Genomic DNA, 144,179 nt, shown 5'->3' with positions numbered 1-144,179 from the left:
ATTTGTAGCTCCTGACTCTACTAGTTTTTCCAATAACCTCCACTGTGAATGCTTGAATGAACTGGTCATTATGGATGAGAGCAATTATTTATGCGATATTAGTTTACAAAAAAAAAGCTTGGACCCTTTATTTAGACCAATTTATACAAACCTGATCTCACTACCAAAGGTTCATATATGAATGTTTGCTCGGGACCTTTCAGGAAACTCTCTAGGTGCTCTTTAAAGTTATTTGTGAACAGTGACAGTGAGTGGAAACCAGTAAGTGCAAAAATGAATCTTGAAAAGGGCACACAAACCATGGTCTCCTGTTAATTATCTTGTAATTACAGCACTTTATCTTATATATGTACAGCACCAGCAACCCATCCTGTATCTGTTATTTGTCCAGAGGATCTGTAATTTAAGTGCTTCAATTTAAGTGAATATTGTAAGCATTCAAGTTGGCCTCTCCTCTTTTGCATTAAGTTTTTTTTTTTTTAATGCAAATCAGAGGCGTCCAACATGACTCACCTCATCTAAAAGCACCCAAAAACCTTTTAAGCTGACGTTGAGAATCTAAAATAAGAACTAATTCAGCAACTGCAAGATTTCTCTCATCTCTCAGGATTGATTCTTTTTCAAAAACACATTTCACTGAACTGCAGAAGAAGAAGGGCACCAATCAGTCATCTATTGTTATAGTCCAAAAACATCCGTGAGGATAACGCTAAAGTTTAGTGTTATTTCAAAAATTCTGTTTACTCTCATGATCCAGTATTCCCACAACCATCCAGGGATTAACGTCATAGGACACCTGTGTGTATCTTTGACAAAAAGGCAGTATTTACTGTACGCACTGAAAAAGAGAATGGCTTTGGTTACATATGAATATATGTATATTTTGAGAGTTCACCTTTTCTCTTGCTTTTGTAGATGCCTGTTGGCTCAGCTGAACACTGGTATATATGAGAACAAAATCTGTCAAACAGCACCTCTAAAGCTCAATACATTTTACATTATACATTATACTTTGTGTTAACTAGTGTAATAATCTAGGGATGTTGTATCTAATAATAAACATTACAGGTGTTGGTACGTGTTTTACTTCATAGGAAAAGGTGAGGGACCACAAGCCAGATGTTACCAGTGCAGCAATGATGACAACACTGTGTGGTGTATTTTAAATCATAATCTTCACTGCAGAAGAATTCAGTAACATATGTGTGGTCAGAGAATCAACAAATTGTATCAGCTATTGCAAAAGTCATGGTTAAATGTCGCAATCATCACTTCTGGTAAATACACATCTTGCTTTCTTTGATTTGACACTAACCTGTTAAACCTCACAGACTTCACAAGAAAGTATGTAGTCTATATAGTGACTTACATGGAAGTTTAACAATCTAAGTATCCAAACTGAGACACGTGATCTGTCTTTATGCTGAACTCAGCTAATCTCGCTTTGCTAAAGCTTCAAATTTACAGGAGGTATCAGTATTCATATTCCCTCCATATATGGGTTCATGTAGATTGCTGTTTGAATCATTTTAAAAATATATTTCTGGTCATACTATTTTTGTTTGACCCTAATAGGGGATTCCCCTGTGTGTTTTTGTTTCCTAATCCGGCCTATGTGAGTGTGCGTGTGTTAGGTGCTAAAACGTGAAGAGGAGTTCCACGTCAGAAAAAAAAAAAAAAAAAAAAAAAAAAGCTAAACCCAAACTGCAGGCTCCCTAATGCAGCTGTGTGGGGAGAGGATCTCACAGTCATCCAACACCAGCCCCAAATAAGATTACAGTGCAGAAAATACTGAGGTTATCAAATTCTCTGCTGTGTTTCCCACAGCTCTTCACCCCACATGAAAACGCAAGGAGCAGAGAGTGCCCCCTCTCTGCTTCTCTCAAAATATAAAGGCTAGAAATGTAATTCAAGTGGCATGTTGACATTTTTAATATTCACTCAACATCCCCGCCCAGCTCGATGATCAGTGCTTGACTTGGATGAAAGCTTTTCAGCTCCTCCCACAGATGGTTTTGCAGTACATTTTTCCAACAGCCCACGCAACATCACAGAATTATAAGCAGATCTATTTGTAGACAAATGTGTAAAAAGTGAAGAACCCACATCCTGTTGTCTTAAGTGCTAAATTGGTGTTGGTAGCAAATGCTATCCTTGAAAAAACATTCCTGATGAGTCTCAATTTATACTTGTGGCTGTGCGGTTACTGCAGATCTAGAAATGTATCAGTTCTAGATCATGAGGAAAAATACTCAGTTCCCTTTTCAGCTTGATGGCAATAATGAAGAAGATGTTTGACAGCAGCTCGTACAGTAACATCACTGCTTGATCACAGCTTCCACATTAAATATTGATGCTTTTTTGTTCTATTAGGTATTCAATACAAATTTCTAATTAGTCTACAAGGGTGATGATTAGTAGAATACAATGTGGAATGACGGAGTATGCTTATTACTGCAAAAACAAGCCTCCCACTATACAATTAACTCACCTCATATTCAGAGGAACTGAGAAGAATACAGTGGGATCTGAATAATTACAGCTTTCAAAGCCCAAGTCAGAAGGTACCTTTGAAATCAGACTCTTGTTCTTGTTCACCTCAGCAGCACTGAATACTTCCTCAGTTCAGAATACAAAGGCAACACAGAGGAAACCGGTGAAGAATCTGTGAAAGTAAAAGAATATAATTAGATGGAAAAATAGGAGAGCGGCATCAGTTAGGGAGCGTCTGCATAGATGAGAGAAGAAATAAAAGGAAATGGAAGGAGAGGCGCGGTAAAAAAGATGTGGGTTAATGACAAAACTCTCAATCTAATCTGCTTAAGAGGAGTGGTCAAACCAGAATCAAAGGACTTGATGTGGCCTCTTGTGCATTTATTGCTTCAGGATGGGTCTTTTAAGTCGCAGCCCATTTTTCTGCGATATTCCTTTGAAGAGACAATTTGGAAAAGCAGGTCCTGATGAGTAAAAGAAAACTGGGTCAAACATGTAGTTTCAGCTCTCTGTGGGAGAAGATGTTGTGGCTTCTTTGATGTCGGCTCAGTGATTTTGGAGGGTGTCAGGAGCCAGTGTTGTAATAGAAAGAATTAATAATCAGGTCTAATTCTATAGCTGGGTACATTATAATTCACTATGCACAGCTTGCATACTAAACGCTGTGCTTTTGAATTCTGACTGTGCATCACTCATCACCGCTCCACACAAAGAAACTGGGTTGGGACCGATTGGTCCTCACACAACAGTTTGGATGCCACTAATCAGACTCTGACATACTTTGGGGAATAATATGCAAAAATATTCTAGATGCCGGTGATTAGACAGCAGAGGCATTTCATCTCATTTCATCAACTTATTCTTATTCATGCTTCAGTGTTTGTCTTATTGTCCATAGCTTGTGTCATGCATAATTTATTGCTAGCTCTGTTTTAGCCAAAAAAGTATGTATTTACATTTCACTGCTGTGTACTGGCTTGCAAGGTCAGGCAGAACTGCTTGTTAAATTGGCGTTATAAGGGTTATAAGGAAATTTTTTTTAAAAACACACACACGTACACTCACACACACACACACACACCTACTCTGACAATCTGTCGTCATTTGTTTAATGGCTTAATTATTCCAAACTATCATTGAATTGTTCTTAATTCCTACATTTAGATACGTAACGTTTGTGACATTCAGCAGAAAAATCTGGAGAAACCCAATGATTTGGTTACCCTCATAGTCTCCATGTAAATAAATTAGGTTTCTGCTGTTCTGGTAGCAATCAGCTGCTGACAGCAGGGATTATTCTGCAATGGCTTCAGTGTATTTTTATCTCCTAAAAATGACTGACTTTTTCACAACAACAACAGAGTGAACATCTCACGGAAGGTGGCAAGACAGAGGGCATATTTTGCATTTTCATTCGGAATGCCTTATTAGTCAGTTCATTAGATGTAACAGATGTAAGAGAGCGCATCTTGAACCTCCCCAGACAGCAGTATTAACTTTATGAAGGTAATATTTCCATTTAGTTTTAGAGAGATGTTAATTCAATTTATGTGGTCACTCTGGAAGCTGCAGCTTGTGTTTTAATATACTGAGATGTGTTCATAATGTTTGTGTACTCCTATTGATGTGAATAAAGATCCACTATAAATCTACATTATTTTTTGTGTGCTCTGTAATAGCTCCTTACCGTATCTGTCACACAGCTGTGCATGAAGAAAATGTGTTTCTCAGTCTCCATAAAACAAACCCCACCACCCACAGCCCATGGGGATTTGCTGATATAAAGGCCCAACCTTAAGGCTGACATCTGCTCCTCCCACAGGAAAAATAAATAAATTAAAAAAAGAGCAGGCAGGTTACTTCTGCTTCAGTGGACTGTGTTGTATTTACACTGCATGCATACCTGCATGTCTTGCTGCAGAACTCTTCCCGTTCACCAACTCTCAATAATATGAAATCTTTGACTGAAATGTAGAGAGGGAGATATGTAATAGGGAGTCATGAAGGTCCTCTGAAGCTTTTGAAATATCCAACACATGGTGTAAACACTGTGAGAAAGATATCATTTTCTTAACTGCCTCAAGCTATGAAAAATTTCTTTGAATAACAATCGTTCCTCAGCTTGGCAGGATTGTAGGCACTTCAAAAACCAATATTCTCTTTTGGCCTCTTAATTAGAATGTGACAACCCTGGGAACAAAAATAACACTATCTGTAATATTTGAGTCACAAAGAAGGATGGGTTGCAAATTGTTTTACCCAAAGACACCCTGCTTCCCTGTCACTGCTTTATAGCACAGCAACCCCATTTGTTGTCCCTAAAAAGAAACTGAAAATTAATTTCAAAGGGTGCTCTGCTTTTTGCCACCCCACGTTCCTTTTAAGCCATTCAAGGTCTGAGAGGAAGCGTGATACTTTATTAATAAGATAAATCCCTGCACTCCATGGCCACTTGCTTTTTCAAGAGCTCTATTGCACGTGAAACAAGCTGTTGGCAGATTCAGTGTTGTGTATGCGTGCGTGCGTGTACATTTGTTTGTTTGGTTACACAAATGGAGGGCTATTGCTACCACAGGAAATAATTACAGCAATATGAAATGCATCATTCTTGATTGTGTGCTAGAAACCACCAGGCAATAAAAAGATTTCCACACTGAGGAGAGGATGAGACCCCAATGAAATATGAGGATACATTATTAACTATAATTAGGGACAATTTTAATCGGTTATTTGAATCATTATGATTAAATTATCAAGGCATTCATCGGTGCACTCTCGCCTACATGTTACTATAAATTGATAATTTCAAGTTTTATTAAGTTGCTGTATTTCCAGATCTCAGAATTTGGCGTAACTGAATCATCACGTTGCGTCCTTTATTATTTTGATTTACATTTCCCTGATGCTGCAGTCAGTGTCATGGCTGACATTGTATTTATCCATCAATTTAATAATCCATCTTCTATCTATGCTTTCATCCATCACAGATCCAAACATCCAGCCATCCTTCAAATCATCTGTCATCCTAACAGCGATCTTTTTTTGACCTTCTGTCCTTCTGTTCTGCATTCGTAAACCAACCTTCATCCATCCGTTTGTTTTAAGATACAGACAGATAAACATACATAGATATTTCTAGTTTCATGATTCTTATTGATGTTTAGCTGACTTGCACATAAACTGCTACATTCTTTTTGGCACTAATGTGACATATTGCATTGATTGTGTTTTTCATCACACATAATTCCTATGATCAGCACTCAAATAACCCAAGATGTGCCGTCCGTTTGGTAATATCTCCACGTCCAGACTGTTTCAGGGTTTTACGTGTTCACGTGAAATTCAGCCAGATTACTTCTTGATCCTCACAGTGCACGTGACAGCCTTGATTAAGTGCTTCATATAGAGCAAAATGCATTTCTTATTCAATGTTATATGCACCCTCCATCATTTAGCACCTGCTGTGTTGGTTCCTATGGTAACAAATTTCAATACAGGAACTAATGCATTTTAAAATTTGTCACTGAAGGGAACATTTGTTTAGTGATAAAGTCACTCATATGAAGCGCTTATTTATCGCAGCGAGTTCAAGCATGAAGTTTTAGCTGTCAGTGAAATGGGGGAATTGGAGGTAAACAGATGAGACCGCTTTTGAAAAATCACCCAGTGAGTATTTTCCGCTCATTTTCCCTAAATCCTTTTAACCCAAGGTTTTGAAAAGTAAACAACTTAAAAGTTTTACGCATGGGTCAATCTACGTGTCGCTGGAGACACTAATGCTTGTGACAATAAAGTGAGGGCCCTCAGGGAGCGAGACCTCCTTTTTGCAGGTGCATGTTGGACTGGGGTGACCAAAAAGCTGAGTGGTTAGAGTGTAGACCCGATGCAAGCATTCCCTAACAGGGAGACCCTAGTTTAGCTTGCTCTGCTGCTTCTCAGACTGCTTCCTGTCTCTCTCTGTACTACTATTGTGAAATAAAGGCTTACAAAAACAAAACAGCTGTACCATGGGTGAATGGAAAAGATACTACCAGGACAGTAGGGTCACATAAGGACTGCTGGCTTAGGGATTTTTAAAAAGTGCAGAATGAAGCAATGTGAAAAACATTTTTTTTTAGCATCTCAGGATTTAGCCTGACGTGACTACCCTTAAGAAGAATTACCCTGGAAGTTTCTTAACTTGACAGATGCCTTTTCTGGTGGTTATTGCATCTCCCGTGTTTCATTACACAGAAATGGTGTGAGAGAACGTTTAAGAGTCACAACAAAGATCTGCCGAAATGCATTAAGGACACTCGTGGCCTCAGACGAAATACTGTCAATGTTGGCAGTGCACAAACTGCTGACATACTCAGTGCTGGTAAAGCTGAGGTGTTACAAGACTGTGAAACAGCCAGTGGCACCTTCTCTACTATTAGCATATTCATGTGCAAGAACGGATTCTGAATGACACAACCAAACACACACACGCTGCAGCTGCAACCTGGGGCTTGGTGCTAACTTTAATGATATATGAAATCATTAAAAATTGAGAAATGCTATATCAGCTGGCCACAGTGCTGAAAGCCACCTTTAAAAAAATGTCTGTTTGTTAAATAAAATGCTGAAATCACAACCGTGAAAATCAATGCTCCTTTGCAGCCAATTTAAGATATCATCTGTATATTTGATTGCATGTGTAATACCACTTTGAGCAAGTGCAGCTTCATCAAACTAAAGACTAGTTTAAAATGCAGTCCTCAGTCACTGACTACTTAGGTTGCTACACATTAGTTACAGCTGATGTCAGAGTTATGGATTGCCTTGGAAAAAAGTGCTCTTTCAATTCAGGTCAAACACAAAATTAATAATAAATACACAAAAGCATAAATGCAATCATTTTCTAATAAATGTTAAGCCTCAAACTCTAAATCTAAATCCATATCAGCTTTATTCTAAAAAAGACCAGTCAGAATAAATCTCGTTAAGTAATTTGAGATCATATGTAATCTAGTCATGGATGGATGGATGGATGGATGGATGGACATAATCTAGTTATCATATTAGTTATGTAGATTTTCCTGTGCCACATTGTCATTGTTATAATCTTGAAGTTACTACTGTAAATAACTCCATGTACTGTAAAATTTTACACAGAAATAGAAATATAAAAAGGAGTCAAGAAGTCAAAAGCGTGAATAGTTTCCATGTATTTACATTTCACTGCTGTGTATCTGAGATTTATAATGAGAAAGTCCATTTGGCCACAGCAGCATACAGAAAACCAGTTGCAGATGATCTAATGTCACAGCAGCTCCAAAGTCCCTAAATCCAAGTCTAGGATTTGAACTAATTTGCTAAAGTTACATTTTCACACTGTACTGTGTCATCTTCACATTCTGCTTCTCAGAACAGCATGTGAGAAATGTACAGTACAAGTGTACAAATGTTCATTTCATTAAAGAAAAAAAAAAAAAAGAAGCATTCACATATGGTTTCCATTGGTTCAGAAAGGCAAATTGGATTGGGTGACATTTACATGGTCAAAAGCCCTCCGTGCCCTGCCTTCCTTATAGCTGTAAACTGGTTAAGGATCCATTTAGGTGACATTAAACAGACGGTAACAAAAGGCTGGCATTCACCAGGACCATTATGATGTCTCACCAGAGAATAAACAAAAGAGATTAACAGATGAAAGAACAATCACTGGCCTGGCTCTGGCAAACCTCCTTATAGCAGGTGAGTTGTTTCCACCTTAAAACTCCCTTTTTACCACATATTTTTAACTAATTTCTAACTAATAATACCTACTTCATCCAGTTACTTCATCAGCCAGAGGAAGAAGTAGTAATATCAAGATAGTACCACTTGGCTATATATTATATCTCCTGCAGACTGGGCTTTCAAATCCCATTCAGGACAAGCCCACCCTGGTTAATGCAACACATAGGTAGACTTGAATAAATTCACCTGGTCAGCCCCTGACTCACCACTGTTACCAGCTGTTTCCACACTTAGTTCATCCACCTGCTGCAGAGTTTTACTGCCAAGCTACAGTCCAACAGTCATTCATTCCCTCACTATATCATATGTTTTGTCACTGTTGTGCCATCCGTTGCTGCTACTAGTTAATAAATGTTTTATATATAAAGGCACTAAGCTTGTTTACTCGACTTTGCTCTCGTTCATTGAACTTATCTGGCATCTGGCATCATTCTCCACCTGAGTTCAAGTTAATTGCCTCCGGTGTTAAAGTGTGAATAGAGGAAATATATCTGATGACCATGAGAAATGGTTTTGTTGTTCAAACATATTTTACAGTGGTTGCAATGGTTTCTACTGTTCAGCTCATTCTGTGTTGCTAAATGACACTTTCATTTGCTGGATTTTGTCAGGTGTCTGTGTGCATGTGCGTGTGAGTGTGCGTGTGTGTGTTGATTGTACTTAATGATCCACCTCAGTTCATTAAACATGTACAAAACATTTGTACTGTAGGGTCTAATCAATATTACGGCCTTTTGAAAGTCCCTGTAGGGATCTATGTTTCTGGCCATGTTCACATAATGTAGTTTGCTCATTTCTGCTTTGAGATCACCCCTTATTTCTTTTTGTATTCTGGAGTTATATTTCTGCCAAACTGGAATCACAAAGATGATCTCTGCTTTACAAAAGTCCATCCATCTCATGGGAGGCATATGTACCAGTACACACTGTGATATACTCTACATTGCCATCATATATTTTGTTATTCATAAAATTCTCTGTGGCATGGCATACTGAGCAGGGTCCTGTAAGGAGGAATGAGATTTTCTCAGCTGGATTTGTGTTGTATGGTTTACTGACAAATGAGGGCACAGATTAAAAAACACACTCACAGCACACATACACAGATGCCATGATGCTGGAATCCAGATAATCCCTTTGTTGCTAAGGTATCCACTGAGATTCTTTGATCTGTTCAAGTCTACACAAGCTGTCTCAATGTTAACATCATTCACCGATACCCAGTTTTTAAAAAATGAGTAATGTGTTTTCCAACCTTGTCTGCTATATTCAGATGTGTTTTTAAAGTTGGGATGGCAGGGAGTTTTCAAAATGTCCTTTAATATCTCATACTAAATGCACATGAATAATACATGCCAAGGTCAAGGTCTTTCATCAATTTAAAGGATCTACAGAGGTGTTTGTGTCCTTACTCAAGAGCAGGACATCAGGATGCTTTCTGTGCATGCTGATAACCTTTCACAAAATGAGATAATGAACACGTTTAACCCCATTTGGCAAGTCATATCAGACTGGTTGCTACTTACACATCTATGCTAAATGACCGCCAATATGGTTATTTTGTTTTAGGGTACAAAAATGTTATATTTTTGTGTGTCTTGCTGTATGTAGATAGTTGGCCAAATACTGGGGATTTCTAACTCTGGGAGGGTGACAATGTAAGAAACATATTTTATTATGTTGTTTAACCATATTGCCTATAATACATGCATCTTCCCTCTTTACCCTGGTTTATGCTAAATTGGATCAACCAGATGGAGACAGTAGGAGTGACGCTCTGTTGATATTGGTGCTCAGGGTTAGGGTATGGAGTACTCCATATTTATGGTAGGTTGGAGCAGAAAGCATAACTGATCCAGTTAAAGTGCCAACCACCAGGGCTGAAAAATGAAGCCAACACGGAAAAACAGTTCCCTGCAGTTCTTTCCCCATAGAGGAGCATGTTAAAGTGACAAATTTTGCAGCATGTTTACAGCATGGCGCAAATAACAGTTTGGGTGTCTGCAGCCAATTTTCTCCTTTGTGGAATTATTACAGGAGTTGAATTTTTAGAATTCACCTTTTTAAATGATAATGCTTAAAGTTATGCCTTATTAGAGGAATGGACACTTTGAGTGGCAGGTGGGTATTGTCTCATCTCGTTCAGCATTCAGATACAGAAAATACTTGATATCTGTTCTTCTATCAGATCCAAAACAACAAGATAAACCTCAGTTTAAGGCTTCACAATATGACTTAGGTGTCAGCCACACAGGCCTAGAGACCCATTGGCGATCCCCTGGCGACCTCTGGTCACCAGGGAAAAATGCTGGTGAGTGGTTGCTGGCTGTCTCAGAGGAAATCGGTTGCAAAATTTTATGCTGCATGGAACCCACCTTATGATTTATTTGGTTGCTAGCACATTGCCACAGTCGTCAACAGTTTGCATGAAAGACGCTGACTTTTCTTTTTTTGGCATTTTATTCTCAGAAATGAAATTTGAAAAAGTGTGACCCAAACCAGAAATTGAGAAAATTCACCTTCGCACTTTTCACATTTTCACTACTGCTTGGCAAGTAGTCAGCATCTTTCATTCAAATTACTGGTGACTGCAGCAACCTCCAGCAACCACTCACCAACTAACCACTCGCCAACTTGTTGTGGAATACACAGATTTAATTACCTAGGAGCAGTTGTAAGGGATCACTAACTGGCATGAGTGAATGGGGCTTTAGCAGTTGATTTCACAATGACTGCCAGCAACCATTTGCCAACTGGTCAGTAAATACACATTTTTCCATAGCACCAGTGAATGCCAAATGGTCATTGACTGGTCTATAGGCCTGTGTGACTGCTGCCTAACTATGGCTATGTCCACATACATCATTTTTTCCCTTTTTGATAAGCTGTGACTTCACAACAGCATTATTTGTCAGTTTCAAAGATGGCTCCATAGCTGCATATAATGTTGTAGGAGCAACACCATCATGGTGGTTTTAGATAAAGTGATTAAAAATACTCTAAGACTCTACCATTCAGTTTTTCCTTTTTAAGTATTTGTAAAAGAAAGCTTTTTTAAATTCATTTGTACTTTGTATGAAAAATAGGAGCGAACATGGCAGAGCAGAACATGATTCAGTCATTCAGCTCAAATCAACTCATTCTGTATAAACAGGCTTGTTAACGCTTTCATACCAAAGCTGAGAGCATTTAATCTCTAGTTAAAAGAGACCATTAACATAATGGGAAATGTAGATTTGCTTTAATAAAGAACAAGTTAAAGATTTATCTCACTCAATCAAAAATATACTGTACATCATGTATTCCTCAGCACAATCATGGATCATTTTTGGTCAGTTGTGTATTTAATTTCTGTTTGAAAGCTATTCAAAAATAATCTTAACAGATTAATCAAATCCTCCTCAGTCCAACACCTGACTGCAAAACCCAAAAGTCAAATTGATGTAATTAGACACACCACCACAGAGCAGTAGGGCGAATAATTGATCCAAAATCAAAGTAAAGAGCACTCAGCAGGTCTAGTCCTGGTTGTACCACAGACAACAAGACTGGAGGGAACGCAAATCTTTTAAAGTAGCTTAACCAACTCCACAGTCCAAAACTGTTAAATTATAGATACCTGGACAACTAAAAGTGTCAGTTCTTGTAATGGAAAACTTTTTAAAGCAACAGGGGAGAAGCACAAAGAGAACGCTCTTTTTGAAAACGAAGCACTGTAACACGGGGGGAAGGGGTGGGGGGGTTGTATTAATATTTTATTTTTCTTACCCTCTATTTCTACTCACTACCTTTCTCTATCTCTCCCTGTTTCTGAAGAGACCAGTTCTGCTTGAGTGTCCGTCTTTGCTGAAGTGTTTCATGGCCTTGGCCACCACCTCAGTCTTCCATCAAGACCAATCACAGGTCATGTCTGCCTTCAAGTCATGACAGTCTTACGCTGACAAACACCTATATGTATGCTGTCCAACATATCTTGTGAATAAAAGACCTAGCAAGGTGTAGACTTCTCTTGCCATTAAGTCAAACACTGCCTTTTTAATCACATTATCAAATTCCCTTATCCTAATGTTTTTCCTGCTGCTTTTACATACATTGTATACTTTCTTTCCCTCATATCAAATTTTTTTCAAGCATCTCTACTTAAGATGTCCACCTCACCGGCCACTGCACTTCTCCATCATTTCTGCACTAATACAACATACAGCACCCTTCCTCCTACTCCCACCACCCACAGACACATGTTCGTGCACTACAGCAACCCCATGGCTCACATTACACCAGCTGCTGCAGTATGAGCATTAAACTCATACTGACATGAGGGCACTGTCAATTAGGAGAAAGCTGTAATGTAAAACTCTGGGGTGCACTCAACGTGAGGCTAAGCACCATTTTAATCAGAAAACAATCAAAGATGACATTAAATTCGACTAGGAATCTGGCAGCTAATCCCCTGCATGTCATCACAGAAATGCCAATTTAATGGTGATGGGGGAATATGCTCCCCACATCTTTGGAAGTTTTCCATTTCAATTGGGGGATTATTTTGAATGCTATAATACTGTGCGTGCATGCGTGCGTGCGTGTGTGTATGTGTGTCTTTTTACTCCTTCCCTTTCAACAATTGCCTATCAGGTGAAGTCACTTGTTAGCAGCTATTAAGCGGCAGACACTAACATTTTCACCCCTGACATGGTGGCAGGTTTAACAAGCAGTACAACAGTTCTCAGGAAGTATTTCATGTCTCGCTTTCAGCACTAATATCTCGAGAAAGTCCCTGACTTCCTCAAGATAACCACTTGTTTCACGAACCTGGAGGAACCTTGTGTTACTAAGCAAGTCTCTCTCCCAAGAGAGCAAGAAATCTCAGGGCTGGTTGCATGTCATCACCTAAGTTTGATGCTCTTCTAACCTAGGATGAAGTGCAGAGATGGCCTGAAAAGATTATGTGAATACTATTAAAAAAAATTGGCAAGATAAAGATGAAGTAGTTTAAGTTAAATTTTTTTTTTCTTTTTTGCAAGTATAATAATTGTTACAATCTCCAACACATGCTGCTACAAATATTAATGATGATAAATGATAAACATTTAGTTCCATAATTTGTCAGACAAAGGCACAATTTTTGTAGTTTTGCCTCTGTGTACCACCACAGTGAATTTTAAATTAAATCAATATGGGATAACGGTGCCAACTTTCAGTTTTAATTCAAGGAGTTTTACAGAAAAAAAATTCATTAAATATTTAGGAATTGCCATCAGCTAATTTTATACACAGTCCCCTGTAATGGAAAGTTTGTGTTCACCTTAGTTAACCCCTATGTACTACCCCTATGTACTAACCTTCTTATAAAAACAGTATGTGTGAAGATGAAAATCAAATAACTAAGTTGTTTTGAGGTCAGTAGGGTCCTACATGACTGTAAGAAAACTCCCTACAGCATACTGCAAAAGCAACAAAGGGTTTCTCAGTGCAAAGAAACTTTTTGCCGAGCCTATCACAAAGAGCAAACAGCACATGCTTTTCAGTTACAGAAGACAAAACTGAATGCTGAAAGCAGCAGCTGAATGTGGCAGCAGCAAAGCATCGAAACAGCATTTGGTGATGTCTGTGGGTTCACTGACTTCAAGAGACACTCACTCAAACAATACTAACATAAAAAAAAAAAAAAAAAAATTTGGTGCCGGTTTAGCTCACTGGGTGAGCAGGCGCTCATATGCCATATGGCTGAAAGGCAGTGGCCAGGTTGGTTTGAGTCCAATGCATGGCCCTTTGCTGCGTGTCTCCCCCTGCTCTCTCTCCCCACCTTCCTGTCTAATCTTCAGTCCAATTAAATTTTATTTACATAGCACCAAATCACAATAATCACCCAAAAGAGCTTAATATTGTAAGACTCTACAATAATACAGATATAATAATACAAACCCAAACTGTCAGATGACCCCCTATAAGTGAGCACTTGGTGACAGTAGGAACCAGCCTCAGGGAGGGGCAGCCTTTTAATGATTAAATACAGAGTGGTGTATAAACACAGAGAGTGAAAAGAGGTGAATGAGGAAGAAACAGTGCATCATGGGATGCCCCCAGCAGCCTAGGCCTACTGCAGCATAACTGAGAATTCAGGGTCACCTGATCCAGCTCTAACTATAAGCTTTATCAAAAAGGAAAGTTTTAAGCCTAACTGTAAAAGTAGAGGCGGTGTCTGTCTCCCAAATCCAAACCCACAGAAGAGGGGCCTGAAAGCTGAAGGCTCTGCCTCCCATTCAACTTTTAATTACCCTAAGAACCACAAGTAAGCCAGCAGTCTGAGAGCAAAGTGCTGTATTGGGATGATATAGTACAATGAGGTCTTTAAGATAAGATGGGGCCTGATTATTCAATACCTTGTATGTGAGAAGGATTTCAAATTCAATTCCTGATTTAACAGGAAGCCAGTGAATAGAAGCCAACATGGAAGAAGAGGCTCTCTTTCTAGTCCCTGTTAGTACTCTTGTTACGTGGAAGAGGGGGCGGTTCATTTAAATCAGGCAGAGAGCAGCTAAAAAAAAACAAAAAACAAAAATGGGAGGCAACCAATGAGTAAGTAAAAAGCATGCTATTTATTAAAACAAAATAAAATTAACGAAAGGCGAGCTTGAAGTCCAGCAAAGCATCATGTACACATTTCAGTTTTCACTATGGCCATCGCAACACACAGTTCTCTTTAGCTTTCACCATATTATGAAGTCCCTTGTTTTCTTCCATGGCCATCGGTGTATCAGCTCTGCCGGTTCTCCTCTTTCTCTTGGGTCAGCTTCAGTTCCTCAGTCCATTCTTTTCTGGTTTTTGCTCCATTTCTCTGTCCTCACTTCTTCCACATCACACTCTCGCCGCTGCATTTTGGATCAACTGAAGGGTTTTCAGGACAACCTGATAGAAACTTTAATAATCTCGTTGGGAAGGTTCCATCGGGGAAATTAAAGATAGCGCTGAATTACAGTATTCCAACCTAGAAGCTGTCATTATCCTGGGGTTGACCCAGCGTTATGTGCTTTTGGACTTTCAAATTTTGGTAATTTCTTCAGCTTGTTTGTTAGGTTGTTTTATGTTTAGATTCTTTCCAATTGTATTCCTTTATTTAGTTATTCTCAGTCTAGGAACTTTGTGTTTGTTATGCTGTCCTTAGTTGAATAATTCTTTATTATGATTTTCTATGTTCTGGTGTTCAGGTTTCCCTGCCCTTTTCTGTTTAGTTATTGTCTGTCTCTGTATCCTGGGTCACTAGGTGTTTGTATCCCTCTGTGTTTATGCTAGAATTTTTGTAACGTGTATCCTGAGTTTACCAGCAAATAAAGCTGTGTCGCTGCCAAGCTACATCCTGCTTCTCAAGTTCTGCACTGGGGTCCTAACCCGGTCACCCATAGCACACTCTGCGACAGCAGTAATAAATGCACAAACTAGCTTTTCAGCATCACTCTGAGACAGGGTATTTTTAATTTTAGATATTGCTCAAATGCAAGAAAGCAGTCCTACATATTTTTTTAATACAGTATATGCACTAAATGACTTATCCTGGTCAAAAATGACTACAAGGTTCCTCACATGTTAATGAAGGCCAAGGTAAAGCCACCCAGAGAAACTATCTGGTTAGACACCATGTTTCCAAGTTTGTAGGGCCAAGTGCAATAACTTCAGTTTTATTTGAACTGAGAAGCAGGAAATTAGAAGTCATCCAGGTCTTTACGTCTTTAAGACATTCCTGCAGATTAACTCATTGGTGTATGTCATCTGGCTTCATGGATAGTGTCTAATGTATTATTTAATTGTTTATTATTTGGTTGATCCACTGTTTATTAATTAATTTACTGGAGTTTACCTTTAAACATTTGTCCTTTATTCGTTGAGTAAAAAATAATCCCTAACAATAGATAAAGTTGGGTATCATCTGCATAGCAATGAAAATGTATGTTATGCCTTCTAATAATTCTGCCTAAGGGAAGCATGTACTGTATAGTGTAAATAGAACTGGTCTTATCACGGAACCCTGTTTAACTCCATAATTAACCTTAGTGTATGAAGAAGAAACTTACAGGAACAACCTGGAGTCAAACTGGAGTCAGTGATTCAAACCACTGCAGTACAATACCTTTAATACCTTAGGCATACTCTGTAATAAAATATTATGGTCAGCAGTACTGAATACTGCACTGAGGTCTAGCAGGACAAGCACAGAGATGAGTCCACGGTCAGATGCCATAAGAAGATAATTTGTAATCCTCACTAATGCTGTTTCTGTACTGTGATAAAATCTGATTCCTAACTATAACTCTTCAACTTAACCTCGGGAGATGATCAGTTAGCTGTTTTACAATTACTCTTTCAAGATTTTTTTTAAGTAAAAGGAATGTTGGTGATTGGTCTGGCTAATTGGCTAAGACAGCTAGGTCAAGTGATGGCCTTTTAAGTAACAGTTTAATTACTGCCACCTTAAAGCCCTGTGGTACAAAATGGTATTTGTGAAGAAATTCATGAAGTCATTACTAGTTAAAGTTGCAAAAATAGGCAGCTCAACAGAACTCTGACTGTTTGTCAGCCTGCCTAATGGGCTGAAAAGAAACCTGTGGTTGTTCTTATTTTTTCAATCAGTGATAAATAGTAAGATGTCCTAGTTTTACTGAGAGATTTTTTTCTTGAGCAACAAACTCTTTATCCAGGGTGAATAAAGGCCTTCTAAATTAGTGAGACACCATTTCCTCTCCAGTTTACAGGTTATTTGCTTTAAACAGTGCTCATTTGGGAATTCTAAGCGCTGAGGCTTTTTTTTTCAGAGAAGCCACAATATCCAGGGTTGTATGTAGTGAGGATGTAAAACTATTAACAAGACCTCTGTGGGAGTAGAGTTTAGGCAGATGCTCCGCATTGTGCTTGCACATGGTATTGAAAATAAATGGGTTTTTTGTTTTTTTTATATTCTTAAACTTAGATGTAGCACCTTCAGAAAGACAGCTACTGTAATGAAAATTTATTCCCCACAGCTGTGTAATCCATTGTTGTATATTTAAATTGAATATTTAAATGTTATTAAGAAATGATCAGACAAAAGAGGGTTTTCAGGGAATGCTGTTAAACGTTCAGTTTCTGTGTCAAATGTCCAAACAATGGGATGGGGTTGAGGGGGCTTTAACAGGAGGAGAGAAGCTGCAGAAAGGCGTGTAAGGCTGAAACTCTGGTTCCTAGTCTCAGCCCTGGATTGTCACATTTTGGGGGTTTAATAAATTCGCCCAGATTTCTAAAAGTGAGCGCTGCTCCGTCCAAAGTGGGATGGATGCCATCTCTCCCAACCAGTCTAGGTTTTCCACAGAAGGTTTCCCATATGATTTTTTGGACGCCATCAAGACAGTCAGCAATTTAAGGAGAGCACATTGCTAAACATGCCACTTCTTATCTGATTAGGGAGAGGACTGTGGTTGGACTTTATTGGACTGCTCCACTATTGAATAAAGGCAAAAATGTTATATTATATTATTTTGTCCAGTTCATTCTTTAGCCCCTGAAAATGGAGGAATATGTATAAAAATGTCTGTAATTCCTAAACAGTTTATGCAAAATTTTTGGTAAATCCCTTCAATTAAAGCTGAAAGTCTGCATTTCAATCACATACTGATTGTTTTGATTTAAAATCCACTCTGTTGGTATACACATACAAAAACTGTGTCTTTGCCAAATAAATTATGGTCCTAACTGTATACACAAAAAGCATGCATTAAAAGAATGCACATGATCTCATAAATAATGAAAGCCCACTCATGCTGGTCTCAAAATAGTCAACATGGCAGCCTGGTATGACAGTAGGCGGATATCGAATATTGGATTGCATCTCTCATTCTTGCAATCAATAGTTGGCAGGTCAGCCTCTCTTCAGTCTGAGAATCTGACACATCAAAAACAAAGGATATTCAAGGTTGCAGGGACTGGAGTGTACCTTCCAACTCTGCGTGAATATATCAATAGGTAAAATTACATTCAAATGAAAAACTTACTGATGAAAGACGAGAAATTGGTAGTGAAATAAATAGGAATGAAAAGGTAATCACTTCTTTTTTTTTTAGCTCTGACTCACAATGAAAAAAATGCAGCCTATAAGGAAAACATTCAAGCGAAGGCAGATGAAATATGATTACAGTCCTCCCTTATGAGCTTTCTTTTTTGTGGCATTAATTGCACAAGCACTCTATAATGAGTCAAATGGTGTGAGGGCAGATATGGGAGTTGAGGAGATTTGTATTGTATCGTCTTGGAGCTGCTCGCCGCTCCCTCTTTCCTAGTGCTATTCTGTTAGCCATTAGAGATATAATGAGGAACAGTTTGTCTGAAACAGGTTCAGAGGGTGGAGATGTGAGGGATTTATACTCTAGATCCACACACTTAACAAAAGGTTATCAGGTCATATCTGAAAATGTTTCCTTCTATCTGAATAATCTCATCCTGAAAAGCTTATTACTCATGTTTTCACACAGCTGTCAACCTGTCCCCATGATAAGCGCCTCAGAGAAATTTCTAACAATCCACCAACATTTACTGACACAGAGATAAGGTTACCAGCTTTTTAAAAGTGCTGAGTTACACAGTTTTCAAGCTGTAATATTTTTTCTGGGTTTTCCTTCTCTGTTTAGTTGACTTATCTTTCCCAGCAGATGAACAAGCACATCTCTCAGTGCACTAAAAGTTACTGCTGATTTGTAAAGAATATCACTGGCATGAGTTGTCTCGGTGGTGTAATTCATCCAGGTAAACAAGAGATAATAATAAAGACTTCAAGCAACAGGATAATTAAAGTTAACAGCAAGGCAAGAGTATCATTCAGGTAATTTAATTTTGATGGGGAAGAAAAACTCTGCTGCTGCCTTTAAAACTGTTTTCAGAATTACGCTTGTATTGATTTTAAATGATGGACTGAGTTTAAATTTAGGAGTTTTGGTTCATCTAAAATCAATCTAATGGGCAGGAGAAGTGTATTAAAGTAAGAGGCAAATAATCTCCACACTCCAACTTCTTGATCCTGAGCTGTTATCAGGTCCCTGCACAGATTTTGCCATTTACTGTCTGAGCTCTGGACATCAGGTCCCCACAGCCTAGGTCTGAGAAGATACTAAAAATATCTAGAGCCAGTGTTTGAATCCCATTTTAAATTAATTCACTCCAACAGAGTTCTTAGGCGTGCAGCACTCTGCCAAACTCACTCTGCCAACTGGGCTTCATAAAATGGTAATGAGAACGCTGCTATCTGCTGACAATGAAATAGACACAGCGACACAGATGCACTGGCAGCAGCTCCAGATTGGCTGTTTATTCCACAGCTTTGAAAATATATTTATGATAGCTGCACTTTGTCTTACTGCATCAATGTCTACAATAGAAAAAACGTTCACTCCGAAATGAGCAGTTTCTTAGACTGACACCACACACAATGGTCCAGCAAATAATAGAGCTGTATGTCCCACTTCTCCTGTCATTACTCCTGAAAATGGTTCATATTTGACAGCAGTGAAATCACAGCAGCAAATCAATTTGTCATAACTTCTGTGTTGGGGGAATGGTGCTTTAAAAACTCAAGAGCAAATGCTCTGTTAACTTGGAGCTCAGAGTGCACTGGCTGCTATTTCTGCAATCTAGCTGCTCTTTGCTGAAGTCCCAAGTGAACAGCAAACATCTTTTGTTAATATTTTGAGCCCTTTCCAAGACCTAAACTTGATGGCAACCTCTGAAGGTATTAATATATCACCCTCTGTATGTAAGATAAAACTCAAGGGACCATAAAACTGACACAGTTTGTTTATCTAAAAAGTCAGCTGACAGAACAAATGGAGAGAAATAGATGCAGAGTCAAACCTTTTCAAACTCTGTGTGGAAATTTGACTTTGTTTTGTTGCAAGATGCAACTAATTAGATACTCCCACAGCCAGGATGCTAGTGCTTGAGCTGAGTTTTATTTAGGCCATGAGCAGTATTTCATAACAACCACATCCGACCACAGATGAGTTGGAAAAAAAGAGAGAACAGCTTTATTTGTCGCGTACAAATAAAGTGAAATTCAGTCTCTCTGCATTTAACTCATCACAACATGTGTTGTGATGGGGCAGCTAGAAAGCATCCAGGGAGCAACCGGGGGGTGGGGTGTTAAGGGCCTTCCTCAAGGTCCCACAATGATGCCAGTTCAAGGATTCAACCCAGCATCCACTCAGTGATAAACTTTCTGCCTCTCCCCTAGGCCACCACTCTGTACACTCAGCTGCTTGTGATGACTGAATTCAGAACTTGTAGTAATAATCAAAGCTGTGACTTCTTGTACATAAATTGGTCATTTGTAATGAAAAACCCACAAAGAATTTTTATTCCCCTATGAAGGTTTTTTTTAGGTCTACAAGAATGCAACAACTTTGCTATTCACTCTTATTGTTTGCACATATCTCTTTTCCACCTTTTGGTGCCTGCAGAGACTCCAACATTTTTTATAAACCTTTTTGTAGCATTCTGTATCAAGAGTTTTGTGGGAATCTGGGATTTAATCTTCAAATCATGTGTGGTAGCCTCTCTGGTAGCCATTGATGTCCAGCGTCCGGCTTTGGTCTCAGCAGTTTTGTGCTGCCCTATCAATTCCAGCTTTTTGGCACCACTGCCAGCATTTTTTTTCCTTTTTTCTTTTTGCAGTGGAATACATCAAAGGTGATCTAAATTAGTAACTTGCACTATTACTGAGTAGGTGAAAAAGAGATTTTCGCCACAGCAGGCAACTATTCCCAACAAAGCACCTCTTAGAAGAAGCCCCTCAGAGATGTTGGATTTGAGACCACAGTAAACGCGTCATTTCAGCTACAAAGGTGATCAAATATATGTATGTGATGTGTTGATGAAAAGGACATTTAAAATTCATGAATTAATTAACTTGTCAGTTTAGTTAATCTTTATAATAGGTTGTCTTTTTGCCATTTGTATTGGTGAGTTATTATGATTTTATAACTCTATGGTCCTCATCCATTTTTGCAGTTCCTCCTTCTTTTCTACTTTGTCAGTAGTCTGCTTATGTGAGAAGATGTTATATCTATGTTTGTTTCATCTACATAATCATGCTGTTTTCACAGTTCCTATCTTTTATGTAATTCTAGATTGACTATGTTGGTAACCCTTGCATATTCTGCCTTTTGTCAGTTCTAAACTCTGACATAGTCTTGCAAAACACTGGCTTTTTATTTTAATGATTAAATGCTCTGAAGATACAATGTGAGTGTGTTTGATTTCAGCTTCTTATTTAACCCATCCACTCCGCTGTCATGCTGTCAAACCACTCACTGCTGCAATGTCTCGGTGGATTTTTTTTTTTTTTTAACATTACTTCAGCCTTTGAAGTCTGTTAAACCAGACAAATTTTGAAGACAATGAAGACAAATGAAGACTTGCTGTTAAGCCTCATTATTGTAAATCACTCTGCTGCAGAGATTTGCAGCCCTGGGCATTCAGACTTCAGAGGAAATGTCTGCTGTTGTCTTATTGATATTGGGTACAGATATTTATTTCATGTTTGAGTCATATTGGTAGTTTTAGTTCATCTGAATGGCAGACTGTCTCACCCGCTCATTTGATTCAGTCTACTGCAATCCAATGCAACAGACCTGTAATATTTTTTACGGCTCATAATCAAGTTGTGCTGCCTGAAAGTAGTAAATGCAGCTCTGCAGTTGTTTGGCTCTGTGGTGTTGTGCTGAACTGCATTACATTTAAAGCCATTTTTATTGCTTCATCCAGCCCTGTTTATATATGGATGGATGAGGAGGACAGAACAGTAGACGGGCGTTGCAGACCAGCAAAGGATTAAATGCTGTGGTATGTGGCATTGGTCAGTGCCAGTAAATGTTTATTAAAATTGGAAACACCTTTCAATGCAGTGTGGTCCAGCAAAACAGCACCAATAAGAAGAGCTTTAAAATACCCATAGAGTTGAATCATCACATCTCTGCAGAGTCAAGGAAGACTGAACACAAAATTTCCACTCCATACAGTGGGTTTTATACCAGTATACAAAATAAATTGATCTGATTTTCTCTTCATCTGATTTTTTGGTTCAGGTTAACAGGATAGATGATTAAGTGGGTATATGGGAATATACAGTCTAATCTAATTTATTTGCTCTGCCCTGACCCTGCCTGGGTCACACCAAGACTTCCCTGTATGACCTTTGAAACTGTTGTATCAGCTTGCTTAGTGCTCTACAGTCATAGCACTTAGAGTGATTCACCTTAGTTTGCAGTGACTGTAAATGATGCTGAGTAGGCCATCCATAAGCATATATTGGCATCTGGCTGGTGCATGGGCAGAGAGGGAAAGAGAAGATGAAAGAGCATTTTTCATTTGCTCACTTCTCTTTGGTGGAAGCACTCCAGGATGTTTGCCTGGGCTTTTTTTTTTTTTAATGTGTTCACATGTGGCTCTTTTGTAAAGTGTACACACTTCATGTTAAATTCCATAATAAAACATGATTCCCAAAGCAGTTTCATGTTCTCAGACCCCTTCACTTTTTGTGCACTTTATAATATTGTACATTTATTTATTTTTATCCTGACAATCCTTATGACAAAGTGAAAAACATACAAGTAGAAATGCTAGAAAATTAAAAATAAAATACAATGTCTTTAATTTAGAAAAGTATTCTGACCCTTAAAACACTTCAGAGAAGTCCATTTAGCAGCGATTACAGTGTCAAAGCTTTTTTGTAAGACTTGCATGGCTGGATTGCCAAATTGTTATTAACTCATAAGAGCCCACACCCATTTCTGGGTCAATCAAGAACTTGTCCTGTAGTCTGTCTTGCTTTGGACGTATGTCCGGTTAACTGTTGTGCCAGCTGTGCGCAGGTTTTCTTGAAGACATTTCTGCATTTGTTTGCATTTATCTATCCCTCAGTTTTTACTTGTTTTTCTGTCTCTGCCAATGAAAGAACTTTGATAACATGATGCTGTCACCACCATGCTTCACTGTAGGGATGGTATTATTCAGATGATGAGGGTCGCCTGTTTTTTTGCCAAACATAGTACCTGGAGCTTTGCCCAAAATGGCTTCATGTTGCTGCTCTGTCATAAAGGACTGATCCTTCTGGCAGGGTCCCCTCATATCTCAGGGACTCTTCTGGACTTGGTCACCTCCCAGAGACACAGTTGTTTGGCTTTTCAGTTTGGCTGCATGGTTAACCTCAGAAAGAACTGCACAGATTCACAACTAAAACTGTTCATCTGCATGAAGGTACATGTGAGTTTTTTCATTGAATTTATAAAACTGTGCACAATCAAATAATCAAATAGACTGATTAATTTGATCCACAAGCAAGATTTGACTATAATCCCATGGCTTGCACAACAAAACAAAACAAAGGTTTGTGTTGAGTGTTTCTCCACACACTTTGTGTCGACCTGTTTCTGTGTATTTGAAACAACACTATCATGATGAAATTGAAATATACTGTGCTATGTGGTGGGATGTCAGAACATCAAGTTATTTGCCATTTAAAAAAATTGAAAGAAAATTGAAGCTCGAAAACAGAAACAAAAGGTTGCAGTTGAAAACACAACAAAGGCATCCACAGGGGAAAAAAGAGCAGGAGCAGAAATATCCTGGGACAAAGGAACAGGGATATATGCCATAAAAGTTTCTTTTATGTCAGCTCAACTGGCGCCGTACAAGTAATTCCAACCATTTCCTATTGCAGTTTGTAAATCCACAATTTTATAAATGTCAACAAGAGCATAGCAGAAGTGGGTTAACCAGAAAGCCAGCTAAGGAAAACTAAAGCAATCATCCTGTCATTTTGTTTTTCTGAAAAAGTCTGCCGTCGTTTTAGTTTGTCCTCATTCATCGAAAAAACATCCATTTATCTGCTAAGCCAAAATAAACTGCAGCATTAACGTGGTGACAACTGATAAAACATTTATAGCTTGAATTTTCAATTTAATTTAGATTTTCAAATCTAACGCTCCACTGAGACACAGCACACGAAACTCTATGCAATCCATAACTGCCTTGCTTGCTTGCTCTCATTCTCTGTCTTTCAGTGCAAACTCCCTCAGCTGTCTAATCCGCAGCGGGACAAAAGACTTAAACTGCTATCAAAATAAGTGGTTCTGATCTCATATTTGAAATTCACTGACTCTGCATTTAAGTGATTGCAGGCCTTGCAGACAAAGGTCATGCTCATCACTTTTGTGGCAGGCTCTGAATCTCCAGAGCCTGATAGGCCTTGTGAAAAATGTAACATCACATGAATTTACTGATGATTGTTTCAATAAAATGCTCTTTTATTGATTATATAAGCAATGAAAATGATCATGTACTTGCTTTTATTCAGAAAATTGATATTGCAGACTATATTGCAGTGTATTGATTGTCTTGCAGTCCCATGAGCGTACCGCTGCTATTTAATTTACTGCAAATCAATCTGTAGTTGCAAGTGCATGAGAGGATCTACTAGTATCTACTTTATCAATTAGTGGATATAATGTGACAGGTAATGAGGAGTAGTCACTCACAGCCTTATGGACTGACACACTGGCTCTGGGATTTTTACCAACCTGGTGTTTTTCCTCTCTCAGTAAACTGTATACTAAGTTCCTGTCACAGGGATACTCACATCAACTCAACACACTTGACTGAGCTTCAGGCCCATTGCAATTTTGAGTGTAGGGGTGTGTAGGGGTGTGTGGGGGGGGTGTGCTTGTGTGCTTGTATGCTTGTGTGCTTGTGTGCATGTGTGCGCGCGCTCTGGTGTCTCATTACCAGCGGGGTAAAGTATCATTCTGACGTTTGCATGCTTTACCAGCCTGACTGTAATAGGTATAAACAAGGTTAACCCCATTTTTCTGCAGCTGCTCAGTGCCAATTCCACTGAAGCTTCTCTAAGCAACTAACCAACAAAACACGCCACCTCCACAGGCACAAACAGAACAATCACAACAATCACAACAGAGGACTTCTGTCTATTCCCACTGGACAGAATTACTGCAAACATGTGAAGGAAAAGTGCCCTGGGTACGTCTTTTTGCAGGCTCAGAGTTGGAAAATAATGAAGCAATGTTTCTGCAGTAAATGCAGCTCTTTGCTATACTGTTCCATACATGCATTATACACATGGGAAGCACTTTGCTAAATCATAAGAAAACGCACCATTTGTCTTGCACATTGATTCACTAAAATATATGGCAGCCCCGTAATTACAGTTTCTTCGGGGCCTTTTTGATCAATTATTTATCAAGTATTTCATTTGGTACAAGGCACCACTGGCACAAAGAAGCTCTTCTTTAGAGCTCAGATATCTGTGAACAGTAAAAGCAAAGTTACAGTCACATCCATTAAACTGAAAACATTCATAATGACGGTCTCAGAACTCACCTTTCACTGAACCTGCAGACAACTTGAAAAACAGTTTTTCGTGTTTAGGCTTGTTTTTTCCCTTTTGAGGCTTTTACTGCAAGTTTTCTTTATAACCATCATTTGATGCAAAGCAATTTCAGTAAAATACCTATAATATTATTTTGCTAATGTAGAAAGAAAAGAATCCCCCCCCCCCAAAGAAAAAAAATTTCTGTTTCTTTTTTATATCCGCATGACAATTTACCCTAAATAGCAACATCTCCATGAAAAGCATAATAGCAGAGAGTCAACAGCACTGACATGAAAGCAATTGAAAATCTGTCATCTCAGCAGCAAACCAGTCATGCAGAATATGTTACATGCAATGTATATAAATCTGATTTCTGAGTGATCGCTTCTCTCGTCTGCTGTGGAAGGAAAATTATGCCTGTTGTTGACAGTATATTTTTGAGGAGCTGTCAGCTAGCTGTCAGTGCTAGTCTTCCTGTGGGGACAACAAGAGGAGCTCTCTATCAAACAAACCCGTCTGCTTCAGTAAAAACTGCACCAAATCTTTTGGTTCTCTTTTTTACATGAAATATTTTCCTTATTACTCATTGCGTTAACAGTTGATGTGCTGATACTCTTTTAGTGCTGATACTAAAGAGAAATAGCCTATTACACGCAACATTACACAAACTCAGTACAGCACAAGAAAGGAACTGCAGAGTCAGTGTAGTAAACAACGTTTGAGTCATCGTTAAACACCCCCATCTTCAACCACTCTCAAGTATTTAGTCTGATGCATGTGGGAGCTGTGCACAATAAAATCTATTTAAAAGCGCATTGGAGTTACAGCATGTTTCTTGTGCAGTTTTCAAACAACTCATATTCTTATTCTTTCTTTAAGACTGGTATCGTTTTGTTCCCTTTCATGAAAAAATTTTTGTTTTGATTAAAGACTCTATTGTCCATGGCCCAGCTTCTGCTGATAGAGGATTAATGAGGGCTTTCAGCGCTACAGCTTGCATCTTGCCTATTTTAATCCTCGGTGCTGAAGATTTTTCCGACCCCTGCATCAGATGAAGAGAAATTTCAAAACACTTGGAGCTCTCAAATTGGAGTCATTTTTCTTTCAGTATGCAGCGTTGCAATGGCAGTCAGCTACAAATCATGGCTGTGCATTATGCAGCCTTAAAACTGCACCCTTAGCTCCTCCGTGGTAGATTTCTACCACCGTGACTGCATGCTGCACCACTCAGCTCACACATGAAAGTCCAATAAACTGAAATTGTGAAATCACATGAGGGCAGTAAAAAAAGCATTTTGGTCTGTTTTGGCTGTAAGCCTGACCATGAAAAACAGTTTCTCCACCTCTGACACAAGGTGTTACAGCAGAGTGAATGAGAGGGCGGTGCGCAACACCAGCGGTAATGAGGGCTAGACAGCAATCATGCTACTGCGCTGTGGTATCATATGACTGTTATTATGTCAAACAGTGAGAGCACAAAAGGTCTGACCCTTGAAACCCCACTGAGGACGATAGAATGAAAGAGGTTGAAACAGAGAAAATGAAACAAAGTCTGCAGAGAGCAGGGTAGGCAAGAAAGTGAGAGATAAATGCAGAAAGACAGATGGAATAAGTGAGAGAGCCTGCCAAAATGAGTATATGTGTCCTCACCAGCTTCTTCTAGCCTGCAGCTTGTTCATTGCCCCTAAGGGACATTTTCAGCTCATCACACATGTCTGTAAATATCTCTGCAGGAAAGAGAACTGTGTGTGTGTGTGTGTGTGTGTGTGTGTGTGTGTGTGTGTGTGTGTGTGTGTGTGTGTGTGTGTGTGTGTGTGTGTGTGTGTGGCACCGCTGCATCATCCCTGAGGGGATACAAGCATAAGCCGCCATCGCCTTTGAGTCTGACTGTACAAATTTGTTGACTCAGATGAATGGAGGCAATAAAAATAGATCACACTGGTCTTAATTCAAGTGGGGTGGTTTAACCTTGAGAAATTACAGAATTAAGAGAAAGAGTCTTAAGGGAAAATTCTGGCATCACCAAATCTCATTTAATCTCATTTAATGCCACCACCAAAAACATCCCATCACTTTACATCTTCCACCTGTGTTTAGTTAAACTAAAAATTTGCTCAATAGCATTTGATAAAGAATCCAGGCACATTTGCACACTGAGATCAGTACAAGTGATCTGGCGGATTTAAAGCATTCCTTTTAAAATCAGCAGTGGCAGATCGCAGACTGTGCAGCCATCTGCCTTTGAAGCATCACTGCTACTGTTTGACAGCACTTTTGTTTTTTTCTTGCAGAACAACATGACAGAAAAGGCAGCCCCTGCTTCTGACCTCAGCAACCTTTGGCTTGATACATGTAAACAGGTGCTGATTGTAATCTCGTCCCTACACTGATATACTTATTATAGCAGAGAATCAGAAGAAGATGTAGTGGTCTTGTGCATGCACGGTTCAAGCATTATTTAAGATTTGTAAATATATGACAGTGTAGCTGACTGAGAAAAGATATACCCAATAATAATGGAAGTGGGTTACTATTTATTCATGCATAGTTCCATGGATATACTTGGAATATCCACGAGGAATATTTGACCTATGATCAATATTTTCTGCTTTAACACTAAAGCTGGAGGTGTGAAAGTGAAGCAATATTACTCCAAAAATAAACACAAGTATTGTGCATCAGGGGCAAATTTTTAATTAGTTACAATGTCCCAGCTGTCGAACTTATCACAACGCATAAGATGTGAAGTGAATAGTAACAGGGGATCCACTGAATCCTTGCAGAGTTGTTGCATGTACGCTGCTGTATGAGCTGAGGGGGAGATATAATTAACTGTAAAGCAGCATGTGATTAATGCGCTCCTGTAGGGGAAGAGGACTCATGCGGTGTGATAAGAGAGGAATGCGCTACAATCCCAGGTATTATCCTGAAAAGTGAGGAGCGTGCAAAGGAAAGGGTGGAGAGGTGCGGGGAGTGGGGCACTACAGTGGATTCCTATCATCACCATAGCAATGACCCCATTTAGTAGTACCCCCTTCTCAATATATATGTATGACAAATAATGCAGATGATATTTAGGAGTGTTGCATATAGAATATTAGACACATAGGTAAGTGTCAAAGGTTTTAGAAGGGAAACACTATTGTAAGGACTGCAATAAATTTTCCTTTTTTTCTGGAACATGCTAGAATATTTTTTTTAAAACCTTGTATATATATATTTATGAAATATATTTTTGTTTTTTATTCTTTAATTACACTTCTCTATCAATTTATAATCTCATAAAATAAAGGAAACCAACAAATAAATGTCCTGCAAATTTGTCACAAGTGGCTGTTTGTGCTCTACTGGTGCCATCTTGTGGAAGGTTGAAGACAGTTCATTCATTTAATGTATTTCTGGCAACCTCTATTAAATATATTTTTTATGGAGTTACAGTTTGAAATGTATATTGTGCCACTGTGCATTCATGAGTTCACCATTTGGCTTCTTCTACAGTTGCTGATTATATGCTTAGAATCCATCAAAAGGTGGATGGCTGATAACTTTGTCCAACTTGATGAAAAAAACTGAAGTCCTCGTTTGTGCCTCTGATAGATTTGTACCCAGGATAATGGAAGCTCTTGGTCCCCTTGGTAAATTTGCTAAATCTTCCATCAGGAACCTTGGGGTAACCTTTGATTCTGCATTCTCTTTGGATACCCATGTCAAATCTCTGGCTCACTCCTGTTTCTATCATTTAAGGAACCTTGCTAAGTTAAGTCCCATTGTGTCACGTTCTGAACTTGAGATTGTTATCCATGCATTAATTTCCTCACGTCTGGATTATTTTAACGCTTTATTCACTTGTCTTGGCAAAAACTCCCTGGAGCATCTCAAGGTTGTTCAGAATGCTGCTGCGAGGCTTCTAACAAAGTCTTCCAAGTTTTCTCACACCACACCGTTACTGATCCAGCTGCACTGGCTCCCCATTAATTTCAGAGACCAGTTTAAGATCCTGGTCCTGACTTATAGAACTCTTCATGGTCAAGCACCAACCTATATCGGTGAACTCTTGCATCCGTACATTCCCACCAGGTCTCTGAGGTCATGTGATCATGGCCTACTGGCCTTACATCATACAAGGCTTAAAACTAGAGACAGAGCTTTTGCTACACTAGCTCTCCAACTCTGGAACTCTGAAACTTGTTCCTATATTTAAAAACAACTATTGAAATTATTTCTAAATTTATTTCTAGGTTTCTGCTTTCTCACATTTGTGAATTGTGTCTTCACCCTCCCACACCTTGTGTTTTGTCCTGTCTCACCATGTTCTCCTTTTATTTGCTCTTCTGTTTCCTCTCAACCCGCAACAAGTCACACAGATGGCTGGCCCTCCCTGAGCTTGGTGCTGATGATGGAGGTGTCTTCCTGCTAAAAGGGAGTTCTTCCTTCCCACTGTCACCAAGTGCTGCTTATAGGGGATCATTTGAAGTTTTACTGAAGTTTGCTGAAGTTTTCTCTCAGACTTTGTATTGTGTTTAGTCTTTACCTTACAGTGTAAAGCGCCTTGAGATTTGGCGCTATAGAAGTAAAACTGTACAAAATGTTTAAGTTTACTATTGTGTCCATTTTTCTGTCTTGTGTCTTCATTAGCAGTTTGTTTTTGATTGGTGAGTTAAAATACAATTATGCAATGTATTAAATAATATGGAATTAATTTTCATGCTTATGTTATTTATGATTGTGTGTTATAATTTACATTTCTACTTTCTAACTTTTAAGGTAACTAACCATAATTAAGTATAGCATATTTTTATTATGTTTTAGTCATTTCAGTTTTTTATCCTGAAGCCAACTGAACCTTTATATATATATAGCTAACGGTGATTGCTGGGATCCAACAGGGTGCAGTATTGTGCAAAAAAAGAGCAGCATAGCCGCCACAACACAAAACCAAAGAAGAAGAGGGAGAAAGGGGGTGTTGAGCGTTAAATTGAAAACAGAAATGGCGGTTCATGGAAGCTTCTGTTAGCAACGTAACTGTGAAAATGTAACGACCGCCCAGCTTTTGAAGATGCCGAAGTTTTGACCGAAGCTTTTCTAAAAGCAAAAATCAGAGCTTCATCAAGAAAAAAAAAAAAAAAAAGTATGTATGTAACTTAGTATGTAACCATTAATAACGAGTGTTAAATTTGTATTTAACGATTTTGCTGGCCAGACACAAGTGGAGTGTTTTTAATGCCATCGCTGGATTCCTGCTCAGATTTTTTATATGCGCCGTTTTCACTGTGACAGCCTTAACTGTGCATCAGATTTCCAGCTGTTACTTCAGTCGAGTGCGGAGCCCCTAAACAGCTGGCCAAAGCCAAGACAGCTGTCGACTGACCATACCTGGATGACCTCAGGCGGTGCCATTAACAATGCCAGCAAACGGGAAAGTCATTCCCCACACCCCGCTAGCCGTGGACTTTTGGCATGTACGGAAGTGTCCAGCTACCCGGCTGTTTTTTCTGTCCCACATGCACAGCGACCACACGACAGGGTTGACCTCCACATGGAGCAACCGGCCTATTTACTGCTCACCTATCACCGCCACTTTGCTGAAAGTCAGGCTGCAGGTAAGGGAGGTGGTAGTCACTGGAAACAAATGCATGTTTTTGAGTGTAGACACTGGTGCAGTGGCTCTAAATTTGCAGTGGTGAAAAGATCATATTTTGAAAGGGAATTGTCAGCCACGCCCAGGATGGTAACTCGAGGGGAGTTTATGTTGATGTGTAGGCTCATTAGAGCTATTAGCTACACCTGGGCCCTATCAGACAGACACTGGGACACAGTAGAGTAGTTGGAGAACAGGTGGAATTAATTATTGTCCATCTTCATGAATCAATTTTGTAGTCGTTGATCATTAAATACATGGAACATAAAGAAAGGCAACAAAAAAGGTTCCCAAAAACACTGTGTTAGGCTCAGCAGTAGCCCAACACAAGAACAGGAGCAGCTGGTAAAGAAGGTAAATGCTCTGCACCAAGAAACTTTGGCACATGAAGGTTAAAATCCTTGACCCTGCAGTGGACAACCTGCTCTAACGTCTTAACTTAAGTTTGCACTTGGGTTAAGAGTTAAAGACCATATTGCACACTAAGATAAAATATTCAGGGAGCGGCGGGTCTTGGGGCAAAAATGCCTTGTTTGATGTCAGAGGAGAATGCTCAGACTGTTGCAAGCTCATAGGAAAGCAATAGTAACTCACATAACCACTTGTTACTACCAGTGTATGTAGAAGAACATCTGAGCATGCAACACATCAAATCTTAAAGTAGGCAAGCTACAGCAGCAGAAGACCACACCAGGTACTACTCCTATCAGCTTTTTGGTCAGAATTTAAACCACATAAAAGCATGGATCTGTCCTGCCTTGTATCAATAGTTCAGGCTGCTCGTAGTCGTGTAATGGTGAGGCATATTTTCTTCTTATACTTTTGGCCCCTCAGTACCAACTGAGCATCATTTAAATGCTACAGTCTACCTGAGTATTGCTGCTGACCATGTCCATCCTTTATGGCCACAGTATACCCATCTAATGGTGGCTGCTTGCAACAGGATAATGCACCATGTCACAAGGCCCAAAACATGACAATGAGTTCACTATACCCAAGTGGCCTCCACAATCACCAGATCTCAATCCAATAAAGCACCTTTGAGATGTGGTGGAACCTGAAATTTGCATCATGAATGCGTAACTGAAAAATCTTCACCAATTACATGATGCTAAACATGCCACCAAACATCCTGTTGAATGAGTAACTAATAAAGTGGCTGGTGAGTGTATTTTGAAAATAAGTGAATTGGAGTCTGTTGCAATTGCAAGCACAGTTTACATGGAATATGTTAATTTGGGACTGGAAGTTAAAGCAGATAATTTTGTATAATATAAAACACTTTGAAAGGGCCAAATGTGAAACGAATCTACAGAGAATTATAGCCAGAATCTGCTGCTCCTCTTGCCTTTTTGGAGCTTTGTGAGTTTCATCTCATTTTCAGCAGTCAAGGCCGTTAACATTTTTGGTTCACTGTCACTGCACTCATTGCTTTTTCTCTCACAGCAGGCAGCTGTTTTCAGCAGAGCTCTAAATTATAGAGCTCCATTATAACCCAGAAGCATAGCCAGATATCACATTAAGATTAAAATTAAAATCTCTGAGGGATGTTTCCAGTACCTTGTTAAATCTAAGCCATTAAAGATTAAAGCAGTTCAATTTAATTCAGTTTTATTTATACAGCACCAAATCACAAGTCACCTCAAGGTGGTTTATAAGGTAAAGACCCTTCAATAATACAGAGAAAAGGGCAAAAGGGGGTCCAACCCAGGACTAACAAAGTGGCAAGTGAGCTTATAGTTTTCATACTCCTCAAACATTCATTGGTTTTACTTGTATGCAAGTGTCTGCATTTGTTGCACTCATGTATTAACAGTCTGAATTTGTCTTCAGTAAACAGTATAAATGAACCTCTGTATAATTACACATTTCTGTTTTATCAACCTTAAATGTGTTTCAGAGCAAATTTATCATCACTGCAGTGAGCTGGAGTAGTACATCTACTGCTGCACTAAAATCATTCTATAATGTTTTTTTGGTTTTCCTCTGACTCGTTCTCTTTCTGCTCAGGTGAAAGAACAGTGGATCCATCCTCTAGAGGTGGGTGAGCCACACCTGCTCCCACTGGATGATATCGGCAAGGAGAGGCTCACGGTCACACTGATAGATGCTAACCACTGTCCAGGGGCCGTCATGTTTCTGTTTGAAGCCTACTTTGGCTCCGTTCTGTACACTGGTTTGTTTCCCTGCAGCTTCTCAGACATAGAAAAATAACATTTCTTAAGCTGTGTCCTCTTTGATTTCATTGTACAAGTTTTCAGTATCACAAAAATTAATATTCAGCACTGATTAATTTCAGGGGACTTTAGATACACTCCTTCAATGCTGCGTGAGCCATGCTTAAGGACTAACACCACTATAGATGTGCTGTACCTGGACAATACCAACTGTGACCCCAACCGCACCCTACCGTCAAGACAGCGAGCCACTCAGCAGATCAAGGAGATCATTCGCAGCCACCCCAACCACAATGTTGTCATCGGTGAGTTTATTTAGATATTTTGAAACACATATTTTATGGGTAAACAGATAGTTGTGACTGTCAGTTATGGTGAGTCTACATGTGATTGTTATTTTGTTTTATATTGACTGTATGTGCTAATAAAGATTAATAGGAACTATAACCTCACCACCGCCTTCAGGGGACATCAGCTGATGTTAGATGCACAGGAATTGCACTTCACCCTTTGGACTCACTCCGATAGCTGCTCACGATGAACCAGAGGGGGCGTTTGACAAAAGCACATTTGAAATCAACAAAAACAGCAACAGGGATTGAGTAGAAGGATTTTTTTTTTTTTTTTCTGTGACATTTTGAGCACAGAGCTCTTCTTAAGAGTTCTGACAAACACAACGACTCAGTTTCAAAGCTATTAATTTACACCCTCAGCTTAGAAGGTGATGATTTGTCAGTCCTGTGTTCACAGCTTGTACCTGCTGATTCTCAGTAGCTAAAAAAAGTCAGATATTGCAGTTCTAATGTATTCTTTGTGTGCTCACACCAGATGCACAGACCTTTATTCTGTGTTGCAGGTCTTTATGCACTGGGTAAAGAGTCCCTGCTGTTGGAGCTGGCAATGGAGTTTAAAACCTGGATTGAGGTGAGCATTCACAGAATGGAGACCCTTAAAGCTCTGGAGCTGCCTGATGTCTTCACCACTGAACCGGGGGCTGGTCGTATCCGAGTCGTGGACCAGTCAGAGATTTGTGCCTCTGCTTTGCACCTGTGGAACAAAGAACAACCAACATTGGCCATCTTGCCCACCAGCAGGCCCCTGATCTCTTTCCACCCTAACGTCCATGTAGTACCCTATTCAGATCACTCCTCCTACCAAGAGCTGGAGGATTTTGTCTCTGCGCTTAAACCTACCTGCCTTATACCCATTGTAGGAAACTGTGTACCTGGAAGTCTCTCTGCCTTACTGCCTCGGAAGAAGCGCCATGAAATCCTGGTACCAGAGTCGGTCCAGCACTACATGTTGAGAGAGCCCAAGAGGCAGCTCAGCTCAACAGCATACACCAGCCTTCACCGCAGGCACTTCCAGCCTCTTGTTCCCAAAGGAGTTGTATTTGAGTCTCCTGTAATGGGATCCAGGAAGTCATGTGAAGAAGCCTGGGAGGCAGAGTGCCTGGAGCAGGATGGATCTGAGGAAGAGATGGACACAGAAAGTAGTGAAAAGGACTCTGACTGTATCCTCATGGACCTGAGCAAAGAACTCACCACCAACAAAAATAGAAGAGGGGCTGGAGATATGTGGAATCTCAATATAATCCAGACAGTGTCTGAAGAAATGGCGATGGCAGAGTCGATGCCACAGAGTGAACGCATCCAGGGCAACTTTGCTCCAGAGGACATACTGACAAACACCAAGTCCTGCTTGGAGCCCATTGTGACTGCGCCAACATCTTTAGAAACCATTGCCAAAATAATCAGTAACCAGCACAGTGAGTGTGTGAATATTCAGAACAACTGCACATTGCCAGATGAGGATACCATGAGTCAGAATGATAGCATGACATTATTTCAGAACAGCTCTTATAATAGTTCCCGTGCTTCATCCAGCTCATTGACTGAGCTGTCACATGAGTATATAGAGAAGCTCGAAAACAGCCTTTTAAAGAATCTCCCCTTCTCAGAGGAGGACTTTAAGACCTGTGGCCTCCTGCAGAAAAGCTTTGTGCAGCAGTTTACTCTTTCTCCTCGACAGTCCTCAAAAGACAACGACCTCTCAGACTGATTTGTTTTGGGGGGTTTTTTACAGTGAAGTTTTAGCCTTCTTTTACAGGCCTTTTTGTAATTCTGTGTCAACATAAGCACTTTAAAGCAGTGCTATGTTCTACTTGTACCTACTTCCTTGCATTATTAATTTTTTTTTTTTTTTGGTTGGTGGCCTGGACCTTACCCAAAAGGCCATAGGACAGGAACAGTTAAGGGGTTAATCTGTGTAAGCTTGACAGAAAATAATTATTTTTCATTTAGAAACTGTTTTATCCGTTGTTGGTGGGGAAACCTAATCAGTGACTTTTTGTATGGACAAGGCTAAGGCACATCTTTTAGTGTTCAGTATTATATATTTAATTTTCACACTAGTCTGAGTGTGCTCTCTTCAGCTGCACCATTTTACACTTTTTGAAACAGAGAACACTGATAATTCAGAGTTTCTCTGTGAACATTGGTGTTTAGAGTTTAGCTTCACTCCCATGTCCTTGTTTGTACATTCAGATATCAGCCTCATGTTATTGTTTACTGAGCATTTTTAGGTGTCTGTTTAGTTCAGTTATTCATGGATGTTGGTGATGCAGCTTGGAGCAACTTAACATCCGAGTGAATAAACTCGAGACACTACAGTGTAGTCACACATGACTGTTTTTTGGTTGCTGCTATCTTAATCAGTGACTCAATCATTGAAAGTGAATCATCTTTCAACCTTGATTAAAAGTCAGAGTGTGGATTTTGCAGCAAAATTAGTTCATAGCCTAAAGACTCAAATTGCATGTGACAAGAACGTAATGCCAGATAAGTCTTTTTATTTTCTCCATTTAAATAATGGCCTTTCTGGATAGATTTTTAATTTTTAATCACTTGCGTATAGGAAATGCATTTAATTTGCATTTTTTAATAGAATAATGAAAAATGCAAACTCATGTATCCTGTGGTTGTTCTTGTAACTTGTAATGGCTGAGTGTTGTTCAAAATAAAGATTTTTTTTTTTCTTTTTTCCCCCCTCTTACCACTATGGCACCTTTTTCTGGTTTTGTGGCACTACTGTAGATAAAGTGTGAAACACTGCTCATAAGTACATTTTCACCCAGGTATTTTAGAAAGGAATCATTTTATTTAACAAAGCAACTTAACAGCACTATTGCATTTGAAGTGTTTTACAGGATAGGGTATATAAACCAGCTTTTTATGTTTAATAAGGCAGCTGTGGCACATTTTAATAACACACTCTGCCAGTCAAGCAATCTTGAGGAGAGTTGACAGGAAACAATTTAAAAATCCTCTGATCCTATATAATTACCATAATATATGATGATGATGATGATACTTTATTGATCCCACAATGGGGAAGTTACTGTTTTAAATAAATTTTAGCAGTACAAATTTTTAAAAGATGTGAAAAATCAACAGAAGGTTCAAGAAAAATCAAAAACTGCTGTATGGGAAAAACCATTTCTCACTACAAACTTTTTGTCATTTCCTGTTTATAAGTATTACAGTATCAGCTCTGTTGGACTCTGTTTTCTGCTTAAAAACTATTGAAAGGGGCATTGTGCCCCTTACATAATCTGTTCACTATGATCTTCTGATTACCAGCAAAATAATTACATGCTCAGTGTTTGGTTCAATCCTTTCTACAGAAACGAAAAACTAATTCTTATAGACCTGTACATTGTGAAGCTTCTTTTTCCTTCATTTGAGATAAAAATAATTTGGCTGTATTTTAATAGAATAAATACAAAGTAATTCATCACAAGCATAGTACGTGTTTCTTTTCCTATGCTTGTGATGAATTAATGTGTTACTGCATGTTTGGTAAAGGAAAGCATTCATCTTTACAGAGATTATTTTCTTTTGAAATAAAGTCAAAGGAAAACCTGTTATAGATGTAACTATGATATGAAAGTTGAATGGAGCCTCCTTGTGTATTAGTTGTCTCCTTAATTTACCCTTTTTTTTTCAGCTGACATACTCCACAAACTAGCACAAAGGTTTTCAGTATCCACTGTACATGTATGCTAAAGAGTCACAGCTTTTTCTTGCTGCAGTGCTCCTATTCTCCCCTAAGATGGCAGTAGTTTGTTTAAAAAAAAATCATCTGATTTTACTTTGTCTTGCCTTCCATTTGAAAGTGTTTTGATGTTGTTGCTGCTATTATTGCTGTAAAGAGAACAAAATAAAAATTAATGTCTTTGAACAAAATCAAATTTTTCCCTCCACAGTTTTATATTATAACAATGATCATTAAATGTAATATAGTCATAAAGAAAATTACTTGACAGCAGTTAGTACATACACACCATTTTTTCTAAAAAAAAAAAAAAAAAAAACAGATTTCTGCAGTGCTCTTATTGTGAAAGTCTTGACCAGTTTCAGTCCTTTTCAATGTTCACACACAGATCAGCTTATTGTAGGAGGACAATACTGAAGCATGTATACTGCGCTAGCTGACTGCAGAGAAGAACCAGCTGTCTTTCCTTTTAGTACCAAACACAAAGGTGTCTTGGACGTCTGCATGCATTTTTTTTTCTCCAACAAAGGGAGAGCATCCATTAAAGAAACTTCAGTTAAACCAAAATCCACTCTCCAACAGGGTGGTTTGTGTTAAACTGAAACAATAGTAATATTTACATGGTCACATGTAAGGCTGCCAAAGAACACAGCAAAGGAACCAAAGCTCAAAAAAAAATGTTGAACACAGTGTTCTTAAAACTGTTCAGCACAGCACAATGAGCAGTGTAATAGCTCTAAAAAAGCAGTGCACCAATCCCAGGTGTATTAACTTTTTTTCTTCTTGTTGGCCATGATACTAACACATCCCATTAGACTGTGCTTTGGAAAAAGTGCCTTATGAAAAGTCGTCTGTGTGTAGTTCAGAAAAATCAGAGACCTCATGCTGTGACATTGTAAAGTCACCAGCAGTGGGTTGACAGACTGACATGAGCTGCCAACAGGAGTCTCCTCATGTGCTCATAAAGGATGAGTGACCAGCTTCTGCATGGTGTTTGGCAGCATGTGGGAGGAGGGAGAGCCACTTGGGCCTTACATGCAACTGTGTGCAGACAAATGTTTATGATAACCACTGATGTAGTGTGCACATCCTTTATTGAAGTAAATGTATTAATACCACACTGTAAAAATTATCTCCACTTATCATCACATGGAAAGGTCCTACACCCTGTGATTTTAAAAGGACAGTTGACCTCAAAAAACAAAATTTACATGTCTTTCCCTCAAACATTGGCATTATTTTGGTGTAAGCTTCCCAGTTTTGGTGATATCAGCACTTACTGAACCCAGATAAATGGTGAAGCCTGTTTTAGGACGGGCATCTGGAATAAAAATTAAATCAAATTAGAAACAGGTGATCCACTGCGGTGATCAATGAGCAGCCAAAAGAAGAATATCTGCTTTCTTTTGAATATATATAAATGAAACTGCCCACAACCATGTTTGTGGATCCTTTTTTTTTTTTTTTTTCCTCAATAATCAGATTCGTTTTTGGAAACTCACATCAAAATAATCTAAATGGAAAAAAAACAGCACTGCAGGGTAGAAGATAAGATATAAATTTGATTTGGGGGTGAGCTGCCAATTTAATGCTATTTTGTTTGATAAATATTATCTCTCCAGTTACTACTGCACGCCTAAACTTTGAGTATGCTGTGTTAGAAGGCACTATGTGTGAAAAATCTCCTGCACAGTTCTCTCTATACTGATGCAAAATCTACTCATATGAAACCTGATATTTGGTCATTTAATGCAGTATCCTTTGTTTCATTTTCAAATTGAATGTACTGAAGTACTCGGAAAGAAGAGCAAAGACTGCAGTTGTTCTAATGCTAACATCCTGGGCTGTACTACATCATTAGTTTAACATAATTGTTGTCAACAGCTGGTGCTAATTTGGACTTTTCTTTCTCTTAAAACCCTGCATCAAATGGGATAATCTCCTGATTTTTTGCTAAATAAGTTTATTGGCCAGTTCCAAAAATTCAGAAATGTCGTATATCAAAATCTGAATATATTACAGTATATTATATTATTAGAATGGCTGCCCTATCTAATCAATTAATCTCTGCTTTTTTTTTATACCATCTTCATGTTGAAGCAGTCACATCAGTGTCATGTAGTAAAAGGTCTCATAATTCTATCTACTCTGTGGAGTAGAGGTATAAAATTGCTTTATAAGACAATGATCAACCTTAAAATCATAGTTAAGTACAGTACTTGAGTAAATGTCCACAGAAGTTACATCCCACCATTAACACTGAGTTCACCACTGACAAAGGAACACCACAGGACCAGTGAATGAGTGGCTCAATTTTTTTGTGCATAACCAGCATGTAACCTGCCCTGTGGGGACTCCCAGAAATTCCAAGAGAAACGGATTGTTTTGTTGAGCTTTTATAATGCCTCAGCTTGTAACCATTTGCAGTCTTTCTTGGCAGTAAAGGGGGGGGGGGGGGGGGGGCAGCGTTATGTCCTCCTGAGATTGGTTGAAATGCAATCAGGACAAGCCAAAACAAGATGTAGAATTTGCATTAAGATTCCTGCATATTTAACATGAACCCTCCCTCTCCCCCACAGCACCAAATGCTATTTTAAGATGGTGCACTGATATTGCAAAAACAGAAAACATGTTTGTGACTAAAATCCTAATAATAATTTGGGGCAAGGAGAAGGAGTAAGCAGAGGTTTTATTTTATTTTATTTTTTTACACTGAGAGTCTGAACCCCTGGCAGAGAGGCCAGGAAATGAAAGGAAATGGAGTGTCACATACCCCCACAAACATCGCAGCAGGGCATTAAGGCTAAAGTAATGGATTCCTCACACACACCATTACTTCAAAGTGGAAAGCATGAAGACACTGCCACCTGCAAGGCCAAGCTCTCTTACCAGAAATAAAACTGCCTATAGAATGACATGGCTTCTGCAATTCACTCAACTCCACCTTCAAATCAGTGATTCTATTAAAGGCCATGATCTGATTAGCACAGACTGGTTACTTTATCATGCGTATAGTCTCTTTAACAAACAGAAATAATTGCTGATCCAGGTGATTCACCCAGAATCACAATGTGGCTTTGAGTATTTAACATTTCTTCATGTGCTGAAAAGAAGAAAGGTCCCGCTGTGTAATTTATAGCTCTGCTCATCCAAGACTTCTTTGTGCATTCTTCAACTCTTACTAGGCACTAAAACCCAGTTCCCCCCAGGACCCACAAATAAAAAAAAGTTAATGTACATGGCAGGCTAGTTTTAAGTATCAAAGCATTAAATCACAGGGAGTCCCAGATTGTTGCCTGCAGACTCTCTCCTGCTGTTGTACAGGAAAATCTTTGAACAGGACAGCAAAGTAATCTGTTCAACTTTTCTTATTCTGGATTTTTCAATGCTGGCATTGTTTTGTTTTATTGTAATGGTTTTTTTTTTCCCCTTTTCCCCATCGCATGGTCATGCTGCTATTGTAAGTCTCTCCTCACACACAATGGGTTTCCAGGTTCAACAACCTGGAAAAAAATTTCTGACCTTTTTCTGGGAGCTTTGCCCAACAGGTAATGTAATTGGTTTTTAATGCTTTTGAACTCATGCAGGAAAGCTCCAGTTTTTACTGCCAGTCTTAGTGTACAGGCTTGCCTGATACTTTCTTAAAGACCTCTCAGACGACCTGTAGGACCTCTTCTTCCACCTGTCATACTAAAAATGTGGTGAATTTGATTTCATTCTGGGTGTAATTTATTGCTTATTATTAAAAATGGGTGGATTATGTGAAATTTTCCATTTAGTTTAACTGGCTGGCTGCACTGCATATTCAATCATTTCTATATTTTAGGCAACTTATTCATTACTTTCATTTTTTTTTCTGCCTGCTCACTAAATAGTAGTCACACACTGTGAGTATATTTTTGGCATCTGCAAAAATAATCCTGAGTTGCTGCCACCACTGGTTGCAAATCACAGTCTTAGACAGCCTCATTATGTATGTGGCTGCTTTTCAGCACCACGGACAGCACCCGGTGGACTCCAGCCCCCCTGAATCTTCCCTGAATAGAAAATCAACCTTAAATTTTAATAATCGGGGCAGTTTTTGCTTCCTTACATTGTTTTTATGGAAGTAGAAAATATTGCTAACATGAAAATGAATGCATTTTCCACAACGCTGAGTTTTGGTGGGTTTAGAGAGGCATTCATCCATGATGCAGAGGGAGCTCGCTTCCCCACTCAAGCATCACAACTTGACTGCTCATGTCTAAAGCAGAGGAGAGAAGAGTAAAACAAAACCTATCAACTTGACAGACCGCTTGACTTGACACAGGACTCTCCTGCAGGCAAAACCAGTGAGCAACAGGACGGCCTTTTAACTGACTCCTCAGAGAAAATTTTAGTCCTTATTTCATTTCCACTTTAATGTCTCAAATGCTGAATCTGTCACTTTTTCTGGGCTCTTCAAGGACTCAGAGCTCAGCATAGGTGACATCAGAAGAGTACCACAAGCCTTTTCAGCAGAGTGAGACAGTAAATAAGAAAGCCACTGGTTTCTGTACTTTGTAGTGATTTCTCTTAGTCCCCTTTTCCCTGACTGTCGCAGAGAGTTGGAATGATGAAGCAGAGCTGTGTCACACCCACACAGCAGCAGAGGCTGTTATCTTTTCGCTCACAGTCTACTGCTATTTCTGTTGCCTCTGCCAGTGTTTTTGCATGTGGTGGTATGGCATTGCATGTGTTTGAGTGTCTTCGGAGGGGGTGAACACACAAGGATGAGAAGGAGTAAGAGGGATGAGACTGTGCACTGTGGTTGCAAAATGTCTCTGTTGACTGGAGAAAATGGCAGAAAAGAAGGATTATGGGAGGACAGGTAAAAGCTTCAAAACTCAAACTGGGAAAATTATTTTAAGAACTGTAGCTATAGTTTTATGACTCTCAGAGATTATTTTTTTCCCATCAAATCTAAATTAAAATTATGAGTTTTTCCACATTTTAAAAAGATGTGTCAGTTGTGCTAAGAAATATTAAATATTGTTCAGGATTATCTGGTTGCAACCTTCTGAACGTCATCAAAAACTGCTGCACTGCAGTGCACGGACTGATTCACTCATTGCAATATTTCACTTTTGAGGAGCCTCAATGAGACAGCCTTGACTTTACTAAGAGAGACTTTATTCTCTTTATTTTTTTTCCTTCCAGGGAAAAGTCAGTGATCAATCTCTCTTTGTTAAAATCCCCCTAGACCGTAGTAGGGAGTCTCAAGCTTGCACAGGCTCTGATCCAGCTATTTGTGAATGACTCATAGGATAGTGCTTCCCTATGGCGGGTTCTGTCTTCCCCTCCTCACTCCTACTGTACTCCCATGCTCTCTCCTGCTGTTCTTTTCTCCCTCCCCTGTGCTCTCTCTAATCTCCTTTGCTCAATATTGCAGCCCCCCCACCGTCCCTCTGTCCTTTCTTCACCTGACAGCTTTTCTATCCTTCCAATGTGCCTCTTTAAACTCACTGCTCACCTTCCTTCCCTTGATCATCTCCTCCTGCTTCATATTTTCTCTCTTTTCCAAGCCCTCCAGTTGCAGAGATTAGACTGGCCCCAGATCACTGTAGAGGTAATCTGAGGTGTATAGTAATTACATTTAGAATGCACTGCAGAGAAAGCAGCAGACAAAGCATCTGTCAGTGTGGGAATGATTATCCAAGCACTACGTGAAAACTACCACCTACTTTGGTTTATTTGAAATCGCCAAAGCCTTTTACTGCATGACAGGCCGGTCAAGTTGACGACTGTGTGCACGTTTCAGTTTGATGTTAAATGGCACATGCCAACCAGGCACTGATTCTCACTACTGAAATGGTTTATGGCTGCTGACAGTGCTCAGAAAAGCAACAGCCTTTTAATTTGGATTAGAGTGTCTTTAAATCAGCCTTCCCTTGTGAGATTTATTGTATACATCAAGAGATCAGGATAGTTGCACCAAACTGAGTGTCACATGTGCCATGATATGGCTTAGAGTGAGAGTTATAAATCTGAGCAGTTTTAGAGATGCATTTTTTATCCACGGGCAATTTGCCCACAGGTTGTAAATGTAATGTTGTTTATCCATGTCCTTGAGAACAACATATAAAACTGTGGCTTGAAATTCATTTGTCTGTGCCTTGTAGAACTGTTGCCATGCTTGAAAAATGAATTTGATTCATTTATATATTATTCATAAGACTGTTAGGCTTTATTGTTATTATTGCACTACAGGTTCTGTTATTAATGGATCATCAAAATTGCTGCTGATTTATGTTGTGTCAATTAATGAGCTAGTTTAGATTTTAATTATGGTGTAAAAAAAAAAAATGTTGTGCAAAAGTCTCGAGCCACCCCTCATTTCTTAATATTTTGCTAGGAAAGTGGGAAAGAGGTACAGTGATTTATTGAAACATGTACATGTATGTATGGAAATATAGCTTATAAGGCAAAAGCAGAGTTTGTACAGTTTAACTCGCTTGAACTTGTTTAGGCAAGATTTCTTGTAATTTCTTTCCGTAGTCCTCAGGAATAGTTCTCCAGGCTTCTTGAAGGACATTCAAAGCTCTTCTTTGGATGTTCGCTGCATTTGTTCCTTTCTCTTAATTAATGTCAAGGCCTGGGCTCTGGAGAGGCAGATCCATGACTGATAGTCCTCCATTGTGTGTTTTTCTATCCAGGTATGCTTTCACTGCATTGGCAATGTGTTTGGGATCATTGTCATGCTGAAAAAGCCATTGACAATCAGAAGGTTTCCAGATGGTGTTGCATGGTGGATGACAATCTGACTCTTCTGTGTTCAAAACGCCATAAATTTTGACAAGCTCCCCAACACCAGTGGCTGACATGCAGCCCAAAACCATGACAGAGCCTCCACTGTGTTTTAAAGATGGCTGTAGACACTCACTGTTGTACCTCTCTCCTGACCGCCTCCATACATGTTAAGACCTGTTTCCACTGACTTTCAGTCCAGTTCTTGTGTACTTGTGTACTCCCTCTTTCCCTTCCTTAAGAATGGCTTCTTAACAGTCACCCTTCCACTGAGGCCATTTCTGATGAGGCTTCAGTGAACAGTAGATGGATGAAGCTGAAGGTCCAGATGCATCTCTCAAGTCCTTTGTTAGGTCTTTGCTGGATTGTTTTACTATTTCTTGAAGACGTGACTTTCAGATGCTGTTCATCTGCTGCAGATATTTTTTTTAAATGCCTGCAGTTCTTCTTTAAGGTAAGGGTTCTAAATGATGTTCTTAGAGCTAACGACTCTGGGAACTATGTCGTCCTTGTGCTTTTAGACTTATCTGCCGCTTTTGACACAATAGACCACAGTATCTTATTGTCCCGTTTAAATACCCATGTTGGCTTTCATGGTACTGTTTTAAAATGGTTTGGTTCCTATTTGTCTGGCAGGTCTATATCTGTTAAACTAGCTGACGCAGAGTCCTTACCTGCCCCATTATCTTGTGGGGTTCCTCAGGGCTCAATTCTTGGCCCACTGCTTTTTTCTCTCTACTTGCTGCCTTTAGGCTCAATTCTGCAGAAGCATGGAATTTCCTTCCATTGCTATGCAGACGACATTCAAATGTATATGTCCTTAAAGAGAGGTGCCTCCTCGATTAAATCATTATTGCTATGTTTGGAGGACATTAAAGCGTGGATGGCCCTTAATTTTTTAAGCTTTAATGGAAATAAAACACAAGTGATAGTGTTCTGTCTAAGTAGCCTGCAGGATTCATCTCAAATTGACCTGGGACCCTTAGCCCCTTACTTAAAGCAGACTGTGTCTAACCTGGGCTTCAAACTTGAAATTTGATCGCCAGGTTGGGGCAGTAGTCCGCTCTTGCTTTCATCATTTAAGACAATTAACTAAGGTTAAGCCCCTCCTTTCTAAGCAGCACTTGGAGTTGGTGATCCATGCTATGATCACTACTAGGCTAGACTACTGTAATGCCCTTTATTTTAGTATCAGTCAGTCCTCCCTCAGACGACTTCAGCTGATTCAAAATGCTGCTGCTCGGCTCCTGTCTGGTGTGGGAAGGAGGGAGCGTATTTCTCCTGTTTTGGCTTCTCTACACTGGCTACCAGTTCACTACAGAGTCTGTTTTAAAATTCTTTTATTTGTGTTCAAATGTCTCCATGGTCTAGGTCCATCATACCTGTCTGAGTTAATAACTCCTTATCTCCCATCTCGCTGCCTCAGATCAGCTGATCAGCTGCTACTTGAGGTCCCAAGATCTAAGTTAAAGCTCAGAGGCGATAGAGCTTTAAGCACTGCTGCCCCTATTTTATGGAACAATCTCCCTTTACATGTCAGGAGTGCCCCGTCATTGTCAACTTTTAAAACTTCTTTAAAGACACATTTTTATTCACTGGCTTTTAGTATACATTGAGATCTTATTAATTTTGTATTTGCTGTTTTATTATTGTTGTTCTTGTTGTTCTGCCCTTTTTTATTGTACAGCACTTTGTTGCAGTTACTGTTTTTAAAGTGCTTTAAAAATGAATAAAGTAAAGTAAAGTTCTTTTGTCCTCCATGCAGCTGGAAGGTTGCAGGTTCGAGCCCCTGTCCCTGCGCTGCGTTGTGTCCTTGGGCAAGACACTTAAACCACATTGCCTAACGGTAGTGCCGGTCTCTGGCTGCATCACCGCAGATGCTTGTCTCTGGATGAGTGATCTGGAACGATCATTTCGTTGTGTGCCTTGTGCGCACAATGACAATGAGTTGAATCTAACATCTAACATTTGTCCAGTTTTCCTTAAGGACACACTCCACACCATGCTGAGATAGGCCAAGTTTCCATGTAATAGCTCTTTGTGAATCACCTTGTTGGTTATGTTATTATTATTATTATTATTATTAGTAGTAGTAGTAGTAGTAGTAGTAGTAGTAGTAGTAGTAGTAGTAGTAGTAGTATTAGTATTAGTATTATTATTATATACATATTTTTTTGGTTGATTCAGTTAAAAAAATGGGAACAAATCATGTGTTTATGTGACAGGCTGCTAGTAACAAAGTGCCTTAAAGTACAATTTAAAATTGGTTCTTTGCTAAGTTGTCTGTTGCTTTAGTGTACAGGCAGTTAAAACTGCACAGGCGCCTGGTTTATTAGTTGTTGACTGGGTTATTTATCTTCTCAGTCTTCCCATTTTGTGCTGCCATATAGAATCAAATAAAATCAGCAAAATACCCCTGACAGTTTCAATTTCTGGTTGTTTTTGTCTGTAATGGAAATGCATTTTTATGAGGAACAGGCTGTTCCAGCATGAAGCAAACAGTAAATAAGGCTCCCTCTGCAAGGATATAATGATATTCAGTACATTGGACTCCCCCCTGAGAAGTCAGTACTATCATAGTGTGGGCACTCTGCTTTTCTCCATTTTGTATTTGTTGATGCTATTAATATGCATGGTGATTTTTCACCTTTTTTCCCCTTCAGGGATAAAAATAAATGCCTTAAGGTTAAGGTAAGGCAAATATGGAATTATTGTGTTTCTTTTCAGTGAATTTGACATAATAATTAAGACAATCCATCACATTTATTTTCTGAGTGGACAGCTATCCCAGCTGACAAGTCTCCAACACATTATCTCATATAGGTGGTAATGGGAAACCACCCACTGCTCCACTCTCGCTCCATTATAGTGCACTGAAAATGCACTTTCTCTTATAATATCATTCCTTATCGGAAGCCTAATGATGATTTATAGCCAATACAAGGATGTCTAGAGAATTGTGGCGGTGAGTGGGTTTGTGCTGCTGAGCGAGACCTGTGTTGTCACCCTGAGGTGAGAGGAGTTCATTTTGAACAGCAGAGCAGAAAGCTTACAGAGAGGTATACTGCGCAGTCAGTGGGAGAAATGGTTCCAAGTCCAAATCTAAAAAGAAATGTGTTTTTAGCTGACCTGAGCTCTAGAAATTGATGGATGTTGTTCCACCCACCACTGCCAGACATGAGGCAGTTCCCCTTGCTTCCAGAGAAAGGCTGTTTTAATTGGGAAAAACTGGCAGTTCTGTGATGACATAGCATGAAGAGATCTGGTTCTGGTTGGTTTCCAGGTCAGTGCTGAAGCTTCAGTCCACCCTGACCTCTTATTAGAGTGTGAAAAGCATCTGCACACCTCTCTCCTCACCCCGATGGACAGATTAAAAACAGTTCTGAGCAGTATTAACTCTTGACCACGCTGAGCTCTGACCTCATTATTCACCCAGAGTTAATTTGTTTATGTTAGAAATGAACTGCTGTCATTTCTCAAATTAAAAGTTAAAAGCTTTACTATTTATCTTTGGTACAGTTTTCTATTTTCAACAGTAAAAATTGCTTTTTTTTTTGATAATTTACTACAGATCTGTGTCTAAGACTGACAATGTCACATTAACAAACTGAAGAGCCAACAAACTGAGTAGATGTCACCAATTTGAAATTTGCCACGTTTATGGAATAGTTCCACTCTCCTGTCTGTCCAATGACGTATCTGTTTAAAGACACATTAGTTCTCATTCCCAGGATATCAAATACTGCTAGCAATAATAGAATGAAGGGTCTCTCATTCCCAGCTCATAATATATGGATGCCTGTCAAAAAATGTTGACCTAGGCGATTGGTTGGGGTATATAGGTCTTGCTGGCTGGGCTATGCGGCTCCTCCTCTTTCCCTCCCCTGCTCCACAATCTCTCCATTTATATGCTCCCCTCCCCCCTCACCACGTGTGCCTGTGTGGTGCAGGCTTGTCGTCTGCCCTGCGGGCCTGATGCCCTGCCCTTGTGCCTGGCTCTCTGGGGCAGGATGGGCGCCTTTTGCTCTGTCGGGGGGTGGCAGGAGCGGTGGGTGTGGGGGGCTTGGGGGGAATCCTGTGGGCCGGGTTGTCCTGTGCTGCTGGGGCTGAGTCTGGGCGTCCAGGTTGTCCTGGCTGCTGTGCCTCCTGGGTTCTTGGTTCTGTTCCCTGTGCCTTGGCTCGTGTGGTGCTTTGGGCTCCTTTTCTGGGTGCCTGTGCCGCCTGGGTGGGACCGGGTTGTGCTCTGGGCCTCTGTTGGCTTTGTAGAGACCCTTAGACACTGATGAAGACATTCCTGCATGTTTCTGCCCTGGCATGGGGGTTTCTACTGCTTCTTGGCCTTTAATGCAGGTTGCTGACACTTGGGTTCTTGTTGCCATCCTGTGTTGTGATGTTTGGACTCACCACACTGACTGATTTGGTTTCTGATACTCTTTGTCCTTGTTTAGGGGTCTGGATGCAGGTTGTCACTGAGGTGCTTTCATTCTTGTTTATTTTATTCTTTTTTATTTATTTATTTTTTTGTAAAGGGGAAGAAAATAAAAATCTTATGATGAGTTGGGATCACTACGTTAAATTTGGAAGGGAGGACATGCATGCCTTCACAAGAGCATGAACATGGGCACAGGGACATGCAAGCATGAGCACACACACACACACACACACACACACACACATTAAAAAAAAAAAAGAGGGTCAATGATGTATTAAAACACTACCAACCAACAGATACCCCAGCCTGTAGCAGATAGCATAAATGATTTTTGTTGTTGTTGTTGTTGTTGTTTGTTTGTTTCCAGTTTCTTGCCTTGGGCATTTAACCCAAACCATCTCTTTCTAAACCTAAGCAATAATTTTAAGTCCCCTTAAAGGAAAATCACTAACTACAGCCACATTTGATGCCCTCAGATAAGAATGTGTTACAGCAAAAAGAGGGAAGAGATGTGCGCATGGCAGATAATGTTGTCATCAAGTTAATTGTTTTGAGTCTTTATGCTAAGCTAACCATCTGTTGTATATATTTAACAGACAGATACAACTGTATCAGTCTTATTTAACTCTTGGTAGAAAGGTGAATAAGTGAAGGATTCCTCTAAGTGTATTTGATGGGTGTTTACGTTTTTTTTTTGTTTGTTTGTTTGTTTGGTGGGGGCCTGGGGGGGGGGGGGGGGGGGGGGGGGGGGGGGGGGCTTTTAGCAGAGCCCTCTCATAAGTGTTTTTTCCATATTATACCTCTAAAATCTCACATAGAGAAAAAGTATGGTGTAATTCTGTCATTAGCTGTTGATTTGGCTGCTGCTTGGTAGTTACTGTTCAAACAGTAAGTGGGTGGGCAAAGGAGGTGTTGCCTCTATCTTAGGCTGGTAATTTATGACTCCAGCTGCTGTCTCCCTCTCCCCAGGTGGACAGCTTGATTCCTCAGCAGTGCATCTAATTAGGAAGAGAAAAACACATTTCTGAGGGAGACACATTCTGTAAGAGGATGGCACTCATCTCTGATTGGACAACAGTTTCACAGAGGAATAGATGTGTAGATACAAATCAGCCAGCCTGGTTTTTAAAAAAAGGCTCTAGGGGATGTAGACATGGTCAAGATGACCTGATGAGGTTCAAACCAAGCATCAAAATGGGGGAGAAAGGTGATTTAAGTTACTTTGAATGTGGCACAGTTGTGCCAGATGGTGCCAGATGGACTGGTCTGAGTAAAACTGTTGATCTTCTGGTGTTCCCAAACAACCATCTCTAGGGTTGGTCTGAAAAAAAGAAACTATACAGTGAACATAAATTTTCTGGGCAAAAATGCCTTGTTGATACTAGAGGACAGAGGAGAATGGCCAGACTGCTTTGAACCAATGGGAAGGCAACAAGAACTCAAATAACCACTTGTTACAACCAAGGTATGCAGAAGAGCATCTCTGAATATGCAATAACTCAAACCTTGAAGCACATGGGCTACAGCAGCAGAAGACCACACCAGGTGCAACTCCTGTCAGCTAAGAAGATGAAGCTTAGGGTATAATTCTCACTAGCTCACCAAAATTGGACAATAGAAGATTGGAAAAAGTTGTCTGGTCTGATGAGTCTTGATTTCTACTGCAACATTCAGATGGAAGGTCAGAATTTGGTGTAAACAACATGAAAGCATGGATCCATCCAGCCTTTTATCAACAGATTGAGCTAAGTGCAGTTTACAAGGGCCAAATGTGAAATGAATCCACAGAGAATTATAGCCAGAATCTGCAGCTCCTCTTGCCTTTTTGGAGCTTTATTGTGAGTTTCATCTCATTTTCATCAGTCAAGGCCACAACATTTTGGTTCACTGTCACTGCTCTCATTGCTTTGTTTTCTCCCACAGCAGGCAGCCGTTTTTCAGCAGACCTCTAAAAAGCCATTATAATCCAGAAGCATAGCCAGATATCACATTAAGAGTGGGCATAAAAAAATCAGGTGGGCCCAACTTCAAGACCCTAAGGTACATGTAAAGTAACTTGTTAGATCACCAGGCACCCAAGTGAACAAACAAAATAAAATAATACCTGATGATAGTAACAGCCCAGCCAGATTGCCACACATCTGCAGAAGTGCATCCATTCCTCCAGGATTCATATGCAAAAAAAAAAAAAAAAAAACTAAAACAGGAAATCAAGCAGGGACAGCTGCCCAAAATGACTAAACTGAATTTATTTCAGGTCAGTTTGAGCAGCAGAAAGCATCAAGAAATTTCAGTTTGTGGGCCAATCAAAGTGAAATTAAGATTACTGCTTAAATATTCTGTGATAAATATCAATAAACTAATCACATTTATGAACTGTACTGTACTGTACTGTACTGCAGTGTAAAATGCAGCAAATCAGAACCAAGCATAAAACCATATATTTTATATTTTACTCACCAAATGAATATGCACATACAGTTTATAGTGGTCAAGTTACCTGTTCATGACAGGCCACAGTGACCTTCAGTCCACCGGGAAATGTCCCAGTGCTCACGACTGGCTGCCCACATGTATCAGTGTGACTCTTTTCCTGTCATGTCCATGTCACAGCAGTTTCTCTTCTCCTCTGTATATGTGTGTAAACTCATCTCTTCACACACAGAGTTGAGCCTTGGGCAATCTTTTAGCTGAAATATGAGAACTCCACATCTCAACAATTTCTTGTGTCCTCACGAACACACCTGCCAAGTGTGAGCAGTACAGATAATAAATAATTGCTTATAAAAGAAAAGAACACTAAAAGGCACATGCATGGAGATAATAATTAATTGAATTTAGTTGTATTTTTTATCATTATTCAATTCAATGTAATAAACTTTAGGTTGTATGACAAATACATACTTGCAGTTCATAAATGTCACAATTTTTCTGTATTTTTCTGATTGGATTTAATTATTACATAGATCCTTTAGCCTTGTCAGTGTACCACATGCTGATGCATTTTGGGTCATTCTCCATCAGGATTTTCTGGTAGAGAGCAGAATTCATGGTTCCATCAGTTATGGCAAGTCATCCAGATCCTGAAGCAGCAAAGCAGCCTCAGACGATCACACTACCACCACCATGTTTGACTGTAGATGTTCTTTTAATGAAATGCTGTTTTATGCCAGATGTAACCAGATGTAACGGGAAAGTTCAGCTTTTGTCTCATCAGTCCACAGAATATATTTTCAAAGGTTTTAGGGATCATCAAGATTTTTTCTGGCAAATGTGAGATGAGTCTTTGTGTTCTTTTTGATCAGCAGTGGTTTACGCCTTGAAAGTCTCTCATGGATGCCATTTTTGCCCAGTCATTTTATTACTGTTGAATCATGAACACTGACCTTAACTGAGGGAAGTGAGGCCTGCAGTTCTTTTTAGATGTAAACTTAACTTTTCTTTTCCCCCATCATTACTCTGTGAGAACCTGAAGCAATTTGCTCAGTTTCACCATTTTTTAGACTTCAAACTCCCTTTCTTCTGCTGTGAGCTGAGCAGTAGACTGGGAATAGACAAGTCCTGAGAGACTGCAATATTTTGCTGATGCTATTCAGATTTACAGCACTATTAACTTCTGAACAAGTCAGTGAAATGTTAAAATTACTAGTGATTCATTTTCATTAAACCTCAGTGACCAGCTAGTTATAGTATCTACCTACTCCACAGAAACAGCAGTTTTGTGAGATATTTCCCCATTTAGAGATGGGGCCAACTAGAACTTTTCTTGCCTAGCAGCTGTATGCATCGCATACAGATTACAGCCATGTCTGTCCAGACTTAAACTTTGGATATGAAATGTCATCACTTCCACATATTAGCCCAGGGGTCTCAAACCCATGGCTCTTTAGTCCATCTCTAGTGGCTCCCTTTGACTTTGGCAAAAAAAAAAACCCAAAAAAACTACATGAATATAAAAATTATTCTCTTAATTTTGCTTAACCTCAATTGTGGGCCTGCATGGATAGCTGCACATAAATGGTTAGTCCTGAGTCCCCTTAGCGATGTATTCAACATCCCCAAAAAATAAGTCATGGAAGAAAATGGAGAATTTAACAGTGCATGGATAGATCTGTTTGCTTTCACTGCCAACGTTGCTGCCTTGCTGTTATGCTTGATCTGCTGCAAGATTTTAGCCAAAATAAAATTTAAACTTTAAAAAAAAAAAAAAGTTTACCTTTATTATATTTCAAGCTATTAGGCTGATCTGTTTTTTTCATTTATTATCCAGGTAGGTTTGCTTTTATTTTGTTTCACATGCACAAAAGCTGCAGGCCACTTTGGTTCGACTTCACAATTGTTCCATTTCGTTTGGTAATTAAAAATAAGTAAATAATAAATAAACTGTTTTAGTTGTTGTAGTTCTATGATTCATGTAGTTCCATAAATTCAGCAAAAACATGGTGCAAAATGCAAAGTTAAAGTACCAAATAATCATAAATAGCCCACTGTAAAATAGACACATGGTAAAAGAATATTCACACCTATTAGTAATGTTAATGGGCTCAGTTATATTTACTAGGCTGTATCACCTGATGACATAGGATGAAATATACTATATTCATGTCAAGGCTGGGAAATTATTTTATTAAAGCAGGTAAAATAATAATAATAATAATACACAACAAACATAACAAATAGCTTTAATAAGCAGGCATAATATTGATAGTAAAGTTTGCTGACCCCTGCATTAGACATTTGTGCTAAAATATTATCATGAACTTATGAGTTACTGCCAAAAGTATATTTTGTGAGATCGCAGTGACCTTGTGCTTCTTTCCTCACCAGATTCTAATCAATTCATCCTTGAGTCCAAGTGAGCCAGATGTCACATCTGTTTTAAAACAGATGTGACTTTCACTGCCAAAATCTAATCAGTTCATCCTTAAGGCCAAGTGAATATTTGTAATTTGTCAAATTTGTCGAAATTCTGTCAGTTTCACACTGACAGCCAGAAAAACATTATGCCTCCAGGCATGCCTCTCAGTGGGCTTGGAGACAAAAGAGAACACAGCTTTGAAAGACTGAATGCTGGACTGTTTCTGAAAGTCTCACTCAAAACAATTATGCTGTGGGACAGTTTATGCTCGTAACTCACTGGAAACAATTGTTGCTTTGTGCAAGTTATTCTCACTTTTTAAAAAATCTCATAGTGACAAGAGGACTGTGCTGTCTCCATTCCTGTTCACCTTATACATCCTTCTGTGCGTGCAGCAAAAAAAAAAAGACGTTTTTTTTTTAATCACTCAGTTGTGGCGAGCACAGTGTGCTTTGTTGTGGTCTCAGAGCTGGTGACACCAAGAGAATGAATAAACTGATCAGAAAGGCTGGGTCTGTGATTGGCTGCAAACTGGACACTTTTGAGGATATGGTAGAGAGGAGGTCACTGAAAAAAACTGTTAATCATCATGGATAATCCTGACCACCCCACTGCACCACTTACTGGATGGGCAGCAGAGCATTTTAACAGAATGAGTCAACTCTGCTGCCACACAGACAGATATAAGAAATCTTTCACACCACATGTGATCACCCTTTATAATCTGTCTGGCAGACAGTCATCTGCCAGATACTAATATTATTATTCCATTATCATTTTAATTGCTGTAACCAAAAAAACTCCCAAATATGGAATAAATAAAGAATTTCTCATTCATTCATTAAAAATCCAACTTGTATTCTGCCAAAGTTGTCAATATTTTATTAATCTTAAGGCAATCCATTACAAAGCATTTCACAAACCACAGTATGACGACAGTATCATGTCCAACGCCTGGTTTGGAAATATTCAGCATGCAAGTCAAAGACCAAGAGAGGTATGTAAACAACCTGGGATAAAACAGGAGTAGTGGTAAGAAGAACCAATACAGTATGTGTCTCATAAGAACAGAATGAAAGAAACAATAGATGCAACATGCTGGAGGTGGCTGCTAATCTCCAAATAACATCCTAAGTAACAATAATGACGCACTGGCAGATGCACTAATCAGGTGAAATGAAGGCAAACTACCAAACTTCCTGCCACTTTGGCACAAACATGCACATTTTCTAAAGAGGCCAAGTTCAACAACTGAACACACGTTGGCACTGAATGTTCTTTATGCGGGGCTTATGTACATAATTAGAGTTCAGCCTCAAAGAGAATTCAAAAAGAAGGAGAAAAAAAAGGAAACATTGAGAAAATAAATAATTCTGTTTTTGGAAAAGACATATTTTATACTGAGTAATAACATTCACAAATAATTTGAAGTCTCACTCGTGCAGAGGTGACATTGGTTATATTTAGAGATTATTTCTTAAAGTCTAAAGATTTCTAGTTTCACCGGCAGGATTTCGTGGGGGGTGGGGGTGGGGAGCGTTATTAAAATCTCTGAAAAGCAGCCACATAACAGTTCAGTTCTACTTATTAAGTGTCATTAAAATTCCAGACAATGCTTAGAAATTTTGCACATTATACGAGTGGCATGCTGATGCTGATTTAACGAGCATTACACCTGTTAAATATAATTCTCCAAAATAATTTTGGGTGAAAAAAAAAGAAAATTTCACCCACTTTGAAAATGCCCTACTATATTGATCATAGCATATGTATGTATATTGTATCTGTATGTACTATATCTCCAGTTGGCTGATCTGAATGAAACTTTGCACGGCCATCGTCACACATATCGCAATTATTAACATCTATATGTTTTTTTTAAAGACTTATTATAAATCCCAATCTTTTGGATTTTCATATGATGTTCTTTTCACCATCCCCCTGCAAATGTGATGTCATGTTCTCATTTGCGTTTGCTTCATGTGTCACGTTCAAAAAAAAGGCCTGTCAAAAAAAGCTTGTATTGCAGATTTTTGATAGTATATATTTATGTTACTTGCAAAGCAAATTATGAGATTCTTATAAGTTAATGAGTTAATACTTGAATATATCTCATGATAAAAGTCTTAAAAGTGTATATTATATCCCTTGGATTCACTGGTTAAAAAAACTGTAAAAATACAGTATAATGTGTTTCCAAAAAAAAAAAAAATTCCATTGTTTTTCCATATTTTTAAACACAATTTGAATTTTATCTTTTGGCTTTACAGAAATGCCCATAAACTTCTGTTAAAAAATCCATGGATAATGTACTGGCAGAAAATTACCGGGGCATTTTTCCATTTTTTTATGGATTTTTTTTTTATAGTGTTGAATGGCTTCCTCTAGAGGTATACTGGTATTTATGAGCATTATGTAACTCTGCCTAATTTCAGCTGTGGTGAAGCAGGAAATCTGGCAGCAGATTAAACCCTGCTTTGTCTTCTGGGGGGGAAATGTCATCACTAATGAAACTTTTTTAAATGGAAAAAACCCCAAATATGGAGCAGGACTCATGATAGAAGGAGTTCAGTGCCTCTGGACTGACTTTCTGCAGCATCATCACTCTTTCTGCTCTCTGAGAGCAACACAGCCATGGGAGTCAAAGAAGAGCAAACAGTTAACAAAAACTCTAAAGCAACATGAATTATGTAAACACATTTAACACCAAACACAAACAAAAACACAACAGCGCGTCACATTCTCAGAGAACGGTACAACAAACCTTTGTAAACGTTGGTTCTCCAGTCTCATTGAATTAAATCCTTTTAAAACACTGAATAATGTACAAATAAAACACAAAAGGAATTTCTTAATAAAACCCATGAATGTTTACTTTTTCCTTGAGGCCATGTAAATGCCACCACTGAATTGTAAACAAGTCTTGACTTTGAATATTGTACAACAAGGCTCGATGACGCTGTTAGCATTTATTACTTCAAAGATCCTTAGTGAAGAGCTGTAAGTATAAAAAAGTGCAGAGCAGTGGTGGAGACAGTGTGTATCAGCTCCTGTGGCTGAAATAGTCCTAATCTTGCAAGTGTTTTATCATCTCCAGCATTTTCTGTGTGTACATCATAAACATGCTGGCAGAATCACACCTGGGTAACTGAATTTGGATATGTTTCCATATAATAGGCACATTTGGATCGAGATATTGAGTGACTGAGTGAAAATAATGGCCATTATATATGGATAACGTAAGATGTACACAACTGGGCCACAACTGTCTTTTTATACACAGTCACCAAAAAGATATATATCAACAAGTGGCTCAAATTAAATCATAAAACAAAATTGTGCAATTGTGTATTAAGCATTTAAATCATTTCCCAATGTGTTATAAAATGGGCTTTTGGACATTAGTATAAAATAAAATAATCCGAGAACAGTCGAGACACAGACACAGCAGACAGGGCTGATTTTTTTTAAAAATGGGCTGTTTTTGCTTCATACAGTCACTTAAAAAAAGTCTCAGTGCCTAAATATTTTTTACTCTGTTGCAAGACTTATGATTGTTCAATCTTCATTCTGGGGAAAACAAACAAATCAAATTTAATGAGGAAAAAAAGTGGGTGTTGGTTGACATCAGTCTTTGAAAAGTGTACCGTGTTTGAAGGGTCCTTTAAAAATACTTAACAAATTCTCAGATATTAAACTATCACCACAACAAACTTAATGGAAAGAAGCAGAAAGATGACAAATGATGGCAGCATGAGGATAATTTATCTACATTTCCTTGCATACTAGATGGAAAAGTGAGTGTGTGCTTGTAATTATTGTCCATCCATCCATCCATCCATTCTCTTCCGCTTATCCGGGGCCGGGTCGCGGGGGCAGGAGCCTAAGCAGAGAAGCCCAGGCTTCCCTCTTCCCAGCCACCTCCTCCAGCTCATCCGGGGGGACCCCAAGGCGTTCCCAGGCCAGCCGAGAGATATAATCTCTCCAGCGTGTCCTGGGTCTACCACAGGGCCTCCTCCCGGTGGGACATGCCCGGAACACCTCACCCAAGAGGCGGCCAGGAGGCATCCTAATCAAATGCCCGAGCCACCTCAACTGGCTCCTTTCGATGTGGAGGAGCAGCGGCTCTACTCTGAGCCTGTCCCGGATGGCCGCACTCCTCACCTTATCTCTAAGGGAGAGGCCAGCCCCCCTTCGAAGGAAACTCATTTCTGCCGCTTGTATTCGCGATCTTATTCTTTCGGTCACTACCCAAAGCTCGTGACCATAGGTGAGGGTAGGAACGTAGATCGACCGGTAAATCGAGAGCTTCGCTTTTACACTAAGCTCCCTCTTCACCACGACAGACCGGTGCAGCGTCCGCATCACTGCAGAAGCAGCCCCGATCCGTCTGTCGATCTCCCGCTCCCTTCTCCCATCACTCATGAACAAGACCCCGAGATACTTGAACTCCTCCACTTGGGGCAAGAACTCGTTCCTGAGCCGGAGATGGCACTCCACCCTTTTCCGGCTGAGGACCATGGCCTCAGACTTAGAGGTGCTGATTCTCATGCCGGCCGCTTCACACTCGGCTGCGAACCATTCCACTGCGAGCTGGAGGCCACCCCCTGATGAAGCCAGCAGGACCGCATCATCTGCAAAGAGCAGAGATGAGACTCTGAGGCCACCAAGGAAGAAGCCTTCCACCACCTGGCTATGCCCAGAAATTCTGTCCATAAAAATTATGAACAGAATCGGTGACAAAGGGCAGCCCTGACGAAGTCCAACACCCACAGGAAACGAATCCGACTTATTACCGGCTATACGGACCAAGCTCTCACTGCGGTTGTACAGAGATTGAATGGCCGGCAACAACAGGCCAGACACCCCATACTCCCGCAGGACCTTCCAAAGGATACCTCGAGGGACACGGTCGAATGCCTTCTCCAAGTCCACAAAGCACATGTAGACTGGGTGGGCAAACTCCCACGCACACTCGAATATCCTTGAGAGGATAAAGAGCTGGTCCAGCATTCCGCGACCAGGACGAAAACCACATTGTTCCTCCTAAATCCGAGGTTCAACTAACAGACGGACCCTCCTTTCCAGCACCCTGGCATAGACCTTACCAGGGAGGCTGAGGAGTGTGATCCCCCGAAAGTTGGAGCACACTCTCCGGTCTCCCTTCTTAAAGATGGGGACCACCACCCCGGTCTGCCAATCCAATGGCACTGCCCCAGATCTCCACGCGATGTTGCAGAGGCATGTCAACCAAGACAGCCCTACAACATCCAGAGCCTTCAGGAACTCAGGGCGAATCTCGTCCACCCCAGGGGCCCTGCCACCAAGGAGTTGTTTAACTACCTCAGTGACCTCACCTCCAGTGATGTTCAAGTCATCTCCCTCGTCCCCAGACTCTGCTTCCAATACAGAAGGCGTGTCAGTGGGATTCAGGAGGTCCTCGACGTATTCCTTCCACCGTCCGACTATAGCCTCAGTTGAAGTCAGCAGCACCCCACCCGCACTATAAACCGTGTGAGTGGAGCACTGCTGTCCCCTCCTGAGTCGCCTGACGGTTTGCCAGAATCGCTTCGATGCCGTCCAAAAGTCTTTTTCCATAGCCTCACCGAACTCCTCCCACACCCGAGTTTTTGCTTCGGCCACTGCCCGAGCTGCATTCCGATTGGCCTGCCGATACCTGTCAGCTGCCTCCGGAGTCCCACAGGCTAACCAAGCCTGATAGGACTCTTTCTTCAGCTTGATGGCTCCCTTCACCTCTGGTGACCACCATCTGGTTTGGGGGTTACCACCAAGACAGGCACCAACCACCTTGCAGCCACAGCTCGGAGCAGCAGCCTCAACAATGGAGGTGCAGAACATGGTCCATTCGGACTCAATGTCCTCAGCCTCCCTCGGAATGTTGTTGAAGTTCTGCCGGAGGTGGGAGTTGAAGATCTCCCGGACTGGGGCTTCTGCCAGACGTTCCCAGCGCACCCTCACAATACGTTTAGGTGCGCCAGGTCTGTCTAGTATCTTCCCCCGCCACCTGATCCAACTCACCACCAGATGGTGATTAGTTGACAGCTCAGCTCCTCTCTTCACCCGAGTGTCCAGAACATACGGCCGCAGATCTGATGATACGATTACAAAATCGATCATCGACCTGCGACCTAGGGTGTCCTGGTGCCATGTGCACTTATGGACATCCTTATGTTCGAACATGGTGTTTGTTATGGACAAACTGTGGTTTGCACAGAAGTCCAACAACAAAACACCATTCCGGTTCAGATTGGGCAGGCTGTTCCTCCCAATCACGCCCCTCCAAGTCTCACTGTCATTGCCCACATGAGCATTGAAGTCTCCCAGCAAGACTATGGAGTCACCAGATGGAGCACTCTCCAGCACCCCGCCCAGCAACTCCAAAAAGGGTGGGTACTCTGAACTGTCATTCGGCACATAAGTGCAAACAACAGTCAGGACCCGTTCCCCAGCCCGAGGGCACAGGGAAACTACCCTCTCGTCCACGGTGAAAACTCCGACGTACAGGCAGCAAGCCGGGGGGATACAAGAATACCCACCCCAGCTCGCCGCCTTTCACCGAGGGCAACTCCAGACTGGAACAGAGTCCAGCCCTTCTCCAGGAGACTGGTTCCAGAGCCCAGGCCATGCGTTGAGGTGAGCCCAACTATATCTAGCTGGTATCTCTCAACCTCACGCACTAGCTCAGGCTCCTTCCCCACCAGAGAGGTGACATTCCATGTCCCAATAGCCAGTCTCGATAGCCGGGGATCGGTCCGCCAGGGCCTCCGCCCTTGGCCACCGCCCGACACACATTGCACCCGACCCCTGCGACGCCTCCTGCGGGTGGTGGGCCTACAGGAAGGTGTAATTATTGTTTTTAGTGATAAATATAAGTTCATTTAAATATGAGTATAATAGTACTGACAATCCTGTTTAAAATAATGGTCAGCGACTATGTTAAAAACATCATTTGAGTTCCTTTCCATTATTGTCATTGTGGTTGGTTCTTTCAAAATAAGTTTTCATCTTATTACCACTATCACCTTTGTGCTTTTTTTTTTTTTTATATTTGGACAATAATTAGTGCATTCTGTTAATATAAATATAAGAAAGATGTATAAGACATGGTGCTAAAAAGTCTGTATGGCAACAGCTCGCAGGAGGCGCTCTACATTATAGCTTGCACTCAAAGATTATTCATAGGTGAAAATGATTCATAAACTGCTCAATGGGTTTTGTCACATGCTCTTATATTACAGTCCTTATCAAAGTAGAAATGGGGGTCATTTTTATTACACTGGTCACAAAATATAAGATGGAAAACTTCTGGGGAAATATGACTTTAATCCCCACCCTTTAAAACACCCTCAAAGGAATAGATAATTTCTGCAATAAATAAATAAATTACATGATTTCCTAGTTTACACACATTGATTGCAAAAAGGTATCACAAACATGATACACACTGGCACGTTCTAATATATTTATGCCTTCAAAGGCCCTCTCTATGGGTTTACTTGCTATCCATTACATCACCATTTTGTCAGGTTTGACGGTGAACAACTGAAAGCTTCTTTCATACCAGTCTCTCAGCGCTCTCATCCTCAAGCACTCAGAGAGGAAAAAAACTCCCTGATCATAGCAGGTTCCTCTCTGCAGTCTCACCGCTCCAAACCACAATGGAGTCTCATCATCTTTTTGTTACGCTGGATTAATATTTACGGAAGGGCCTCGAAAGCATTTTGGCTTCAAAGAATTGTTGGTGGAGACAGGTTCCCATCAATCTCAACCCTGCCCTGCCCGACGCAGAGCTGTGTGTGTGTGTGTGTGTGTGTGTGTGTGTGTGTGTGTGTGTGTGTGTGTGTGTGTGTGTGTGTGTGTGTAGTGGCAGGAAGGGGAGGGGCTCACACAGGGTTGCTCAGTGGCTCATCACTGGGCGAGTAAACTGGTACAGGGTTGGGTTTAATGGCTCTGCTCTTCATGTAGGAGATCAGCTGGTCAGGGATCTCAGCCAGTACATCTTTAGCCAGTCGAGCCATGCTCAGCACATGGTTACCTGTGCGGTCCATGTAGTCTCTGAATGGGACAAACTGTTGTGACATGGGAAAGAAAGACATTACTTTTTAAAAATACTGCAAATCAGAGGAGTTCGCTTTTCTAGACCTGCAATTATCCTTTCCCAGTCCAGTGACCTCTAAGCTTTGATCCATAATTAGCATCAGACTGCACCCAAAGTCAGCTCACTAATTACTTGTACACTAAACTTATAGATCACACACACACAGACTACACTCCCCTCCAAAAGTATTGGAACAGAGATGCCAATCCCTCTATTTTTTGCTGAAGACTGAAAACATTTGTGTTTGACATTAAAAAAAATTTTTTTTTAAATCAATATAAGACAAAAGATCAACAACTCAGCTTTTATTTCAGGTATTTACATCTGGATCTGATACATAGTTCAAAAGATAGCACCTTTTGTCTGAACACATCCATTTTTCTTGTGAGCAAAAGTCACTGTTCCAAGACTTTCAGGGGGACTGTATACAAAAGAAGAGGCGTAGCATCCAGGTTTGAAAATTCTTTTTAATTGCCAGCAGGGGGTGACTCTGCTGGTTGCAGAAAGTAGTCTATAAGAAAATAACTCTACTTCTCAGCTGATTTATGAACTCTGCAAACAATTTCGTGTTGAGTTTATAGTCCAGTTCCTGCCACATGAGCAGTTTCTCAGTCAGAACTATCTCTTGCTCTTTACATTTAGCTTCAGAGAACCAAGACATCAACAGCCAACATCCCAAACTTGAGGCTCCACAGTGGCAGTCCATGGTAGGTTCATGTGTTTGGTTAATGTGTTTGGCAAATGGCATGGTAATGTGCTCCCTGAATCCACTGAAACAGCATACAGTCATGTGGAAAAAGTTTTTCCAGGACTATAATCAGTCCTGTGAAAAATACCCTTATGGCTTCCATATGAATTAAGACTATGATTAAGCAGAAGCTAGATGCTTGAGCTTGTTTTACAACCACAGGAACTCGGGCACCTTGCAGTCACTGAGAGAACCATGAATTCCTTTGTATACTAAAATATTCTAGAGTCAAATATGAGGCCACCTGTCTGACAGCTAAATTGGCTGAAATTGGATTATGCAACAGGACAATGATCCCAAGCACAGCAGCAAATCTACAATAGAATGGCTGAAAAAGAAAAGAATGAAGGTGCTGCAATGACCCAGTCAAAGTCCAGACCTCAACTTGATTGAAATGCTGTGGAGGGACCTTAAGAGAGCTGTGCATAAATGAATACCTGCAAAACTCAATGAACTGACACAACATTGTAAAGAAGAGTGGACCAAAACTCTTCCACAGCACCACACACTGATCAGGTCATACAGAAAACAATTGCTTTAAGTTATTGCTGCCTAAAGGTGGTTCTAAAACCTTTTTTTTCGCATGACTGTATGGAAAATTTAGCAGGTGAAAGATTAGGAGGTCAGTAATTTGATAAGAAATGATTTTGTCATAATCTTGACAATCTGTGACATACTCTAGGAGATATTTTAATAAAACAAACAAGCAAAAAAATAATAAGATTGCCATCTGCTGCATAGGTGTGGACACCAACAGGGCAAAAATGTTCCCTTTCATCCTTTATGCCTATAGTAAATGAGCTGTTTCCTACCCATGACAAGCTGAAATATCTCACCTGTACAATGTCTCTCTCTGCCACCTTCCCCCGTGAGGAGATTCTGACATCATCACCATCCAGCTCAACCATGGCTACAGAGGAAAAAAGGATTATTAAAAAAAAATCTCTAGTATGGCTTTGTATATAAATCATAGACACATTCCTTTATAGTTAATCAAGAATCTTTCCAGGGTAAATATGTCTTCACACTGTGAAGTCATAAGATGCCTGAGATGTACAATATTTATTATTCTTCGCAGAATGTCTGAGCTGGTTTAATAAAACAAACCATCCCAAATCCGAAGAGACAACAAAGTGCCTTCCGCATATTTTGTCTTTAGTTAGCATTCTCACCATCAAACTCAGCCTGGCCAACCCCGACAATGATGATAGACATGGGGAGTTTGGCTGCCTGTCATGAAGAAGAAGAAGAAACAGTCAGTTGTCACTCACATGCCAGGAATACAATATTTTCTTAAAAAAAACAAAACAATAACAACAAAGCCATCAAAGATTTTAGCAAAGTATGGAGGGGTTACATTTTCAATTATGTCTATTTACCAACACCAACACATATCTCATTAAAAAAAAGTCAGTATGAAACGGCATGCACAATTCCCCAGAGTAGACATAAAGCATGAGTATGATAAAATAAGACAAATATAAATTAGAGATAGCATAATAATGTCTTGACTGCAATACACATCACATTATGTTGTGTAGTTTTGTTACAAAATGAGCCAAGGGAAAACACAAAATACATTATTCAAATCAGGGTCTTCAAGGTGGATACAACAGTCGACACATACACAATATGTTAGCTAGCCAATAGACAATATACAGAACATAAAGAACATGAAGTTATACAGTGTTCTTGTAGTTTACAGAAAACCTGCAAATATCAGACAGTATAATATCATTTATTCATGCTGTCTGCATATAGAAATAATTCAAATACATTTAACATCAGAACAGAAAGGCCCCACGTTGTGGCTACTTAACTGCAGTCAAAACAAATCTTAAAAATACAGGATGAAAGGGGCCGTCTTCTCGATGGTTCATGGTTTAGAGGTTACTGCACTGCATAAATTCAGACCCCAGCATTGGTGTGCAGAATGTGAAAGCCCTGGCATGAATGAATGAATGTTATATGCTTGTGGTAGAAATGCATTTACCGGGCAAAAGTAGGTCAGCTTTCCTGGAAAAACCTCTCAAGGGGAGAGGTCTGTCACAGATAGGAGTAAATAGACTGAGGAGTACCACCCCTTTCACGGTCTCTATCGTTTTTCTCTCTCCGTCTCTATTCTTATTTTATTTCTTTTCTCCACTACTATTATTCCTCGTGACCTCTTGGTCTTGCACAAAATAGCCTATATATTCTATTTTCCCAATTTCCAGCAGACCAGAACCCTCAGGTATATAACTGCCAGAGCTGATACTGTTTCTACAGCTGAATTATTCACTCTACACCATTTGTTACTTTGCATGTACTATAAAGTCTCACTCCCCCAGTTTTTCTGATACTTCCTTCTTTGACTGCAGAGAACCACAATAAATATACAGGGAGTCAGCACATATCTGTCCTGATATCAGGGTTTTCATTTAATATTAAAGAACTACAGAAATATTTTGGGACAAGAGATTCTAGTAGAATGAGGTTTCCACTGAACATGAAATAAACCTCTTTACTCAGATTTTCTTCATTAAAAATAAAAAACTTTACTAACAGGCACTGTTGCATAAGTGAGAAGAAGAGTTTGAAAATGGAAAAAACTGGCAGTGTGCAGTTAAAAGAAAGCAAATGTACTAGGCCTAATATCCTGCTCCTCAGCTCTGCTTAAGGTGATTGACATGATTCACTAAAATTTCATAACGACTGACTGTTTAAATTGTATCGTGTGTTAGGTGGGGTCTGGGTTTTAACCACAAAAGAAAGAAAATGTATAGTTATTCTGTTTTTAATCTTTTTGTGTGGAGACCCTCTAAAAATCTAAATTAGTACAGTACCTCTGCAGGAACTTTCATTTTATTCTGTCCAGCACTGTTAAGTATTCTGTATCAGGTTGCTGCATCTCTTCATCGAAGCTAAAAGACGTTTAAAAAGAAAAAAAACAAAACAAATGAAGCTCTTTAAGCACCCTAACTGGAAAATATCCACCATTTTATGAAGTTCCTGAGCCAGTCTCATCCAAAGAACAAAGTGACAAGTGCAGATACAATCTAAATTTTGCATACAAACTAATTAATGGTCGTGCCTTTCAGGCTGGAAACAGACTCTCCTTTATAATTTTATTAAAGTGAAATTTTCAGTTTCAAGGAAAAATATCAAAGCAAAGAGTTGCAGACTGTATTTACCTTCAAGGCTGTTCTGTTGGATAAGTGTATTTATCAATCACTGAAGGCTAAGCTGTGTAAAATACAGTACCTTACAGTTTGGCCATTGGCAGTAAAATTACCAGTCAATATCTGCTCCGTACATTATTTTAAACTAGCTCTCCTGACACAGCATAGCCTGGAAGAAAGAAAAACAAATGCAGAGATGAGTGTTGGGTACAACTGATTCATTGTTCCAGGGCAAAGGCTGAATGCCAAAGGAAGCCGGTCATCTAGTCTTTTGTTCTGTAGTCCAAGGAGAGGGAAGCCAGATCCAGTGGCAGCAGGACATGGTAGGATTAGGCTGAGCAGAGTGCAGAGCAGCAGACAAGATCTTAAAAGGAAGGTGTGGCTGTTCGAACGGTTTGATTAACAGTCGCAAATTCCCTTTAAACCCAGTCTGCTGGGGGTCTGAACACTGTGTTCCTGTGAGAGTCTGCCTAGTCGACGATGACTGACTGTCAGTCTTACCGCTGTAGGCAGATTCCAACTAAAGGTGAGCTGCAGCGTTGTCAAGACACATCAAATATGCAGCAGGCAGTACAGGGCAAAAACAAACACAATAAAACTTTAGAAATTGATCAAACTGTTGCCTCAGATCTCAGATCGGACAATGCATCTGTAGTACAGGGAGTGAATCTCAGCTGAGCCTCTAAGCCTCCTGAGGGTCTCAGAAAGAAGAAAAAATATTGGACAAATTGAGCCTCTAAGAAGTGGGGCAGAAAACATCCCATAAATCCTCAAATCCAGTGCTACTGGCTTATAAGCCCTCAAAGTAACAGAAAGCCTGAGAACAGTGCTACAGTAAGCTAAAAGCACCTGCAAAGCCAGTGTCCCGCAGAGCGGAGGAGAATGGAGAGAGAGAGGTTAATGTCCTCAGGCTAGTGTTAAATCAGCACTTACATTCACTATGGCCTCCTTGGTCTGAGCCATGTCTGATATCACTCCATCTGTGATGATGAGCAGGACAAAGTACTGAGATCCATCCTGCACTGCTGCTGCATACCTGGGTGCAAGAAATCACCAGCACAGAATGATTTAAGCACAACAGCTCATGTTACAAAAAATAAAAAAATATGAAAAGGATGCATGCAAGAGCAACCAGAGAGAAACTCTAAAAGGAACAGAGAAGTACTGTGTGAGAAATAAAATCATTTAAAAAAAACATATTCCTCAGAAACAACCTCCCCCTCCACCCAGTGTGTGACACAAGAGCTTAATATAGACACGTAAAGAAGTAAAATATGTTGTATAGCTCTTCATGTCTCAGAGGTCTATCCAGACACTATTACGAAACCCATCAGAGACACCACAGTGAGTGTGGCCTAGATTCAATCGCCCATCGCTGGCTGCTCTATGAATAATTTATTAAACTGTTTATGCAAGTGCAGCAGTCTTATTCTTCTGGAACACTATTGATTGCCTTGGACTCATCTGACTAGACTTGATGAGCAAAAAAGAGGTGGAAATGTGGCAGATCACTGCGGGAGCCAAGGACAGGTCAGAGGTGAGTCTTCACTCTTTGCATTCTGCTTGGTCAAATTGACTGCGAGCCTCCGACAGTTTAATCAAAGAGCGTGTCCTGTCTGTGACAACAGCAAAAGCGATGACTGCTGTTTAGGGGATTAAAGAGACATTTGTCTTCCTTAGCTGACTTACAACAATGTAGGCCACACTCACTGGAGGCTGTAGAGCAAATTAGCAGAGTACTAACTGTAGAGCCAAACTCAATTTATAGATTCCTACACAGATGAGTGCCTTAAACTAGCTAAAACATTAACCACTCAACATCCTACATTTAGTATACATTATGCATCATGCATGAACACCTCTCACTCCTTTACCAACATCACTTGCCTTCAGCAGTTTTTCTGCTTTCTGCTTTCTGGTGCATGTAAAAACTGAACATGCACATTAGACACAACTTCTCAAACAAATTGCATTGTAAAGGTCTTTTCCTGGTCGTGCAGATAGTAATCTTTTCATCACTGATCTGGATGACCTGTTTCTGGAGAGCATCTGCAGGATCTTCATGAAAAACTGATTTTACTGCGCCCTTTGGGCCTGAGCCTAAAAGTTTATAATTTTATAAATATGGCTCCTTTTTCTTTCAACTGGGCCATTGACAGCCATAATGTGACTTTCAAATTAAGCATAAAATCCTTCTGAGACTTTTATTTATTCTAATTTGTATTCCTTGACATTATGTTAAAAAAAAAAGAAGGTCTGCAGGGGAGTGTTTTCTTTGGTGGGTTTTAAATTAAATTGATTTAAGCTGCAGTTTGTGCTTTCAGTTATCTCAACACCCTAATCTTTAGCTTCTGCCAGTTGTTAGCGAGGCATATAACAGGATTTCAAGCTCTAAGACTGGATGATTCCTGCTTGAAATAGCTCCTCCCACTCTACAACACTACTGAGGAAAGGATTTTTCACAGTTTATAACTGTTGTCATACATATCAGTTAAAAAAAAAAAGCAAATAAAATCTACATTAAACTGCAAAACTAACACTGAATCAAAAAGAAACATAAAGTCCTTCAGATGAAACTAAGTTAAAGCAGCCTGGTGTTTTTACCAAGGCAACACATTACTCCTTATTCCAAGTCGGTCAATAGTCTGTTAACTGTTGTTGAGTCCAAAGGTTGTTCAGGGATGTTTTTAAACCTAAAGTCTAATTCAGGAAAGGATGTGTAAAGTTTGATTTTAGCAACGGTTATAACAATATATATATGTATGTAAATTTTACATTTTGTTAAAATTTTGAGTGTTGTCATCATTTTATTATTAGATAAACTCAATGAATCTCCTGCAAGATCAATCTTTGTGGTGAAATGATTAACAAATTACAGGTGAATGCTCGTTGAACCTAATCTAATAAAGTTCAAATCAGCAGTGCTCAATCTGGGGACAGAGTCCAAAGTTGGATCATTAATATCAAAGCCAGGTCATGGGAGAGTGCAGCATTAAAACAGCAGTCAGAGGGAAACATTGTACACCTGGGTCTTAATAATCATACAACTGTTTTAACCACAAACAGCACATTATGTCTTGTGTGTTTAATGTACTGCCGTTTGTAGACACAGCTTTTTAATTCACTCAGTGCACTTATTCCATTTGCAATGACAAGACGTTTGTAATGGTGAATTAATGCCATGCCCCATTTACAGTAAAACTCATTAACTGACTAGTGTGGCTCATTGATACGTGTCATGAAAGGCTGCACGACCATTTACAAGCTTCCTCCCAGAGACACCGCCTTACCTCCCCACTTTCACCACATTATATGTCTAAAAAAATAAACCTCGGGTCCCAAATATCCCTGATTACCATTTCTATTTGTCTTACCCTGGCAGCTGATTGTTTATTTCCCCTTCATTATTTCTGCTCAATTCACAGAGAAACCATCACTCACTGTCCTAATGCCTCTGCTGGCATGGCTGCCTGCTGAAGATTATTTACAGAGTGACTTTCAAAGAAAGGGCAACTGTGCTCTGTCATAAATTCAGTGGAACAGATGTTTGTGTTGGTACCTTGCCACATGATTAACAACAGGAGCGAAGTTGGTGGGTCCATACAGCTGAACTGTCTTAAGGCTTTGATGGTACGCTTCAAGAATCCCCTCCATACCATTACAGTACGGGTTGTCAACATTGCCATTCTGAGGGGAAAAAAAAACACAACATGAATAGTAAAAAAAAACAAAAAAAACAAAACAAAAATAGCAGAGTGGAACAATAGATAATGAATGTACTCAAAGTGCTAAAATCAGAAAACTGATTTTTGGGTCACCCGGGGGCAACAGAGACAAGCCATGATCACCAAAATTATCACCAACTATTTAGATGATGTGGAGAATCCATTCAAAATGTTGCTCATTTTCAAATCCAGCACAACAACACTGTTACCTATCCATCCATCCATCCAACCATCCATCCATCCATCCTTCCAACTTCTTCTGCTTTTCCAGTTCAGGGTTGCAGGGGGAGCTGGAGCCTAACTGTCATTCATTCAAATTCTATTTTTTCAATCAGATGAATATGAGTCCATGTGCTAAATGTTCCAGTATGTTGACCAACTGGAAGCTCATTATATTTACATTCTACATGGTAGCATGATGGTCCAAAACCTGAATAAAGAGCTTAGTGATACCCTGTGTTAAAGCTCTGTAGAGCAGTAAAGTTGGACTTGCAGGTCACTGGTTACAATCACAATGGCAACTGAGTCACTCTAAAATTTTAGGTGCTTTAATTTTAGGTCTAACTACACCACTAAATGGCTACCTTTCATACCCTCCCTGCTACAGGGATCTACTGACATAAAGGTAACACCACAGAAAATATTCATATGAATACAGACTTTAAATAATTCAACAAAACATAAAATGCTCAAAAAACTATGCAAATCAGTGTCGCTTCTACCTATACCGCCCCCACTGTTACAATGCAGCATCCTGATGAGGAAACATCGAGGAGGAGCTGCCGCTGTTTTAATAAGCTGATGATGGTGAAACTGAAGAACAGAGCTTACTTAAGCTGTTTTCTCAATAACTAAGAATGTTGAAAGACACACAACATGAGATATTTTGTATCAGCCACAAATGATCACAGTTTCACTGAAATCAGTTTCATTTTAGTCAAGAGGGTTACTTGACTATAAAAATTCACCCTATACTGTACATTAAGCTTCATGTGACAGAGCTGGCAGGTTAAGGTACACTTAATGTCACATCTGATTGCAGTGCATACACACACCCACCAAAAAAAAAAACATGTTTAAGTTCATAATGAAAGCAACACAACTTTAAATTGTGAATGGTAGTGGTTAAAATGTATTTTCTGCACATGCAGAACAGCCAGACCCTCTGCACTCTCTCAGTCACCTTCTTCAAAGTTCCTCCACAAAAACAGATTTCACAATATTTACTTAACACAGTAACAAATCAAATATCCATAAATGTGTACAGATCTACATTTTCACATTTCTGTGCCAATCATATGCATAAACTTATACCACTAAACCATATTCACTGCGTGCACAGTTATGAAGCAAAATGTATTCCTCTGGGTTGCATTCATTGCTGAAATCATACAGTGCTTTTAGTCAATACACAATTTTACCTAACCACAAACCAAAACATTTAGTAATGGCATTCACATTTTGGGTCCAGTTATTCCATCTTTTCTCGCTCAACTTTGAATGAGGCAGAAAACACGGCCTCCCCTGCACTGTGTTCCCTCATTATAAATCTTGCCACTGAGAAAGGCTCACAAATTGCCAACAGGATTTAAGCCATGCGAGGAAGAAGAGGCTAGGTCATTCATTTTTCATAGTAATTTTTTGAGTTCTTTAACTGACTTAGATGCTCTGAGCATTGTCCTACATAAAATTCATGGCCTTCTTGAATGCTGTAGCCTTCTTCCTGTAATGTTGTGTGGTATCTTCCAGTAGCTGGCAGAAGGTCTGGGAGTTGATTTTCAGTGTAAAAGGTCCAACTTGCTCATCCTTAATGAGCACAGTTCACACCCAAACCTTCACTGCTGTGCTGGCGCCAGACTTAAGCGGTGTCTTATGTCTATTAGTGATCCAGCCATGTGCCCATCCATCTGGTCCATCAAGAGGCACTCTCATTTCACCAGTTCTAAAACCTTTTTAAAAAAATCTGTCTTCATGTAGTTCCTGGCCTAATCTCAAAGATTAAACTTGTGGATCTTATTTAGAAGTGGTCATATTTACTGTGTGAGCAATTGGCATCTTATAAAGTACCTCAGCACAATATGGTGACACTGAAGCATTGTGGGTTTCTGGTAGTTACATGTTTTGTTTTGTTTTTTACAGTTAATCTTGCAACCTTGTTTATGTACTATTTGTAACAAATTGTTTGATTGAATCTCCTCAAGTTAGACAGTCCATGCAGAGGAACGTCTGGTTTCAACTACAGAGTCGTCTCTCATCTCTGAACTGAGTAAACATTGAAAAATGTAAAAATATTTAACAGTAGTGATGCGGAAGCTGTATGGGTTCTCAAGTAGCACAGATGCGTCTAAAATATGTGTGCGGAGTTGAGGGCTGAATGACATTTTGAACAATTTTAGCCTCCAGAGATGTGCTTGTCAAGCTTTGCTTCAAAGGTTAGCATCCTCGCCTATTAAACCATAGTTCTAACCAAAAAGATGCAATATAAGAAATTTCACTCAAGACTAAACTTTACTTTTAAACCCACTTACATGACTACGGCATGAAAAAACTGAGACCTCAATTATATGCTGAGATGAATCTTAATTCACAAGTTTTAATGGAAACATGGAGTGATGCAGACATTACCCTGTAGACACACTCCTCATTAGGCTGTACTATGCAGCAGCCAGAGCACATTACTGAGTAAAGCTAAATTGATTTAAGAAGCCGTCAGCCCTACAGAACCTAATTTGCACTATAAAAGGTAAATGGAATTCACTCTGAACTCTGCGTGTCAGAGATGTAGCTGCTTTTATCTTGAAATGCGCACATCTATACTGCACATTAAACATGCTTACCCATATATGGACAGAAAACAAACACATAAATGAGCACTCCCAAAGATAACCTCCAATGGGAGGACCAAAATCATCTTCCCACGGATTCAGATTAACTGAAATACAGCATCTAAAATAATCTCATAGTTTACTTACCAGTGGAAACTCATGGGAAACCCTCCAATCGGGGGGCAGCTTAGCACCGAATCCCAGAGCTGGGAACATCTTATCACTGTCATAGTCCTGGATGATCTCCCCAACTGCCTTCAGGGCCATGGCATAGGCATTCATCTGGTATGGGTTCATGTAGTGTAGTGAAGTGGACTGTGATGGATTTCCTTTTAAGAAGAGAAAAGTCAGAATCAGTGATGCAGACCATCAGACAGAGAGAGAACTGACAGCTGAGGCAGGAAAAACATGAGCAAACTAAAACTAAATTGAATATTTTGGGTTTGAGGAAATCACTGCCGTATTAGAAATAATAACACTAAAACTTGATGGATTTTTTTTAATACAGTTTATATGAATTTAAAGGCTTCCCTTCAATGCTGGGATAAATCATAATGGCAGACTTCAGCTCAGATCATTTTTTGAAGAGATTATAAGAGCCCTTCAAAAGGATCACAGAGAATTAATGTTTGCTGATTGAATAGTTGGATAATATCTCTAAACAGATCAATGATACCCTTAAATACAATTTTCTGGTATTTTTATTACAAGTCATCTCAGCTGGAGCTAATGAGTGTGCATTAGAAAATCTAAATAGCTGGATTTAATTACACTAAAAAAAAAAGACACTTTAGCTGAGATGAGTTGGCATCTGAATTTGACTGGTCATCTTCTATACTGTATTTTGAAGCTTTCATGTCATAAACCATTATCCTCCTGAGACCTTGCATCCACATATGGGGACATTACATTTTGGCTTTGCTGCACCTAATACTTCATTGTGCTCAAGAGTATTTTATACTTTGTTAAGTCATGTTGTTTTTGTTGTGTTATGCTATAAAATAATCCCAGTGTCCACATCTGAGGACATCTTTTTTTCTCACAAAAGTATGTAACCACCTTGTAACAAAATACAACTTCTTGTTCAAAGAGGAAGCTTAGTATATATACACATTTAAGGTCCATCTAATCACAAATATCTAGGAGAAATTGAAAATGCATCACAAACAGGAGCTCGGGTCTCAGGAGGTTAAGCAGAGATAGATAACAAATTAAAGGAAACACTTGGATTAAAGGACATTAATTAAAGACATAAAGTGTCTTAGTACGGTGACTGGCTACCATGTGTTGCCAGAGCAGCTTCAATATGCCTTGGTATTAGTTCTTGAAGTCTTCCCGAACGGCAGGTCGTTTCCAGGCCAAACCGGGCGGTGATCAGAATTTTTTTTTTTTACCCAATTAAGCACAGCAACGCTCGCAGACAGTGATGGTGGGTCGCAAACGTTTCGGCGATAAATGAATGACAGGAGCTGGCTCTTTTTTCATCAGGAGGGGCTACAAGCACAGCAGCCCAGCAGTGTTAATCCGGTCTTTAAGTCTGACGTCATGTCCGGGTCCAAATGCTCCTAAATGAACAGCAATGGCATAACCAATGACTGTTCACTATTAAAGATGATTGTAACATATCTTATCAACTGCAGCTATTTCCGCTTCTCTTTCTCATCGGTAAACTGACAGCTGAGTGTGTTTTTTTAAATAAATATTAGTTTTCGTCAACGGCCCTTTTTTTGATGACGAAAACAACACGATAACTAAATAAAAACTACCTAAAAGGATAAAAAAGATGACGAAATTAATTGACACTTTTGTCAGCGAATGAAAACAATGCTTGTCGGGAGGACATTCAATCCGAATTTATTTAATTTTGGTGATGGTGGAGCAGATGGTGCTGTGAAACATGTTGGTCTAAAATCTACTATAGGTACTTAGTTTAGCTGATATCTGATGAAGGCCATAAGCTACACAGTCCAGTCCTAAAATTTCCTCACTACTAAATATTCCACAGTCAGCTGTTAGTGGTATTATAACAAAGTGGAATCGATTGGGAATTACAGCAACTCAGCCATGAAGTGGTAGGACATGTAAACTCACAGAGCGGGATCAACGGATGCTGAGGTGCACAGTGCACAGAGGTCGGCAACTTTCTGCAGTCAGTCGCTACAGACCTCCAAACTTCACGTGGCCTTCAGATTAGCTCAAGAACAGTGCGCAGAGAGCTTGGGTTTCCGTGGCTGAGCATCTGCATCCAAGCTCCAATGCAAAGCATCAGATGCAGTGATGTAAAGCGTGCCAACACTACACTCCAGAGCAGTGGAGACATGTTCTCTGGAGTGATGAGTTACATTTTTCCATCTGGTAATTCCCTGGATGTGTAAAGTGTAGTGAAGTGTAAAGTTTGGTGGAGAGGGGATTATGATGTGGGGTTGTTTTCAGGAGTTGGGCTCGGCCCCTTAGTTCCAGTGAAAAGACTCTTAATGCTTCTGCATACCAAGACATTTTGGACAATTTCATGCTCCCAACTTTGTGGGAACAGTTTGGGGATGGCCCCTTCCTGTTCCAACATAACTGCACACCAGTGCACAAAGCAAGGTCCATAAAGACATGGATGAGCAAGTTTGATGTGGAAGAACTCATGGCCCGCACAGAGTCCTGACCTCAACCCGATAGAACACCTTTGGGATTAATTAGAGCAGAGACTGCAAGCCAGGCCTTTAAGTCAAGAAAGGTGGAAAGTCTTCCCAGAAGAGTTAAAGCTGTCATAGCTGCAAAGGATGGGCCGACATCATATTAAGAATGGGACTCAATTCCATATGCATGTGAAAGTATATTCTGATTATGATTCTGATTATATGATCAAATATTTTTGGCAACATAGTGTATGTGAGGCACCACAGGAAAAGCCAGTCTGAGAATCCTGGCTATGCACACAAACAGTCGAGCAATGCAATGTTATCATTGTTATCTTAGCATCACTTACCATCACTGTCTCCAAATACTTCTCAAAACTATGTCTGGAAAATGTACTTTATTGAGCACTTTCTGATGCAAAAACTGTTAATAAACAACACACAGTATTGCCTCAAATCTTCATCCAGGAAACCTCTCGCCTATGAGGGGAAAACCCCCATTCAGCACACCTGGGTGCAACCCGCTCAGTCAGCCATTGAAATTTGCCCCCTTAGTGATGCCGGGAACTGTTCTCTCCTTAGCCTGTGGCAATAATATTGTGTGGATTGTGATTGATTGTCAGTTTCTGGTAAATCTAGTGGAGTTTTTATCGGAAATGGAATCCCTTATGGCCATGCTACAAGTGAGTATTTATTTACCTGTGCCATAGCTAAATCACAATAATTCAGAGAACATACAAAGTTTGATATCTTCAAGTAAAAAGTATATAGAAAATAAAGATAGATAAATTAAATGTTTTTTTGTTTGTTTTTTTTGGCATGTTAGCCGAGATGTTTTTAAATTTAAAAAGTAAAAAGATGAAAATTTTGGACTTTTTTTTTTTTTTTAATCAAAGTCTTTTTATTGGTTTTTTTTTTTTTAAGTAAACACAAAACAACAACAAAGACACACACACCACAAAAATCCCTCCCACCCAAATTTTGGACTTTAGCCTGGTTTTTCCATACTGCACTGACATCCTGGAAGAGACCCCTCATCTATGGACACTCACAAAATCTTTGTGTTATTTTTCAGTGTCTCTTCCCTAATAGGCAACAGACTGAACTCAACTACTCTAGCTGACCCCCACAGCATAACAGGCTTTTCCTTTATTTCATATCTATTGTCATATAGGAGATTCTAGAAACACACAGCTAAGGTGTTAGATACGTCCATAATTCCGTTATTTTTTTTGGTTTTAGAGTTAAGAGAAGCCCCACATAGCTCAGTCACACTAGAATAAAAATAAGACAGCAACCCCTTTGTGACTAGCAAAAATTGGTGGTTGCCCAGTGATTGCATTTATTTTTTTGCTGTTGCAGACTAATTGCTAGTAGTTGCAGCAACTGACTGGTCACCCAGACGGTGACCTCTGGGCAACAACTTTCGATTATAAGGTGATTGCACAGATCACCTTGTAGAAGGTAACATGGCTTCAAACAATTGCAGTCTGATTCAGATTGACTGCAGTCACTCTCAGGCAGATTGGCAAAGGTTTGCGAATAACTGCCATCTAATTAATAAACACGGACAGTTTGCTAACAAGATCCAATCAGTCTGCACCACAACTCATCTGTGATGCATCTCTTTGCAACTGGGGACTCAACTGAGCTGACTGCCAGCTGGTTGTATTCTGTTTATATTCCTATCGAACAGCAATGTTGCCAAGCACTTATGTCATTTTGCAGTTAAATTGCCATCCTGCAGCAATTATGTCACTATTTGTGAAGCAATTTCTGTTTCAAATCTATGAGGTTCTGGACTCTGACTGTAAGTAGTGAACGTGAATTTCTGTGTCTGTACACAGCAACAGATTTGCAAAAGATGGCAACTGATTTTTCACTGATTTATCACAGTTAATCAATTTATTATCACAAACATTGCATGTAATTACTAATTTGACCCCACTCAGTTGTAGCCTGACTCCATCTTATTGTCATTTTATCACCATCTTGACACACCAGTCTCTTTGAAGAGGGCAATTGGCTACAAGTAGTTGCAAACCTGGTCCCTGCCTTTGAAGCAACCATTACACAGTCAACAAGATCACAAGTTCAAACGTTCATAATAACTTTTGTCATGCTGCAGTCTCCAGCCACAGTTTTCTCTAGTGTGACTGTTGCACAAGTGTGCTTATACAGAGAGCACAGATGTAGATATTAATGCTATCATACAATCAATTACAGAGACTGTGCATTTCTACATTTGTTCATGTCTGAGTAGACATACAATGGCTTTCATATTTTTCAGTTCTCAACAATATGAATAGTTTTGTTATTGTGAGTCGACAGCTGCATTTTATAGTGTCTGATATGTGAACACCTTGATAAAAAAGGGGAAATAACAGGCAGAGAGAAAACTCCAGCCCCTCTTTGAATAATGGAAAATCCTGTAGTCATACATGAGATGACAAATGGAGGCAGAGCAGGGCGATGGTTGTTGAAACACTCACCATTTGATGCTGTGAAATCAATGGCCACTGTGAAGTGAATCTGAGTCCTGAAACAGATGAATAGGGAAAAGGATGCTATTAACAAAAGGGAGGCAGGGAAACTCAGTGCTGCAGTTTAATGAAGCTCTCCCTGGTTTCAGCATGCTCTCTGGTCTCATCTGAGAAGAGGTGCTACAAAACTAAACCACAAACAGTGTTGACAATACAAAATTGTCTAATTTCACAGCTGCTTCTTCACAGTTGATGATGGTTATGCAATCACGCTTTTATAGTTTAATTTATGAAACAGAGAAAGAGATACATACAGTACCAGAATGGGTAATTGTTACCAAACATTTGACTGGCACTGTATAAAAATTAATTACGGCCAAACTGCATCCAGAGGACTTTTCTGATCTTTAAATTATTACATTACTTAAAGATTTAACAACACAACTGCAAGACCACAAACACCTCTCACAAATGGCATAAACCTGATAAGAGCACAGCCATTTCCCCAGTAGTTTCCAGAAACATCCAATGACTCGCTGCAGCTGGCCTAATGGTTAACATCAGGAAAGATATGAGTATGAACAAAAGCATCAAAATAAAGTAACGCAGTTTCCTTCGCTACCTCCAGGCTGAAAAAGCAACCTACAGCCTAAAAAAAAAAAAAAATGTCAAAAACTAATATTTTTTATTCATGAGCATATAATGATAGCCAAAACCTTGAAAAGAAACTAAACATGGCCTAACTAGTCTCTGCTGGATCTGTTTATTTCCCGAGAGAGAGTAAGGGAGTGAAAGGAAGGGGAGCTTAGATCAAAGTGCGTGCTCTTTCATTGTGATTAACACTGATTGCCTTTTCCTGGCTTCACCTCCATTCAGAAAGTCCCACAAGCACAGTATTGTAGATAATGGCACCTTCCTCCTGGGGAGGCTCTGACCTCAGCTCATTAATCAGCATTGAGCTAGAGCATTCAGCTGACAAAGGGGAATTGTTACGATGGCATGCTGCCTCGATTTGAAAGTCTGATTTCTGTGGTTAGTTTGAATGTTTGGTTAGAAAAGCTTGATGGTGAGTTAGTGTTAAGACTACAGGACAGTAGAGACTGATACGTGGGAACTGTCATTCAAATTGCCTGTTAAACTGTTTTGCACAATCACATCCTTAAATATGATTGCCAAACTCTGACCTAGATTAAACAACCTACAAGACAGTCAGGTTAAAAACATGCACTGTCTGCATCATGCAACATTGCCTTGTGTAATATTTGTAAATAGTTCAATCCTGTGCTGTCTAAATGTCTCCTAAAATTATACTGTGTAAGGACTGAGGAGGCAAATATCTAAAGTATCTAAAACCTTTGGTTAGTACTGCATGCCTGTGTTGTTGAGAAAAAGAAATCAGTATGTATTCACGTTGACTGATGCTGCAATATTGCCAGTTTTGGCATACAACCAGTGGCTGATCTGGAGATGTTATTTTTATCCTTGCAATCCCCAGGTCTTTGACAGCTGGTAATTTTTCAGTCATTTTTCGTTTTTATACTCCTCTTTGAGCAATCTATTACTCAGTAGACAAATTAATGACCATCACCATTTCCTATATTTCACCAGGCAATTTTAAATCTGACATCAGCCTTTAAATGGCCTCATACAATCTAATTCAACACAAATCTTTCAGCAAAGGTAGTCCAGTAATTCCCTCTTGGCTCCAGTTTGTCCTTTCACTCTACCACTCAGTGTCTCCTCTTCTTTCAGTTTTGTTCCAAGCTAAAATGACAGCTCCCCAAACAGTTTGTGGATCACCTTGAATTACTGCAACAGTTTAAAATAGGCACAAATGTATCAGTGTCATATTGACTTTACCTTTCCAAATAGACAAACACCATATGGCAGGGGCCTGTAATGTGAAATGCCTGCAGACTTCACAATCTGGGTGGGGTGGGTTATTGTATGTAATGCAAAACACGGAACAAAGAATGTACCTACAGTTCATCTACAGTCTCATCAATATGTTCTGGAAACTGGAGAACACAAACTACAGGGAACAGACTGGCACAACATAGACACAGTAAAAATGCTCAATAATCCACTGCCACATTATTAGTACACCTACAATATGGTACAAAAGTCTTGAGCCACCCTTCAAACATTTGTGAAGAATGGGTCGTTCTAAAGATTTCACTGAATTCCAGTGTGGTACTGTAATAGGATGTCAGGAAGTCTGAGTGTAAAATTTTTTCCTCCTAGATCTTCCACAATCAACTGTAAGTGGTATTAATGCAAAGTGGAAGCATTTAGGAACCACTCAACTCAGCCACAAAGTTAGAGCGTGATCACCGAGCGCTGAGGCACAGAGTGCATAAAGGTTGCCAATGCAGAGCTCCAAACCTCCTCTGGCATTATCAGCACAAAAACTGTGCACCAGGAGCTTCATGCTGTAAGTTTCCATAGCCAAACAGCTTCTGTAGGTGAAATGTGTAGGTAGTCCAGTACTTTTGTCCATATAGTGTACATGTAGTGATTGTGTGGGACAAGAATGTAAAATAGTGGGATTATCACATGATAGCTGTACAGTACACTGTGAGCACAATGGACAGAGAAACTTTCTAAAGAATAACAAGCTAACTTACAAAAGTGGGTGAATGTGAGGTGGGAAAAAAAAGTGAAAGGGGACATGCTCCCAATCATAAGTTTTACCTAGGCCATCAAATAAAGTATAACAAAAGTGTGGGAGATCAAAAAACAAGCCACACTAACACTGTCATTACAATATCTAATTGTGCTGACTCCCTGGACAAAATGTAATATCTTTGTCATACGTAAATTTAAAAAATTCAAAGCGAACTGTTCTTCCTCTGGTGACTGTAAACTCACAAAGCCTAGCAGACCAGGACACAACATCTGATGTTATCATGTTAAAAAAAAAAAAAAAACACAGCCCTACAGGCATGTATATACCTAACACAAAGTACTTTGATTTGCAGAAGACTGACTGTCACAGCTGAGAAATACCTCTCTTTCAAAAGTCAGCAAATATCAAAGGCCAGTAAAAGAAGAAGATGAAAAGAAATTGTATGTTTCTGTCAAAGTGCAATTTTGCAGTCTGACCACAAACCTAACCTAAATCCAATAAAAAAAATAAAATAACACTATCACTTTCTCAGGATATTTTGGGATGAAACTATTAAACCTTAATAGGATCTCAACACAATAGAGGCTCCCCCACCAGCCTTTATATGACCAGTCTCACTGGAGATTTAATTTTAAAAAGAAACATTTTAATATGTGATGAAAAGAATATAAATCTTTCATTAGCCTCTCAGAGCAGTATGTGGCTTTTGGACTTTAATTACCTCTATTTGACTATATCTCTGCCACAATTGGAGGTTAATGAAAATTAATGAAAAACCAATTCACTGTGAAACCAGTCAGGGTGCAATGGTGGATCTTGAAAAGAAATTGCTTTTTCTCCCCTCTGCTTCAGACATCATCCAAAATGCATCGTGTTAGTTATCACCTGTTAGAAAAGCAGCAGCAAAGCAAACACACATGAAAGCAGACAAATCAATAGCAGCGATCTAAAATATCAAATTTCAAATCAGATCTGTTCTATACAGGCTGCTGCTCCGGCGCCTACTCACCTTTCTCATCATCTGTCTGAATGACAGTGTTGGCACGCATTCAAGTAGAATCTTTTGAATCAGTTGAAGAAAACTAATCTCTTTCACTAAGCAACTACAGATGCCAAATCAAAACTAAGCGATCCACAGGACAAACACAGACTGTTCTGTGCCTGAACCCGTGAATTGCATCTTTTGTTCTTGAGGATGAGGATGCATAAAACACAAATAAAACCAGAAATAAATCACCTCTGAGTTGAAAATATGTTGTCGATTTTAAGAAACTTGCATAACACGCTAAATTTCTATTTCCAGCTTAATCTTATTCCACTTTTATATAGTTGTATTTATAAGTAACATTACATTACAATGCTGTTCATTCACAGTAAAATATTTTTGTGCTGTATGTGTAGAGAATGTGAACTGTTTCTGATTGAGTGCTCACACAGCTAACCTCTTGTTTCTCCAACTAAGCATTTTTATTTTTAGATTCTATGTAATGAAATAAAACTGAATAAAAGTCCATACAATACAACTGACAGTATCCATCATATCTTTGATCTTCCATTAGCAGTGAAACATGCAAACTGTGTACTGTCACTGCCACTAGGTTGCCCAAAGCTGCCTGCTTTTGGGCAACCTATGACCTATGACACCCTCTCATGCCCCCAAAATCTCACCCAGGGGTTCGGAGATGAGGCCACTGTCAAGGCAAACCCCCAGCACATTCTATTTGGGTCCAAAATGGCACTGACCCAAGGTCGCTTCAGGTGCTGCCATGATCAAGATCTCACCTGAGGTCCTGGAGAAGTGCAGGGTGGCAGCAAACCATGTACAAGCATCCACGAAGCCTGCACTGATAGACTTTTTTTAGATCTGGAAGCACACTCTGTCCTCCCACCGAGGAAAGAAATCCCATCCTCACTCCTGGAAAAGAGTGATGTTGACAGAACTCAGAAAGCAGTTGGTCTTCCCAATGGAGAGCTTAACACCTGCGCTCCGACCAGACATCGTCATGTGGTCTGCAGTGGAAAAGAGGCCCCTCTTCATCGAGCTTACCATCCCCTGGGAAGAAGGCATGGCAGCAGCACATGAATGGAAGTACCTCAAGTACACTGGGCTGGTAGCGGAATGCCAACAGGCTGTCTGGAAAGCCAGAGTTTACCCCGTCCTGTGGAGGTTGGGTGCCATGGATTTGTGGGGAGATCAGCAGTCCAGCTGCTCCATGGAGCAGGGGTAGCAGGGGCAGGTCTGTGAAGCTGAGGGAGGAGGCTGAAAAAGTAAGCTACTTGCAATGGTTAAGGACAAAAGACAAGAGTTGGGGGCCCACACCCCAATAAAGCCAGCTGTAGAGGGCGGTGGGGAGACACCAGGAGACCTAATGGCACCAGCAGAGGTGCAACAGACCTAAAACACCAAGGCAGGAAGCAACAGCTTACCTGTTTAATTATCTGCAGTTTATGATCAATAAAGAATCATTTTTAACTAAAAAAATGATTGACAAGTCTTGGCAGTTGCAGTTTAGCTCCAAATAGGCAGAATCTTATCCCAAAGTCTCTTCAGTCAAACTCTATGAACTGATGTGTCATTTTCCAAGGATACAGTTAATCTGTGCCACCATAGATAAGCAGCATGCTCATCGTTTCATTCCTGTTCTGTCAGAACTAGTAGGCTTATTCCTGTTTATTTTCTTCATCAGTCTGTTATACAATCTGCTTCAAGTCAGCATTCTGTTAAAAGACATTTGTCTTATGCATCTTTTATGATTTAATAAATTGGGTTATTTGTGATTGGGGAAATTTGACTGGGAACGTAAACTTGTTTTTGGTATTTGGACATGCAAACCTCTATGATAAAGTCTCTGCAGATAAAGGTTTTCCACAACTATTATGGTTGTGATTGAAAGAAGCACAACATAGCAGTGTGCTTACAACAGATGCCTGGAGTAACTGTCATGAGCCAGGATTCTGTGTGTTGCATGATTGACAGCAGGACCAAAGCAGTTTGCATCAACCGCAAAGAGCAGACATCAAAGTCTGTGTGTTAAAAACAGGAAATCTGCAAAGGAGAACCTTAAAATACATTGGACAGCAATTATCCAGGGGAGATGATTTAAGGGAACCTCCATGGGGACTGTCCTTGAAGACGTGAAAAATTAAACAAGATCGAAGCATCAAGATCAATGGATTGTTCTCAGGGAAATTGCTGACATCTTCAAATTCTTATTTGTAACAGGTCAGACACTCTTCCAACCACAGCATGCAGGGCGCTTCACTTTTGAGAAGAAGCAGCACAGTATTAAAGTCTGAAAGGATCTCCAAAAACAAACCATAGATGACCCAACCTTCATGATTATCAGAGTGATAAGAGCAGGATGTAACACTACTGAACAGAGACCAAACAGCAGCCTTCTGCAACTATGTAACTCTGTTTTAAAAAGTCCTATACAAATAATGTTTATTATTATTATTAAGAGCATGCTCATCACTTTCTCTGATATTCGGGGGTTGTGCACTGTAAATCTGTCCCCAGGGTCAGACTGTTAACACCATGTTTTACTCTAATGTTCACCACTTCTCACCAGATATTCTTCCTCTTTCCCAAAATGAGACTAAAGTGAAAAGGTTGGCATTTTGACACAGTGAGGTGATCCAGTATCACCTCCAGTATCCATTACAGATGCTGCCTGATACACTGGCAGGACTTCCAAAGTTTTAGTGTTCCAAATATGGCAGCAGTGTATCACTGCACAAGGAGGCAATTTTAAAGGGTACAGCAGCCAAATTTAGATCAGTTCCCGTTTTTGATTGTGCTTTGCATTTGAACAGAGCACAGCAAAGGAAAATCGCTTTTCAATCATTCATTCAGCAGCAATATTAATAGATGTACTGTAATACTATTCTCTGGCATCAAAAGCTAGTATTTCTTTCTTTAGCACAAGTAACTTCTTGTAGGAGGTTTTCATAGCTCTTCCCTATTATCCATGTAAAATACTTTCAATAGCAAGATGTTTGTGGGACTTTTTGCAAAAATGCCCAGTTTTGAATCCCTTATTTCAAATGTGGCCATTTTACTTCTTGATCAAGTCTTTCAGTAACCCTCCATTTTTACTTAGTGTCTTCAGGATCCAGTTCATTTTCAGCTTTCAAACACATGGCCTCACAGTAACTTGAAGTTTTCTTTGCTATGATGTTGAACACATAGTTTAATCAATGACTGCAAGCTGCCCAGTCACTAAGCATCAATCCAAACTCTTAACATTTTCACCACCATGCTCCACAGTTGTTATGAGATTTTGCTCCTTGGTCTGAGCCAAACATGTTTACTGTCACTCTGACAAAACAGCTGAATCTTTGATTTGTCTGTCCAAAGCAAATTATTGAAAACAAGCTTGATCTTTCCTTCTGTGTCTCTAATTTTCTTTTTGAATAGCAAAGGCATTTTCCTCACACTCCTCCCATACAGATCAAAAAATACCAGTTCTTGGAAACTTATGTTGGGCTGTGACAGAGCAATAATAGCTTCCCGCAGCATCAAACAAAGCACAGCATGAACGCGCCAGCCGGCGAGCACTCGTGTGTGTGTGTCATACATTCACGCAACTGATAGAAATGCACACGGGGAGCAGGCACATATAGTACATGTGAAGACCATGGGCAGCTTCAAAAAGTGACGTAGTAAAGGCAGAGCAAAGTGGCCACCTCAATAAAAATTTTGAGTCATTGCCTTAACCTAGAGGTCAGCATAGCACATGCAGGAAAAACTGATGGTTACTCAGTGATTCCTTTTTTTTTTTTTTTTTTTTTTTTTTCTCGCATTTGGCAGCTGATTGCAAGTAGTTGCAGCAACCAACCATCTGATATGGACTGGGTAATGTGTTAGCAATGAAAGGATGCCACATCATTTGATGGAAATGAAAATTATCAACCTACAGAGGGCTGAATTAACCCTTTTACTCTGAATGACTCTGCCGGGCACAACATACTTTAAAAGTGCCGCCGTTTGCGGATTCCGGCAACAAATACCGCAATACCCCTATATCGCTGTGACGTGCAATTTCTGGGCTTTCAGGAACCGTTTGTATTTTTTCGATAGGACGAACGGTTGCAGAGTTACGGTAATAAGCCAGCTGATCAACGTTCCTTTGATCAGCTGACTCCACGCTGATATGCCACATCTCAATTAGCTGTTCGCTGCTATTGAGGGCAAGTAACAGACATTTCAGCAGCAATCGCCTGGCGTTGAAGGGTTACAAGACACCATGAAAATCAAAGTGAAAAACTGATACAGCAGGCCAAAATTTCATTGCAGCAACTCAAAATGGTACTCACTAGTTTGTATGGCCCCCATGTGCTTGTATAATGAGATGACGGCTGGTGTCCTCCCAGATCTGAACCAGGGCATCACTGAGCTCCTGGAAAGTCTGAGCAGCAACCTGGCGGCATCGGATGAACAGAAATATGATGTCCCAGAGTTGGATTTCAGTCAGGAGAGTGCGGGGGCCAGTCCATGGTACGAATTCCTTCATCCTCCAGGAACTGCCTGTATACTCTCGCCACATGAGGCCGGGAATTGCCGTGCACCAGGAGGAACCGAAGACCCACTGCACTAGCATAGGGTCTGAGTCCAAGGATTTCATCACGATACCTAATAGCAGTCAGGATGCTGTTGCCTAGACTGTGGAAGCCTGTGTGCTCAGGGTGAGCCTGCACTCATCTGTGAAAAGCACGGGATGCCAGCGGTGGACCTGCCAATTATGGTATTCTATGGCAAATGCCAATCGGGCTCCACAGTGTCGGGCACAGAAAAGACAAAGACATGAACTCTGTTTCTGGTTGTTTGGTCAGAGACATTCACACTAGTGACCTGCTGGAGGTCATTTTGTAGGGCTCTGGCAGTGCTCAGCCTGTTCCTCCTTGCACAAAGGAGCAGATGTCAGTCCTGCTGATGGGTTAAGGACCTTCTACGGCTCTGTCCAGCTCTCCTAGGGAAACTACCTTTTCCTGGAATCTCCTCCAGGCTCTAGAGACAATGCTGGGAGACACAGCAAACCTTCTGGCAATGGCACGTATTGATGTGCCATCCTGGAGGAGTTGGACTACCTGTGCAACCTCCAGGTATTGACTCATGCTACCTGTAGTGGCACTGACCCTAGCCAAATGCAAAACTAGTGAAAAAAAACAAGAAACAGTCAGAAAAGATGAGGACGGAAAAATGTCAGTGGCCTCCACTTGTAAAACCATTCCTGTTTTGGGGGTTATCTCATTGTTGCCCCTCTAGTGCACCTGTTTTTAATTTAATTAACACCAAAGCAGCTGAAACTGATTAACAACCCCCTCTGCTATTTAATTGACCAGATCAATATCTCAGAAGTTTAATTGACTTGATGCTGTAATCCAAATAATTTTTTTTGAGCAGTGTATATTCCTATATAAAAACAAGGTTGCAAAGTACCTATGACATTTTGCTTATGTTATCACAAGCTGATTGCATGTAACTGCCGACTCTTATTATCATTTTAACTCTGTCTTGAGGCACCAAAGTCACTCTGAAGATTGCAACAGACTACAAGTGGTTGCAGACTTGATCCCCATCTTCAAAGCAACCATTTCAAAGGCAACAAGATTGGATCCATGTAGTCCTACACATTTAAAAAGCAGCAGTGCTTTATATGCAGCAGCATTCGTTAACATGGTAAGTAAGAATTAATGTTGTGTTACATGTGGAATATTTACTTCAATGTATCATTCTCAAATTAATTTTGACAGCTGAATCTAATGGCATCCAGAATACATCTACACACGTCTGCTCTCTGCCTCTGTAACACAAAAAATTTGGTACAAAAACAACTTGCAGACCAAAGATAAAGCTTCCCTTCAAACAGAAACAGAAAGGATAAGACAGCCTTGACTTAACTTAAGCTCTGACTTAGAAAGAAGAGAGGACAACAAAATACTGAAACTTTCTGAGACCCCATAAGTGTCATATTTTCAATGGTTTCTTCCAGGCGAATTTGAATACACAAGGGCCTCCATTGTTAAGAGTATTTCTCAAAGAAATCATTTGGGAGACAACAGAAAGCACAGAGGCAAACCTTTTATGATGATGTAAAAGACCTCAAGAGAAAAAATAAGTACACAGATGCTGGAGAGATTTTCCTGCAGAGATTTCATATTTTTTTAAAAGCTGCCACATCTTTTTTAGGCAGCAGTCTTTGTCCTCAGCCTCTCTCACAGGCATGATGGGCTTCTAACATCTCTAAATGGGTGTAGCAAAAAAAGAAGCACCACTCTATATATTGCCTCATTCGCTGGGTCATGTTAATTAATGGGATAATCTCTTTAACTTCTCTGTGAAACTGTTTTATGTGGAAAATTACCACAAGATGAAAAAAAAGCTGTTTCATGTTTCAAAATTACACTTCAATTCAATTCCAGTTTTTAAAAACATAGTGAAAGCAGCCCTCAAAAAGAGATTTAGGTTCGTGTAACGTGGCTGCATAGTAGAAGCATTGATTTTTATTCTACTAATAACTATTATTAGAGAACAATCAAAAACATAATACCTCAGTAAGATCTGCACAGATTTAAAATCATTCAGTAATAGAAACAAACATGTTCAAGCACTTGAATTAAGTTCAGATGCCAGCTTTTCTAAGCAGGGCAGATTAGAGTGAGGCCACAAGTGGAAATGCACCATTGGGAGTTAAAAGGTCTGTAGGTGATCTGCTAAGATTGCACTAATTCATAAACAAAGATGAAGCCAGTTCTGATTGATGACAGGCATTCTGCCAAGAGCAGCACAAATTAGCAGGTCACAAATCATCAGATCTGATGACAGAGCAAGGAATGTGCCAACCAAAATAATTCAGTGTACACACAAGGGTTACACAAGTGTCTCTCTCTACAAACAGCATGGCAAATCACATCAGTTAGAGGCAGCTGATAATCGATGAGTTTTGACATAAGGGAAAATCTTCTGTTAGAAATTGCTGGGGACTGAGTGTGTGTGAATTACAAACTATACCATATAAATCTGAACTCTATGTGTTGACCCGAATAATGGGAAGAAGAACGCAAATCATTATGTATTGGCTGCTGCTGTAGCTCACCTGGTTGAGTTGATGATCCATGTACCAAAGGTGCTGCTGGAGCACACCAGACTACTCCGTTGTGGACCAGTGCTTGTAGACCGAGCACGTTCCTCGATGTTCCCATATTCCCCCCTTTATACATACACTCCTAAAGCCTCTTTACTGCCTATTCTACTGTATTTAAGTATTTTATCTAACACATACACACACACACACACACACACACACACACACACTGATAGATGCATCAGAGGCAATTAGGATTCAGCTTCTTGCTCAAGGACATTTTGACATGCAGACCAGAGGAGCAGAGGATCAAACAACTACCCATATTTACTTTGTCTTCTCACAACAATTAAGTTTTTGTCTGTTCCAAGAACAATAAATACCTGGTATGTGAAGGAAAAATCTAATAAAAATGGTACAATTCTTTGCAGGCCATTTCTTAATCTTACTTTAAGATAAAAAACATACAGACATGGACAAGATTGTTGGTACCCTTCTGTTAAAGAAAGAAAACCCACAATGGTCACTGAAACTTGAAACTGAAAAAATTAATAATGAATAAAAATTTACTAAAAACTAACTAATCAAAATCAGACATTGCTTTTGAATTGTGATTCAACAAAATAAATCTAAAAACCAAACTAATGAAACTGGCCTGGACAAAAATGATGGTACCCTAAATTAATATTTTGCTGCATAACCTTTTGAGGTAATTGCTGCAAGTGATTTCTATAACTCTCAATGAGACTTTTGCACCTGTTGACAGGTATTACTCATTCTCATGAGTAAATGGCTCCAGCTGTCTCAGGTTTGAAGGGTGCCTTCTCCAGACTGCATGTTTCAGCTCCTTGCATAGATGTGCAATAGGATTTGAGATCAGGGCTATCCTGTTGGAGGAACATGACTGTGGATGACACAGCTTTCTGACACTGGGCAGAACATTTCTCTCCAGAATGCCTTGATAGTCTTGAGATATCATTGTACCCTGCACAGACTCAAGACACCCTGTGGCAGTTGTAGCAAAGCAGCCACCTCCATAGAAGTTGGCCACAGACACATAGACTTTAAACTTCAAAATATTTTGTGCAGCTGTAGTCACAGGAACATCGAGCTGCTTGGTGATGGTCTTGTAGCCTTTATCTTTAACATGCTTGTCTTTCTCATCTCCTGAGACAGCTCTCTCCTTAGCTTCCTGTGGTCCATGTTCAGTGTGGTACACACCATGATACCAGAGAGTACAGTGACTACTTTTCACCCTTTAAATAGGTAGACTGACTGATTACAAGTTAGAAGACACCTGTGAGGCTAATTACAGGACACCGCTTAGTTTAATATGTCCCTGTGGTCGATGGGTACAATCATTTTTTTTGTCCAGACCAGTTTCATTTGTTTGTTTTTAAAATAATTTTGTTCAACCACATTTAAAAAGCAATGTCTGATTTTCATGAGTTAATTTTCAATAAAAATTTTCCAGTTATTTCAGTGATTATTGTAGGTTTATTTTCTTTAATAGAAGGGTACCAACAATTGTGTCCACATCTGTATTTATGAGCTAATTAACTACTAGATCTTTAATAATACACACAATTATAAACAGGTCAGTGATGTCTGGGTCTGAGGCTCCTGTTTTCTAAATGTCAATTTAGAAAAAAGGCAGGTGGCTAGTGTATGTGTGCATATCCCAATATCAGCTCTCATATTTAGGTTACTGTGAACTTGGATAATTGCTTATCTGGGTCTGGTGAATACAAAATGCCATTAAGCTGCCCCATCATAAATATAAATGAAGAAAAACCCAAGAGCTCAAATCTGAGATGAAATCCAGCACAACATATTTTGATCTATTGTATCAGTACTTCTAACCTTATTGTTTTTCAATTTCCCCTCTTCCTCCATTTTTCTGCAGTTTCTCAAGGACAAATTAGATCAGAGTCGAACAAGTAGAAAAAGGTGAAAACACTGTTATACTGACAGTGAGTGAATGTGTGAGGGTACAGTATGTGAGTCCATTTGTGGGAGCTGGAGAGAGACCAACAGGACAGATCTGGGACACCCAGCCATCAGCAGCAAAGCAGTAGAAACCTAAAACCAGGGCAGCCGCTGATCCACTGAGAAACATTTCCATATGTGACAGGATGTTCGCCCTTAATTAAGCTCTCAGATCTTCTCCATGTTTTATCATAATCATTCATACTCATTCACTCTGCAGTTGAGGCTGTGGACACAATCATTTCCTTCAGGGCCATACTTTTAATTCTTATGTGAAAAATCCAAGACACCTCAATAACCACAGTCAATAACATTAGGAAAAAATGGATGTGTACTTATTATGCAATGGACAGCAACAGCAGGAAACACGGTGGAAAAAAAGGGGAGCCAAAGCAATGCATTTAAAACTACTGCATTAAATCTCACAGCTCTGACTTTCTACCTCATTTCTATGTTTTAGTCACAGTGATGGCATGTCTCTCTGTCACTGTACAAAGTTTTAACACCCACTATTGACTGTTATTCTAATGCCAGACTTTTTATTTTTTCCTTCATTTGACAGCAAAACATGAGAGGAAAGCAAAACAGGGTGAAAATATCAGAAAAGTCAAAGGGAACCCAGGTGCTCTGCACACACTGCAACACACTACACCACTAGCTCACTGTCATACCCCTGATTCAGTAGTTACACAATAAAAGCAAACAGAGGCTGAGGCTCAGGATATCACTATTTGCAGTCAGCAGCACCGCTAACTATGACCATGAACACACAACAGCTGTTTTTGCTTGAATTCTTCAGCAGACAGCAGATGACTTGCTGGTGAGACAGAGAGAGACAGAGAGAGAGAGAGAGAGACAGAGAGACAGAGAGAGAGATTCAGGGCACCAGTTTAGCTCAGTGGGTGAGCAGGTGCCCACATGGCCCTATGGCTAAATGCAGCAGCCCAGGCTTGAGTCTGACCTGTGGCCCTTTGCTGTGTGTCATCCCCTGCCCTCTCTTCCTGTTCCTGTTCACAGCTACTATTAAATAAAAGAAAAAAGCCCAAAAATAAAATTAAAAGAAAGACAAACAGCCAGAGTTCTGTGGTTCTTATAGTTATTACACAGATGAAAAAGGGTAGCATGAAAAGTCCATATTGTGGATGGATGGATGGATGGAAGGATGGGTGGATGGATGTCTCATGTCAAGTGTTCACATACTGGACTGAAAGGGAACATCACAATTGGTGTGTTTAAAAAAAAAAAAAAAAAAAACCTGACACTGAGCCAACAGAGTTTCACCTCCCAATGACACGGCATGATATTCATGCAAAACTATTTATATATAGATAAGGAATTTTAGTGTGGTGAAATCTGCAATGTTTAAAAAATCATACATAAACCTCTCAACTGGAAAATATGAGAATAATGGAGTTTATTTTTGTTCATGATCAAGTGATCAGTCTGTGGTAAAAATATGTTTTTCCAGGCTTTTGTTATTCATACACTTCAAGCCAAGGTATGAACCAAAGCTGTGATTTGGGGGAATTGTGACATCCCTAAACACTACCTTCATTCAATTTTACTTTAACTATACTGTTTAATGTTGATATTTGGTGGCCTTTTCTCCATGACTTTAATATGCTTCTTCTTTAGCCACTCCCCTTTTGACTTGGTGGTATGTTTTGGGTCATTCTCATACTGGAAGACCCATCCAAGACCCATCTTCAGTTTTCTGGCTGAGAGAAGGAGGTTCTCATCCAAGATTTTACAGCACATGGCCCTATCCATTGGCCTCTCAGTGCAGTGAAGTTGTCCTGTACCTTTAGCAGAAAAACAGCCCCAAAGTATAATGTTTCCATGTGTTCTTTGGGCCATACTCAGCATTTTTCTGCCTCCAAGCACAGCGAGTCAAGTTGATGCCAAAGAGCTCGATTTTGGTTTCATCTGACTTTCTCACCAAGCTTCTTGCTGATGGTCTTTGTAGCTCATTTGGTCTTGCCCATGGGGGTGGAGAGGTTAGGCTTCATACATATATGATTGATTGATTGATTTTTGTGTGCCATGTGGGCTGGGTTTTGGGGAATCAAATATTTATTTCACTCAATGACATGCAAATCAATTTAAAACTTTTATGTAATGTTTTCTGGATTTTTGGTTGATGTTCTGTCACTATTAAAATTAAACTACCATAAAAATTTAGAAGTGCACAAACATACAAATTCAGCAGGGAATCAAATAATTATTTCCCCCACTGTATATTAATATTATACAAAGGGCTCTGCTACATGTGGTTCACAGAACTTGTAATAAATTTTAAGTCTCTGACAATTTAAATGTTTTGATTTTTTTTTTTTTTTTTGTAGTTTAACTAGTTTAAATGGAGAAAGGCAGCAAGTGCATACCAGACATGACCGTAACCAGTAGCTTAATTTATCTTCTTGTAATAAGCCTGAGGTTATATGGAAAGGCCTGATCTCTAATTCAGCTGTCAGCCTGTTTCTGTTGTTAGACTCTCTTTTGGTAACTAGCTTTTTATTATCTTTTTATTTATCAGCTGGGTGTTTACCCAGCTAACGTACAACTGCTAAACAAGATAAAAACGCATAGAAATCTCCTTCAAATACGTTTTAGGAGATATAAAATATTCTGATTGGAATTCATTGGAAATCATTTTTGTCTTATGTGCTAAAAGTTCAACTACTTGGTTGGGAATTCAAAAGAACAAAATCCGAATTATGAACATCAAAATATTTTTCAAAAGCCCCTCTTCAAAGCTGTCATTTTCACATGAAATAGTGGGACGGCCCAGGTGTCAGTAATGACATTAATAAGGGTTTTTTTTCTATCTATGTGCAAGCCTTAATGAATGTGATTAGTCACATCTGTGTTCAAGCACTATGCCTGCTCAAACTGGCTGCTGTGAAAAAGGTCTATTCAACAGATAAACTATTGGAAACAATCTGTTTCCAATGTACATGTGTTAAATTCATATTAAAGGGGAACACAGAGTCTGCACAGCCATCATTGTGCACAATTAAATTCAAATAGTGAACCACCAATATGCAAATCTCACTTTTGAGTGCAGGTGTACTTTAGAAGTAAATGTCAGATTTTCTGTGTTATAGCACAAAGGAGCCAGTCACAAAGGCGAAACATAAACAATGCGTGTACATAAACGAGAATAATGTAACAAACACAGGACTCACCCTCCTCTGATGTAATCCAGGAAGGTGTGCTCTGACTCTACACTGAATGACAACAAGGACACCTGAGAGGGGGAAAAAAAAGAAAGGCCCCAAAAGATTAACTCGTCCTTTTTAATTAAATGAAATCTACCAATCTACACATTAACACTGACCTCTCAAAATGACCTATCCATGCAAAATGATTGTGTTACCAAAGCGCCACCTTAGAATTACATTCACTGAACATCAGTGTGCCTGCAGACTGATGGATGACCAGCATGATGGATAGTTAATCACAAATTTTAATTACAGAGTCACAGTATACACCAAGAGTTGTAACAAAGCCGTGGCTCATTTATGAACCTCCGTCACTACTCTTCAATAAAAGGACACAGACACAGAACCCCTTCATTCATTTTCAAAGACATGAATGATCGTCCCATTTGAGGTCAGGGGAATGTTTTCCTGTCTACTTAAATTCACTGTCTGCATCATAAGCTCAGAGACTGTGAATAGAACAAAAACATTTAGCAGAGTTCATGCAATCCACTTAGTGGAAACTTCTTGATGAATACAAAAGAGAAGAGAGGCAGGGTTGTGAGTGCACCAGGAGATTTGCTCTTACTGTAGCTCAGACTCACCGTTCCAGAGTTGATGTATCTCTTTTTCTTTATTTTCTTCTTGGCATTCACCACCTGGTGTGAAGGCAGAACAGGAACGAAGGATAATGATAATGTAAACTTGCAGCACAATTCTTTTTATCCACCCTTGGGCAAGTAATAAAAACATCTTTGTCCTCCTACTCTATGTCTGTAAGGGTAATGGAGCATAGGGAGTGAATCCAATAACTGTAGCAGGTGAGAATGAGATACCATTGATCATGCCTTACAGCAAAATACTGATAATTCAGAGGGATTTTTATAAGCATCTGCACTCTACTGTAAATTTTACATGCATGCTGCCAGCTGTGGTGGTGATAACCACATAAAGAATGAATAACACTGTGTCCAAATTCACAAGTGTGGGGGCAGATGCATACAGTCAGGTCCACGTTTTTGGACAGTGACACCATGTTTGTGCTTTTGCCTCTGTGCACCACACAGTGGAAGAAATGAAATGAAGCAATCAAGATGTGACTGAAGTGCAATCTTTCAGCTTTAATTCAAGGGGTTTGACAAAAATGTCACATCAAATGTTTCTGCATAGTCCCTGCATTTTCACAGCATCAAAAGTAATTGCACAATTAACTGATAAGCAGTTTATTTTATGATAAATTAAGGCGATAAAGGGTCTACAGTTGATTCCAAGTGTTAAATTTGCATTTCATAATTAGGCTGAGAAAACAAAGGAGAGCTCAGGTCTGGACAACCATGAAAAACAACTAAAGTGAATGATCTCAGAATGCTTTCATAGATGAAGAAAAACCCCTTGACAACCTCTAGCCAAATCAAGAACACTCTTAAAGGGGTAGGCATGTCATTGTCAAAGCCTACAATCATGACAAGTCTTCATTAATGTAAATACAAAGGATTTAGCTCAAGCTGCAAACCACCGGCAGCACTCAAGAACAGAAAGATCAGATTAGACTTTGCCAGAAAACATCTTAGAAAACCTTGCCCAGCTCTGGAATGAGAAGACTCCTGAGACAGATGAAACCAAAATTAACTAAGAGTGCTGAAAAGGAAAGAAGCAGCTTGTGATCTAAAAGAAAACACGTCATCTGTCAAACATGGCGGAGGCAGTGTTTCAGCATGGGGATGTATGGCTGCCAATGGAAGTGGGTCACTAGTGTTTATTGATGATGTGACTGCTGAGAAAAGCAGCAGAAGTGACAGAGCTATATTTTCTGTTCAGATTCAGCCAAATGAAGAAAAACTGACGAGATAGCGCTTCACAGTGCAGAAGGACAATGGCCTGAAACATATAGTTACAACAGCTTAAGAGCTGGTGGATGTTGAGAGGTTTTACCCTGCACTTCAATAAGATATCGGCTGCTTCATTTCTAATCCTATGTGATGGCTTGCAAGGGAATAACTGAAAAATTGTGCAGCTGTCCAAAATCCTATAGACTTCACTGAAAGCAAAAAATGGGGAAATATACCAGTGATATCCAAGGCAACTAGAGTGATTACAGCCTTCAGTGCATTAAAATAAAGTTGCATTTAAGTTTGCAGCCATAAACTTGCATGCAACAGTAAGCAAGGTCAAATAACTGCACTGCTCATTCTATGGGTCTGCACACAAACACAAAGCATGAGCCTGGAGGAAACTGTGCAGCATAATAAAGTGAAAGGTATGCCATACTTCCATCCTTTCTTCTCCCTTCTCTACTCTTCCTTTCTGGCTCTTACTTTCTAAAGCGCTCCCTGAACTTGTGTTACAAAAACGATGCCTCACAGCACCGTGACCATCACTCAGTCACTGCTGTGTTTGTTACGTCACAGAGAAATCACATTCAGTTACACCATCCTCCTTTGGCATTAGCCTGCTGTCATCTCCACTCATGGCGCTAATGTTTACGAGCTTTGTAAACATGTCACGTTGAGTATACACAAATATGCAAAGAGCTGAAAAACGTGGCTTGTGACCTATTGAAATTCTTTACTTGTCCATAGTGAGAAGATGGTGTTATGTCATTTTTGTCCACATCTTAAAAGTTTTTCAAGGTCTCTCACCTGGCTGTGTTTTATATATAGAAAGGTTTAGTGAAGGGTAATGGATGCACATCCTTATGCCATGTCAGCAGTGCAAAAGGGCACTGTCTTACCCAACTGAATTCATCAGCTTTTCCCTTACTCACTACGCTTATTGGCCCTATTCATTTCTTAGGGTGCCTCTATGACTGATTCAGAGGCTAATGTAATATGGCAAGTGTTTAAACGAACAGGGACCTATTCTGAATTTCTGAGTACTATCCAAAAAGCAGAATTACTAACATAGTTCTGTCACATTTCCATTTGTATTCTCACTGCAGAAGCACTTTTCCCCAGTCGGTCTATGGCACCACTTAACCTCTGAGAAGCTTAATAGCAGGTAGGGTGAGGACAAACAGGGGAGGCTAGTTGTTAATCTTTAAGAGCCACAACTTTGCTCAAACAAGTAAGACCTGGAGAACTTCCTGCCACGAAACAAGACCTTGCTGAGCATAAAGGGCACATTGATTTGTTTTCAGACTGAGGCAGGTTTCTCACACTGGCACCCACAAGCAAAGATGAGGTTCATTTTTGTGCTTCAAAATAATTTGGATGCACAGGTGCAACCACAGTTCAGTCATTAATAATTTGCATGTAGCTTTGACCAGTCACGTTTTGCATGGTATGCTTCACTTGACTTGAAACACAGGCATTAACCATAATGGATCTGCACAATTAAATCATTCCTTCAGAACGTGATCTGCATTGTGACACGAATTCTTTGGAGTAGCTTAAAACTAACAAGCTCCCATACAACAGTCAACACATAAAGTGCATCAACATATGGTTGTTTTTACATAAAGATCTGCTGCTCTAAAGGTGATAACAGTATTGGCTGTTTTATCTGCGCTCACCTCATACACATTCAGCTGGTTCTCACCCCGACACAGTTCTTTGAAACTTGTGGTGAATTCACCGATGAAATCATGGCTAGTGAAAAAGAGATGAAAAAACAACATCACAATAAGTTCATTTAGATACAGAAGGCACAGCCTTGACGGGTGGAAGATAAATGTTAATGGATCAATTGCACCACAAACACATAATCATGGATTTATACTTACAAAAAAAAAAAAACATATAACTATAAGTCATATTAGTAAAGACAGAAAAACTGTGATAGTACCATTATCTATTGAGGATGAAAACAAAGAGTGCAATATACAGAGGAACAAACTCATGACAAAGCCTTCTTAAATTTCACTTTAACCAGTTCATTATCATGAATGCGCACGCGCGCGTGTGTGTGTGTCCATTACCTCCCGTCTCTGTCCCAGTCATACACCTCCACCTTGATTGTCCTATGAAGCACATCAAAGACAAGAAAATGTGTTTGTTTGCTTGTGTGAGCATATTTATGCTATGTGTGAGTTACAACCATAATTTTCTTGAGGAGAAATTTTACAAAGAGCATTTTGGAAATGACAATCCAAGCTACTTAAGCTCATTAACTGTTAGTGAAGGCTGAATTAAATCCATCAAAAAGAGTCTGTTCTGTGTTTTGCATGCAAGAGACGCAAATATCTTTCTGAAGATCTAATGGTGGCACAAATTGTTACCTCTTTGAAGTTGTATGGTGCAGCATACTGATACATGGTAGGTTTTCAAAATATATTAGCTAATAATTAAATGCCAGCTTTGGTAATTGCCAACATTTAACCAAGACTGGCATTAATACAAATTCACAAAGCTTATTAGGTTTCTGTCGGCTTAATTCATGCATTAAAAATTCAAGAAAAGCACCATTTTTTTATAGCAGATTAATAAGAGGACATCAAATACCAAAATTAATTGTGTTCATGTGTCTCACAGAGTAAAGAGCAGGTTAATGAAGCCAAAAATTTGGGTAAAACATTCACAATATGCATAAAATAGAAAACTAACCACTAGGAAACGAACAGAAATAAGCTGGTAGGAGAAAAACCAAATGAGTAAGCCTGAGAGAATACAGGCAGAATGAGGAAAAGGCCTCCTCATTTCTCCTCAAACTGATGGAAACTAGACTAGTGGCTTGCCACCCCCATCCTCCCATCAGCTGCTGCTGCCAGTCATTTGTCAAAGGATACAAGAGGCGGTTGAATATTAGAGCTACCCTGTTATCCTGACCTGAACTGATTGTGTCTGCGCTATTTCCCCAGCTAACAAAAATGTGCAAACCACGTGGTGTAGAAAGGGATGAGACGGGAATTGCACTGATGGTCTGTGATGAAATCATCAGTTGCCTCCCTCTAAACCAACAAGATATTCAGAGTCAGCGTGAGAAAACCTTGCAATCTTGACTAGTAGGAAGAAAACAAATTATCTTTTGAGACTCAGGGCCACTTGTGGCAGATGATTCTCTGATGATGGGCATCATTATAATCAACAGAGTTAGGGGGCAAGCTCAATCTTCAGATCAATTTCATTTTAGGGTTATGTTTGAGTGGAAATGGGAGAGATTTCACTTTCTGATCGCTATCAAAGACAGATGATTGCAAGAGATTTATCAGATTTGCACAAGGGTCAAAAATGTGACTGCAGAGAGACAGTCAATACATCATTATTAATTTTGCTACAGATTTGCAAGAGAAACATGAAAAAGGATGAAAGATGAAGTGCAGGAAATAGAACACTGACCATTTTGAAAAGAGCCTGAGTCCAAAAAAAAAAGAAAAACGCCCTAGGAATCAATGTGAGGTAAAATTATGTAATTTAAAGCGAAATAAAAATGTAAAATTTTAAAAAGTACAGGATGAAAAGACTGAAAATTGCAGCAGTTCTGCTGTATAGATCTCAGAGGGCTCAGTACAGGAAACTGTAGATATTTCATAAGAAAAGCCGAGAGACCCTAAATGGCTGCAGATTTCTCTTGTCATCAAAATCCTCAAAGGGAATCAGGATACTTTCATGCTTCTGCTCCATCTGTCTGACCCAATTAGCTTCTCCGGGCAGGTGAACAGAGACAGGATTGAAAGCAGCGAACTTTCGCTGACACCCAGTGTAGCGGAGGGCATGGTTTGACATGTTCTTTGATGACTTCTACACACTCACAAGGCTGTCTAGGTCTAAACATTTTCCTGCTTCTGCACACAAACGCACACACAGAAGGGCCCCTGTGTTGTTCCAGCCATCTGTCAACATCTTTAGACCAACTCTCCCTCTCCTTTTGCTTTCTTTTTTCCTTCGTGTTATTTTATCTTGCTGCCAAAACTCTTCCTGCTCCTCCGGTATTCGGCAATGCCCTTCACTCTGAAAAGATTCAGATAAGCTAGAAGATGCCACCAGAGAAACCAATCAGAAACCCTGAAATGCTCTGAAAGGCTCTCGGTGATTGTGGAGAAATCAATAAAGAGCCAGGCAAGGTGGCATGTAGTGCTAGTCGGCCTGTAATAATTGTCTATTTCAGCAGCAGATAGAATAACATTAGAAAATCAATTTTGTCTAAATTCGATAGCCCTGATCCAAGTTGTAAGAACTACACCACATATTAAAACTCTGCACTGCTTTGATTTCTCCTTGAAAAACAAACTCTGAGCGTGTGTGAGGAATTTTTTGTCTTCAAAACGCTTGTATATCATCCCTCACCCCACCTGTCATAGTCTCCATTGCAGAGTGCTCTGACAGGGATGGAGAAGGGCTGCCACACGGGGTTCAGTGTGTTCTTCACCACCTCAGTCTTGTGACAGATAGTGAATCTGGAGATGCAGGTAAAACAAACATCTCTAAAATATAAACAAACACTTAAAAAACATGGATAAAATCTTCTCAAATCTGAAGCAGCAAACTGCTTTGCTATGCAGCTGAGTTCAAGGGGTCCCAATCTAATTTCTAATTTTCTCAACGTTGTCTCCTTTCCTCTTGGATCTTCATGCCCTCCAGCCTGGCTTTGATACACCAAAAAACAGAAAACCTACTGAGAAGCAAAAGCAAAAGACAAACTCACGTTCCATCCTCATTACTTCTGTAGAAGACCATGAAGGGGTCTGACTTTCCAAAGAAGTCCTTTTTATCCAGTTTGTTGGCACAAAATTGCATGGTGGCGTAATCCTACAGACAAAGGAGAAAAGCAGTCAGACAAATGGAAAGACTGAAAAGTACCAGACATTTTAAATCCATGCAACTGGTTGGGTTTGCCTCCTGATGTTTGTGTATACATGCTGTGTGCCAAGATATAAAAGCACTGAAGCACCAACTAAAAGCAAAGTGCTGACTGAATCTTAATAAGAGGAGAGCAAATCCAAACAGTGGGCTCTAGTTTCCAAAACCTGCAAATGCATTCATCACCATTTCTTTATTATGCAACACCTGCATAACAATGTAGGCGGGACCTGGGATATGAAATTGAAAATACCTTGTTATGCTGTATAGAATAAACGTAACAATACGAGAAACCATACAGAGGCACATAAATGGATCCTAACACCCTGCACATGCAATGGGGAGGGGCCTGTGTACAAAAGCATGTGGAGGGTGTGAGTGAAGCTAATGATACATTAGAAAGGCTGGTATTATCATAATTATACTCATTTAGGCAGCTTTTCAATGTGTACTGCCACATCAAAGACAAAGAGCATGCTCCATAATGTTCTTGATTCCAGTTCAGCTCCTTGTGGTCACTATATTGTACAATAATGAAGCTGCATAATGGGCACACTGGACAGGTAAATGTCCACATCAGAAGAAACTCTGCAAAGTGTTCTCCATCAGCATCATCTTCACCTCAATGATGTTCGAGCCTTTTTAACAGCTTTATAACCCCTAAACTTACCACATGTGCAATCAGGGGTCTAATTATCATATCTTAGAGTCTGTGAAAGTTTTATACCAGAAGACATTGAAGCTTTCAAGGAGCAAAAAGAAGAGCTGTCTTTAGCCAACTGGTCTTCAGGGCTTTTGGGTTTGAAGTCCTGCTATTAGATCTGAACCAGCATGGTGCAGGACAGGGCCTCTATTGATTGCTTTGACCCACATCAGTCGAGCATGGTCTGCCACTGACCTGCCTCTCAATCCCCAACAGCACCACTTTATGCCTTGAACACAGACCTAGCACAGAGCTGCCACTATTTCTGAGAACTGCTGAGAGAAACATGGACACTACTACATAATGCAAAGTGCAATAATGCTTGGAGGATTCTCCTTAATGGTGGTGTGTGTGTGTGTGTGGGGGGGGGGGGGGGGGGGGGGGGGGGGGGCGGCAGTAAAAGAAGATGGTATAAAAGAAGAGCATAAAATGAGGGTGTAGCTACCATGACGTCATGCATCAAATGAGCATTTCTGCTGTCGTACTCTTGACTGCATATACCAAATACTTCTATAGGTCTGGACGCCTTTTTGCAACCAGACCTATTGCCATCTGCAGGTCTTCAGATGGAATAAAGGTATAAAAAACTTCACTGGCTTCATTTTTCTGACCCAGAAGCAGCTTGTTTTAGTTTCTTTCCCTTTTAGTGGATGAACTGAGAATATGTGGATCCAACATGAGATAAACAACAATTATTTTGAACTATTTTGAAATCATACAAAGTTATTCCTGTGAAGTCCAAAAATAAAATTAAAATAAGCATCTATAAAGAATGAGCTAATTTGATTACAGCAATTCTCTCCGACCGCAGTTTGAATCCATCCAACATAGTGGAAATGCTGAAGCAGGTGAAGAGTAAAGCTATGATTAAAACAGTCAGTGCTGGCAGCTAAATGTGCTGCTATATATCCATTTTCATTTCCTCCTGTCATTTTCAGTTATTATCTGTGTTTCTATCCAGTCTGCAATATCTTTGCATTTTCTACCTGCAGTGCGTCAAGCTCTCCCTCTGTGGCTTTTCACAAGAACATTTAATTTTCCAAGGTCCCTTTTGGTGGATTAAAACTAACACATCACATTGTAAGAGTTTGCTTAGGCCAGCCCTTAAAAATAGACCCACAGTATAACTGTCCTGCTTAACCCTGACACAGCTTCTACAATTACACTATCATGGCAGCACAGTGCCCTAAGCCTTCATTAGGCATAGATAACACATACCCACATTGGAGCCTAGCAGTGTTCTCTCATTAAGTGAGGAAAAGGCAGAACATTCATTTCAGCCACTGAGGTTTAGGAGCAGCAGGGGAATACTGAGTTCAGTCTACATCCTCCTACCCATTTCTCTGCTCTACCAAGATATCGCTGCATGGGGTAAGTGGCAGAGCAATGCACACTGGCACTTACAGAGAGTGGGGCTGGTCTTTTCAAAGAAATACAAAGCAATGCAGACAGTGCTTGAATTCATGTTACATAAGCTTATGCCATCCTCGGGATCGCAGACTGTAGTGAATCACAAAATGAATCATAAGCCTGTGGATTATATGAACCAGAAATTAAGACAACTGCTTTGTATGCTTCACGCATCACTCCATTCATCCGAACATTTTTCTATTATGACTGTAAGCCTCAGGTGAAGGATTTGTGTCAGCGTAAGGACGGGTATTATGTAAGCACAAAAAAGAACATGGTATTTTATGACTACAGTGATAAACTGAAGAATATTTGCTTGAGGAAGATAGATCGAAAATGTCAGTGTAAGCAGGGCTTGCTGTTAGTAAATAGTGAGCTAGTAGATAATCACTAAGAGCATTTGTGTTGTTTGAATTTATTTAATTTGCTTGATTAGTTCTTCCATATTGAAAGGATGTAAGGATGCTCTGTGCAGACTAAAAAGCCTCTTTGTAGGAAACTTGTGATTTCAAGCTTTATAAATAAAATGGCCTTCATTTAACCACATGGTGAACGACAGCTGTTTTGCATATTGATGAGCAGGACCGAGGTTTACGGCTATGTTAAATGTGTGGTTTACTTTTATTTAAATCAGACAGAGCTGCAGCTGGACTGTGTGGAAGATGTGAAGTGAGCCAGTCACTGCTTAGCACCCCTATGTGCCAGAGGCAACGACAGCCAAGAGGAAGCCTTTGATCCATGCGAAGGGTGTTGCTCTGTCTAATGATACCTGGCAAATCCACCACGAAGGTGAGAGCCAACCCAGTTCTCGATTCACAGTCCCTGTAGAACTTGCCCAGTCGATTCCCCCTCTGCTGGTCTCAGTTTCCCCAAACAAAAGTTGCAGTGTTTACCTCAGGCGATGCAGCAACTCAGCTACCTCCATTTATTGGTCACAGGTGGATTATAGAATAAACAACATCCAGATGGATGGTGGCAATCCAAACTGTTAGAATTCACAGGTGTAGTGTTGTGCTGACAGCGCCGTCTTCAGAGTCATGCTTTTAGTCTGTCGTTTCTTTCATTTCGCTCCTCTTTTCTCAAACCAGAGATATTCCCACTCAGGGTTAAATTCTGTGTAAACAGGGCAGGTCTGGAGGGGCATGTCAAGTCTGTGTCTCTCTAATGGAGTCTGGGAGAAAGGAAATTATCATTTGTACCAGTAACGATCATTTGCATTTATATTACTGAATCACTTCTTGAAGTGGTGCTTTGCAGCGATGATGCTAACTCCTATCATTCTCATTCGCAGATCCGATGCACCTGATGACTCACAGCAGCTCTTCAATGACTGTGAGCACTGACACTTCAATCCAGCAGGGCAGAATCAGTAATGGTTATCATGGCGGTTTCATTATCAGCATGGCTTATCTGTCTCATTCTAACAGGCGGCTCTTTATTTGTCAGAGAATAAACACACACAAAAAAAATAGTCAGGTACAACCATTGTTAAACAAGGCAGTTTTTTTTTACTAAACAAGTATGTCAGGAAGTTAGAAACCATTGAATCATTCCTTACATGTATTAGTGAACCATAAAACATTTATAGAGAAGCTCAAGGGCTTTTTGTTCAGCCTCTGAGGGAGGCCAGTTGTTCCAGCCAATAAGTCCTGCTCCACTGGCAGCAGTATAATGTGATTATTTACTATCTTCATTTAGCAGTGTGGAGAGAAAGTCAATGGGCATTAGTGGACACAGGTTATTAACGCAGACTCATGGATTAACACACACCACATAGGAGCAAGTGTCTGTTTTAGTGATTGGAATGAAGGCAGTCTCATTAAATAGCTATTCAAACTCATAGCATATTCACTATGTACACAGTTTTCAAATGACAAACGCAATTGCAAAGTAACGCGGCATATCCTGCTCGTTTAATGGGGACAGTTATGGCACGATATATCTTACTGAAGTAAAGGATATTGAATATCCCACTTCGCCTCAGCAGACTTGTGAACATTGCTCTACATGTATTATGGAGCAATTCCATGCAACGCAGGCAATTTCACAGTGATGTGCCACAATTCAACAATTCGCTCATTTAAAGTCAGATGTGATGATGTTAAAGGGCCAAGTTCACATGAGATAACTGAAGAGTGCAAAGCATTTACTCTGTCACTAACAGTGTAAACAGTTACTAAAAAAAGTATAATGGTTAAAACTTTTTGGACTTACTCTGCAGTTTCCCAGCTCCTCAGCAGACAAGATAATGGTTCCACACTTCTTCCCGGGTATACCTCTGTAAAAAAAAACAAGCAGATATATTTCAGTCATCCAAGAAAAACTTTCACAGTGATCCATTCTGACCATTTTAGATGTTAGTAGGTTAACACTTAGAGGAATTGTGTTGCATTTTGCAGTACCAATCCATGATGCCAGTAAACGGCACGCTCCTAGGATCAAGATTTGTCAGTAGTCAATCCTTTTGAGCATCCTCTTCTGCAAATGCCAGTGAGTTCAGTTATCTTTGGAAAGGGGGCTGAAGTATCGAACTACAGCTGAAAAGCTGCCTTTTGCCTTTTTATTCTATAAGTTTGATTTCACACCTTCTGAGCAATAGAAGAAGACCACAGATAAGACTCGTGGATGTAGTGTAGGAAGACATGCAGAGGACTGGTGCAACAGTAGAGGGTAGTAGAGACAGGATGAGATGGAGGCAGATGATGTGCTGTGGTGACGCCTAAAGGGAACAGCCAAAAGAAGAAGTATTTATATACCACTCTGCATTTAATGATTAGTTATTAATGTCTGGCTCTCTTCCACAGCATGTTTTTTATCCTGTCTCCTTCCTCTCATCTCCAGCCGGCCACGACAGATGGCTGCCCCTCCCTGAGCCTGGTTCTGCCCGAGGTTTCTTCCTGTTTAAAGGGAGGTTTTCCTTCCCACTGTCACCAAGTGCTTATTCACAGGGGGTCATTTTGATTGTTGAGTTTTCTATATAATTATTGTATGGTCTTCACATTACAGTGTTTACTATGTAAATTGAATTGAATTGAATTGAATTGAATTGAATTGAATTGAATTGAATTGAATTGAAAGCTTCATTTCTGGCTGATAAAATAAGTGTATTTTTACAAGAAATTTAAATCCAGTAAGGCCATACAGAACGGCAGTATAGGATGGTAGCAGTATGAAGGGCTCTTATGAGCACATTACTTCTTTTTTTCACCTCCTTAACTGAATAAAAAAACAAGTTATAAATACAGACTCCCAAGTTTTCAGAACGGTGTGAAATCAAACTGCTGAGAAGCAAAGCTCTTCTGATTCCCATTTGTGAGCGCCACATTGAGACTTTAAAACTGCGGTTGTTTATCGCTGATTCATGCTCCAGCAGATGATCAAGACATATCGCAGCCCAAAAGGTGCTCCCTGCATGTCTGTGTTTCCATACATCACCTCTTCAGTAAGCTGCCAATCCAATGGCTTGCTCTAACAAAAATAGAGACAGCACTGCTCCACAGTTTGTCCTAAATGTTATTTGGCTGTATTTTTTGAAGCAGAACATATATATATATATATATATATATATATATATATATATATATAATCTCACCAACTCTCAGCATCCACTGAAGCTGTAAGAAGAATGCAGAACCCATTCCACCCAACACAGAGCAATACACCATATCTGTTTTCCAATCATACAACAGCATTCCAACTGCTACGACTCCTGTCATCTTTCTGGATAAAAAAAGGAAATTACATGAGAGTCCTGCTGAGACCGTAGTTGGAGACCAGTCATTAGAAGGTCAGACTTGCTGTGACAGACTTGTTCACTGAACTGTGACAGCTGATCTGAATATCAGTACTACTGGATACATACTGCTAAGTGAGAGGCAGGCTTTGACTATAACAGCAAAAGTTGCTTTATTTATAAGGTCAATCTCAAGCACAAACTTGTATAAACTTTCAGAAGTGGATTATGCCAGGGGACCTATTGAGAAATAGATTCTTGGTTCCTCTCTTACCTACCTGCATAGGAGGTTTTTGTGATGTTTTTAGGACATATGTGTTTCCTTTCATCTTGATCAAATTTGCCAGGACTGTAACACCTCAAGTAAAAAGCTCTAAAAAAGCAACTGCAGCCCTGTATATATCAATGTTGACATATGCAGCACTGTGCAAAAGTCTTACGCCACCCATCGTCACCTCCACCAAGAAGCTTTTGTTTTGGGTAGTGCTTGCATGTGTGTCATTCTATGTGTAAGCATGATAGCTCAGCAAGTTTTGAATGAATTTTGATAGAACTTTGTGCTCTCAGGCAGCTTTCTTCTAATTCCTTTAAGTAGTCTTCATGAATAATTCTCCAGGCTTCTTGAAGGACATTCAAAGTTATTCTTTGGATGTTTGTTGCCTTTAGATAATCCCACACTGCTTCAGTAATGTTGAGATCCAGGCTTTGGGGAGGACAATCCATGATTAATAGTGTTCCAGTGTGTGTTTTCCTATACAGGTATGCTTTTTCTGCATTGGCAGTGTGTTTGTGACCACTGTCATGCTGGAAAATGAAGCTGCTGCAAATCAGACTCTTTCCAGATGGTTTTCAGATGGCGAATCAAAATCTGACCGCACATTTCTGTGTTCAAAATTCAATCAATTTTGACAAGATCTCCAACGCTGAAATGCAGCCTCCACCGTGTTTGACAGATGGCTGTAGACACTCAATGTTGTACCTCTCTTCTCACCTTCTCTGTACATACTGACAACTATTTGAACCAAAACTTTCGAATTTGGATTCATCACTCCATAAGACCTGATGCCACTGATTTTCAGTCCAGTTCTTGTCTAATTTGGCATACCTCAGCCTTTTCTCCTTGTTTCCCTTCCCTTAAAATGGCTTCTTGACAGCCACCCTTCCACTGAGACCATTTCTGGTGAGCCTGTGGTGAACAGTAGATGGATCAACTGAAGGACCAGATGCATCTCTCAGGTCCTGTGTCAGGTCTTTGCTGGATTTTTTTCCCATGACTTTCAGATTCTTTTCATCTGCTGTAGATTATTTGGGACCTGTCACTTCTTTCTTTCTAGTTTCCTCATCTTTTTAAGGACACATTGCACACCATGCTGAGATGACGTTTTTGGCTAATAGCTCTTTGCAAATCATCGTGTTTGTGCAAAAAATATTATTATATTCCTGGGAAACGCTTATCTTTTGCATTTTTTGTAGATTCAAAAACAGAAATGGCGAATGTGGTTTTGTGACATGCTGGCAGTGCCTAAAGATACAATTTAAAATGAGTTCTTTGCTAAGTTGTCTGTTACATATAGGCACAACACTGGTTCGTCCCTTGAGTTAGGCACCTTCATAGGTCAGTGTTAAGTGGCTTACAAAACAAAAACCTTCCTTCCTCTTCCTCTGAAAATGTTCAGGTACAAGCAATGGTTAAAAATTGAGTTTAAAAGCAGCCAATGAGTCCTTGGAAGCAAAACATAAAGAAATGACTTTTGCACAGTACTGTACTTCTATACAAATCAACTGACCAAAGCACTGAATTGTCACTGCTACATCTGCTTTAATGAGGCAAAAGATAAAACTGAACTCTCACACAGCAGGTCCATTTAGTTCTCAGGCTTTATCTTGAAGGTCCACGGAGCCCAGTCTCAGGGTGAATTAACGGTCCTTGAATTATTGATGCTTTACTCCAAGTCACCACTGTGCAGTTTGATGGTGCCTTAAAAAGCCAGTAAAGCTCTCACCAATGACGCCAGTAAACCCTGCGTACTCCACAGGTCAAATTAGCTCCCTGAGGTCACAATAATGTCGGAATCTCCCATTAAACCAGGAAATGAGATCGAGCGATTGGTAAAATATCAGCTCCAGGCACGTTAAGATGCACCACCCTGCTCTAATATCTGCTGCAGAGAAGAGCAAAGGTACCAAAAGTGCAACGGTCTTTTAAATCAGGTATGCATTATTGAGTGTACAATTTCCCTGACAGTGACTAGTTAACGTGAAGAGCGAGCAAGCAAGCACTGAATGGATAAATACAGTTCCTACCAATTATATGTGGAACATGACTTTCTTTTTATTCCTCTAAATTTTTCTGTTCTGTACTGCGGTGTGACTGCAGGTGATACGAAGTGCCCAGCATCAAGATGCTTCATTCTCTCAGCACTCATTCACTGATGGTTTCTCAGTGGGAAGTTGCTTTGATGATGAAATTATGTGAAATGTTTGGCTGTGGTCCTGATTTCTGTAATATCTGCAGTGAACACAGTCAACAATCTGTCAGCTGTGGGGAACCAACAGGCTTTAATCAAGGTGGTCGCATAAGCGCAGGTTACATTTGTAACATCTGAATTTTTAAACAAGTCCAGTAAAACATAATGAAGGTATTGTGTGATGTTTCACAGCCTGGCAATCCCCAGCTTAGCACAGCAGCAATTTGAGACCTTCACTGTTTCAAGTCACACCATCATGAATATGCACATCAATGCACAATATAACGCTGAATATGTTTTCCAGCACATGCAGGGCTGTGTTTTACAGTAATTCCTGGAAGTGAGGTGCGCCAAGATACACCGTCACAACTGGAAATGTCAAACAGCTAAATCATGCGTGGCTACATAACCAGATTCGTTTTCATATTTCTAACAAACAAACTGACAATCAGGGCATTATAAGCTGACTGGGTTTCATTATACATTTAAGAGGAACAATGCTGAGAGAGAATGCTTTTAGCAAAGAAGTAATGGTATTTAAATGCTGAGTTAAATAAAGTTTTGATGTGGAGAACTTGTTCAGAGAAGGCTGACTGCCTTAATATAAAAAGGCTGATAAACAAAGTATGATTAAGTCTTCCTGCATTATAGCAATACAGGTGAGTAGCAACTGCACTAACTGCATGCTAAGCATCTATGATGATCCTTTATACCATTCATAGTACTGTATAATTCTTCCAGTCACTTACAGGCTTCCCTTGGCACTCAGCAGACACAGTGCCATAAGGGCCTGACCAACCCAATTCTAGTCCATGATGTGCACTGATGTTGCCTGGAAACCTCAGCAGGACTAATTTTTAAAGTCAGATTAGCATCATGTCTGCTGTTCCTCCTTTTCAACAGAATCCCCCAGGATCAAACAAAACTTCATAAGGAAAACAAACAAATAGAGACAGAACTGAAACGGGGCCTTGTACCACAGCAGCTATCTTTACCCAGAAAGAAGTGGAGGGAAGAAGTGCTGTCATGCTCTTAGCTCTGAAACGGAGGGTTAGCTACAGCTGCCTTGACAGATCCTCTGTTTGATCAACTGAATGGAAAGAGATCAAGCAGCATATTTCAGCATCACTACAATTACTTGGCCACAGTTTTTGATATCGCTGTTCTGCAGAATACCGATGAGAGTACTGGGTGTCTCTATTTGCCAGGGGAGAATGCATTTGAACCATTTATTCCCCAAAATGCAAGCATCAAAGATTATTGGGCATGACATATTATAATATGGATATTCAGGCTCAATGTATGGCCTCTATAATTTCCCATCTAGAGGCAGTTGCTGTCATGAAATTGTGATTCACAATCCATGTATTCTCCATTACCTATCAGTGCGGAGGTCGGGTGGATGGAGGTTGGTGAGATTAAAGTCCGAAGAGGGAGAAGGAAGCAATTGTTGATGCCGTTCACATTAGGTCATTAGGATGAGGGATGGTCTTGATATTTAACGACAGTGCAACGTGTCACGCATACAAGAGTGGGAGAGGGTTATCTGCTCAACAGCATGAGTGAGAGTCCAAGAAGAAGAAGGTGATTTTTTTTTTCCCCACACTGCAGTTGTTGCAGGGTGGGTCTACATTTTTTTTCCTATGACGCATAATGGCTGCACTGTTATTATGCAAAGAAGTGTTATTTTGCAATTTCACACCTAAGTGGAAATTAATCATTTAAAACATATTATTTAGCAAGGTGGAGTGCAAGCACAGCCAGATGAGAAAAAGGATCAGGTTAACTATATTTCACTGCGACTGTCCAGGTCAGTGAATTTAGTAAATCTGTCTGGATGACAAGGGGATCGAGATAAATTAACAAATCTAACAAGTTTGAGTTGAGTCAAAGGCCAGCAGAGATGGATGGAAGCCACGTAATCTGGCTTTGTGCCACTGTAACCGTGGGGCAGTGGGCATATCATGGTTGAACAGAATTAGACAAGGTTGCCAAATCTCTTTGTGGGTATAAATTGGATTATACCACTAATCCCTCTGATCTTCATATACTGATAAGAACCCATAATCCTTCACCTCACCAAGATTTTTTATTTTTTTAAAAGAGGATGAAAAGTGCAACAGCTAATTCAAAAGGACACCAGAATACCTGCTGTATTTCTCAGAAAGAGCTGCATCCTACAGGTACTGCAGGAGGAGAAGCTGTTTGTGTTTGAGGCAGGTAGCCACAGGCAACCTGTGCCAAGCTCTTTGAAGCTCTGTTAGAATGAGCACAAAGCAAGTAAACAGGGCAAAAACTGTGGCACAGAAAAATGTCTAATAGTTATTATTAAACCATTACAAGGAAAGAATGTTTTCTCTTTTTTACCTGAAGAAACAAGGTGCATGGTGTAAGACAACATTATCGCAAACATGTCATCCTTCCTTCTGTCGCTACTGCAGTCACACTGGGTACCACTGATGGGTAAAGACTACCAGCACAGCCTCCCTTAATGAAACTAATCCCGTTATTTGTATACTCTCTAATCAAAAACATTAAACAATAAATTTGATCAAATTATGACTGGATTCTATTTTACGAGTGTAGTGATGTAATGAGATTGGTGTTGAAGTTTTGATTGCATAAATAAGAGCGCAGGCTTTAATTACTGTAACAATCTTTGTTTTATTGAGATTCAGAATAAATGAGGCACTCATCAACCACCTGCAAGCTAAAAAAAAAAAAAAAAAACACTTGTTTTGACAGCAAAAGAGAAGCAGAAGCTGTCACTCAGAAGGAAACTTTCCAGCTCGGTATAAAGGCAAAACCTGCACATGACAGCGAGCTCACTCTAATCCTTTTCTGCCAGTAACAGAAACTCTTCAAGACAACATAGCAAACCAGTTTCAATCACCCCCACCCCCACCCCCGTCAAGCAAAGAACATCTCTATATGAAAACCAAAAAATATTATTTTTACACTTGTAATGTGCTTTATTGTACTTTTAAACTGCTGATTAATCATGCAAAAAAAAAGAAAGTACACCCTCTGTCAATTCAGATTTTTTACATATCAGGACATAATAAAAAATAACGTGGTCCTTACCAGGTCTCAAAATTAGATAAATGCAACCTGAGACAAACAACAACACATGACATTATTATATTTAATAATAATTAAGCCAAAATGCACAAGCAGTGTGTGAATAATAGCTTGTAGAACCACTTTTAGCAGAAATAATTTTAAGCAACTTAAAGTAATCATTTTCTGTTTGAGATTTGGCTCACTCTTCTTTACAACGTTGCTTGAGTTCATTGAGGTTTGTGGGCATTCATTTATGCACAGCTCTCTTGAGGTCCTGCAACAGAATTTCAATCAGGTTGAGGTCTGGACTATTACTAGGCTATTGCAACACCTTGACTCTTTTCTTTTTCAGCCATTCTGGTGTAGATTTGCTGCTATGCCTGGGAGTATTAACCTGTTGCATGACCCAATTTGGGCCAAGCTTTAGCTGTCAGACAGACGGCCTCACATTTGATTTTAGAATACTTTGGTATACAGAGAAGTTCATGGTCAACTCTGCAAGGTGCCCAGGTCCTGTAGTTGCAAAACAAGCCCAAATCATCACCCCTCCACCATTTTGCCGACAGTTGGTATGTGGTGTTTGTGCTGATATGCCATGTTTGGTTTTCATCAAACATGGCTCTCTGCATTATGGCCAGACATCTCCACAGCATGCCTTTGGTCTCATCTGTCCAAAGGACATTGTTTGAGAAGTCTTGGGGTTTGTTCAGATGCTGCTTTGTAAACCTAAGTATATGCTGTCATGTTCATTTTAGAGAGTTGAGGCTTTCTGCTGGCAACCCTTTCTAAACAAGCCATTTTTGTTCAGTCTTTTCCCAATTGTATGTCATGAACTTTACATTTAACATGCTAACTGAGGCCTGTAGAGTCTCAGATGTAGCTCTTGGGTTTTTTCCTATTTCTTTCAGCATTGTACGAACTGACCTTGGGGTGAATTTGCTGAGACGCCCACTCCTGGGAAGACTGGCAATTGACTTTGACTTGAATATTTTCCACTGGTGAATAATGTTTCTCACTGCAAAATGATGAACTTCAAATTGTTGGTAAATGGCCTTATAACCCTTCCAAGGCTGATGAACAGCAGCAGTTGCTTCTCTAATATATTTAATGATGTCTTTCCCAGTTGGCATTGTGTTAACACACACCTGAATGCTCCAAGCCACCAAAGAGCCAAAACCTCTGCTTTTATAGAGGTGCGCACACTTGCTGATGAGCTGTTGATCACAAGCATTTGATTAGTAGCAACTGCTTCTGTATTTTGGCTTAATTTTTGTTACATAAATAATGACACTGTATAGTATGCAGATTATTTTTTTTATGCCCTGATACATAAAACCTTAGAATTAAGGGCATACTTTCTATTTACCATGACTGTAGGTGATATCAACTCATAGTTCATTCTCCCCGCTGTTTTCCTGCAGTGTTACTGTTGGACCACCTTTCACCCCCTCACCTGGCACCGGGCACATGTAATGAAATTCATATCATGTTGCATTGAATTGCCCTGACCTCCTGTGATTGCAATCTGCGCACGGACAGATTGTTTTCAGCCTCTGAAAAGATAGATAAGCAACACAGAGTGCCTTTTGGTTTGTTCTCTCACCTTTCCAGCAGACACAGCTTGTGGTCATAACAGAAATTAACACTGTCTGCTCTGACTGCAAAACAAATCAGCTAAACTTGTCTGAAGAGTAAAAACCTCCACTGCCCTTGCCTGCTCTTGCACTTGAGGCCTCTATTAGTAGCGTTAAGACAAAAATCTATTGCCTTATTATCTACAGCGCTTTAAGAGACAGTACTTATAACAGCCAAAGTATATATATAAATGAACCATTTCTTTTCATGGAGGCATGAAGCAGAAATCTTACAAAGTCCTTGAAGAGTCATAAACAGAGCAATGTAGCTGACAATTTATCTGAATGAGTGGGAAGCCAAAGCAAACAAACTGTTTTTTGTAAGAGCTGCACTGCAGAGAGGGGAGGCTTTTTTGCTTCTTATGGAACCAAAATGGTACCTAATAAATCCGTGTTTCACTGGACAAAAAGGGTTCTTGTACACTCAGCACAGTTGGGGTTTTTATACATCTAAGCAGGAATACACATTATTAGAGAGGGACCCTTGTTAGTGCTCAGCCTTAGAGTCCAAATTGGCATTTAGCAAGGCAGCAGAATGGTCTAATTGTGTGCGATGTCCCGAGGCAAAGAATGCTGATTAGTATAAGCCGTCTAGAACAGTTCACCTCCCAATTAAGTAAAACAGACAAACATGGGAGCTAAAAGCTAAAGGAACATTGTACCTGCTTCCATCTACCATCTACAGTATCAAGAATAATTGGATTAGGGGTTTTCAGTTTCACTAACAAATGAACTTCTCTCACTCCCACTCATTATTTAAATCTGCAGTTTTATTTCATCTCAGAGGAAGCGCCGTGCCGTCAGCCATCTACATTAACCAACAACTATGAAAGAACTGTGAGTCTCTGAAGTCAAGATTAGACAAGTGATGCCCTTTGCTTCTTCAGTGCTCCCTGAGTAAATTTATGATAAGTTATAGCACTCTGCGAGTTTACACAGTAGTTTGAAATAATATTACAGGCATGAGATTATGTATTTGATCTTTAAGTATACATTTCAAATGTTAACTTTGAATACAATGTGATGTTGCATTACACAGTTAGCTTATGTAAAAAAGATCTCTCTCAGAAACTATCGCATCGATGGCTCTAACTGACACATCACCAAATCCATCCCTTGAGCAAAGATTGTACTGTCATAATGAAACTTAGGCCTAAGTTCAATAAAGAAGATCTGTATTCACTCCTCTGTCTGCTTTCCTGGGTATTTGGCTGCTAATGTATTCTTCACATCACTTCTGCTTTTCCATGCTGTCAAACTCAAAGCTGACATCATTGCTCTAGTCCAGTCGTCTTTCTGCCCGCGTACTTCAAGCCAATCAGTGTACACTTTGCATAATTTAAATCTCACTGCTTACCTGTAATTCTTCCTTGTGGACTCATTCGTGCAACCCAATTTGGGGGGTCCTGCCCTAATTCCTATAATTGCTGGGATTCCATTCTGCTTCAATGGGCTATCAGAGTCTAACCACCTAATAGATTATTGAATTCTATGTATCAATAAATAAGCACCTTTTCCTAATGATCTCTCATTATTGAAACGGCATTATGAGGCAGAGACAGCCTGAATAGAAAACTATAGATCAGAGTCTTCCACCAATCATCTGATCTAAAACAAATGAAACAAGCTGAGGTTCACAGACATATCTTCTGGCTATTGGCAGGGCTGGAGCCATTTCAACTGCTGCCATGAAAGTCACCTCATATTTTTTTTATTGGAAAGCAAATACACTACATGGACAAATGCACTGGGCCGCCTACGCATTGCACCTACAAGAGCTGCTCAGCCATGGAAACCATGCCATGAAGCTCCCAGCACACAGCTTGTGTGCTGATGTTCATGCCAGAGGAGATCTGGAACTCGGCAAGCACTGAAAAAGGAGATGATTGCAGACTTTCAGGCACTATGAGCCTCAGCACTCGGCGACCCGGCTCTGTAACTTTATGTGGTCAACCACTTCATGGCAGAGTTGCCGTGGTTCCTAAACGCTTCCACTTTGCAGTTGATTGAGGAATTTCTAGGAGAGAAGATATTTCATGAACTGAGTTGTTGCAACAGTGGCATCCTATTACAGTACCACACTTGATTTCAGTGAGCTCTTCAGAACAACACATGCAGATGTTTTTATTTTTGTTGATATATAATTAACTTATTTTCTAGTGTCCCCAGTCTTTACCAATTTATTGTCTGCTCCTGTTTTGTCTGTGTGTTTGACCGCTCATCTTCCCTGGTTCTGCTTCAAGTTTTATTTTAGTATCTACATTTCCTGGTGCATCATTTTGCCTTTGTCTTTTTGTTTTCCCTCTAATTCCCTGAGTGTTTATAACTGTCTTGTCTTCCCCTGAGTTTGTAACTGTCTTCCCCACATTAATTATCTTCACTTGTGCCTCAGTCTCTGTGTACACATAGTCTTGCCTCAGTCTGGAATCTCAGTGTATATATAGTCCTTTCTCTTTGTTCTTTGCCAGATTGCCTGTTTGCACTCCATTTGTTCTCCAAGTGTTTTGTGTACTTCTGTTTTATATTCCTGTTTTATTTCACCCTTTTAGATTTTTTTTTGATCAGCCAATAATGGCTTGTTTGATTAGCTTTGCCTGCCTCAGTGTTCTGCATTTTGGCCCTCTCTTCAGCATTATTACTGACAAGAGCAGCCCGTGGAGAGAGTGATGCAGCTTGTGGCTATCTCTGAATCAAGGACTCATTGTTTAGGAAATTACTATCAATTTCAGCACTCAGTTTCCCACTATTATAATTGTAAACTGCCTGTGTGCATGTAAGAATGGAAAGCATCTAAGAGAAAGCAACTGCTATGTACAAATATGTGTTTTAGTAAAATAATAATAATCAGCTACAACTTTCTGAAACTTCAAGATGACTCACTTCCACTCAAAGCTCAAACAGATTTTTTGCATAGTGAAATTACAGTGTGCAGTGGATTTTTTTCATCCACAGATACACTGTGACCAGAAGCATAGAACATATGTAAGTGGCATAAAAACCTTGGTTTTTAACATCTGGCAGGGATGAAAGTTAGCCTGTAGCTAATGCTGGTACATTAACAGTAATGTCTATTAATGTACATTGTCCCTGTTAAAAATAAACCAAAATAAAGAAATTGGACAACTGCAATATATGGATGCAACAGCTTACTATCACAGGCAACAATAATAAGCTGCAACATCAGAAATATAGGGTTAAAGAAAAAAACAGATTGGATCTCAACAGATACAAAAAGTTTGAAGTTTCAAAGATTTTATCTTACTGCTGTTGTGCTAGATTGCATCATAATGTATTGGTGTTGCTGTACTGAATACTCATTCAGTCTTAAACTCAATTAGAGAAAAAATGTCTGTTTTTTTTTTGTTTGTTTTTTTTAGATATGTTGAATTTTGACTTGTTTTGACACAGAGATGAATCAGTGAATTAAAGCATTGCTGATTTGATGAAAGCAGAACTAAGCTTAATTTTAAAAAACATAATCTCTGTTCACTGCTTATCTTTCAACATCTGCATTGCACTGATGTGAGCAGATATTAGTTAGCATGTGAACCAAATAAGTATAATTTTGAAAAGTCATTATTGATTAATGCCTCCCCTGTTTTGACAAATGGATTACCATTTGTGAGGGGTTTTTTTGCATTTGTAATAACGTAAGTTATTGAGCTGAAAATACATGCTAGGATATGCTGGGACACAGCTTCAGTGATGTGCCTGGGGCACCTTTCAACTCAGGTTGATCAGGCCCTGGCTTGTGTTTGAGCAGCAGTAGTCCATAGAAAATTACTCCTAATCCAAAGCCAACTGGAGGCCCTTTCTTCTACCTCCATGGTGGACTCAATTTTTTTCCTTTTTTTTCAGCCCACAGTGACCAACCTGCGCATCTTCTGCACCTCGCGTCTATGTCTTCCAGCCTCTCCTCCTGCAGAGCCCCCACCAGCTCCTGGTATTTGGATTGTGTTCATACATTTGCCTCTGCCATTTGGTTCTCCCAAGGAACTGTGAGCTCTAATAGAAGCACCTGCTTGGAGGAAACTGTCTGCCTCACTGAAGTTTTCATAACATGGTCCAGGAACTTGAGCTGCCTCTCTAGATAAAATCATAGTTCCCAAACTGATGCTAAGGCGAGCAGCCGCACTGCTGGTCTGGGCTGTGGTTTGGGAAGTTCCCCAGTCCTGATGAAGGCAATATAACTCTGATGGCAGACATGTTTGCTCTTGGTTATGGCCTTGGTAATGGCATCAGCAATGGGTCGTAGCACATGGTTGTGCTGCCAGGATTAGCAGGTTTCCCCCACAGCTGTTGGGCAGTAGCTTAGAATGTGCAGGAAGAAGCCTCTTCTAAAGCACACAGGGTATGCAGCTGAGTCACTCTTGCCCCAGATGCCCCAGATTTGCTGAGCCTGGCAGAACATGCAATGCACCCTCCCAACTTATCCATGGACCCTTCTTCCGCATGCCCACCATGCTCCTAGTCCTCTCCCCTTGGTGAAAGCCCACACCTCTCCAGGAGATGGCACATGGTCCTAGGGCCTTGTGATAGTGAGGTTGTTGAATGGCTCCCAGCCCTCCCTGACCAGATGTTCTGTGAATACCAAAGTCTTGTGTCTCAGCCGAGACTCTCCATTTCCAGCCTGTCTGTAGCACGATACCTGCTAATGCCACCCAGGTATCTTTGGAGTCCAGATATAGTAGTGCCTCTCTAATACGAGTAATCCTGAAATCCTCAAGGCTGCTGAGCAGGACCTGCATTTGCATTTTCTGTAAACATAAATCATTAAGACCACGGCAGCAGAAACACTGATCTTTCTTAGTTGAGATGCCATCCTGTTTGCAAAATCAGACCAACACATAGACACCTGCCAAAGTATACAAAACTGTCTTTTTGATATTTTCTGATAAACTGGGCATCTCCAACCGCCACACCATCATAATGACGTACACGCTCACAAGGGGAAAACAATAACAGCTTTGACGTCACACCTGCCACACAAGGAGGTGATTATTTAAAATAATTGTAATTCTTATCATCAGAAATCAGGTTACACATTAATGTGTTGTATGCCACTGCACTAATTAAGCAATATATTCTCACTCCAGAGAAAACAAATTAATTAACAGCTATGCTGAGATAAAAAAAAAAAAATCTAACTTTTGATCAAGTACTTTTTCTTTCTTTTATCAAATCATACTCCAAACAGATAATGTCTTCATCAAAACAAGTAAAGATTCAAGAGAACATTTATCAACATTTAACTACACTTTCATCTTTTCTGTTTTATTTATATATTTTTAGCTCTACCCACGGGCTCACTTAATGCAATTTCTGGCTGTCCTTTGACTTTTTTTTATGTTTTTTATGCAGACTCTGTTTAGCTAATATTAAAAAAAAAAAAAAAAAGAAAGAAAGAAAAAGTAATTAAAAGGTATGCAGCATAGTTATAAATACATTTATGAAAAGTCAAGAACTTGTGAGTGTGACAGTGATAACTGAACCAAAGGTGTAAAATCAATGTTATATTAACCTCTCGTGGCAACTACACGTAAAAGGTGAGTTACAGTATTGAATGGACTAAACTTAGCACCGCTGTCTTTACAGTGTTTTCATGAGTGGAGATCTTGTTTTTTTTTCTTTATAGCTGCAGCTAGAAAGAGTAGCCAACATAGAAGGGATTCACACATGGAATGATTGAGAAGTGCAGCTTACACTACCTATCAGCAGGTGTGAACATTTTTTTTAGTTTCCTTGTCAGTTATCACTCTGTATTCAGTGTTGGGGGAACATCATTATTCCTTTGAAGGCGTTTGTTTTCCATGGGAAAACAGGTCAGGAGAGAGTGCTCATGTTATTCAATTCAACATGCATGCATTTGATAAGTTGTTTTATATATTTCCAGCTTTCCTCTCTGTGTGGGTTGATCCGGCACACCCGCGGCAGTCATACTTTTCCTTATGGTTCATTTCCAGCTTTAAGCACGCAGCAGAAGGGCACAGTAAGGGTAGGCTAATGGGTTTAGCATGCTAATCTTGTACTGCATTCATATGCTCTAGTGTGTGGTATAATTCACCATACTGACAAGAAAGGTTACTGCCATTTTTCTTAAATGAACACTATTATTGTGTTACCTATACAACTATATTGTGATTCGTTCCTTCAGGCATTTAAAAAAAAAAAAAGAAAAAACACAATCAAAGAAAACTGCATCACAGCAAGCATGTTTTTCAGTAAAAGATGCCATTCACCTCCATCAATCACTCAGCCCGACATTTCCTTCTGCACCAATAATTTTGATACATGCTACTCATTAAAAACAGATTATAAATGGAAGTATTTGTATTACTGTGTCAGTTCAATGCTCACCTTCCTTCCACTTGCATACATTTCTACACCATTTGCATAACCATTCCTTAGTTATGGTGCTATAGGCCTAGGCTGCTGGGGGTTCCAGTGATGCACTGAGTATTTCTTTTCATTCACGTCTTGTTACTCTGTTTGTACACCACTCTACATTTAATCGTTAATGATTATTAATCTCTTCCACAGCATGTCTCTTGTCCTGTCTCTCTCCCCTCACCCCCAACTGGTCACAACAGATGACTGCCCCTCCCTGAGCCTGGTTCTGCCGTGAGGTTTCTTCCTGTTAAAAGGGAGTTTTTCCTTCCCACTGTCACCAAGTGCTTGCTCATAGGGGTCATTTTGACTGTTGGGTTTTCTCTGTAATTACTGTAAGGTTTCTACCTTACAATATAATGCGACTTGAGGTGACTGTTGCGATTTGGTGCTATTTATATATGAAATTGAATTGAACTGAATTTCTCTTTCAGTAATGTCACCTGGGAAAATACATCATTTGAGCTTGTGGATTATTGCTCTGAAGAAAATGCCACAACATTACAATTGTCCTCAATTGCTAAACCACTGCCTCATTTTCTTCCACTTATCCAGTTCAGGGTCAGCCTATCCCAGCGGTCAGTGGGCAAAGGCACGGTGCACCCTGGACAGGTCGGCAGTCTACCGCACAGACCGACAGCCATTCATGCTCACATTTTCACCTATAGCCAATTTAGAAATGCCACTTGGTGCAGTAGTTAGTGCAGAGCTGTTCTCTCATAACAAGAACATCCTGGGTTTGAATCCAGCTAGGACACTTCTGTGTAGAGTATGCAAGTTTTCATGTGCCAGTGTGGGTTCATTCCAGGTAATCCAGCTTCCTCCCAAAGATTTTAATGTGAGGTTAGGAGAAACTGCTAAATCAAAAGAGTAAAATTATAATGTGGGTGAATGGTTGTCTGTCTCTCTGTGTTAGCCCTGCAACACACTGGCGACCTGTACAGTGTGTACACTGCTGCTCGTCCTATGACAGCTGGAATTAACTGGTTTTACATAATATGAGGGATGAGGAATGCTTAATTGAGGTTCATTTTGAGGTATTTTGTGAAATCTGTTTCGATCTACTTCATGGTTAATGATAATATCAGACAAAATCTTAAAGTCTTTAATCATCATTTTAAGGAGGTCATTCTGTATATTACCCTACCACCTTTATCAGAATACTAACCTATTTTTTTTAGCTACGTAAACACTTGCAAAGCTAGGCTAAATGTCAACAGCTGGTGAACCAGCTTTGCTCCTCATCTCCAGTGTCAATGTCCTCTCTCCAAATTTTCCATCTGTCTCTACTATCTGTCAGTATAGGTGAAAATGCCAATATAGCCTGCTGTATCCTCTTGCCACCCAGTAAATTACAACCAGCATACTGTGTAGCTGTACTGTGTAGAGGAAAGAGTTGAAGCCACATATCTTCCTTGTTGATTGCGCATGAATCTGTAAACACTGTTTGGTCCTAGATAAGTTAAAAAATATATTGGATTTGAGAGTTGGCTTTGAGTTTAAAGTAAAAATTATGATTGGACTAAGCTTTGGGTAAGGGTTAGAGAAGCCAGCAGCAGTTTGGCTTAGATAAGTGTTTGTGTTCTGGTTGGAGCATATGAAAGTCAAAAAGAGAAAGAGGGAGAGGTCTGGGGAACAAAAAGGACAGCAAACACAATGGAGAAAAAAGAGGGTCAAGCCAGGAGAAAAGAATCTGGTAGATGGAAGGAAGACAAATAAATGAAAGACAAAGTGTGGAAAACAGGAAAAGGGGGTGCTGATGTGCTTCTTAAGCAGGTCAGTGGATGCAGCATGCCTTGGGAGGGCTTGTTTAAGCATGACTAACAGATTTCCTCAGTCCTTGCAGGAGCCTTTCCTTAAAGCTACGGTCCAGAGAGACAGTGTCACATCAGGATGCATGACAAGGAAATGGAGCACAAAGCCATTAAACAACTTCTGGGATGTCATCTATCACAGGAGGGGAGAAAAACTCCATTACTCATGCACATTATTTTAACTATTCACATAAAAAAGAGAGCAGATGAAAACTGTTCACTCAACTGAGTGTCACCAAGAGGAGAAAATCAAACGAAATCTACACTTTTCTTGTGTTTCCTGAATTGCTACTTTCAAACTTAAAACAGTTAATAGCAAACCCAAGTGAAAGTATTTACAGGGGCTCATTTCTTCACTTTATAAATTGTGGACTGTAATATCAAACTTATGATCATCATCACCCTCTTAGTGATGATCAAGGTACTCTGCTGAGGTTGTGGAATCAATACTTTTCTCCATCATGTGTGCCTGGGGCTCCTGATCCTCCTGCCTGTCTCTGATGTGAGGTGTGAAGCCTAGTTTATAGCACACTGTCTCTTGATCCTGCTCATCCTCTTATTCAACACTGAAGGGCACCGAGCTCTGTAATCCACAGCCCCCGGTCCCTGGCTGAGTTCACGGTCGACACCAAAGCCCTGCTGTTCTCACAAACCCCCCACCGCCGGGGCCAGAACCGCCTCATACTTCACATAGAGGCATATATTCTGCACTGACAGTCTCACACACCAACACAAGCTTCACAGTGTGTCAAACCCTCCTTCGCGCTCTCAAAAAGACACATAACTCAAAGAGCTGCACACAGGTCTGTGGGTGACAAGTGCTTCAGGGTTTCTTATTTTCCAATTTACACTAAGGAGCTGATAGTGCCATGTGTCTCCTGCTGACTTCAATCCACTCTTAGTCCTAGATCACCTCCCTAATGACAGTAATTGTACTCTGGAAGCCCCTGGTCATGTTCAATTACCCATTCCCATCCAACCACATGGGTCTAATCTTGCACTGTAACATACAATTCAGATGGCTCTAGAAGGGAGACATAAGCTTTGCTGGTATGGGGGAAATCCAGCAGGAGAGCCATGATGGGATTGGATAGGCTGAGAGGTGGCACTGAGTTTTCATTATCTCATAATATCTGAAAATTTCCATCCATCCACCCATCCATGGATATCTGAAAACTTCTCTTTCCAAATTAAATTTGTTCTACGTGTCTGCTCAATAGAATGACTTCCATGAAAACCACTGAGAGCTTCCTATTCTTGTCACACAACTCTGCAAAATGAACGCAATAAAATCCACACTCACCCAAGCGGTTTCTCCAGGCGACTGGCAGGCGAGCCAACAATCTCTCCCAGTGTACAGAAGACTTGTCCCAGGAAGTCCTGCCATGGGGAGGAGGGCATAAAGTGGGATGGAGAGAGAGACGTAGGATGGGAACATTCAAGTGGATCACGGGGGGTAACAAGGACAGTCCATGAGGAATTAAGCATAATTATAAACATTGTACAGTTATTTATTAGGACGTCTGAGGCAGACACGTACGTTAAATTCGGTTGGCTTCCGGGGTGAAGAAGGAGGAGGAGGAAGAAGAGAGAGAGACCAGGCAGCAGCAGTGACACAACAGAGCATATCATGGAACAGAAGGCACACGACTCAAATACTCAAATCATCCACCAAGTGCAAGAAAGAAGAGCAAAACTGAAGATGTGAAAGAGAAGATAGGCAGAAGGAGAACAGCAGAGGGTAAAGAGTCATAGAGCCTCAGAGGAAGTAAATAGGAAAGCGAAAGAGCGCAAAAGAAGGAAAGCAACGGAGACAGATGGAGTTTCGCACATCAAACAGGTTGTTTACAGAGTATGGAGCACAATGCAAAAGCACAACAATCATGTGACACATTTGATGATGAACATTTTGGCAGTATGCAAACCAAGGGCTGCAAATATATTGTTTGGTGTCTGTATTGTATGAGTTTATTTATCAAAGCTTTCTGCATAAAAGATGACACTAACATACATTCACCTTAATGAGCTGTTCTCCTGAATGTATGGCATACAAGAAAGGACTTCACCTTTCAGACAGTCTTGCCATTTTAAAATAAATGGATACTGTTTGGAAAAATTGTCGGCTGTCTTAGAAATCACAATTTTCAGCTGCAAAGAACACTACAGAGCACACAGGGAAATGTGTTGAATAGCTTTGATAATGATGTGCAATGCCTCATTTCTCATTTTAAAAAAAAACAAAGTAATGAGGCTATGCAAATGAAAGTTTGATTATTATCCCTCCGGAGGAATAACATAGCTCATTTTAGCTGATGGAAAATAAAAAAAAAATAAACAACATTTTGGCAGATGAAGCACAATTCACTCATTATTTCAGAATATATTTGAGCATTTAGACGCTACAAAAACTTTGGTTTGCATAGAACCTAAATATCCCATGCACTGACAGCTGAAGGGTAGTATATGAAGTACAGCTGAGCTCCCGATCTACAGGAAAAAGTTTTTCACTTACATGCTTTGCCAGATCTGGACTTTTAGAATCAATATCATACCTGAAATCACAAAGAGACCACAAATCGCAGAGGTTAGTATGTGGGCAAGACAGCAGAAGATTTTTTTTTTTTAAATCCTACTGACTCTAATTAAAGGAAACTGCCTGCAGTGTGGACACTTTCTGCCTGTCAATCACACACCTGGGGAGAGCCGCCCAGCAAAAAAAAAAAAAAAAAGGAAAGGAAAGGAAAGGAAAGGAAAGGAAAGGAAAGGAAAGGAAAGAGGGAAAGAGGGAAAGAAACATGTAAGCAGTAATGTGACAGTTAATTAAGGAAGTCATTCTATAGTTTATTAATGTAATTTCCACACTCTGCCAGGGGAACATACTGAAACAATCCACTAAAGGAGAATAAGTTTGGAAGCATCTGCCAGTCAAACTTAATGTAAAAGTAATTAAACCTGAGCACGGCCTGGATCCCACCTCTGTGATAAAAGAGAGATGTAAATGAGTAACGCAAATTGTGAGGGAGTGCACTCCCTCCCTTCCTGTCCCAGTGTTGTATCTCAATAGCGCACCAAATGAATTCATTAAGTGTCTAACAATCCTCAGAGACCTTCAGCACAGTCCTGGATACATCCTAGAAGTCCACCAGGGAATTCATGCTTGGCAGATATGGATTTTTGTAAGCACATCTCCACTTCTGGGGGAAGGGGGGGGTGGGGTGGAGAAATGATCCTGACGCTGTTCTGGGAGGCCTCAAAATGAAGCTGCACCTTCCTGACCCTCTCACTAGTATGGCCTTTTCAAAAAGGGAAAGCCAGGACAGCGGTCTTTGTGAGTTTTATGGGACTTGGTTTCAGACATTTGCTTTGCTTAGAAGCAGGGAGATTAACGATAAAACTTTATATGAAATATTTATCACCTTATACCAATCTCCACTCAGCGAATGACTACTGAGACACTGCACCAATGAATAATTCCTTGGGAGAGAGTCAAGCTGATGGCGAGCAAGAGAAAAGAGAAAAAGAGTGACATTGAGAGAAAATGACAGACAAGAAAGGGGGAGAGGGGATGATGACATAGATGGAGGACAAGGAAACATGATAAGGAAGAGGATGGTAAGTTTGGGTTTAAAACAAATAAAGAACTGGAGAAGAGGGCGGCAAATCTAAAAAAAAAAAAAAACTTTGGTAGGTGTCCTCAGAGACGTGGATCAAACGGAATAACTCACACGTCAAAGCGCAGATTCTGCTTCTCCTCGAAGAAGTAGTCCAGGATGTACTTCCTGACAAAGTCTGGGTTTAGCGTGTTGTCTATCACCTCTGTTCTCCCAAACTGGAAAAAAAAGACAAGGAAGACATGAACACAAAGCTTTGAGAACCCGCATTTATTGCTCTGTTACCTCACACCATCCCATCTCTCATGCTACCAAACAGCCATCTGAATTTGTGACTTCGGTTGAGATCAGATTTGATTAACAGAAATTAGCAATCGCTAGGTGTCTAGCTCTAGCTCTCGCCTCCATCACTGTCTGAGCCACTTGAGAGGCAAGTGACTTTCACATGTACTTTTACAGAGGGGAGCTAATAACACTCTTGCAAAAAGAAGAGAAAGTAAAGCCACCATAACAGACACCAAAAACAATTTCGTGAGTGTTAGAGAGCAAAATTTTCTGACGAAGTGATGTGCTGACAAACAAATCAACAAAAAATGGAAAGAGCTGCGCCCTGTCCTCATAAGCACACACACATTAATTGTATCCAACATGAATAATTCAAAGTCAGAGAAGTTATGTTGAGCTGCATAAATAAAACATCCCCAGTAAAAAGAGTTGCCATAAACTGACACAGTGAATGAATAATAGCAGTGTTAGGGCTTAATAAGAAGATGAAACAGCAGGATTACAGGCTCACACTTTTATGATTACATCCAGTGGGGGTAAAACTCAAAGTCAGCCCTAACATGAAAGCAGACAAGCAATGCTACAGGAGCAGTATACCTTTAACGGATGGACGCCGATGCTAATGCAAAGACAGTCGGGGTGGATTGTGTGCAACATATGACAGTCTAAGAGTGTGGCTTTGCTGAAGTGTAGCCTCCCATCAGGTATAAAAGTGTGTCTAGGTCTATAAAAGTTTAAAACTGTGTGTCACTACCTCCTCTCCTACTTTTCCTGTCAAAAAAATGTGAGAGCTCTGCTCCAGCAGATGCAAAGGAGGTGAAATCTGTGCCGAGTGAACAGGAGCCTATTTTTAATGACAGAAGCTGTATGTGGCAGCAGGAGGGCTATAGCATATTCACTTTGGTGCCACGCCAAACATAACAAAGGAAGAAGAATCAGCACCAGAGCAGCAAAAAGCCACCCGAGGAAATAACAGATCTCCCACTCCACACATTATCTCTACCTTGGCAAGTACACGGCCAACATGTAAAGCCAAGCTTGCAAAGCACTACAATTAACTGTCAACCAAGAAGAAGAAAAAAAAAAAAGACCCTTCCTGCAGGGATATCAGGGTGTTGGCAGTGTGACTTCTTTCCCTTAGATAACTCTTACTAGAATAAATTGTGAGCCCTAACTTCAGAAAATTTATCTTGGTAAAAAGATTAGCATTGAGGTTTTTGAAAGAAATTTATGCAGGTTATACTGTGTCAGCTGCTCAGGTAAGTGAAAGTGTGAGACAAGGGAAAATCTGTCATGCACCAGGAGTAAAAAATGATGAGGGAGTTGAATATTAAGACTTCAAGTCATGCTGTAGGAGAATGATGTGTTGTCAGTTTCATATTCAGACCAAAAATTAGTTATGGGCAAACAGATTTCCTACTGGAAACAAAACACAATGCATATATAGCATCTGCTCTCATGTTCTTCTGTTGATGAGGAATGTGAATGACCAGCAGTTGATGAGGGAGCTTGTCCTGTAGAAGGGTAATTGGATTACAGCTGGTTGGTGGCACACTGGCTCCTACCAACCATGCTTACTCGCAGGAGAACAAAAACACATTACCTGACAGAGGGGCAAAAGAGACACTGCGCTTTATCAATTCTGCGCAGCTTGACTCTGCTGCTCGCAAAGCCAGCTGTCATCTGCAGCTGAAAACACAGGCCCATATCTTCTACAGGGAGAGGCATTCAGGCTGCACCCGCAGTTTATACGCTCGAGGTGGGGCACTGCAACCCGAGGTGACAACTGTAGGAGGCTTGGCACAAATGAACAACGCACTTGACACTCGTCTAAATTTGCATGATAAAAAGTAAAACTACTTTCTGGCTTAGGAACACAATATTGTGTGTTGCTACCAGTACTGAGAGTCAAATCAGCAGACTTCCCTTCAGACACATAAGAGAAAAACTGCCAGGTACCAACCTCAAGTCAACACTGCAAAAATATTTCTTAGAAAGTTCATGATGTTTGACTTCTTATTAAAAAAAAACCTGCTTGTTTCCTTTTGGGTATTTAAGACACACATGCACTGCAGTGCTAAATTTTAAGACATTGCCTGATGGAGGTAATGCATGTCTGCTTCACCTCCCTGATGGCTCAGTCTCAGTAGAGTGAAAACAGGACAGCAACCTTCACCTGACTATGAAAAACTGGTGGTTGCCCAGCAATTGCATCAAATATTTTTTTTGGATTTGGTGACTGATTGCATGTAGTTGCAGTGCCCAACTGGTTGCCCAGAGATTGGGGGTGTTGAGTTTTTTTGTTTGTTTTTTGTTTTTTAAAACCCTTAATTTACGATGTAAAATGTTTGAGAACCAGTTCTCATTTACAATCATGACCTGGCCAAGAGGCCCCAATAGAATCAGGTCCACTACACACAGATACACATACCAAAAATCAATCAATCAATAAATAAATAAATCAGAGATTAACATGGAGCATGCATCTAAATCATGACAACTGGATAAAACAGGAATAAGGAGAAGAATAGATGAGTTAGCATAAAGGGGAGAGATGGGACACTAATGTGTGTGTGTGTGATTATGCGCATGTATGAATATATATATATATATATGTAGGAGAAAGTGTATGTGGGTATGTAAATTATTGTGACCTGGGGTGATCAGCATGAGTGTGCAACACCCTCAACCACAACTTTCAATTGCACCAGGCGGCCTGTCTCCAAACAGTCACGGTTCAACTGGAATTGACAGCAATCACTCGGCACACACAGACTGGCAAAGGTTTGCAAATAATTGCTGTCAAATTCATAAACACAGACAGATTGCCAACATGTTGCAATCAGTCTGAGTCAGTCTGTGCAACTTGTAAGTTTCTTTACGATAGGAAACCTGACTCAACTGGTTGTAATCTGGTTATATTCCTATATAAAAGCAAGGCTGCCGAGCACCTACATCATTAGTTACAGAGAAATTTCTTAATTTCTATTTATGAGGTTCTGTTTAATGCAAATTTTTTTTGCATGTACAGATCAACACATTTTCAATAGACAGCAATAAGCAATTTTTATTGATTTATCACAATTGATCTGTGAGTGGTCGCCAGCCTGGTCTCCATCTTCATAGCAACCATTTCAAAGGCAATAAGATCAGTACACATTGTTGTGATCATTTTGGCCATTCCTCAATCTCCAGCAACTGTTTTCCCTAGTGTGACTGCAACATAATACAAAGACAGTGTGATGTTCAGCAGCATCAACTGTCCAGTGAATTCACAGCAAACAAGAGTATGCATGCTGCAGGCAGCACCATCGCCTGAATCAATCAGAGTATTTCAAGTAGAGAAACCACCTACTGTGTGCTACATGTTAGAAAGGGCATCTTTGGACTGTGTCCTGACCTGATTCTCCCAACATTGCTGGCTTTAGATGAAAGTCAACCTTTTTCTAGAGTCAAAAGGTTGGCAGGCAATCAATAGAGACCCTAAGGAACATTTAGACTCCAGCATAGAGGTTTCCTTAAGAACACTATTTGGTGTTTTATGTTGAAGCCGGGATCGACAAAATGTTTTCTGTGTCATTAGACAAAAATCTGAAACCCACAAAGAGCTAAAAGTCAACATTAGCTTATTTTTTAGTTGCTCCTCAGGTTGGAGGGGAGAGCTGAAGATGGAGGGCAATTAGGCGCAGTATTGACCTTCTTAAGAAAGCTGAAATGTCAACGTATTTCTTTAAGACTTGTTTCGGTTTGGTATTCAATACAGTGTGTGTGTGTGTGTGTGTGTGTGTGTGTGTGTGTGTGTGTGTGTGTGTGTGTGTGTGTGTGTGTGTGTGTGTGTGTGTGTGTGTGTGTGTGTTGCCATGTAAAGGTAAGATTTATTTTCTTTCATCTACGGGGGCCACTGCAGGATTTATGGTCTGTCCAAACTGCATGTCAGATGGTCGGCTACCATCAGAAGCCCCCTCAGCCAACACCTTTGTGAAGGCAGATAAGGGGTATCTGTGTCATGCATTATCTGTCACTTTTAGAAATCAACAACCTGACATTCACATCCACTTCAAGCTGTGATCAGTCACTGTGAGCTCAGGTTTGTACTTCTTTTTCAACCTTGCATGTCGACTTCTTTTACTAAATGCAACACCAATGTCAGTGTCTCTGTGGAGGGACTGTCTGGAGTATTGAACTGTTTCTCATCATCTCATTGGCATTTTTTGGACAGTGAGACAGTAGTTCCTTAGAACTATTTCTCTGAGTTCATATCCTGATGTAAAAAAAAAAAAAAAAAAAAAAAAGTATTTAATTGCATTACAAGTGTAAACGCACTTACAGAGAAAAATGATTTAGTTTGCTGTACTTTAGTTTGCAGAACTGCCTGATAACATCTGTGCATAGAATCAACAAGCTTCTGTAGCAATTGTAGTGAAAGTTTGTTCCATCTTTTACTCAGCGAAGCTTTCAGCTAATTCATAGTAATGCTAAATGTATTCTTTCTGTGGCACCTGTGGGATTTTTCACGGTTATGATTCTGGAAGAGCCATTCATACAGTTAAGAATATTATTAAAATGTCAGATGGTATGCTTTAAATCAGCTGAGGACCTTCTGGATGGTTTATCACCCTGCCTCTGTACCCACACTGTTACTTTTTTTTTTCCAAATGGCCTGGGAGCCGCACTGTTTCTGATAATTCTTGTTGATCCCTAACGTGATTTTTTTGTGTTATTTCTCACCTGTTCTTGGTGTTCTCCTATTTTACTCACAGTATTCAATCTGCTGGTAGTCTTTCTGGGTCTGCTTGTTTTGTTTCTGTTCTCAGTCATAAGTTCACCTTTTTTTTTCTTTTTTTTTTTACTTTTAGACAATATAAACAAACTGATGGAGCAAACAAACAATGACTGCCCTTTTCTCTGAGCTCATTTCATATCTTTTTTGTAGTTTCTCTTAACTAACAAGTACTAAGGTAATTTACAGCGAATTTATAGTGGAGTGTAAAGTCAATTATACAGAAGTTCATACAGTAGTTAGCAGAGAGAGTACGGGTGTAGATTATCACTTAGGTTTGCCAATTGAACTGAGATTTTTTTCTGCTTATACAATTATATTTCATGAAATAATAAATCTTACATTTGGGGATACAAATTTAAGAATAAAAATATAAGAAAAAACCTTAATATTGTATTTGGGTCTCAAATTTTTCCCATTTAAATCTGGAATCACACCACTGAGTGCTAGCAACACCAAAGCATCTCTAAGGTCAGCAGGCGCAGAGTGTGAAAGCACAGAGAATAGTTGAACTGCTTCAGATCAAAAATAATAAGAACCAAGATTTAATTTAAATTGCAGTTTCACTGTATGTCTTTAATTTGTGATTACATTTTCACATAACAATCCCAGAAGGGCCGAATGTCTTTCTGCAACCTTTGTCTACTTTGATCAGAGGGGGAGCCAGAGGGGACTGTGACACGGGGGAAAATCTTTAATGATACATGTAGCTGCCACCTCAATCAGTCACAGCTAACACAGTGCCAACCAGGGCACCAGTATTTACAAGGTCAGTCAATTGCAAATGATTGGCACTCACAGCATTTACCTTGAGACATGAGAGGTTAGGGGGAGAGTGGGGTAAACAGAGAGTGAGATGTCATGGAGAAGAGACGGGCTGATTGAGTTGTGTTGACAGAGAAACGGCTGTGATCACTTACCTCTCTCCACTGTTTGGACTCCACGCCCTGGGTGTACAACACAACCACTGAGAAGTGATGAAGAAGGATGGGGTAGCAGTAAAGAGAGAAAAAAAATGCAAAGCAGAGGAATACACAGTCATGAGATGATCTCAATCAAGAATCCTGCCTTTTCACATTGTGTTTGTTTTGTTCCTTCTTTGCTGACATTTATGATTAATTATCCTGATATGGCCCTGACAGCATAATGAAGTGCCAAGCTTCATGGTTCTAGGTATGATGTCCACAATCAAAGAAGAAAAGCAAGATTGAGAGCCCCTCCAACACAACAGCACCCATGCAATCAAAACACAATTTTGTAATTGTTGGATTCTCCTGATTCCCATTAGATTCTGTGACTTTAAATAAGGCCGAGGCAGATGAATATGACATGATCTGTCATATATATACCAACGTTCAGTTTCAGGCAAATACAATACAGGGTGTCTGCGGTATTTTCCCATTAGCTTATTTACACAAAGGGCTTGTACCTCCTCCCTATTAAGTTAAATGTCTCCCCTCCATTCTCTATCCTGCAGGGAGTATCAAAGAAAATGTCTTCATGGCGTTTCCCCATGTGTCTCTCCAACAGATAGCCATTTGTATTCAAAGGCTGGCGTTTATACCCTGTATGCATTAAGGTACTTTAGCTCTCGGCAAAGAAAGGTTGTCACATTATTGTGCAAATGATATGCAGTTATTGAAGGAACACTTTGAAACAGCACAATAAACTGAATCAAAGTTAAGCTCAGCAAAAATAAAAAGTGAAGCTTTGTAAAAGGAGACGAGGTGTCAATGAACCATATTCTGAGTAAAACTTCCCACAGGAAAATCTAAGCCGCAATTATGATCATAAAAGCTGTGAACTTACATGGGTCAGATTTGGAGAAAGTGTCTCGGTCCAACAGATTCCTGAAAGAGAATAAAAGAGTTGCATATCAAAATGGGAAAACCGAGTCCTGCGTGTGTATATGTAATTTCGGTTTAAGACCGCAGGGCAATAATTGTACACATGCAATACATAAATGCTTCTTCTTTCATGCTGTAAACTCACAGAATATTATATGCAGAGAGCTACAAAATAATAATTGCATGGTAATTCAACAACCACACCGCCCATGTGTGCAGTACAGTAAGCACATAAAAGCTCAGTGAAAAGAGGACACAGGCAGAGGTGCCTTTGAAAGCATGAACACAACCTATAAAAGCAATTTGCCACTACAACACTCCCAGAAAGTGCATACCCCTATCAAGACTATGTAATCCTTAATTAAAAAGACCGCAACATGAGTATTAAACTAAAGCAAAACTTGAAGAAAACATTCCATACATGTCAGATTTCTTTCACTTACTCAAGTTTAGTAGATAAATGTGAATCTAAAGACGAAGCAAGTGGACTGAAAACATTGAGTAGCCTCATTTGCAGCTGGCCAGTCAACAGAAACAGATGAACAGTTCATTAGTGATAAACAGATTCACCCTTTGCTGCAACATAATATGACAGCTGTTGAATTACACGTAGCTATGGCTGTGTAATTAATTTAATTGCACTTTCAATTACAATTTTGACTTTCAAAGATTATAAAAGCACAAAAATCAAGTTTAAGTCTGTTTTACAATAATATCCTCTTTTTGTCTTGTTTCAGAAATGCTGTGTATCTTTTTACTTTACAGTTGTGTCTACACCCCTCCTTAAAAAAAGCCAAACTTAAACCCCTTGAGATGCGGCATGTTTAGTTCAGCTCAAACCAAAAGGATAAAAAGGCAGTCTCTGAGCTACGGGGGAAGGTAAAACAGCTGCTTGGAAAAACTTTGGCTCCAGGGAATGTGAGAAGTAAAAGCAAGCACAAAAAAAAAAAAGATCCGAATAATGCCCGATGTTTAAAAATTTAATGGATAATCATGGTAAATAATCCTGATCTCAGCACTAACCAAAATAATCACAAGTATAATTTCTGCCATAATTGAGCAGTTCCAGGTTGAGCAATAGAGATCAAGTTATTTACAGTCTTATTCACAAGGTTTTTTTAAGCAATTTTGAGTCCATCTAAGTGAGTCATACAGAAAAAAAAGGAAAACACTTTGAAAAAACCACAGGAACAGCAGGGCCTTTGATAGAAACACATTTTCCCAAATACTAATAAATACAAATGTAACGAGCATTCAAACATTCTCTTAGTATTACTGTAATTGGAGGCTCGGTACAATATAATATAGTTTCCCAGAGGCTTATAAGTGTGTCATTTCTATGCCAATCATGTGCCAATCAGCTTAACCAGAAAATAATTCAAATTAGAGGTACAACATTGATTTATCAACAATAATTTTAAAAAATGACGGACAAGTAATAATTTATTGCTGATTGATTCATTGCGTCGTTTTTAGGTAACAATCTGCTAATAACAATCAATTGCAGCTTCTTAACTATGATTTTCTACTTCATGTAGCCGTATGCTGGTCAACACTTTCAGCTGTGGGAGGATTTCAGACTATTTTCTGTCATTTTACCAACAAAGTAATAATGAGCAGATTCATCAGTAAGGAAAATAATTATTAGTTGCAGTACAAACTCCAATTAGTGTGGGTTAAAAATATGGGCCTCTCTGCAGCACTCATGTACAACCCAGTGAGCAGCTTTTGGTAACACTGAGAGCAGCATTCAGTTTTCTTCATATGTCCATGACAACACAGACGAAAGTGTGGCAATTAACAAGTTAGCAGCTCTACTGCAGCAACAGAGTGAATGCAAGGTGTCCAGCTTGCTCCTCTCGTGACTCGGGATGAACCAATAAGCTACAAAACAGACTATATATGAGGATTTATTGAACCATTCAAATTAGTATCAATAGACTGAAGTCCATCACTATGCATCTATGGGCCAAATCTCATTTAGAAGCTTCTAGGGGACAAAAAAAAAATGGCTTCATATGAGTTTTAGTTTGATACAGTATTGGTACAGCTCTGTGTCCATGAACTGTAGGTCACATTCACTCAGACTAGTTCCCAGTTAGCCTTACAAGAAAACATCCGACAATATTAAATTCTCTAAATAAAATATTCACCCTGTCTCACTTGAAAGGTCTGTTGAGTTTGCTAACACTGATCATCATCATCTTGCACCTTTTCAAGCAGCCACACACTCTGATTGGCTTATTGACTCATTCGAGATACAAGGTGCAATCAGCAATAATATTATTCATGTCATCCTTATTTTGAGCCAAAACCCCAAGCAGTTCCCCTTAATATGCCCTCTTTGTACAAATTCTAATAAGGCAGAGATCACCTTTACAGCATAAAATGCTGCTATCATCATTTACCATTTCAGACGGAAGACATTTTCCTGATGTTTTCAGGGATCTAATTAGCATATCTGTAAAGCGTTAAAAGCTTACAAACTGGCCTTATTTTTATTTCCTGCTTGTGAGAAGTGCTACTAAATAACTTCATCATAATTCAAAAAAAAAATCCTCTTCCCTTCGGGGGACAGCAGGATTTCAATGAATATAGATGAGAGTTCAGGACTGAATCCAAGCAACAGGGCATCATTCGTGTACATGTAATTCCCCATTCCTGGACACAAAATCTTCTGCGACAGGGAAACGTGGGGAAATGACAGATGCAGTGTTATTGGGTATTAGCCTTGGGCTGACCTGACTACAGTTGGAAAATTGTCAGTGCAATTATCATTGGAGGCAACAAAGCCATCCATGACTAACCGCCTCTTTGTATCCACCTGTTACTGTCTGGCACCCATTACCCTCAAACAATTAGCTTGTCCATCACCTCATCCCTTCTCCCGGAGCAGACAAGAGTGGAAAACATGACATCCTGTTTTAGTTTTGCACCGTGTTCCTGTCGAGCACAAGCCTTCATTTACGTTGCTAAACCTTAATTTGTTCTTGCCGAACATTTTTATTCCAAAAAGAAATAATTAGGATACAGATTTATACACCTGTACAAATTAATCCAGGAGCTTAATGTGCACATGGCCAGAGTACACACATCAGTGCCGTAGGACGGGTATTAACATCTCAGATAATCCGTCTGCTTTCACTGAAGTAACGCTGCCTGTTTCAAAAGTTAACTCCTTCTCTTTGCAAATCTCAGTGGGATAAGAGAAGATCATTATCCTGAAAGCTAATGTAGGAAAAGTTTGTTGATGAAGATGAAGTTCATTGAAAGTAGGACAAAAGTAATTAGATACAGCTACTTTTCATTCACACCATTTCATGTATCCTCCTGGATCCTAACTCTTTGGTGATCACTATGGCCATCTCATTTGAAACGTGTAATGAAAACAGCAAACACCCCTTTTTTTCCTATTCGTCTTGATCTCGTCACCTTCATTAAAATTTTGAGTGCAATAATCTCCTCTTTCTTGCTTAAGCTTTTCATATTTTATTGCGCTTGAAGCCAGAGTCAGCAGTGCATTATTAGATGTTTAACAAGAATAAATTCAATTTAGCGTGAGAAAAAAAACTGAATATAATCTTAATAGCTTTCTTTTCTCTGCCTAATCATCCCTCACAAAGTAATGTTTGTTTATTCAGCAGTGAGTTCAGCTCAGAGTTATTGGTTATGCACACTTCAATTGATAAATACAATAAGACAGAACCAGGAATTTCTGTAAATGCTGAATTAGCATCACCCCAGAAATGCATGAGCTCTTAAATCAAATCTGCAAACTCTCTGTGGTTATATAAATGTGTCAAAAAGGGCTGCAGTTGATAAATGGTTTCACTGGAGGCCCAGTATGAAGGAGATTTGACCTCTAAAGCATGGTTGGCTGCTGAACTCTAATTAAAAAAGAATATATTAGGAATACGCTCCCTCTCGGTCAGATCCCTGGAGATATTTTAGCAGCTCCATGGTCCATGGGGCTGATTATTAAACTAAGAAATGTAGAATTTAATTCCCGTGCCCATAGTCCCTTATTGTCGCCAGTCCCTTAATTCTGCTCTGCTTCTTTAAAGTTGTCAAAGTCCTAATTGGCAAGTTGGAGAAATGGTATCTAATTCAGTGGAAAGCAGTTTAAAACTGTCTTGAATCTGACTGGCCAATGAGCTGCAGCCTCATTGGTTCTTAAGAGGACATGACAAATGCAAGCCTGAAAGTCAAGTCTCACTGATTTACAGGAAGAAAAATCTGTATAATACATTAGAGATGATGGAGAAGGCTGGGAGGTCAAATAAAATGATGGTTTGCATTTTCAAGTCTTCTCTGTCACGTCACTTTCTCTTCTGCCTCGTGGCCCTCTCTGCTTTGACTGACGACAGACCTTGGGACTACTTTTTTATCTAACACACCCTTGAGCAGATGTAAGGGGTCAAAGGGTCAGAAAACAAAAAAGGGAAGGTATATACTGCTGTACTCTTTACAAAGAAGAGGAATCCCATTATGTAGAGAGACATATTCAGTGGTCCTTGAGGGCATTTTTCTAAAACAAAAATTATATACAGTATACCATGAAGAGAAGTTCATCAGATACAGGCATACAAGGAGAACCTTCTCTGAGATTTAAACAAAAAATAAAGACAGCAGATGAAATATATGTGTGGTTTTGTTTTGTAGTATTATGTCAGTATTTGGTGGCGTGATGTCAATACTGGGTACTGTTGCTTTTGTCTGGATCTCAAAAAACTCCCCTCTGTTAGATTAGTCACACAATCTGGTCCCCTTATTAGTGAAACACACATCTGCTGTCTTTCACTGTGATGGCACCAGGTGTCTTCTTCTCCTCCATCTGTTTAATTATTCGGCTTCTACCTCGAATCTCTCCAGGTCGACAGTACCTGCAGCAGAGCACTCCCTGGGCAGCCATCTCATGGGCAGTGACAAGATCAGTCATAAACCTGCTCTTCTGCTCGCGTAATAAATGAGAAAGCACATGCGCTGTGACTCCCTGTTTCAGGCTGGCTTTTGGTGTGTTACTAATGTCCGATCTGGGAATAATAACGCTGCTAATTGCACACTGTGACAGCTCGGGTTTGTGCAGAGAAAGGAGGTGAGAGATATACTGATATTTTACGGCTTATAACCCTTGGCAGAGCACTTTGCACTTAGTCTACTGAAAAAACCAAAATACAGATATCTTGGCAGGGACACAGTATCCAAATCAGCTACTGCACAGACTGGCAACATAAAGCACTCTAAATTGTACACCAGGAACCACACTGGGCACAGTAAAGAATCAGCTCATGCATATTTTGGCAACTGATCATTTAAACTGAAAGAAGACTCTGCATGCATTCTGCCAAGTGAGGAGTGAAAAGGACAGTGATGATGATAATTTACAAAGAAATGATATCACTAATTGATGTTAGCAAAGCATTAGAAAGCTGCGAGAGTACCGTATACTGTGGAACTAGAGAACTAGAGAACTGGAGCTGCGTGATTGGTGGTGGACACATGTTGAGCATCAACAGGTGAAAGCAACACACAGCGGGTGGGTGGTGGCAAACTGTAATGAGCATGAAATGAGAAACACTAGCTAGCGCTGGAAGGAAAAAAGACGCAAGACCACCTTGTGACACACACCTATGCACTCAAACACACACACACTAATTGACTGGGCTGGAAATGAGTTTCTCGACAAATATACTCCTCTAGTTAATTTAATTAGATAAAAGCTGTAATAACTATGCCTGTATAAGTGATTTTTAAGACCAATACTGATATTTGGTCATTTAAAGTTCAGATATTATATCAGTAGATTTTTATTTTACTTTCAGACATGTGACACACAACATTTCCCCAACATTTGTTCTGTGTAGTTATTTAATCATTTACGCTCTGCCCAGCTCTGCTCAGATCAGCTGGTGCTTGTGTTTGTGGTGTTCCAAACATCTGCGTTCCCAACAGGGAAGTTGCAGAGTAGCCATAAATCGATCAGGCTCTAGCCCGTATTTGCGCACATGATTATTTAAACCGTGCCATCTCTTTACAGGAAGTCAACTTGTACATCTGCATCAATCCAATCCACACTGTTTTTCTAACACCAGTTTTCATAAATGTAGCCAGGTGAAATGAAGGAAGGCAAGACCCCCATTATTATTCCCTTCTAATCTTTTCTTAATACCTAAACTCTGATTCATTAGTTGCCTCTCCACCTGGGGAAAAAAAAACAGTCAATAAGCACAGCGCCAGATCTATTTAAACAAATCACAGATGTGTGCAATGGCCCATATCCAAGGTTTTAGAGTATTCAAGACTTTATAAATTGAAATTTTAAACATCTTTTAACAATTGATTGTTTTGTTACTTTGTTGCAGAACTTTCTAGTTCCTACAGCTTTGAACCTGGGTTCACACTACTCAATTTGCTTAAAAAAAATATACAACCTTACATGTTCCGTTTGAAAGCATCTAACACTGAAAAACACACCTCAGAGAAAATTTGACTGAGTTCCTCCACAAACTTATAATCATTTGCTTGGTAGCTTGTGAAAAATGACTGATAATCAAATTCCCAATTGTGAATACTAAATACACATAAAATTATGCATAGCTTTGCACCAAAAGCACACACATTCTCAGAAATGTCCCTTGTGGCTACTGAAGAACATGTCCACTCTAACGCAGGAACAGGAAAAAAAAAATGCTCAGAGATGACAATAACATGACACTGAGTAGCTCGTTTAGCCCTTCAGCCAAGACTGTCAACGAGTGGAAGACCTTCAACATATGCAACACAGTGTGGAGAAATCTTCACTGAGTAACCTGTCACACTTTGTACAAATCTGCCACCAGCTCTCATTTCCCAGACACGCTGTGATGTTAGGTCAAATACACCCTCGCAGACAAATCCTCCAACATGCTCTGCTGACCCTTAAGTTTTTCTGAAAATAGTGACAAAAGCAACTTGATATTTCTGAGCCACTAGGGACTGCTTTGATCTCTTATTGCTACAACACACTCTTGACTTTCCCTGTCATTCCAATCAACACTTTCACATAAGGCAGGCAACATGCAGAGTGTTATAAACCTCTGGCATGGCACCACAATTGTGCTTCCATGGGATCCCCCTCTGCTGTCATACATCCCAAATGAAAATATATTAATAACACCGACACCACCACAAGCAAAGTGTCTGGGATCCAAACTCATTTTCACTATGTCAGGGGTTCATGCATAATTATCCGCTTCAGTGGCCTGTGAGACTAGCCTGCTGCAATCTAACATCCGCAAAAGTGGAGAAAAAAAATGAAAATCTGCCTCCTCTTGGCACCCTGGTGTCTCTTAGCCTTGATCACCAAAACAGATGCGACACATCATTCAGAAACACAAGCCATCCTGCGAGATAAAAGCTGTGAGCTCGCCTCAGGTCAATCTTAACCCAGATCACAATATGAAAAGCACAAGTAAAACTCTGCAAATTGAAATTTCTCTCCTACTCAGAGAGATCTTTTATTAATATTTTATGTTCTTGCACAATGCGAACTAGTTCAGTTCAAACTTGCTGCCTGCCAGGGCAAAACAAAAGGATGTTTCAACCAGAAAAAAACAGGTCACAGCTAAACTAAACGGGTTCTCAAGACTGAGTGAGAGTAGCAGCTATAAGAGCTATTAACATAACAACAGCAGCAAACTTACACAACATAACAACACATTCAAATAAACAATCGGTTGGTTACACAGCTCGAGTCCAAATTGCTCTGCTCGAGCAGTAGTTCTTGCTGGATCGAACAGTGACACCAAACATCCTAATCGTCTTGATGATTTCATTAGGCTTCCCCCTCTGCCGCAGTGATTGTCTCAGGAAGACACCAGATCACGAGGCATGCCTCAAGTTTTCAAACTGACCTCGCAGGGACAGCAATCAGTGGCCCTGGGCACCAGGGAACCCCACCCGCACACATTTGTCACAGGACACTGGCATTCATGTGGCTTTTTGTGTGTTTCAACAGGTAATTAATCCCTCAGGAGCTGAGTGGCCCGGATGAGTTAGATCCCTCGCCAAGCTATGGAACGCATCGATTGAATGCATTGCTACTCTAATGAATGTATCACAGCAAATGGATGGTTACAGTGGGCACTAAAGCATCAGCAGGGAGCAGTGGGGGCTGGACAAGCTCTCAGTGTCTGTCCTCGTGAAATGGGTGAAGGGGGCTGATAATGTTTGATGTTCGAGCTGTCAGGTGGGAGGTGGACCACAGTGGAAAGGGAGGGTGGCTCTGTCAGCCAGTTTTACTTTTAACAGCCTACCTGTGTGCATTTTGACGAGCTCTAGAGGACCAATAAATTGCTATAATTTGCCTGGTGTCTTCGGCTGGTGGGGAAATAAATAATAAACATTTGCCCTTGTGCTTGCTGGAGGTGTTAGGCTAATTGTGCTGGAATAATCAGAAAAAAAGAGTTTCTGACTCTGAAACAGTCACATGAAAGACCTCCCAAGTCAGAACAGCAACTTTGTGGCACAACTTGCTTTGACGTAAGCATAACAGAGGAAGGCAAATGTTTGGTTTATAGTAAGAAGCTTTTAATTAAAAAACTCCATGTTGCAGTCCATGAAATGACCCTTAATAGTGACCCTGATACCACTCTAGCATCCTTCTTGTTTCCATATCCCACCTTGAAAGTACATGCATGTGAACAGTGCACAGTAATGTACTCACAATGATACAATGTGAGTACATTACTGTGCACTGTAATGTACTCACAATGATACAATGTGCCTATTTTTTTCCTTTGTCACCCAATCGTTCTGTTATTTCCATCACTCGTTCCTAACTATCTAAAAAATTAGATGTAGAAAAACTAATAATTCAGAAGCAGGATTCCCTCCACACACCTCCTCCATCACTCTGCTCTGATAAGGGTTGTAAACCTTTGTCAGGCTTGCTGAGCTTATCAGACTGATTCCCCTCCCTTGTTCCGGTCACATAAGCGTAAAGGGTAAACACAACATTTACAAATCATTACTGGATTTATATGCACATTCTGATGAGCCATAAAGAAACAGAGAGGAAAATATCTTCTTTAAATGAAGTTCGGCGTGTCATGCCTTTAGGGTGTGTGTGTGTGTGTGTGTGTTTTCTTTTGGTCTGTGTGCACATTTTTTCCAGCGTTCATTCCTAAAAGTGGAGCCACAGAGCTTTAGCCCCAGTTTCCCTGAAGTCATTGTACATGGAAACTCTGAGACAGTCTGGTAAGCTGAGATATAGAGAGGGCACATTCTGCGATCCACAAGGATTCGCATTTACTACTTTGCTCATAATTAAAGCGTGATGTAGCAAACCACATAGACAACCTATGAAACATTCACCAGAGCTGCTTTAATATTAACAAATGAACACATTCATTACTGTCACACAACACTTGGGGGGGGGTCAAGCTTGTAAAAACACCAGGGGGACAACTGGTCCTAATCCAGTGAAATGTATTCACTTAAATGTGTTTGTAAGGCAGATGTAGGAAAAGAGGCTACTTGAGTTTGAAGAGCCATCTTATCGCTGAGCTAGAGTGCAGCCCTTGTAGCTAAGAAGCAGATGCTCAGGGTACGGCTCACTGGTTGACCTGTGAGCAAAACCAATCAGAGCCATAGACAGGGAACAATGTGCTATCACAGTGATGTGCACTTGTTTTGATAAGTGGCTGTCTGCCTGAGTCCCCCTAGTTTGTCAGGGGGTGCTTGCTGCAATATTGGCAGAGGGTTATGAGAATGCCTGTAGGGCTGCACGGCACAGTTCAATTCCATGTGTGCTGCAATCTCAGAGCTCTCAGGCTTACTAAATCAATTACACAGAGTTGTGGAGCCTGGGCCTCTCCTCCCCACATAACACCGATTGTTTCTATTTGCTTGTACTGGATAGATAAAATACACACTTCCTGATAAGTGGATGGAATAGCTGCATGCATGCATTTGGTGTGTATTCTGTATGAGTTCAACTTTTGAGCTGTCCATTGAAGCAGTTGTCAGGGGTCAGACTGTAGCAATCCCCACAAGTCACAAAGAAGAACAGACAGGAATTGAAGCCTTTGCATCTAAGGCAGACAATGCTTCAAGGCCCCAGTGAAAGCAGGAATACATTTTTCTTCTCCAACAAACTGAGTCCAGCAGCTACTGTTTAGAGAGAAATTAATGACAAGGGCGCTACAGATCAGCAGAGCCTGGGTGCATCAACAGAGACTCATCTTAAAGCTTCTAGGTCTGCAGGGAAAAAAAAACAACAGTGTGTTCCAAGAGGGAAACAACACAAGTCCAGCTGCTACTCGTAACAAACGCCCCGCACTGGATAAAAACGCATACACATCCTAAGCTCCATGTCAGCCTCAAACGCAATCTTCCCACACACTCGATTTTACCACAATTTTACACAGTTGACTATTTCTGTTGCATAAACACGGGTTTCAGCAGCATGTTCCTACGGGGCTTAATGTGGTTCATCTCCATCAAACAAAAATCAATCTTCATCCCGTCACCTGTCCGCCTCATAAAGGTCAGCTGACACGTTTTTGAAATCTGGCTAATTACTATCCAGAATATAATATAGCATAAAATGTCAGCATAAATAATATAGCATAAAATGCCAACTGCTTTGTTGGTTTTGTTAAGCTGTTTGTTAAACTCACAAAGGTAAGATTTCAACGCCCTTTTAAAAAAAAAAAAAAAAAAAAAAAAAAAAACATAAAAAAGCACAGTTTTAAACAAGATCGACAGTCAACTCCCCTTCCAGGCAACTGACTAAGTAAATAATGCAGACGAGGGGAAGAAAACAATGGCAGCAGGGTGTTTAGCTGATAAATCTCTCCCTTGTGGTTTTACTTACTTCATTTACATGCACAAGACGATGGATGTAGCCAGGAGGTGCAAAGAGCTAAATACTGTGGAACAGGGTAAAATGAGCTGGGGAGGCCATGGAAACAGAGACTTACATCACATTTCCTGAGCAGCACTCATTCAAATTGCACCTCCTGCACTCATAGGCTTACATATGTCTCACCATACTGTATACAGTACGTCTACCTGCAACCAGTGCTGCCCCACCCTATCCAGCCGACCCGGCTCCTGTCATCTCCGTGATATTTTTCTCCCTGAATCTACTGTAGGGTTCAGCTGAAGGCTGCTGGGAGAGAAAAAAATGTTTAGTGTTTATCTTTACGTCTCTGTGACAAACTACAGTCGTTTTGGGGAGCCTGACAAGCAGTTGCAGAGTCTGACACATGACACGCTGCCTCGGGGGAAACCTCTCGGGCACGCCAATAATAACTCCACGACGTTCGACGTCTCCTGAGGCACGCGACTAGGCGCGCGCACAACGCACAGTGCCGTATCCGACCCGATTTATGAAAATAAGACACCAAAGTGCAAATCTTAGCGATAAGAAGGGCGAAATATGCGTAAAAGTTTACATTGTCTTACATTTCCCGCTTTCTATAACTGGGGGGTTGGGTTTCTGAACATCACAGCAATTCTAATTAGTAGCTGCATGAATTTCTAATGAAAAACACTACTTAAAATGTATTTTGTCTTATCTTTTAGCTCATGTTTGCGGATTTATTGGTGGGCAGCAAAGTTTTTATTTTCAGCATGTTTGGTTTTTTGTTTTTTGTTTTTTTTTTCAGGGAATTTTCAAGATCGGATGTGAAATTAGGGCTATTCATCATTCAAATGTAAAAACGATAACAAAAAAATGTTACTCCTTTAAAATATTGTCCAATTTGACTCCTTTTCACAACCAAATGTAACCCAAATGTGCTGAGCTTCCCAAATCCCTGACACAAACGGAGCAGCATCAGCACCCGAGTGGACTCACCTGCAGGACACGGTTATCTCCACTTTGGTGGCCGGGATGCTCCCGCTGATGGGGTCGAAGTCGCGGACCGTCGCCGTGGCTTCCACTTTGTCCATAACGTCTCCCTCCATGCGTGCGGGAGACCCAGGCCAGCTCCACTGGCCGCGTGAGCCCCTTTGAACCTGGAGAGCCGAGGATGGAGAGCCGGAGCGCAGCGGGCGAGCGAGCGAGTGGGAGCGAACAGGGTCCACACGAACCTCCAAAGTGCTGTCAGTCGGACGGGCAACAGCATGGAAAGTTTAATCGGTGGCTGCAGCGTTGAAGCGAGTAATTTGGCTGAAGTGGGATCACATGCCGGGTCGCCTCAACGCCAACTCCGCGGTTTTCCAGGCAAAGAATGAGCTCTTCTACCAGAGGAGCTTTGAAAAGTAAAAGACACGAACTCCTCCCCTCCTGTCTGCATTCTCCTACATGCGGGGCTGCGACTACACTCACTCATTGCAGATTCAAGCTGTAGATATGTGGCGGACGCCCTTTATTCTGGTCCAAATTGCTTTTTAAGAGCGTCTAACGGAAAATAAATAAGCGCTGGAGGGCGTGAATTGCCTTGAATTCTATTTTCTTTTTGATACATTGGAAAAGGTGATAATAGATGCAATATTTTGAATTACATTTCCTTTCTGAGCTGTTTTGGTTTAAGATGGGGTTCT

At 40.0% G+C, this 144,179-nt stretch overlaps 2 protein-coding genes across 2 annotated transcripts; one reads left to right on the top strand and one right to left on the bottom strand.

Moving 5' to 3' along the window:
* The first annotated feature begins 30,625 nt into the window (after nucleotides 1–30,625).
* Nucleotides 30,626–37,679, top strand: dclre1b (DNA cross-link repair 1B). The gene is made up of 4 exons (XM_030732692.1): nucleotides 30,626–31,254; nucleotides 33,303–33,468; nucleotides 33,592–33,774; nucleotides 34,326–37,679. The coding sequence occupies exons 1-4, from the start codon at nucleotides 31,057–31,059 to the stop codon at nucleotides 35,528–35,530; spliced, it is 1,752 nt and encodes a 583-aa protein (XP_030588552.1). The 5' UTR covers nucleotides 30,626–31,056; the 3' UTR covers nucleotides 35,531–37,679.
* Nucleotides 37,680–61,406: 23,727 nt separating this feature from the next.
* Nucleotides 61,407–143,798, bottom strand: cpne5a (copine Va). The gene is made up of 21 exons (XM_030733419.1): nucleotides 143,491–143,798; nucleotides 131,608–131,648; nucleotides 130,719–130,765; nucleotides 124,848–124,951; nucleotides 123,635–123,674; nucleotides 122,663–122,677; nucleotides 122,426–122,502; nucleotides 104,238–104,301; nucleotides 99,756–99,859; nucleotides 99,403–99,507; nucleotides 97,093–97,134; nucleotides 96,688–96,763; nucleotides 93,782–93,835; nucleotides 93,162–93,223; nucleotides 77,278–77,324; nucleotides 72,306–72,487; nucleotides 69,168–69,295; nucleotides 66,542–66,644; nucleotides 63,620–63,677; nucleotides 63,284–63,357; nucleotides 61,407–61,670 (listed from the first exon to the last, which is right to left on the bottom strand). The coding sequence occupies exons 1-21, from the start codon at nucleotides 143,598–143,600 to the stop codon at nucleotides 61,485–61,487; spliced, it is 1,719 nt and encodes a 572-aa protein (XP_030589279.1). The 5' UTR covers nucleotides 143,601–143,798; the 3' UTR covers nucleotides 61,407–61,484.
* Nucleotides 143,799–144,179: the final 381 nt, after the last annotated feature.

This window comes from Archocentrus centrarchus, chromosome 7 (genome assembly GCF_007364275.1).
Source record: "Archocentrus centrarchus isolate MPI-CPG fArcCen1 chromosome 7, fArcCen1, whole genome shotgun sequence".
NCBI lineage: Eukaryota > Metazoa > Chordata > Actinopteri > Cichliformes > Cichlidae > Archocentrus > Archocentrus centrarchus.
The sequence above is the reverse complement of the archived record's forward strand: the minus strand, read 5'-3'. Positions and strand labels throughout refer to the sequence as shown.

Bases quoted from the DNA above. Each gene is read 5' to 3' on its own strand.
- dclre1b (XM_030732692.1), top strand. From the start codon at position 31,057: ATGCCAGCAAACGGGAAAGTCATTCCCCACACCCCGCTAGCCGTGGAC. The intron at 33,469-33,591 runs GTTTGTTTCCCT...GATTAATTTCAG, and splicing joins TGGCTCCGTTCTGTACACTG to GGGACTTTAGATACACTCCT. The intron at 33,775-34,325 runs GTGAGTTTATTT...TCTGTGTTGCAG, and splicing joins CAACCACAATGTTGTCATCG to GTCTTTATGCACTGGGTAAA.
- cpne5a (XM_030733419.1), bottom strand. From the start codon at position 143,600: ATGGAGGGAGACGTTATGGACAAAGTGGAAGCCACGGCGACGGTCCGC. The intron at 131,649-143,490 runs GTGAGTCCACTC...ATTCTCTTTCAG, and splicing joins GAGATAACCGTGTCCTGCAG to GAATCTGTTGGACCGAGACA. The intron at 77,325-93,161 runs GTGAGTCCTGTG...CATCTGTTTCAG, and splicing joins CTGGATTACATCAGAGGAGG to GACTCAGATTCACTTCACAG.